The 121,896-nt window shown below is 42.0% G+C and overlaps 3 protein-coding genes, 1 long non-coding RNA gene and 1 pseudogene across 7 annotated transcripts; 2 read left to right on the top strand and 3 right to left on the bottom strand.

The window, feature by feature from the left end:
• Nucleotides 1–1,158: 1,158 nt before the first annotated feature.
• LOC116884796 lies at nt 1,159–1,785 on the bottom strand. The gene is made up of 2 exons (XR_004385896.1): nt 1,375–1,785; nt 1,159–1,281 (listed from the first exon to the last, which is right to left on the bottom strand). It is a non-coding gene; the product is annotated as an uncharacterized LOC116884796 (long non-coding RNA).
• Nucleotides 1,786–2,512: 727 nt separating this feature from the next.
• On the bottom strand, nt 2,513–30,192 carry Cep76 (centrosomal protein 76). Its single transcript, XM_032886028.1, has 12 exons — nt 29,974–30,192; nt 28,796–28,951; nt 26,843–26,918; nt 25,940–26,164; nt 23,511–23,696; nt 20,772–20,869; nt 17,119–17,247; nt 13,525–13,713; nt 8,647–8,813; nt 6,898–7,231; nt 3,047–3,264; nt 2,513–2,881 (listed from the first exon to the last, which is right to left on the bottom strand). Exons 1-12 carry the CDS (start codon nt 30,034–30,036, stop codon nt 2,743–2,745), a joined length of 1,980 nt encoding a protein of 659 aa, XP_032741919.1. The 5' UTR covers nt 30,037–30,192; the 3' UTR covers nt 2,513–2,742.
• Nucleotides 30,193–30,399: 207 nt separating this feature from the next.
• Nucleotides 30,400–46,369, top strand: Psmg2 (proteasome assembly chaperone 2). Its single transcript, XM_032886030.1, has 7 exons — nt 30,400–30,582; nt 34,048–34,219; nt 35,774–35,832; nt 37,875–37,993; nt 38,713–38,886; nt 44,487–44,607; nt 46,078–46,369. Exons 1-7 carry the CDS (start codon nt 30,526–30,528, stop codon nt 46,168–46,170), a joined length of 795 nt encoding a protein of 264 aa, XP_032741921.1. The 5' UTR covers nt 30,400–30,525; the 3' UTR covers nt 46,171–46,369.
• On the top strand, nt 42,807–44,306 carry LOC116884794 (annotated as a pseudogene). Its single transcript, XR_004385895.1, has one exon. The product of XR_004385895.1 is annotated as a heterogeneous nuclear ribonucleoprotein A3-like (transcript).
• A 2,289-nt stretch (nt 46,370–48,658) lies between the features above and the next one.
• On the bottom strand, nt 48,659–116,661 carry Ptpn2 (protein tyrosine phosphatase non-receptor type 2). Of its 3 annotated transcripts, XM_032886026.1 has the most exons (11): nt 116,472–116,661; nt 101,773–101,863; nt 83,978–84,078; nt 75,259–75,357; nt 67,822–67,956; nt 65,468–65,677; nt 60,869–61,021; nt 59,558–59,724; nt 56,638–56,646; nt 56,045–56,146; nt 48,659–49,022 (listed from the first exon to the last, which is right to left on the bottom strand). In XM_032886026.1, exons 1-11 carry the CDS (start codon nt 116,538–116,540, stop codon nt 49,001–49,003), a joined length of 1,158 nt encoding a protein of 385 aa, XP_032741917.1. In that variant the 5' UTR covers nt 116,541–116,661; the 3' UTR covers nt 48,659–49,000. The 3 variants fall into 3 exon arrangements, with proteins under 3 accessions (XP_032741917.1, XP_032741918.1, XP_032741916.1); XM_032886027.1 differs by lacking the exon at nt 56,638–56,646 and having other exon boundaries at nt 116,472–116,657; XM_032886025.1 differs by lacking the exons at nt 48,659–49,022; nt 56,638–56,646 and having other exon boundaries at nt 55,715–56,146.
• Nucleotides 116,662–121,896: the final 5,235 nt, after the last annotated feature.

Here is a 121,896-nt window from a genome sequence, read left to right as displayed (position 1 = left end):
ATCTGGGTCAGCACCTAGAAGAACCTTGGGGCACACCTGTGAGGGATACTGAAATTGGGTCAGTCTCTGAGCATGCCATTCAGGGATTATCTTGCTTGGAAAGTGGCACCATGCCCTGGGCTTGGGATCTCTGTTTCTTGACTGTGGATGGAATATGACCAGCTGCTTCAAGCTCTCCCACCATGACTGAGTGCGACCAACGGGGAGCTAAAATAAGCCCTTTCTCCATGAAGCTGCGTTCAGCATGGTACTGTATGACAGCGACAGAAAATGTGACTAAGACACAAACACAAAATCATTAGCACGAGAGCTCTACTGACCGAAGAATTAACTGTACTAAGTAAACCAAGTTTAAAGAGTATTAATACCAGACTCTTAAGTGTATAACAAACAAATTTATTTTAGAATTTATAACAAAAGCATGCTGAAATACATGTGCTATTATATAGGAAGACAGGAGGACCAACCGAGTAACAAAACAGCTTTGATCTTAATACATCCAGCTTCTTTGTATATGCCTCAGTTTATCTCAAAAGCAATTTTCTGTTGATGGATTTATGTATAATTATAGTAACAAATTACTTCTCTAAAGTCCTGTCAGTGTTACAAGAGATGAAAATGAAGAGAAAATAATATTTTGACTTTAAAAAAAAAACATTAAATCATAAATATTCATTGTAATTTTTTTAAAGTTTTATAATATCTAGCTATCTTCAGGGTTTTTGGTTTGGTTGTTTGTTTTTGTTTTGTTTTGCTTGTTTGTTTTTGTAGACAATGTTTCTTTGTGTAGCTCTGGCTGTCCTGGAACTCAATCTGTAGACCAAGTTGTCCTTGAACTCAGAAATATACCTGCCTCTGCCTCCCAAGTGCTGGGGCTAAAGGCTTGTGCAATCACAGCTAGGCATGGTATCTTTAGATTTTAATTTCAAACAATAATTTTTAGGCCAGTGAGATGGCTCAGGGTGAAGGCACTTACTTGCTGGCAAGACTGAAGACCTGAGTTCAATCTCCAGAACCCACAGGTGTGAAAGACAGAACCCACTCCTGAAATTGGCCTGATTTCTACAAACTCTCTGACTACACTCACATGGACGAGCACACGTGCATGCACACAGACACACAAAGTCAATATAAAAAAAACAGACATTCAAAAATAAATAAATAAATAAAATTATTTTATTTGCAACAGCAAGTAGTGAAAAGAATAAATACTTTGGATAGTGAACTGCTATACTCTTATTTCTTTAGAAGACCAATGGATAAAGCAACCAAAGTAAGGACCTGCACACAGAGACAATAAATACTTTGGATAGTGAACTGCTATACTCTTATTTCTTTAGAAGACCAATGGATAAAGCAACCAAAGTAAGGAACTGCACACAGAGACAAGCAAATTTCTGTGAGTCCTGGGCCAGCCGGGGCCAGCCTGGGCCAGCCGGGGCCAGCCAGGGCCAGCCGGAGCTACACCGTTGAGATGCTGTGGGTGCAGCTCAGCTGTGGGTGCAGCTCAGCGGTCGTGTTTGCCGAGCACAGAGGAAGCCCTTGATCGAACTCCTACTATCACCAAAACAAAACAATCCTCTGCACAGAAATGCAGAGCAGACAGTCACAACAGCCATCACTAGCTACAAGTCGAATTCCTTTAGTTTTTTAATGCTTACTTTTGCCCTCTTAAAACGTTTAAACTTTCCTCGATTTAAAAATATAAGTTCACGTTTTCTCCATAGCCTCTTATGATTTTCCCACGATACTAATCACATATAGGCTGGTCTGTCTCTTTCTTGGGTTTTTGTTTGTTTTGTGAGACCGGGTTCTCTGTGTAGCCCTGGCCGTCCTGGAGCTAGCTCTACTGACAAGGCTGGCCTTGACCTCACAGAGATCTGCCTGTTTCTGCCTCCCTAGTGCTGGAAGTAAGGGTCTGCACCACCACAGCCTGGCAACAAGCTGATGCTTTTGTCACAACAAAAACTAAAGAGCAGCCAGTATCGTGACAATGACATGTAATAAGTCACTTTCTAAAGTGCTCAATGGATTTTAGAAATATCCATAAATTATTCATAGTCCATATCCATGTGCGATTTGTTATTAACATCCAGCATTTTGGTTACCACATTCCTTTTGTCGTTGTTGTTTGTGTTTTGGAGTCTGGTTCTCACTGTATAGCCCTGACTGGCCTGACACTTGCTATGGAGACCAGGCTGGCCTCTTGTGGAATTAAAAGTGTGTGCCACCACACCTAGCTTTTTTCTTACATAAAAGTCTTCACAGATTTCTGGGAAGCCTCATATATCCCTAGTATCACACAAAAATGATTAATTTAGCAAAATATATCTTCATCTATGTAATAAATAAACTATTATGAGGTTAACTTCTCCCAATTCGTGTAAAATAATCTTTCATTTATGAAAAATAATGACCATTTCGATTTAACTATGGCTTAAACCATTAGACAAATCCCTTTAATTACTTACTAATATGAAGTAGATCTTACATTCACATTTAAACTACTGAGTCCCTCAAAACAAAGTATCATTTATTATCATACCCTTAATTCATACTAAATTCAGTACAAATTTTTATCCTTAATTTTTAAGTACATACATGATATTTTAAAACGTTACCAGTCAGATCTATACAAAACAATGACATCCAAAAGGCTGATTTTAAATTAAGAAACCTTCACACAGCTATTCATATACAATTCTAATAAAACCCAGGAATAATTCTTAGGAAATGTTAGTCCTATAATACCGAGCGATATTTACAAGCAAACATGATCCAAACAGCACACGCAGACTCAGGGTAGGTAAACACTCGAACACGAACTGCCAGTCGCACCTGGTCTCCACGGCAACAGATTATTTCTTCACAAAAAGGAGACCTATTTAAAAAGAAAAAGCATTTAAGGAGAAAGTCACTCTAGAAGCTCCCATGCATATATGTTGTCACAACTAGCAATTAGCAGATTAATTGCTTTCTAAATTCTTATTACAAAAATATCTATGAATTAACAAATTTTTAAATTATGAATTAACAGAATCCTTACCGAAGACAAGTGGCAAATGCACGCCTTGCATTTCTGTACACAAAATGTATGGGGAACCCTTTAAATGTGTGGCCGTCAGGTACAGCCCTCCTTATGGCATCCTGGAATTCTTCGTTGCCTGCAGATATGCTTGTCGTTCGCTCAAATTCATATGAAGCCAAAGCTGGTGATAAAAGATAGGAGAGCTGGTCTTCCCAGACAGTAGTGAGGCCGAGGTCCTATATCAGTTAAGAATGTGAAATATGTTAACATTTTAAAGACCAATCCATAGAAATGTACTTTTTGCTATTGGGCAGGGAACATGGCCTACCTGGGCATAGACTTTGCAATCCTCCTGCCGTAGCCTTTGAGTGCTATGATGTAGGAATTTGCACTACACCTAGCGAACTGCTCACTCTAGCGTGCGTTTGCTCACTTTTGCTGCTCTCAGACAGTTTCATATGGTCCAGTCTGGTATCAACCAAGTGTGATCAGAGCAGATCCTTGGTTTTCCTGTCTCCCTGTTCCAAATGCTGGGATTACAGACATGCATAGTCCTATCTAGCATCAAGGATGGCCTCCATTTGACAAGGTTCCCCTGCCCCTGTGTCCTGAGTGCCAGGATTACAGACATGTGCCACGGTGACACGTGGTAAGAAGAGACTTGTGTTCATTTTTAGATAGGTTCTTACCATGTAGCCCCGGAGGTCCTGGAACTCGGGGATTTGCCTGGTTCTCCTTCCCATGGTTTCAAGATTTTTCTTCCTTTCTTCTTTTAAAGACAGAGTGTCTTCTACATAGCCCTAGCTGTCCTGGAACTCAGTATGTAGACTACAGTGTCCTCTAGAGATCGACCTGCCTCAGTCTCCCAAGAGCTACGATTAAAGCTGTGTGCCACCACACCCGCCTGAAGAGACTTTTTAAAGCTGTCCTAATATCTCAATTTCCTCTTAATTATGCTAGGGCTAGATAGAAATAAAAATAAGTAACTTCTGGGGGCTGGAGAGACGGCTCAGTGGTTAAGAGCACCTGACTGCTCTTCCAGAGGTCATGAGTTCAAATCCCAGCAACCACATGGTGGCTCACAACCATCTGTAAAGAGATCTGATGCCCTCTTCTGGTGTATCTGAAGACAGCTACAGTGTACTTATATATAATAAATGAATAAATCTTTAAAAAAAAAAAAAATAAGTAACTTCTAAGAAATAGACTATAACAATTTGCTACAAAGATACTTTTTATCCATTATTGCATAAAGCATTTAATATTTTCAGCATGGTACTAGTAAGGAGAGTACTTATTTAAGGATCAGAAGTATAAAATAATTACTCATTAGATAGAATACACAGAATCATCCTAATATGGAATTTATAATGAAGTAAATTTTGGGCTATATTTGTTTAGATTGGTTGGTAAGGCATGGAGCCCTGGGTTCAATCCCCAGCACTACATAAAACTAGGTGTAAAGGTGTGTTCTGTAACCCCAGCACACAAGAGGGAGATAAGACAGGAGGATCCGAAGTTCAATCTCAGGGACGAAAAGCCTGAGGCCAGCCTAGGACATACAAGGCCATACCCCCTCAGTAACTTTAGTAAGACAAGCTACATAAACTCAACCACAGTAGGGGCAAAGTCAGTAAGTCGACTGATTAAACGAACGTCAAGAATTTCGAAAACAGTTCTCTGAAAGACACTGTCTTCAACACTGTAGAGAGTAAAGGTCAAGACAACTAAACAGTTAAGAGCACTCATTCTTGTAGAGGATCAGGGTTTAACTCCTATCCTAGCACCCACATGGAGGCTTACAAGGATCAGAACTTGGTGGACACTAAGCACACAAGTAGTACACATACACACATGCAGGTAAATACTCATAGAACAATAAAAAGCAGTTTGGAAGGTCCTTTTTCACACGTCCCTTGACGTACACATCTCTCTTGAAGGTTTACAGGCACCACCAACTTAGCTAATGATCAGAATGACCAGCACTGACACAGGTCTCAGCTGTACGAATAAATATCTTCACTCTGACTTGATGTCCCTGATCACTAACAGGTGCTTACTAGCTATGTAAATTTTCATAATAATATAAGAAAGCCATGGTCAAACCTAGTATAATAAAATATTTCCTCCATTTGTATATATAATAAGATAAGAAAGTTACCAGGCAGCATGAGGCAAGGAGAGAGCAAGGAGGGACTCTCATTCCCAGCAGTGTAACTGAGTTCTCTCCTCACCAGCACCGCCATGCTGAAAACATAAATGCTTTATAGGCTGACGGGCAAGCAGTATGTTAGAGGCCAAAGCTGTAAGTGATCGGGAGCCCAGAGAATATAATGAATCAGTTTGCCATTGATGGTGCCAGGGAAACAAGGAACATTTATCCAAGAAGGGGATTTTAAGTAGGAGCATCAGAAGCCAACTAGAAGTAAATACTGTTTAGAAATTTCGGATTTCAGTTGCTTGTCAGTCGTGAATTACAAATAACTTAATACTGTAAGACTTCAGTCTTCTAAGAGTTTCTTTTGATAAATGTCAAGTTTGGGGATTGAGTGTGTGCATGTGTGTGCGTGTGTGTGTGTGTGTGTGTGTGTGTGTGTGTGGTACTAGGGACTGTACATGCTAAACAAACAATCTACCATTGAGGTTATGTTCTTAAAATATGTTAATCTCAACAGCTATGGTGGTGCATTAAGAGGAACAGGTAGGCTCTTGGCGTTCAAGGCCAGCTTGGTCCACATAGTGATGTGCAGAGCTACACAGAGTGAGACTATCTCAAAAAACCAAAAATAAATAAAATTTAAAACATGTTACTCTCTTCCCTTTAATAACTGTCTAATGCCCCATATGAAGGCATTTACATGGCCAATAAACAAGATATCTGATCCTATTATTAAAGGAATGCAAATTAAAACTAGGATGAGAATATAATTTTATCTCCATCTATACAGAATAAAGGAAACAGGAAGCGGGCTGGAGAGGTCGCTCAGTGGCTGAGAGTACTTGTGGTGCTTGCAGAAGACCTAGTTTCAATTCCTAGTACTCACATGGCAGTTTATAATGTTAATTCCCGTTCCAGGAATCCAGTGCCTTCTTTTGACCTCCTCAGGCATGAAGCACACACCTGGCGTACTTACATACATGCAGGCAAAAACACCTTCACATGAAATAAATCTTAAAAAAAAATTTCCCAGAAACAAGGCAAGGGAGCAGGGCGGCGGGGGGTGGATGGGTGGGTGGGGGCATTGGGTATGGTGGGGTGGCAGGACTGAGCTTAATCTGACTGTAGAATGTGAACAAGCCCATCATTCTCCAATTCTAGGAAGAAATAAGAAGCATTTATTTTTTCTTATGTGCGTGCGCATGTGTTTGTGTATATGGGTACCTGAGTAACCCAGGAGAGAGTATCAGATTCCCTAGAACAGGAGTTACAACCTGCGCACCCTGGATATGGGTGCTAGGATCTGACCACGTCCTCTGTAAGGGCAAAGTGCTCTCAGCCACTCACCTATCCTTCCAGCCAGGCTTAGCCATTTTTAGGTCTCACAACTGTGTGTCCTGACTTTTGCCACTATAATCTTCATGAAGATAGACTTGTGTTTGCTTTGCTCTGAGCTGGAATAGGGGTGGGTTGGGGTGGAGAGCTGGCTCTTTGGTTACGTGCACTTATTGCCCAGCATTCACACGGCGGTTGGTAATCCAACTCAATCCAGAGCCCTCTCCTGAGCTCCAAGGGCATCAGGCATGCGAGTGGCATTCATAGCGATCTACAAGCAAAATAACTCCACATAAACTAACAATTCCAAAGGGAAAGTTAGAAAAGAAACACAACAAAAGGGAGCAGAAGCCACGACTGCTTTCGTGTTGGTTACCTTTCTGTGTTCCGACACCAGCAGCCTTAGCTGCATTTCGATTTCATTGCTGGTGGCTGACGCGTCAATCGTGGACGCGCACAGAGGGGGGAAGGGAGGGAGAGACGTAGTGGCACCTGGAGCACACACAGACTTAATTGCTTCTTCGCTCATGGGCTTCCACTTGGATTCATCATTCAAATCAAATACGCATGTCTCCACTGCGTCCGAGGGTTGACAGTTCCCCAGGAACGTCTGGTGGTTGAAAACGCAGCCGACTGTGCGGTAGGGGTACAGCGGTTTGGGCTGCTCAGCGAGAGGAGGTTCATCAGGATTCGTAGGCTTGTGGATGTACCTAGAAGAAATGGCAGTTTTGCACTATGAGAATCTTTAAAGATAAAGGAGTTCTCTTACTCTGGCTTGCTCACATGTGTGCACTTCTGTGCAGATGGGAGGCCAACACTGTGTCACGGCGACACTGTCCATTTTCCTTCTTCTGAAGATGAGCTCTTGCCCTGAACCCAGAGCTCACAGTTCTGGGTAAAATGGATGGTCACGGAATCCCCGGGGCCCTGCTGTCTCCCCTACTCCCAGGTCTGGGGAGTATAGGACATGCCCACACTCAGCTTTTACGTGAGTTCTGAAGATGTGAACTCATGCTTGCACAGCAAACGCTCTACTGAGCCACCTCCCCAGTTGATTACTCTGCCTCATCTACAGAGCACATCTTTAAAAACCAACTTCTATTTTTTTAACAATAGAAAATATTCTAAGCTGGGTGGCAGTGGAATACACCATTAATCTCAACACTTGAGAGACAGAGTAGGGCGAATTTCTATGAGTTCAAGGCCAGCCTAATCTACAAAGCAAGTTCCAGGAGAGCAAAGGCGACACAGAAAAACCCTGTCTTGAAAAAAAGGAAGAACGAAGGAAATATTCTATGTCTATGGTGAAGATCAAGAAAGTTTATCCCGAGAGTATAAGAATTAAAATAATTTACCTGTATAATATTAGGCATGACTATTCAAAATGATTATCAGCTAGGGAGAAACAGAACTTAGGAAAATAGGGAAGCAGCTCTGCCCTCTACAACACTGAACGCTTAACACAAGACGAAGGAAAAACAAGAAAGAACATCCAAGAAGAACAGAGTTGGTGCCCACTTCAGATTTTCAAACTAAACCATGATTTTCAACTTGAACTCATTTTTAGTCTTAGGAATAATCACCAGAAAATAAATATGCCAATCACACAAAACGAAAAGTCAATATATCATATATATTTTACTAATAGCATGATAGTAAATATTTTAGAAGTACATAGTATTCTCTTAAAAGTCATTTACTTAGCTACCAAAAGCCTCTAATAACTAAGATTATAAACAAGTACTTCTGAGTTCCATCCAAACAAGAAAAACAATTTCTAGGAGGCTCAGTGTGGAAAGATGCTACCAGGCCTCCCGACCTGAGTGTGAGCTCCAGAATCCACATGGAGGAAGAAATCAAGTCTGCAAGTTGTCCTGATTTCCTCACACACCGAATGAATGAATGAGTGAATGAATGAATGAATGACTGCAGGGCCTTGGGTTTGATCCCCAGCATCACAATAATGCCTGTGTTTTATTTAAGTTTTCTCATGCTGTGGCATGCAAGTGGAAGGCAGAGGACAGGTGTGCGGACCTAGCTATCTCTCTGCTTGTGTCTACCCGCTGAACCATCTCATTGGCCCTAACCCTGCGGTATACTCTCCTTGTAAACTTAGCTGACTGACCTGTGCCCTGTTAAACTCTCCCAAAACATGATGGTCCCATCAGTTCCACAGGTCATAACCCATGCATGAGGTGCCCCCTTGGCCTTCGTCCCAACACAGACAAAGGCCTCCAGTCCATATCCAAGAAGAAGGCTGCACAGCAGGTTAGCGTGGTCTTCACAATCACCCTAGAAAGAAAGTCCAGTAAAATTAGTATGTATTCATAGTTCTAGAAACACCTAAAGTTAAAAGATCAATAAAAACTTCAACTTTAATTGTTAATCCAGTGTTAATCTAAAACAAGGAGAAAAATATGCTAATGTGAAGATTTATAAGGTAAAGGGGATAGACAAGCAAGCTGAAAAGTACTTCAGTAGGAGATGCAAATTAATGAAAAGTGTTCAAATTAAGCAAACAAGTTTAACAGTGTTATATATACTTTTAAGGTGGGTAAAATGATTACAAGAACAATAAAACAATAAGATGTTTATTTTTGGGGTGAACTGACTTTCTGTGTTGTGGTACTATTTCCTATAGGCTCTCACTATCTGGCAAGTACTAGCCTTCGATTTGCTGATGGCTGCTCTCTGGCAGAATGCGTGGATTACAGGGATGTCTCCACACCCACCTCTCATTACACTATGTCTAACTTAAAAACAGTATAAAACTCAGTACAGATCAGAGTAGAGTAAGTGCCTCGCACGCACAAAGCCTGGGTTAGTCTCCAGCACGCCACAAGCAGGCCAGATGGTACATATCTGTAAACCCAGCCCTCAGGAGGTAGACCAGAAGTTCAAATTCATCTCTGGCCACATAGTATAGGCATCTATTAGGTATGTTTAAATGGACAGATATTTTAGGTATAAGATTATTATAGGCTACATGCAAAATTAGTGACTGAGTATAAAAATGAAGAATTCTTGCCCTCAAAATTTTATTTCTGGTTCTATGGTTCTAACTCTCCCTCCCCCAACACCCACCCTTTTTTTGCTGTGATGTAAACTGAACCCAGGAATGCTCTCCCACTGAGCTATATACCCTTATCATAATGTTTAATGAAAACTTTTGGAGCCAGTATGTTTTCTTCCTGAGATTTTTGTTATAAAAAACCCGAAATAAAATTTAAGAGGCATTTAATGCAAAAGTTCATTTAATAACATCAAAAAGCCAAAACAAACTAGGGATAGGGCTCATGCCTTCCATCCCGGCACTGGGGAAGCAGAGGCAGGAGGATCTCTTATGTGTTGGAAGCAAACCTGGTCTACAGAGCAAGTTCTAGGACAGACAAATGGCTCAGCAGCTAAGAACGCTTTCTACTCTTCTAGAAGTCCTGAGATTAATTCCCAGCCACCACATGGTGGATTATAAGCTGGATGGAATCTGATTCCCTCTTTTGGCGTACATGAAAACAGAGTACTCATATACATAAAATAAGAAAAACCTATGAATTCAATAGAAAAACTGTTCTTAGCATAAAAAAAGGACAAATGAAATTTTATCTATATATTACCTGTAAATTATGGAATGATATGCATAATAAATAAAATTATAAAAGGTGATAAATTGGGAATGAATTATTAGTTGCTTCTTTAGTGTTATAATGGTCATACAATAAAACTATTTTAATATTTAAATAGTTTTCAAGGCTCTACTTTAAAATGTGCTTTTTCTTTAAGAGACTTGGTGTCCACTCTACCTTGTCCACTGAGGTCCTGCGTCCTATGTCCTGGCCACTAAGGGCAGGCACCTTGGGATGCTATGCACAGGATGGCTCTACTCTGGTTGCATAATGCCATGATACACGAGGAGCTTCAGAAAGTGGTGCCAGAAAAGCAGAAGCATCGATTTTGCACAGCAAGCTTCAGGAAACTACAATCTGTCTGGGCTGTCTACAAATAGAGCTGAGAACTAAGCCTGCTCACATGCCATTCTCTCCGCTCGGCTGTTTAAGTTCTTGTTGCCTTGGCCCCTGCTGTGGTGGACCATAACCTTCTCCCTTCTTTTGTGCCATGGTATTTTAGATTACTAACAGAAATAAAACTGACAAGTGATTACTTGCATTACAAAACTGCTTATTTAAATAAAAACGTTTAAAACATGTTATTCCTATTGTACTAGAAACTTTAGAAGTTGAAATATATAAGCAGAACTTTTAGAAACTATAGTTTAGAAATAAATTTTGTTTTGGATAAATGTGTTTCTCAACTATTTTAAAAATATAACCTATGGGGTTTAAAGACAAGGCTTCTTTGTGTAGCCTTGGCTACCTAAGAACTAGCTCTATAGACCAGGCTGGCCTTGAACTTACAGAGATCCACTTGCCTCTCCTGCTGGCACTACAGTCACGGGCCACCACTTCATGGCCAATACTACCAGTTTTAAAGTACCACCAAGTCCTTTGAGTTTTAAGTGTGGCAAGAGTCCTCCAGCAAGTAATTTTGCTCATAAATTAATTTGGTTTAAGGCTAAGCATAGTTGGGGATCTAATCCCAGTTTGGATCTTAGCTGTTGTGGATTTAGTGAATTACAACTACTTTCATTATTGGATTTAGGGTCCTCAATGAATTTTCACATATAAATTGGATGTTTGGTTAATTGTTTTTTTATTTTTCAAGACAGAGTCTGTCTACATGGCTCTGTCTGTCCTGGAACTCACTATGTAGACCACACTAGGTTTTTTAATTCAAAGCAAGACACCTGCCTCTGCCTCCGAAGTGCTGGGATTAAAGGTGTGAGTCACAATGCCTGTCTATTCTAAGTCGGATTTTAATTCTATTTGATGGCTTTCATAAAACAACATTTTTACAAGAATAATTACCCTGGGTTAATCATGTGACCACAGTGGCTGACAAGAAGCTTACCAACTCTAGGAGGTATAACTTACTCAAACTTTTCTTAATTGCTTAAAATTTTTAAGATTATTTATTTTTATGCACTGATATTTTGTTTGCAGGTACATCTGGTGTGAGAGTTCTAGATCCTGTGGAACTGCAGTTATAGACAGTTGTGGTCTGCCATGTGGGTGCTGGGAATTAAATCCAGGTCTCCAGCCAGTGCTCTTAATTGCTGAGCCATCTCTCTAGCCCTATTTGCTTAATATTTATAACTGCTAGCTCCCAGGAGGACATAGGCAGGGTGTCTTGGTACACTCTCCTTTTAATTTACAAATGTGAATTTTAAGGGATTTCACACAGGTTTAGTGATTTTTGCATATGCAAATCTACCTCAAAATAATCACAAGTCAGGACCAAACCTTTTGTGTTTATGGGTTTTTTTTTAGAACGCTGCTGTTATTAAATATTTGCAGTTATTAAACTACATGAATTGGGTAAACATTAATACGTAACATTCACTTGAGAGTTTCTGTGATATCAAGGTTTTTAAGAGTTACAATGTTTTGTTTGCTTTTTGTTGTTTTGTTTCTTGGGCAGTTAGTAAAATTTAAGTTGTAAGTTTGGAAACCCTTACAAGTAAGGTGGGTAGAAAGCATTCATTCACTGAGCTTCTTGTTTTGGAGTTCTAGGTGTAAGTAGTCCCAGCCACTTGGGGGCTGAGGCAGGTGGATCTCTGTGAGTTCAAAGCCAGCCTGGTCTACGGAGAGAGTTATAGGACAGCTGGAAATACACAGAGATCCTGTCTCAAAAATACCACAAAACACACACACACACACACACACACACACACACACACACACACACACACACACACAGACACACACACACACTCACACACACCACACACATCACACACACCACACGCACACACAGCCCATCTTTTAAAAGTGATGACTCAACCTGTCACTCAAGTGCTTCTTCTGCTGTATGAGCTGTCCTGTGTGACTGTACTTTCTATTTACACAATACCAGACAAAATTAATACAAAACAGCAGTGCTGATATAAACCAGTAGCAGGTGGAAGAAGCTGTTTTTCCTGTTGCACTGACAGTAAATGTTAAAAAGAGCCTACGGGCTGCACCATTTTAGCACCATTGGTAGAGCTTGTAAGATGAGGAAACATCCCATACTCTGAAGTTAGTACTGAAATCACTACAAGTTTAATATCAGGAGCTGGAGAGATGGCTCAGCAGTTGAGAGAACTGGCTTCTCTTCCAGACAACCTGGGTTTGCCAGCACCCACGTGGTGGCTCACAACCCTCTGTAACTCGAGGTACTACATGGATGTTGTGCACCAACAAACATGCAGCCAAAACACAGAGATACATAAAATAAAAATATAAAGAGAGATGGCTGGAGAGATGGCTCAGTGGTTAAGAGCACTGACTGCTCTTCTGGAGTCCTGAGTTCAAATCCCAGCAACCACATGGTGGCTCACAACCATCTGTAATGGGATCTGACGCCCTCTTCTGGTGTGTCTGAAGACAGCTACAATGTACTTATATATAATAAATAAATAAATCTTAAAAAAATAAAAAAATAAAAAATTTAAGACCTTTTCTTATACTCATTCTGTGTATGACTTTGTTCTTTCCTTTTCACCTACGCTGACCTGACTTGTTACATACACTAAGCCTGCCTCACACTCAGCCACTGGCCTGTGCCTCCAAGCACCACCACATCCAGCCCTTCTGTTTTGAGACAAGATCTCACTGTACAGCACAGGCCGGCCAGAGGCTTTCTGTTATCCAGATTGACCTTAGCCAGTGTCCTGAGTTCTGGGATTTCAAGCTTGAGCCTCCACAGTCCGCTCTACGACTGAGTCTCTATCTCAGTGGAAGGACTTTCTATCCAGTAAGAAATCCCAACAAAAATAAAGACGGTAAGTTCTAAGTGCTGATGTGTAAACATTACAGATAATGGTAGTAAGAGCTGACTTGTTCCAGTTGATAATATGGACTCTTTCACGGAAATTATTTTATAAATAGAGTATATTTTGTGATACCTTGTTTCTACAGAGGAAAGCCAGCAGAGTGCACCACTGCTCCTGCTTGCCGCCTCCTCCAATGACAGGGGCTCGCTCATAACCAAGGACATTGACAAATCGAGCTGCTTGCCTCGGAGTATCCAGAAGTCGTCCAGCTCGAAGTGGCTTAACATAGGAACAAACTGGTCTATTTATCCCATTCTCATCCTGGAGGAAGAAAGGAAGACACTAAAACAACAAGCTAATCACCTGAAGTACCACGTCTTTCTGTTCTGTAGATAATTCTGGATGTCATTTATTGAGTGCACACCACTCATCTAGCACTAGGCTACTTATCTTTTACGTTTCTCTGTGTAGCCTTGGCTGTCCTGGAACTTGCTCTGTAGACCAAGCTGCCTCAAACTCACAAAGATCCACCTGCTTTGCCTCCCAAGTGCTGGGATTAGAAGTGTGCACTGCCACTGCTGGGCACTAACGTTCTTATGACGTCTATTTCACTGCTTTTCATAAGTGAAGCAAACTACAGCTGTTATATAATAGAGCCAGGGTTGGTTTTGGTTTTGGTTTTCTCATGACGGAGTTTATATTAGTGTAGCCCTGACTGTCTTAAAACTCGCTCTATAGAACAGGCTGGCCTCAAACTCAGCCTCTTCTTCCAAGCACTGGAATTAAAGGCATGCACTGGAGCCAGGATGTTTAAAACCTGAGCTGTTGGGGTTGGGGATTTAGCTCAGTGGTAGAGCGCTTGCCTAGGAAGCGCAAGGCCCTGGGTTCGTCCCCAGCTCGAAGAAAAAAAAAAAAAAAAAACCTGAGCTGTCTGACTCCAAAGCCTGGAACAGTTAGGAACTGCTCTGAAAAAAGGAGTCAGCTGATGGGTAAGGGAAGGGGATGGGATCTAAATCTAAGCTGAGGTCTTCTTTTGTATTGTCACATAGAATTTTATAACCAGACAAAATATTTTTAACTGATTGATTAAAAAATTGTTAACCAAGTCAATTTTAGGAAAATGTCATATATTCTAAATACAGGATGCTTTTCTTTTTTTCTTTCTTTTCTTTCTTTTTTTGGGGGGGAGACAGGGTCTCACCAGGTATAGCTTTGGCTGGCTTAGGACTGTGTAGAGCTACTTCGCCTTGAAGTCATGGATCTGCTACTACACCCGAGAACAGGATACAGCTTAGCAACTGTGCTGAATGACAACTGAGTACACAAAGCTCTCTGACAATTACCTACTATACCATGCTTTTAGAATAAGCATTAACTAAGCCTACATTTTTCTTACCTTTATGATTGCTAATACAGCACAGTGAAGGAGCCACTGAAAAATGCAAACTCTGGAGATGAGTAAACGTTCTGATGGAATAAACCTAACTTAGGCAACAGAAACACTGCTGCTCCGTTTTCAGAACCACTGGTGTATTTCTCCTATGTAATCCCACACCTTAACAAGGACAACACTGTGGAAAGTTAGGAGCAGTTTTTCTCCGTCCCACTAACAGTTAACTTAGGATCTTAGTCCCAAGATCCCAGTATGGAAATGAGGCCGTCTGAGGTTTGTCCATGACTAGGGAGTGCAGGGTGTATGCATGAATGGACAGCTCTGCGGTTGTCTGAAAGAAAATGAGCCCCGCCGACTCACACTCGCCGTGGGAGTAGCACCATAAGGGGGTGTGGCCTCGTTGAGGGGTGTGGCATTGGTGGAGGAAGTGTGTCACTGAGACTCAGCTGCTCAAGCCAGCCCCCGAGTGGCCGTTGTCTTCTGCTGCCCCCCTGAGAACTCTCAGGCCCTTCCTTCTCCAGCCTGCACGCTTCCATGTCTGCCATCATGACTGTGACAGAATAAACGTCTAAAGCGGCAAGCAGCTCCAGTAATGTCTCCTTTATACGAGCTGCTGTGGTCATGGTATCTTTTTGGACAGGAGAGAGCTGGGGGTAGAAGATGTAACGTACTAGAGGCCCCCACTTAGATAGCAGATCCTGGCAGATCTACCACAGGAGGATTTAATCTAGGATGGCTTACTAATTAGAATGTTAGTATTGCGTCCAGTGATTGAGTTACCTGTTGATTTTAAACTAAGTTTGTGTGGTATTTTCCTTCATGGGGTGACTCAACTGAGTTCCAGAGAAAGGTACAGTGGCAGAGCACCCTAGCCAGCCACAGAACTTGGATGTGTGGGGCTGTCGTGACAACGGCTCGCTATGAGAACATAGAGAGTCAGGCGGAGACATTTCGATAGCTCTGGGCCAGCCAAAGAGTCTGCGAGTCTGTCAGGGAATGTGAGCGGTGTCTGCAACCAGAGAGCTGCGAGATGGGCGGTCTCTACGTGGGACTAGCCAGGGAGGCAGCAAGACCACTGGGGCAGGAGAGTAGCCAGCACTAGCATGGGATGTGTATCATTTTTTGATATTTCCCACCACACTTCACAGCAACAGAAACTCTAAGACAACATCTAAGACACTTAATGTCAAAAACAATCTAACACTGTATAAGAGGTGAATATATATAAACTATTTGATCTATCCCTCAGAAGCGATATCGATATTATATCTATATCTGTCTGTCTGTCTATCTATCTACTCAGTAGAAACTATAAATTTTGATTTCTAGACTAATAATATGTGGCATGTACTATTTTTCGATGCTATGTGGCCACAGCTCCAGTGTCACCTGATCACAAAGGTAAACAAGACATACTCCTTAGTGTGTTGTGTTGCTAAGCTACAACACAGGGCAGGTCAGCTATGCTAAAGGCACCTTCAAGTTAATATGCTCAACATGAAACTGCACTGAAGTCAAGGTCTCATTTGTAGTTGAAATGATGCAGTTAAACATTTCTGGCCACTGGCTTAGAAATAGTGATTAGACACAATTACTGCACTTACTACTATTGTTTTAAAATAGTTTATGTATTACTCTTACTATTGCGTGTGAATGATGTATGTGACCATACATATGCCCGCAGCGAGCGCATGTGTGGAGGACAGAGGCTACTTTGAAGTTTGTTCTTTCCTTCTGTCTTTGTATGAACTCCAGGGTTGTCAGCTCACAAAGCAAGGGCTTTACTCAGCAAACCATCCAAATGGTACTTAATGTGGTTTTTGTTTTCTATTTTTCTTTTTAGGATTTATTTTTATTTATTTCATGTATGTGAGTACATCATCATTCTCTTCAGACACACCAGAAGAGGGCATCCAATCCCATTACAGATGGTTCTGAGCCACCATGCGGTGGCTGGGAATTGAACTCAGGACCTCTGGAAGAGCAGTCAGTGCTCTTAACCACTGAGTCATCTCTCCTGCCCCCTTGTTTTCTATTTTTTAAAAACTAACAATGTATATCCCAAGCCCCTGTTCTGTATACAGAGTTCAATTTACATATAAGCCATAAATATCCAAATGTTTAATCAATCTTAAGTATTATGAAAAGGAATATTCCAAGTTAACAAAAACTGTTATCTTACCAACATAGCCAATAAAAGATATCTGTTTTAGAAATAAACCTTCGTTTGTGAAATGAATATATTTTACAAATATAAGCTAAATATAAGTTAAATATTTAGAGCATTACATTCCAAAGATAGGGACTAAACTTTTCTAATAGAATTTACAAACCTGGGCAAAAATCTTGACCAGCCGTGAATTGTGTGAGGGTCGAATTTGCAAATACTCTCTCCACCACTGCTTAGCATAAACTAGAAATAATCGCTCTTTCTCTGCAGTTTTCTGGCGTTCCAAGGCAAGCTTGAAATAAAAAAAAATTTTTTAATTGAATGTCTATAAAATGCCCTCAATTACCAGAACAATCCACTGTTGTCCATTGCTGCTTCCAACTTAACCTGAACTAACACACTCTTCTGCAAACAACTCAACATTTCCCAGATTCTATAATCACTTCAGTATCCCTGGTCTCCACTCCATAATGCAAATGACTTTCCCTGCACACAATGGAGTTTTTAAAGTAAGGAAACACTTGAGTCACTTCCTACCCTAGTGAACACTACCTGCCTAAGCTTATTGTCACTCTATCCCGCCTCACTCTCTCTCACCCACATAAGCCTTTGGCTCAAGGCTGTTGCACCAACCACCCAGACAGAACACACAGGCCCAATCTGGGAATTAAATACTAACATTTCCTGCAATTCAGATATTTCTGTACCTAACGATGTGACCTAAATTGGCCTCCCAGTAACCATCTGTCACATATCACCCCATGGTAACTTTTTAAGTTTAACACTTTCTGTATCTGAAGGGTTTTGTTTTGTTTTGTTTTTTTGAGAAAGGGTTTCTCTGTGTAGCCCTGGCTGTCCTGGAATTCACTTTTAGACTAGGCTGTCCTCAAACTCAGAGATCTCCCTGCCTTTGTCTCCCGAGTACTGGGATTAAAATCATGTACCACCATACCTGGCTTACAGCTGACATCTTGTTTACTCACTGTCCCCAGACTCCTAAAAATAAGCTGCTATAAACCAGGCACGGCAGCACACGCTTCTAATCCCAGCATTCGGGAGGCAGAGGCAGGTGGATCTCTGTGAGTTCAAGGCCAGCCAGAGTGACGTAATCAAAAGACCCTATCTCAAAAAAGAGGAAAAAAAGAAAGAAAGAAAGGTTTCTGCCTGTGTGCTCTTCCATTCCCAGTATGGGGGACCTGGTCCTTTTTATTTCTCCTTAAACTGTGTGTGTATGTGTGGGATGCAGATGCCCAAAGAGGCCAAATGAGTGACTGGGTCCTTGGAGTTAGGAGTTGCAGGTAGCTGCCTCAAGTACACAGCATTTTGTTTTAAAGATTTCTTTATGTTCATTACTGTTTCTGCCTTCATGCATGGATGTGTGAGTTCCAGATCCCCTGGAACTGTGGTTACAGACATTTGTGAGTCTGCCATGTGGGTGCTGGGAACTGAACTTCTCTGCAAGAGCATCCAGCGCTCTCAAGCACTGAGCCTCTCTGTTGGGATGGTTTTTGTGCAGTGTGTAAGTTGGTCTTTGTATTACTCAATGCTGATCTCTGTGCTGAAGAGGACTTCAGCACTATTATTCATACGGCTACATCATAGTCTGTAACCCTCCCTCTCACCTGATTGGCTCAATAAAATGCTGGTCTACAGCAAAGGAGGAGAGAATAGGCAGGAATTTTCCAGCAGAGAAGGGAATTCTGGGAAAGAGACAGGGAAGGAAGAATTTCCCAGCCAGATGCAGAGGAAGAAGCAGGCCAGGAGTGAAGAGAAGCCACAAGGTACAACACAGATTAGTGTAAATAGGACAATTTAAGTTATAAGAGCTAGTGGGGAGCAAGGGTAAGATAAGGCCAAATGAAGCATTCATTAAAAAAAATCTCCACGTCTTTATTCAGAGCGGGAAGGGCATAGGAAGTCCCTACAGTTCTGCCTCTTCAGCCCACCGTAGTCATTGTAATGCGTGTCTGAGACAAGCAAGCACTGCTGACTAAATTGTAAGAATAAGGCCAGTGAGGTGGCTCAGGGTGTTCAAGGTGCTTGTCACGTCAGCCTGGTGCCCAGAGTTCAACCCCTAGTAGGAAAGAATCAATTCCACAAAACTGTCCTCTGATCTCCACAAACACCATGACACATACCCCACCCCACTTAAGTGCACACACAATAACATATAAAACTTCTTAAATTTTACAAAGAATGAGATTTTTAAAAAGGAGTCTGGAAATTAGCAATTTTATATATGCATATACACTTATACACATACTCAGATGACTATCACAAAAAATGACTAACATCACCACAGACAAATGACAAAATGCTTAAAAAAAAAAAAAAAAAGAGTCTAGAGAGACGGTTCAGTGGTTAAGAGCGCTGGCTGCTCTTCTAGAGAACCTTAACTTCATTCCCAGCACCCACACTGGGGGTTCCCAACCATTTTAACTTCAACTTCAGGGGCTACAACCCCCTAGTCTAGATTCTTTGGGCACCCCCACAGCACACATGCACATATACCCACATACACATAAAGATAAATATTTAAACACAAATAAGTAAAACAATGCTAGGTTTTAAAAGAAGAACCTGCCAAGTGCTGTGGCCTAGGCCTTTCATTCTAACTCACGGGAGACTGAAGCTATGAATGTCTATGGGGCTCAGGCCAGTGAGAGATCTCTTAAACAAACAAAACAAAACAAAAAATAAACCCCAGAGAACCAGGGGCCTGGGGATGTCACTCTGTGATATAAGATATCTATAACTCATGAAGCCATGTATCCAATTCCCAACTCATAAACTCATAAACTTTGAGCCTAGGCCTTCTAAGAAGGTAGAGCATCTAGTAATGTTAAATACTGGCCATCCCTCCAACCACAACAAAAAACTTCATTTGTCAACATGAGTAACAACAGAATTCATCAGATCATGTAGTGTTGGACACAAACTTGGAACCCTAGCACTCAGGAAGCTGAGGCAGGAGGAGCACAAGTTCAAGGTCATGTTGGGCTATACCGGGTGGGTGATCTTGTCTCAACAACAACAAAAAACTCCTCAACATAAACTGTAACTGAAATGTTATTTGAACCAGGTGTATCTCTTTAATCCCAGCACTCGGGAGGCAGGGGCAGGCAGATCTCTGAGTTCAAGGCCAGCATGGTCTACAGAGTCCAGGACAGCCAGCAAACCAAACCAAACACAAACAGTTCTTTGCTTATCTACCACATGCTTTATAAATAACATACATACACATATTATGACAACATGTAAATAAAACTGTGAAGGGCTGTGGCTATAATTCACAGGACACTGCTTAGCACGTGGCAAGGCCTGGGATTTGATGCCCAGTACCACAGAGAGGGTGGATGAGAGGAAAGGGAAGGGAGAGGGAGGAGGAAGTCATAAAAACAGGATGGCGTTGAATAAAAGCACAGCTCTGAGACTAAAGTGAAGTATATAGTCAGAGAGAAGTTTCCACAAGAAATCAGAACCGCAGCTGAACAGAAATCCAAATCAAGGACTGGTGCGTCTGCTGCTCTTACAAAATCTGACAGTGGAGGTCGGAGACAAAGCCTCCCCGGCATCCCACCACGGATCACACAAGAAGCCAGGTCTCAGTAAATGTCCCTGCACTGAAGACGTCTGTTCCCAAAGCCTGACACACCTCAGTCCTGGAGTTTGGTCAAATACAGGGCCTTGTAAATGCTAAGCAAGCACTTACCACTAAGCTGCACCGCCAGCCCCAGCGTTAGCATTCCTTTCCCATCCCTTATGGTAAATATTTACTACAACTGAAGCACACGTAGAAGAGGAAGTGAGACTCACCTGTGTGTTCACTACTTCTTGAGACAGCGTTTGGCTGAGTGGTGGGTACATTTCGAGTTTTATATTTAAAATTCCCACGGAAACTTTTGATTCTGTGCCTATAAATAAAAATAAATATTTACAATTCTACTTAAACTCTATTTAAAACATGGAACTTTCAGTACTACTGTAAAGTCAGGCAAAGTCTACCCAAAGTAACTGAGGAGTAAGCTCCCTTATCACCCAGGTAGAATGACAGTGCAAAAAGTACTTAATCTGCACACTAAAAATTAGCCAAAGATGTCAAAATGAACCAAATCAAAATGGTTTTTATTTTTTACTGAAGCACATACTTAATATTAAAATATATTCTTAGTTTTCTAAAAACATGTTAAGGAATTTTTCTGACTTCATGGGTTTGAAATTCCTAAATTTTTATTTTCACTAACCATATAATTCCAACTAGACTTTACATTAAGTTCAAAAGCAAAGCAACTGTTACTAACCCATTCTGTCTCCATGAAAATCAGAGAGTACTTTTTATAATATACAGTAATTCCATTTACCCGTTCTTGTTATCCTACGCTTTCTATCCATGATTTGTGTGTGTGTGTGTGTGTGTGTGTGTGTGTGTGTGTGTGTTTCATGATAGAACAATTTGATATTTCTTCAGCAAATTGGAATATGCTTGCCTCCAGGTCACTGTTATGATTTTACAGTTTTACGTGTTTGCCTGAATGTGTGTCTTCGCACCTTGTGCACTTTATGTATCCAGTGCCCTTGAAGGCCAGACCCCCATGGACTGGAGTTAACTGTCAGTAGTGAGCCAGCATGTGGGTACTGAATCTGGGTCCTATACAAGAACAGTCAGTGCTTTCTTTCAACCACCCAGCCATCTCTCCAGACCCAGGGCTGTTTATGAAAACAAAGACCTGGAAATCATTTTAAATTAAACACACACACACACACACACACACACACACACACACACACATACACACACACACACACACACACACACACACACACACACACACACACACACAAAAAAAAAAAAAAATCTCATGTAGCCAGGGCAAGGTGGCATACACCTTTGACCCCAGAGCTGGAGAATCAGAGGCAGGTGGATCTCTGTGAGTTTGAAGCCAACATTGTCTACAAAGTGGGCCCAGGACAGCCAGCCAGGAATATTACACACAGAAAACCCAAAACCAAACCAAGTAAAAAAAAAAGCGTGTAAAAATAACTTTTTAAATATTTATTTATTTATTTGGTTTTTCAAGATGGGGTTTCTCTGGATAGCCTTGCCTGTCCTGGAACTCACCTATAGAACGGGCTGGCCTAGAACACATAGATCTGCCTGCCTCCTAAGTGCTAGGATTAAAAGTTGGGTGCCACACAGCCCAGCTAAGACATATTTTGAGTCTGACTTAAATTTCAAATTGCTAAGGCCTTGCTGCCTACTGGCCAAATTTAGAGTTTAGTTGTTATTGTTTTTTTTAAGATAAGGCTGCTCTGTATAGCCCTGCCTGTAGACCAACTCCCTCTATAGAGCTGGCTGACTTTGAACTCACAAGAGTTCTGCCTGCCTTTGCCTCCCAAGCTCTGGGATTAAAGTCATGCACCACCATTGCCTAGCTTTTCTTTTCTTTGTGTGTGTGTGTGTGTGTGTGTGTGTGTGTGTGTGTGTGTGTGTGTGTGTGTGTGTATACATGTGCAGTCATATCTGTGTGCACTTGCCCTTGCCCAATTTACATGAGTGTGGAGACCAGAGGCTGGTACTAGGTATCTTCCACTGTTGCTCTCAGTCTTAGCTTTTGAGAAAAGGTATCCCACTGACCCTGGAGCTCACCGACCAGTTAGACTAGATGGGAAGTGAGCTTCCAGTACGCACGTCTCCACTGCCATCAAGAGCTAGGGTTACACATGCATGCCCTCAGCTTTTCCAGTGGGTGACAGGGATACAAACTCAGTTCTCCTACTGGAGCAGCATCTTAACCACTGAGCCATCTTGCTAGCTCCAAGTCTAACTCTTATGGATAAGCTGTAATACCAATGCAATTTCACGATACGTTCTGCACAAACATTACCAGGTTTTGGCTTTCTTCATTTTATGAGTTAATATATGCAAAACTCCAAGGAAATAATGACCAGGAATGTTCAACCCCTTTATTATTCATTGCTAATGACACTGAACAAGTTACCTCTTCCAAATCTTACTTGTCTACTGTAAGGAACATGTACTCATTCCTCAGGAACCACACTTTGGCACATTCCTATAACCCTAGCAGAGGCAGGCCCTCTGGTTTAAATGGGGAACTCAAGGACAGACCTGGATACACTGAAATTTTAGCCATAATCAAAGACAAAATAACCCAGATCTCCCCTCCCAGGCTACGACTGTAATGACAGTGGTGTACTGTACTTCAGGCTCTGCCAGAGAGAAGCATATGCACACGCATCCGTGTGTTTAAAAGACTCCTGTTTTTCTTTATAACCTTATATTTTCTTAACAAAAAAGAAACCTTGCATTTCCAAAATTTCTATTCACTTGTCAGGAAAAAAAACAAAAACAAAAACCCCTAGGCTAGAGCAGACTGACTTTGAAAAAGTTCAGTGGCATTCTTCAAGATACCCCCTAAGACAATTTAGTGAAACCCTTTTTCACAGCGTTCCCCTGTGATGACATTTTGACAAAATAAAGTGCATTTACAAACCTAAGTATTTATAGAAAGCCAAGAGTGACTCTAACCATCATACCTACACCCATGAGCTCCACAGTCAGGCTGGTCACTCCATTTTCTGAGCCCAGAACAGATCTCCATTCCAGGAAATAGGATGCAACTAAAGTGGTCTCACCAAATATGTCTGTTTTGATTAGGACCATGTGAATTGGATCACTTATTGATAGCATTGTTGTTGAATCGGCCATTCTAGTCCCATCACCTAGCAACACAAACCAAAGAAAAAAATTTTACTATGTATTACTTAGAAACGGAATAATTTTACAAGCTAAGGATGTAGTTAAGCGGTAGTAATTACCTAACATGCCCAAGGCTTTGGATTTCATATCCAGAACTGCACGCATGTGTGCACACACAAACAAGCAGCAGGTGTGCACACACACACAAACTTTTGATGTAAATAAGTACTAAGTTTATGCACAATGAAGTAACCTGGTGATATCTGTGAGAGCATGCCTGAATCTGGTGAAAACATCCAGTTTCTAAGACTGACTTGACAGGACTGGAGGACTATGAGGGGCTCCTGGAAAGTTTTTTAGCTATGTTACTTACAGCAGTCAGTCCCTTCTAATCCACGAGAAGACTATCACAGCATGTGCTACTACGAAACAAAGAGCCATTGGCTGGGAATGGGGCAATCCCAGCACTCTGGAGGTAGAGGTGAGTGGATTTGTGAGTTCAAGGCCAGTCAGGGCTGCATACTGAGACAGATCTCAGAGAGAGAGAGAGAGAGAGAGAGAGAGAGAGAGAGAGAGAGAGAGAGAGAGAGACAGAGACAGAGACAGAGACAGAGACAGAGAGAGACAGAGAGAATATGAATCCCTAAGAATCCCCGGGGCTGGCGAGATGGCTTGGCAGCTAAGAGCACTTGTCCTTGCAGAGGACTTGCATCCAATGCCCAGCACCACAGGGCAGCACAGCTGTCTGTGACTGCCGTTCCAGGGACTCTGATGCCATCTTAGACTTCTATGGGCACACGCATGTGCAGGCACAATACACACACAAAATAAAGCTTACAAAACAAATGTCAACATTAATCCTTACATTCAGAATTCAGCTCCAGAAATGATCACTGTATTGTCTATATACAATTGAAAGACCAGGGGCAGAGGAGAAGGCGTGATGGTTAAAGTGTGTGCCCCGCAATCAAGAGGACCAGAGCTGGGATCTACAGGGCTCACACAAGTGCCAGGTGACTGTGGCATCTTGCCTATTATTCCTGCCTCAGAGGCACACGCACGTGCTGGCACGGCATACTCACACACTGAGACAAAAAACCAAAAGCAAAACCTGAGAGCTCTAACACCCCGAGCTAGCAGTTAAGGCTTCCTGTACAGCGGAGTATATGGAGGGGGATGCATGTGCCACAGCATTCTATGGAGGACGAAGGACAACTTGCAGGAGCTGATTCTCTCCTCCCACCACGTGGATTTGGGGGCCAAACTCAGATCATCAGGCTCACGACGCTATGGCTTTATCTATGGAACCATCTTGCCAGGCCCCCATTAACATTTTTATAGGGAGAGGGAAATTCACAAAAGGGCTGGGGACATAGCTCAGAGTGTGGAGTGCTTTGTTTATTATGGATGCGGCCTTGGGGTTGACCTCATCATCACACAGACCCAGTGTGTTGGCACAGGTCTAAAATCCGTGCACTGGATGCATCGGTGTGGGCTTAAGGCCATCCTCAGCTATACACTGACTTAAAGGCAGCCTGTGCCACATGAGACTATTATCTCACGAAAATACAGGGAAAAGGTTAAAAAAAAAGTTTGAAGCATCTTCTAAAGGCGTTTAAGTTATTTAGGCCACTTCTGCAATTCTGCTTGCTTCGTGGCTTTAGGTTGGTAAGTAAACTATATAAATTGGCTTTTTTGTTTTGAGTTTTTGAGATATGGTTTCTCTGCGTAGTTAGTCTAGGCTGGCCTCCAACTTGCAATCCTCCTGCCTGAACTCCCCTCTCCTGCCCCAATCCCCGCAAACGATAAGATTATAAGCATGAACCACCACGACCAGATTCAAACTTTGACTTTTAAATTTTAAAACTAGGTGCGGTGGCACGTACTTGCAATTCTAGTACTTGAAGCCTATGTACAGGATAGAAATACGCAATTAACTAAAAAGATCAATTAATATAGCAAAAAGAAATGAGAGAAAATCAGCGAATAAAGGAAGAAGCAGAAAAGAGCTCATTTAAATAGAAGACGGCATTAGGGGAAAAGACATAACAAACACTAGACTCATCTACCACCCTCAGTCTCTCCACCCCCACCACAAGGACTCACTACACAGACCTGGTTGGCCAGGAACTCAAAGACAGACAGCTGTGCCTTAGGGCTGGGATCAAAAGCTGAGCCACAAGGCCAGGGCTACAATCTCTCTCACAGAAGTCATGGAAGTCGTCTACGACGAAGAGCAACACGTGTAATTAGATACCACTCTTACCTAAACTTTCTCTGTGAACTTCAAGCAAGAAACCGTCGTGAAAATCGGGCTCGCAAGCGCAGGGCACAGGCTTTGAGCGAAACCGCTGGTTCCGATAGTGCAAGCATAGAGTGAAAGTTGAGCAGATCTGCCCCGGCAGAGGCTCCGGTTCCTGCAGATGTTCCAAGAAAGCTTTTCCACCCAAAACCTGAAGGTAAAGATACCTCCGTGCTGGGTCAATGTTAGCTGTAAAGTGTAGCGACATATGAGGAGACTGCCGAGTAACTGAGTGAATGTCACCAAGGCATTACAGACACTTGACAGAGATAAGGATTAAAAAACGTCAACAACTTCACTACAGAGCAGAACCACTGGTGTGAGGGGAGGACAAATACTTCATAAGGTACTCTTTCCTGAGGGAAATAAAGCAAGGCCAGGCGTACCTCTGCTTCTTAGCTGTCTATAAAGCATATAATGCAAGTACCAACTTAGTAACCACATCTGTCAGATAATCACCAAAGATTCAGGTTTATCTTGTGTCTTTGAGACAGGGTTTCTCTGTGAATCCTTGGCTGTTCTAGAACTTTACTCTGTAGACCAGGCTCATCGTGAATTCAGAGATCCACCTACCACTGCCTCTAGGTGCTAGCATTAAAGGTGTGAACCACCAAATCTGTCTTTTATAAAATATACCATTAAAATGCAAGGAATCAGTGCTCCTAGTTTTGTACCAACAGTACCAGATAGTAAGTCTCATATATTTCATGCAAAGCAGCATTAAAGTTTTACGTTAACCAATGACAAATTTTGAGTACTCTGCTTTGAACAGAAAAACTTGAAATATTTATCAAATGCCAAATACTAGCATATGTCCATTACCAAACACACCAAGTTTATGTTGAAAATATATATGTATATACATACTTTTTTTTAATGTTGACTGCTTATCAAAACCAACAGTTTGCTTTGGAGAAGAAGGGAGTTCTTGATCAACACTATCCTAGAAAAGTAGGAAAAAAATACAAATTAGAATTTTTTTTTTTTTAAACTTCAAGCTAAGAAAATTTCAGTGACAGAAGAAAACACTATGGAATCAGGCTCCTTCAGAGAGCCTTCTACCCTAGGACGGGATTAGATCACACTGCCTCCGGGGTTGGGGATTTAGCTCAGTGTTAGAGCGCTTGCCTAGCAAGCGCAAGGCCCTGGGTTCAGTCCTCAGCTCCGGAAAAAAACAAAAAACAAAAACAAAACAAACAACAACAAAAAACAAACAAAAAACCAGAAGATCACACTGCCTCCAAAGTAAAACAAAATAAAATAAAGATAAAATCAAACCAAAGCCTTTATTTTTCTAGCCTAGTTAAAATGAAAATAATACCCATGTCAAAGAGATTTAACTAGCAACAGTCTAATATGAAGGGATTCAATAGTCTTTAAGTCTTGTCACTCACTAAATGCTAAAACATGTAGACCAGACTGGCCTTGAACTCAGAGAGCTCTGCCTATCTCTGCCTCCTGAGTGCTGGAACAAATGGCACAGGATGCCAAGCCTGCCTTTAAGAAACAAATCGATACCTTAAATAAGGCTAAACTTCTTTTAAACCCCATAGAGCATTCGTGTGAGCACAGTGGCACATGTCTTCGCTTCCAGCACTTGGGAGGCAGAGGCAGATGGATCTGTGAGTTTAAGGCCAGTCTTGGCACACAGTGAGCTCTAGGACAGCCAGCATAATAATAAGCTGCTGTCTTCTGACACACTCGTGATGCCAGAAGAGGGCATCAGATCCCATTACAGGTGGTTGTGAGCCACCATGTGGCTGCTGGGAATTGAACTCAGGACCTCTGGAAGGGCAGTCAGTGCTCTTAACCACTGAGCCATCTCTCCAGCCCCACCATGAACTGATTTTTAAAAAGTAACATTTATGCAGCAGAGGCTGTTAATAGGTCAGTTTTTAATAACAAATAGGTTTGCAAACCTCAAAACCCAAAAAAGGATAGTGTATTAAAGTACCCAACTCTCTGGAGTATTATGAAGTCCATTCTATTTTTAGTAGAATATTACTCTTGTATTGAGGTCACAGTTTTTCATTATTGCCTCATTTTCAAAATAAGGCCTACTGAGTGCACTGGGAGATATCCCATTACTGACCTATTTGTACAGAGAAATGAGGGGTTTTATGTGGCCAGCTCTTTTCCTACAGAATTTCATGAGTGTATCTGTTTTAAAACAGACCTAACCTAAATAAATTAGAGATCGAAGGAATCTGACACGTCTGACAGAAGTTTCTGTCACGTCAGAGAAATAGTGTCCAACAACTCCTATCTTATGATCTCTGTTAGCCGACTCACGGTGGGGCCAACTTAAACACTCAGAAAAGGAACCAGGCATTGACTGTGAACACATGCCTTAGTCCCAGCACTCGGGAGGCAGACAACAGGGGATCTCTGTGAATTTGAGGTCATCCTTGGTCTATAAAATGAGTTTCAGGCCAGCCAGAGCTACACAGAAAACCTGTCTCAAAAAAACCAAAAGCACCAGAGGGAAGAACATTATGGGGAGGGCAGAGATGACTCAGCAATTTAGAGCACTCGTTGCTCTTCCAGAGGACCTGAGATCAGTTCCCCCAATATCTTGATGATGCCTCATTCCAGTTCCGGAGGATCACAGCCCACCCTGAACACTGTGCGCACCAGACCATCATGTAGCCAAAACAGCCATACACATCAAGTCTTCTTAAAAATCTAAGAAAAATGGCTATTACCAGAGAATGAACTTAGGGTGGTTTTAAGGGAAGCCACAAGTGTGGACCCTGTAAATTGTTAGACAGAGGCAAATATTTTACACTTTCAATTTGTTTAACCTAGGAAATTACTCACAGTCACAAAATTAAGCTCTTTCATTACATCATCAATGATTCCTCGACGTCTGAGAGCTTTGATCAGATCTTCTGTTGATAAATGTTGTTGGTCAGGTGCTAATTCTTCTCGTATAGTCTCGGCAAGAATTTCTCTTATTCTGCCATGGACATCCATCTGTGGAGAAAACCCCACATTACGATTTACAAAATTATACCTGGTGGTGATGGTGCATGCCTTTATTTCTAGCACCCGGGAGGCAGAGACAGGTGGATCTCTTGAGTTCCAGGCCAACCTGGTCTATAGAGTTCCAGGACAGCCAGAAAAACTACACAAAGAAACCCTGTCTCAAAAAACAAAACAAAAACAAAACAAAACAAAACAAAAAAACCCAACAACAACAACAACAAAAAAAAAAACCACACAAAAGCAATTTACAACATTATAAAGCAGTTAAACGCCACTTGTAGATTTTAGGCTTCTGAAACTAATGGCAAGTGCCCAATGCCAATAAAATTGAGCTTTTTAAGCAGTGGAAGTTTTGAGCAACATACTAGAAACAATCTGAACTGGTTGGTTATCAACCTTTATTGCTGGTTGCCCGCAAATGATTCAATGGAAACAATTCTTGAGAGGGAGTGGAGGACAATCAAAAGAACACAGACCTAGAAGGAGGCAGAACAAAGAGCGAGTTATTTCAGCCTTCTCACTTATTCAACTTGCAACTCTAATTTGTCCGTCTATCTCCTTGCCCATCCGATGGAAAAGCGAGATTGTTTTGAGGATTCGCCAAAAGACGCTAGAGACGCAAACACTGGCGCACCAACACACCATAAAGAAGCTTTATTACTTCAGCTTACGGCCAGCAGTCGGGCGCTGCTGCTGGGAAGTCGCGGTTCTCCTGGAAGCCCCGAGCGGGGTAAACGCGTTCCTTGTCAGTCATTGGAGCGCCCTGTCTCCCATAACTTCTTACTGCGATCGGGCTTTCCTGGCGTAAAGAAACCCTAAACATCTGGCCTCGGACTACTTGTACATGGACATCTGGAAGGCGACCGGACCGCCTCCGGTTTACAAAGGCTCTCCTCCACTCTAGCTAAAGAGCCTTCAGCGCTCCCTCGGGTCTCACGCCCAACCGAAGCTTGCCCGCCGGCGCCCGCTCCACAGCCCTGGCTCCGGTCCCGTCCGCCCGAGCTCCTCACCTTGCTCAGCTGCTGGTGGATGAGCTGCTTCAGCTCAGAGGCTTTCTCCGGAGGCAGCGACATGCCGGCACTGGCGCCTCCCGGCCGCTACTCTCCGTCTCACACGGTGCAGCCACGGAGCCCGTCGTCCCGGCCGCGCAGCATCGGTGGCGGGCGTAGCACAAAGCGCCGCGGCCGCGTCAGACCTGGCAGGGCGGGAACCCTGCAGCCGCGGCGCCACAACTAACTGTCTTCAAACCGGGCGGACTGACAGTCGCCGGGGCTGGCCTGCCAGCTGCCTGATCGACGCGGTCCAACGCGCCGCCTCCTCGCGGGTCCCGCACGCGCGGTTCCCACGTCCTCCGTCGCTGGGCCTCGACCTACGACCCCGGGGAACGCCGCCTGCCGAGCGTTCGAGCCTCGTTCAGCACTGAGCGCAGGCAGTGCGTCGGACGCCTACAGGACCGAAGGACCCGAAGGACCCGGGTGGATCGCGAGTTCCGCCTTCTATCCTAAGGAGGTATCCTAGCTGTCCCGGACAGCGCTCCAGCTTCTCTTACGCCCACTGCAGTCATGTTCGTTCCCTGGGGGGAGTCGGTCCCCGACCTAAAGAACTTCACACTCCTGATGGTGAGTCTCCACTTGAGTTGGCGCTATCGCCACCCCGACCCGGCAAGCGCCACCTGGCCTTAGGAGAGCCCGGCACGTGTTTCTGCTTCAGGCTTTAAGCCTGAAAAAAACAAACCAACAAACAAGTTGGTTATCCTTAGAGGCGGCCGTCCAACTTAGCACATTTGTCCGCTCTATCAAGGCCTGCCTGCTAGCTGAAGCCTTCGTTGCCTGGCAACTGTAACGTTTGTACATTGCAGATACATTGCACATAAGTGGCACCGGGGGAATCCCTAAGTTTTATCCGTCGAAGTGTTTTTATGTAGTTTGGGTCCGTGTTGATCTAGGCAATCAATTGCATTAGAGAGCAGATCGTTGTCTAAAAGGCAGTAGTAGAATTGTCCTTGTGTAGTCATCAAGGTTTACAATATAGCTAGAAACAAGTGCATATACTAAGAGCAATAAATAAGACAAAAGTTTGAAAAAGAGAACGACCTGAGAAGGCTGGGTGGGAGTGGTTTGACCAAGATTGTATTCCCTGCATTCCAATCGTGAGGCAGGAAGCCCCAGCCTGAAGGACACCTATCCCCGCAAGAAATAAATCAACAAGAACAACAAAGCTTGGGGGAGGGGGCTAAAGAAATGGCCCCGTAATTAGAGCCTGTATGGCTTACAGAGGATAGAATTCTTACATACTCACAATGAATGGCTTATAACTCCAGGTCCAGGGTCCCTGACACCCCCTCTGGCCAAAGAGAATATCTGAACCCACGTCTGTAAGTACTGCGTGTACTTACAGCACAGTATTTTAAAACGTTTTTAAATTTTAAAAAGTCAACGGGAGAAACACAAGGGCTTTTGATCTTTTAGGAAAATTGGTAACCAAAAAGATGGGCTTAGGATACCCTTCTGAAAAATGGACATCTAAAATCAGAGGCGCATATTCCTGAAGTACCACAAATTTAGAATGACGTGTGGTGAGAATAGGCTTGAAGCCTTGTGATCTACAAGGCATCAGAGGAGAATGTGTTTAAAGTAAAGGGGAGAGGGGTATCTCCTATTCAGGTTTCAAGCAAGTAAGGTCTAAAGTGTTCATCTGGGAATGCCAACACGTAGTTGGTCAGGTGGTTAAGCAGTTACTAGCGCAGTGGCGAAAAAACTCCTCTTGGAGAGGTCAAATGAGTGGAGAGGAGGGGTGGAGCAGTGGTTCTCAACCTGTGGGTCATGACCCCATTGCAGGTGACCTAAGACCATTGGAAATATCAGATATTGACATTACCATTCATAACAGGAGCGAAATTACCATAACGAAATAGGAACAAAAATAGTTTTATGGTTGGGAGTCACCACAGCATGAGGAATTGTGTTAGAAAGGTTGAGAACCACAGAGGTAGAGCATGTGCGTTTGTGTATTGATTCAGAGGTAGTTTATTTTTACACCGTAGTGGACAACCGTTAGGAGACTTTTAGCTCTGTGGGCTCCTGAGAAGTGAGGGTACTATGTGGTATCAAAAGTACACTTTTGGGGCTGGTGAGATGGCTCAGTGGTTAAGAGCACTGACTGCTCTTCCAGAGGTCCTGAGTTCAAATCCCAGCAACCACATGGTGGCTCACAACCATCTGTAATGGGATCAGATGCCCTCTTCTGGTGTGTCTGAAGACAGCTACAGTGTATTCATATAAAAATAAAAATAAATATGTAAAAAAAAAAAAGTACATTTTTTTAATGAATAAAAATACAGGCCAGGTGGTGTTGGTGGTGCAGATGTTTAATCTCACCAGAGTAAGGCAGATTCAAGGCTAACTTGGTCTACACAGTGAGTTCCAGAACAGCCAAGGCTACACAGAGAAGCCCTGTCTCAAAAATAAATAAAAAATCATTTTTATAAAAAAGGAATAAAAACACTGAAGTATCTTTACATGCTGGTGGGATGAGACTGAGTTTCTTACCCCAAAGTCGGAAAATCCTTAAGGGAATTAAAGGAAGTAACCAAGGAATGTGGTAGAAAATATCAGTGAGTCATGGGAAAGTGCTCAGGGAAGACTGAGTCCAGGAAGGTTGAGGAATGAGGAGCTATTGGCTGACGCCGGATCGCAGTTGTGTTTTTTTGCCTTGGGACACATACATAGACTACATTTAAAACAAAAAACCCAGCGCTTCAGGAGGCAACTCAGGGAGAGCTCTTGTAGCTCAGGCTTGAGGGTCTGGTGTCACTGGCAGGCACACAAAACCAGTGTGGCCATGCTGGGCTGTAAGGCCAGCATCTGGGAGGGCAGAGACGGGAGGGTCACTGGACCTTCCTGGTCCCTAGTTCTGCATCTGAAGGGAATAAGACAGTAATAAAGCAATGTACCCGAAGACCCAACGTGTTCCCTGGCTCCCTGCATGCGTTCGTATGCAAGCACCTGCACATGCAACAGGCAGCTAGCTGCACTTGCACACATGCGCATGTGCACACAAAAGATATTTTGGTGGTAAATCAATACGATTATTTGTATCTTATATATTGGATATAGTTAGTTAAAAAAATAACAAAATTTCTGTTTTAAGCAAACATAATATTGCTCTCCAGCGAAATATATAATAGTGCAAGTTCAGGCAGAAATTTAGCTTTGTACATGCTGAATGGGAGTGACTTTATGATGTGTTCAGTAGACTGGAGTTCTGGATGATTTTGGGTATAGGTAAGACATTTGGCACTTTGAAACTATGGGACTCTTTGTGTGTGTGTGTGTGTGTGTGTGTGTGTGTGTGTGTGAGAGAGAGAGAGAGAGAGAGAGAGAGAGAGAGAGAGAGAGAGAGAGAAGAGTGTGTGTGTGTTAGAGAAAGTGTGTGTGAGAGAGAGAGAAAGTGTATGTGTGTGTGTGTGAGAGAGAGAGAGAGAGAAAAGTGTGTATGAGAGAAAGTGTGTGAGAGAAAGAGAGAGAAAGTGTGTGTGTGTGTGAGAGAGAGAGAGAGAGAGAGAGAGAGAGAGTGTGTGTGTGTGTGTGTTTGTGTGTGTGTGTGTGTGTGTGTGTGTTATATCTAATGTGGGGATAACAGTTGCTCCAACCTCTGGAGCAGATAGTATAACAAGTAAACTGAAAGACTACCCAAGGTCTGGTGGCTGTTCATACCTCAGAGCCCCTCTACTGCTTTGCACTCCTTGAAAATAGCGTTTTCAGCTGAGGCTCTCTACTCTGCCTCTTTCCATTCTATAGCCATTTGTCACCTACAGTAAGCCGTTCCTTCATCATCCTCCTTAGAAGTGGTATTCATATACACTGTATCCTTTCCCAACACTACTGTCTCTTTTACTGCTTATCACAAATGAGCCACTTCCTTGGTAGAATGGAAACTCCACAAAGGCGGAAGGCTTTGTTTGATTTTGTAAAACAATCAGTGTCTTGCCGTGTGCTGAGCATAAGCATTCAGTACCTTAGCTATCTAAACTTAAAAACGTGATGTTAATTTTGGTGATTCATAGGACATATCTTTTGTTTCAGCCAGCAGTATCCGTTGGAAATGTTGGCCAGCTTGCAATAGATTTGATTATTTCTACACTGAACATGTGTAAGATTGGGTATTTCTATACTGATTGCCTGGTGCCAATGGTTGGGAACAATCCATATGCAACTGAAGAAGAAGACTCGAATGAGCTCAGTATAAATGCTGAAGGTACGTCTGTCTGCGGCATGTTGCCTGCTGTAGAGTGTGTAGTTATTTGAGATGGGGCCTCATTGTACAGCACAGGCTTCTCTGGAGCTTGTAGCCCTCCTGCCTCTGCCACCTGAGTGCTGGGATTGCAGGTGAAAATAATTGTGTCCAGCCTGAGTTCTTTTAAACCAGGAATACTCTCGGGAACAAAGTACGACGACGCTGTGTTAGAATGCTGTGTGCTACTTTGTGCTAACTTAAAGCCATAGTTAGGGACTGGGGAGATGGCTCAGTCTTAAGAATACTTGCTGGGGTTGGGGATTTAGCTCAGTGGTAGAGCGCTTGCCTAGGAAGCGCAAGGCCCTGGGTTCGGTCCTCAGCTCCGAAAAAAAGAACCAAAAAAAAAGAATACTTGCTGCTCTTCCAGAGGACCTGAGTCTAGTTCCCAGCACCACAGGAGGCTGCTCGTAACCACCCGAAACTCCAGCTCTTGAGGATCAGACATCTTCCAGCCTTCATGGGCACTGCACTCAAGGGTGTGCGTATAACTTAGTTATACACAAACACATTTTTTAACTTAAAAATTTAAAAAGAAACTATAAACCAGGCATGGTGGCACATTCTTACTGTCCAGCTGCACGGTAGAGTAGAAACTGGACGATTGCTTGAACAGACTAATCTGGGTGCATTGTAAGACCCGTCTCAAAGCAACGGAATAAAACAAGCCCTGAAGGAAGGAGATACAGGACAGCAATTGGAAAGAGCATAGAGTTTTTATGTTTCCCCTTGTGTGTGTGCTCGTGTGTTCATGTTTGTTGTAGGAAGTGTACACGTGTGTGGGAGGCTGGAAGTTGACATAGGAAGTCTTCCTTGATCACTCTGCACTTTATTCATTGAGGCAGAATCAAGTAAACCCAGAGTCCAATGATTCAGCGAGTCTGGCTAGACAGCTTGCCCCAGAGATCTCTTGTCTTCTCCTTCTAAGAGGTGGAATTACAGGTGAGCCACCACATGCACCCTCATGATAAATACATGGCGAGTTAGTGATGGACCTCTAGGTCAACAGAACTGACAGAATGAATATATACGTGTCTCAAGGAGAAGGCCAAGGATCCAGGAGTTGTTCAGTCCACGAAGCCATAGGATGCCTCGGCATCAGGGTAGATGAACTTGCCAGCTAGAGTGAGGGCAAGCAGGCAAGAACCAGAAGCTTCCTTCTTCCGTGTCCTTTTATATGAGTGGCCACCAGAAGGTGCTGCCCAGATGTAGGGAGCAGCTTCCCACCTCAGACAATCCAGTCAAGAAAACCCCTCACGGGTGTGCCTAGCTGCTTGGGTTCCAGTTGATTCCAGATACAGTCACATTGACAAGATTGGCCATCACAGGTGTGTGTTAAGGCTCTAACTCTGATCTTCACTCTTGAACGCCAGCCCTAAAGCCTATGTTTTATTGTTAAAAATATTTAAATGCCAAAGCTGCTGTAACTCAAGCATTATTTGTCATATTAATAATTTCAGCTTAGCGACTTGCTTGTTGTCTTCTGTTCTGTGATTTCCTTCTCTCTTCTCTTTGTAGTGTATTCCTTACCGTCAAAGAAGCTAGTGGTGCTTCAGCTCAGGTCCATCTTCATTAAGGTTAGTGTGCTTCCCTTCTGGGCCTCACTGTATAGTGACAACAGTCAAATAGCACTAGGAATCAAGACTAAAGAGTTATTCCTATTACATTGTCTTATACACTTAGGAAAGGGCCTGATTTAATAAAGAATTTCATAACATTTCAGGTGTGACTATCATTTCATTTTTATTCTGAAAGGAATTGTGGAGTATTCATGAGTTTAACACATTCTCTGCAGGTAACTCTGCAGAAAAATTTTGAGATGTCAATCATTTATCAAAACATATTCTAAGCCAGGCATAGGTGGCCCATGCTTTAATCCCAGCACTCGGGAGGCAGAGGCAGGTGGATCTCTGAATTGGAGGCCAGCCTGGCCTATAGAGCAAGTTCCAGGACAGCCAGGGCCACACAGAAACCCTGTTTCGAAAACTCAAAAAAGCTCTAACCCACCATTGCTCTGTCGTACAAAAGAACTGTCATCACTCTGCCCCTTCCAACAGCAATACAACAGTCGTCTAAACCTCCCTTGAACCTCAGGGCTTCCCGTCTCAAGAAGAATGAATGCATAGTCCTTTACCAGGGCCTGAGCCTCTGTGCCTGGCTGTCTGATAAAATGGTCTCTAGCGCCATCCATCTATTTAGTCTGGGTAGCGACACAGAGCAAGAGACTGCATAAGAACATGGCCGTGTTAGGGGCCTTCTGTTGGTAGCTGCTCAGCATATCGGGCCTCCAGGCACACTGGCACCTGTGCTGGTCTTCAGACACTATCTGTTCAGGAGGTCAGAAATTCAGAAGGGTCTTGCTTTTGTTTTTTGAAGCCAGAACCTTATGTAGCTGGAGTTAGAGTCGGCCTCTGGCTCTAGGATCACAGCTATGTACTGTCATGCCCTGCTAATAGTAGAAAGGTTAATGGTATAGTACTTTCTTGTACTTTCTAATTTATTTTACCTTAGTATATGTGGCAACAAGTACAAGTAAAATTCTCCCAAGAATATTCATGAAATAGAATATTATCAACCACCCAAGGACACAGTGATATGGTAAATCATCATAGAAGTGAACTGACTCCTAGAGCAGATGTTTCTTTCTGTCTGGCTTCCTTTCCTCAGCATTCTGTGTGAGGTTCATCTGGACCTCACAGTAGCGTGCTCGTTCTCTCTCTGTGTGACATTGTGGATTTAAGTACACCATTACGTCACTAATGCTCTGGGTTCCCACAGTAGTGCATTTATATTTGTATGTTTGGTATGTGTGTTGTTGTTTTGCTTTGGTTGTCGTATTCAGCACTGGGGATTAGTCCCAGGACCTTGGGCTACTGGACAAGAGAACTTGTCTTAGTGTATTTCATCCTTAAACGTTCGAGTGGCTTTGAGGAACAAGGACGGGCTCGGGCTTTGGCTGAGCGATAGAGCACTTGCCTAGTCCGTGTGATGAGATGCGTCTCGGGGTTCCATCCAGTCATGGGAAGAGGAGCTTAAGTTAGAAAACGAAGGTGGCCATAACCACAGCATCATTCGCAACCCTGATGACATCACTTACATGGAAGTGTCATCCAATGTATTTAGTTCTCCCCAATTATTTCCAAGAATCGATTCAGTCCTAGAAGCAGTCAAGGCTCACAGGTTTCGTTTTACAGTTTCATCCTGCAGGCGGTGTCTTTAACTGTTCCCCTCCTCTTTCCGTCTTCTTGGTGTTGATTCCTTTGAGGAATCAAAGCCAGATAATCATTACTCTGTGTCTGACCGATTAGTTCCTTGTGATCATAGTACAATGAACTTTATAATAAGAATACCTTGTAGATGACTATGTGTTGGTTAAGTACAAAAAAGAAGAGACTTTTTCCTTAGGATACAGATATACATTCTTCACAATTTATTTTATAATTGTAAAGATATATTAAATCCAAGTAAGTGGATTTGACAGTACTCATCATTTCAGTGGCAGTGAATTATGTCATTCATTGTCGGGTGAGGTTGGTAGGGAAGGGGTTACATGGGGTATCTTTACACTCTGAGATCTCAATTTCATATTTTCTTTCTGCTATCTCAATGGCATATGAAGTATAAATCCAAGTCATTCTGTGAAAAACTGCTGGCCTGGGCGGAAAGTAGCTGCTGTGCCAGGATCATCGTTCTCTCCAGCAGCCACTCATATCACCGTACCGATGTACAACTCCGCAGGTACGTTCCTGCCTGTGTTACAGTTGATACAGTGGTCATTTGTTTACCTAAAATTTAAAGACCAGTATATTTAAAGAGCAGTGTATCCTTTCCTAACTGGATTTAGAAGGAAGAAGGGGAAAGAAGGTGAGAGGAGAGTAGGTGGGTAGGCTTCGGCTCCTCTGAGGCCAGTACAGCTGAGTAGAAGGAAGAGAACATCTTATGTGCTTTATGCACAGCAAGCACTTTGCTGCTGAGTAAACCACTCTCGGTCCTTACATTAAATAGAAGCATTTGAAAGATTAAGCCAACTTTATTTATTTCCCTATATGCCACCATTTGTATTTGTAGGAATCCTTTTAATATGCTAGCATGTCAGTAGGGTCATGTTTGCACAGGGTAGAGAGTAGACACGTGTTGTGGATCAAACCGAGGTTATAGAGGCATGGTATATAACCGAGGTTATAGAGGCATGGTATATATAGAGTGTGGTGTGACTATGCTGGAGAGCAAACCCAGGGCCTGGAATACTCCAGACAGAAACTCTACCATGATTCCCCAGAGTAAGTTCTTAAACATTCAATGAGACAAAACTTACCAGAAATAGAAGCTTTTATATTTTATCACTGATTTAATAAAATATTATAGGGACTGCTCTCATTATTACCCTAAGGTTTGACTTTTGTTTTGTTTTTCTCTGATATTTGTAATTTTTTAAAAACATAATATGATTTTTCTAGTACTCCCTTTCGGTATCTTCTTACACCTTGTTTGCAAAAGAGTGTTCAAAATAAAATAAAGAGCCTAAACTGGCTAGAAATGGAAAAGAGTCGGTGCATCCCCGAGATGAGTGATTCTGAGTTCTGCATTCGCATTCCCGGAGGTGGAATCACAAAAACACTCTATGAGGAAAGGTGAGTGTCATTTCCTTCTCACTGTTGAGTTATACAGAGTCTCATGAAGCCCAGGCCGGCCTTGAACCCCTGACTTCCCTGCTTCCACTTCCCAAGTACTGGGGTTGCAGGCCACCATGCTTGTTTGCTTGCTCCCTCCCTCCTGTTCTGTCCTCCAGGCTGGCCTTCAGCTTACTGTAGTGGCCCAACTCAAGATCTTCCTGAAACAGTGACCGAGGAGAAAAACTTGTCCTCTGCTGTTCATGTTCTGCAAGTTTTACAGCTTTTGTTTTGTTTGACATCTTTTATGGTAGTCGGTGTTTTGTAGTGGTACATTCTGATTCTTTTCTCTTTCCCCTTTGTTTTTATATTTATTTGTTGTTCAAGGGACTGAACTCAGGGCATCATGCATGAGTTCATGCATGAGTTCTCCCTCTGAAATAGACTTCTAGGCTTTCTGTAGAGGTCCTTTGTGGTGATTACACATGTGCCTCCAAGTTACCTAATTGAAACTAACACTAACATCAGCTGCACTGTGTCCCTCCATCACACTGTCAGCACATTTGGTCTTTATTTACTGCATGCACACTAACATCAGTTTTAGAAGTGTATACAGTTGCTTCTGATTAGTTTCTGAAGTATAAGCAAGGTGTAAATGAAAGGAAAGGTGAGAACTAGAAAGCTATCATATTTCTCTCAGCCTCTCTTCTTGCAGATTGACTTTTCTGTGCATCCCATGTCTGCTGTCAGACTCTGGTGCTGCAGGTGCTAATCAGTGTTCCTGGCTTTATCCTTGAATCCCCTTCTCTTCCTCCAACATGGGCCTGATTAAGTTCATGGACAACAGAGCCCATGGCTGTGAAAGGAAGATGCTGCTTACAGGGAGCCTCTGTTGACTGTCAGTGCCATGTGTTCTACTCTGTACTCTGCTGTGGAGAGAGATCAAATGAGCATCGTCCCTGTGGTTCCTCAGACATAGACTCGAGTGAGCCAGAGCTGACCATAGACAAACACATCTCTTCTCTGCCATTGCTCAGAGTCATTTCATAAATCTGCCTCAGTGGCACATGGTCACATGCCTACAGTCCCACATTTTGGAGACTAAGGCAGGAGAATTAACAATTCTAGGCTAGTCAGGTCTGCGTTGTGGGACTGTCTTAGAAAAATCAGTGGACCAGGGACTGGAGAGATGGCTCAGTGGTTAAGAGCACTGGCTGCTCTTCCAGAGGCCCTGAGTTCAATTCCCAGCAGCCACATGGTGGCTCACAACCATCTGTAATGAGATCTGATGCCCTCTGCTGGTGTGTCTGGAGACAGCCACAGTGTACTCATGTACATGAATTAAAAATAAATCTTTAAAAAAAAGAAATGAGTGGACCTTCAGCTTGGATGCTTTTGCAGACCCTGGTGGATCATTGCAGCTGGCACTGTAGTGTAAATAGAGGCGACGGACACCCTTGATGGTGTTAACACGCTCCTGTGCTGCTATGCCTGACTCCCTGCAGACGCACACCTTTGTAACCACGTGAGGGAAACAGTTGAAGAGCTGGAGGCCTACATGACTGGCTCAAAGCTATACCAATAGTAAACAACAGAGCCAGAATTCAGTCTTGGTGTCTGCCCCAGAGACTGCACTTTCAGCTCTTTTACTCTCTTCACAATCTGTGGCACATTAGAGTTTATTTTGATTAAAACATCACACGTCTTTCTTGTTATTCACAGGTATTTATGTTTGTCCCCTTCCCTGAGGTAAGGATTAAACCCAGGCAGTCAGGAATGCTACCTGTGCAGGACCTTCACCACCGAGCCTCATTCCCAGCTCCTCCTGTCCTCTATTTTGAAAATATTTAAGATCTCTTTCCTAAATACTGTATGCGCATTTCAGTTTGTTTTTCTGCAACTGTCAGTGTTCTCTATTCCTGAACATTTCTTTGAGCTGCTGCTTCCTTGTCTATCTGTCACTCACTCAGCCATTGTCTGACCAGAGCCTGGAGCCCCTCTGGTCTGCTAGGTCAGTCAGAAACTTGGAGTTGTTCTTGTGCCTCATTTGGCCTGTCTTCTTTGTAGCCTAGATACTTTTATCAGACAGCTGAGAGTGCTGTGGCAATGTGAGATGGCCCAGACAGCCCAGGACAATAGAAACGTTCCCTCTCACAGTTGGGGAGTAGCCCTTCGTGTAGCCATTTGTGTAGCCAGCCGATCCGGTTGTTTGTGTTCATACAGCAGAGACAAGTTTTCTCTTGATGTACAGCCATGATTCCCCTTTTATGACCTCAGTGAGCCTCAGCTACCCAGTAAAGACCCGTTCTCGTGCTTCAGTCACAACATGATGAATTGTGGGAAGGAGCAATTCATTCCATAGCATCTGCTTATGGTCTCTTAACTGACTGGGCTGTGTGCTCTGTCCTGACCTGCTCTGCTCTCTCCATGGGCTATCAGCAGGTAGTGGTTGCCAAGAGTCCCCAGTAAAATCTATCAGTGATTTTTATCAGCACTTGATTCCTGCTTTTTAACAGGCCATCCAACGGCTTCCACAATCTCTTCACCTGACTCCTTCCTGGTCTTCCGTCCACTCTGCTCTCCGTACCCCAGTAAATGTCAGCAGGATAATTCCTTGAAGGGTGTCTCCCTCCTGCTCTTGTTCTCTTTTCTTCTCCTCACTTCTAGTTTGCAAGAGCCTGCGCTCAGTTTACCTCTTCTTGTGTACTGATGCCTTCTGTACATGGGGCGTCCTTGTACCCTCCTCTCTGTTTCTTCTCAAGTCAAAAAAAGCCCATATAAGAGGTACTGTCCTCTTAGTGAAAGAAAAAAAATGAAAGTTTGACATAGAGAACTGCTTTTAGATAATGTGCCACAGACAGCACTTGTGTGTCCTCTGTGAAAACGCCCTGTAATTGTCCTAACTTTCTGTTGGCAGCTGCCATCTGGCTGCAGCACAGCGGGGACAGGAGATGAGACCGGGAGGCTAAGGTGACTAGAGATGCAAGCAGAAAACCAGAAACAGGATTGTGGTTCTAGGGGTCGGCTCAGGCCTCTGAATTCTCAGCCACACATGCAGGGTGAAACTTCACAAGGCCAGGCTTCTTGGTTGGTCAGTCTGTCAGTCTCTACCTCTCTCTCCCTGGTGCTTTTTATTTTATTTTGTTTCCGAGACAGGATCTCACATAGCCTAGGCTAACCCCAACTCAGCAGTTTTCCTGCCTCAGTCTCCATTGTGCGAGGATTGCAGGATGTGCCTCTGTGCCCATTGAGGTGGGGCACATAATTCTCTTATGGATGAGAAACTTTAGAGCCCAGGAGTGTTACTCCACACTTCTGCTAAGTGAGACAGCCAGAGTTTGAATCCTGCCATTCTGTTTTGTCCCTGTGATTCCAACTGATTCATGAATAAGGTTGGAGACAGTGAAAAATAAAATTTCCAGATAATGTCAATAAATAGTAAGGGTATGTTATTGCACACATCTAATCCCAGCATTCAGGAAGCAGAGGCAGGAGGATCTCTACGTGTTGAAGGCCAGCCTGATCTACATAATGAGTTCCAGGACAGTTGGGTACATAGAGACCCTGTCTCAAACGGAACAAGTTATCTGTAAGAAATAACCTTTCTTCTCTTTACCATTTCATTCTCTTCCGTTTTCTTTCACTGTTTTAGATTACTAAGTGTGGAGCCAAGGCTGGTGTTTCATACCAGTAATCCCAGCACTTGAAACATGGAGTTGGGAGGATCAGGAGTGCAAAGTCAGCCCCAACGATGTAGCAAGCTTAAGGCTAATCTTTGCCACAGAAGACCTGTTAGACAAGACTGTTAATTCAGTCTCTTTGCTTCTGAAAACCACTCTCAAAGTAGGCTTCTGACCTAGTGCAGAGCATGCCTTCTGTGCCAATAGCTAAAGCTACTGTAGGTTTTTCCTTGAGAGTAAGAATGAGGCACACTCTTCCTCTCGGTCCCATATTGAACTCGAGTTGGAAGAGGCGAGTCCGGTCTCAAAATGGAGGGCCACGATCCAAAGGAACCAGAGCAGCTGAGGAAGCTGTTTATTGGTGGTCTGAGCTTTGAAACCACAGATGATAGCTTAAGAGAACATTTTGAGAAATGGGGCACACTTACAGACTGTGTGGTAATGAGAGATCCTCAAACAAAACGTTCCAGAGGCTTTGGTTTTGTGACTACTCTTGTGTCGAAGAGGTGGATGCTGCAATGTGTGCTCGGCCACACAAGGTTGATGGGCGTGTGGTGGAACCAAAGAGAGCTGTTTCTAGAGAGGATTCTGTAAAGCCTGGTGCCCACTTAACGGTGAAGAAGATTTTTGTTGGTGGTATTAAAGAGGATACAGAAGAATATAATCTGAGAGACTACTTTGAAAAGTATGGCAAGATTGAAACCATAGAAGTTATGGAAGATAGGCAGAGTGGGAAAAAGAGAGGATTTGCTTTTGTAACTTTTGATGATCATGACACAGTTGATAAAATTGTTGTTCAGAAACACCACACTATTAATGGGCATAATTGTGAAGTGAAAAAGGCCCTATCTAAACAAGAGGTGCAGTCTGCTGGATCACAGAGAGGTCGTGGAGGTGGATCTGGCAACTTTATAGGACGTGGAGGAAACTTTGGTGGTGGCGGAGGAAACTTTGGGCGTGGAGGAAACTTTGGTGGAAGAGGAGGCTATGGTGGTGGAGGTGGTGGCAGCAGAGGCAGTTATGGAGGTGGTGATGGTGGATATAATGGATTTGGAGGTGATGGTGGCAACTATGGTGGTGGTCCTGGTTACAGTAGTAGAGGAGGTTATGGAGGTGGTGGACCAGGATATGGAAACCAAGGTGGTGGATATGGTGGTGGAGGAGGAGGATATGATGGTTACAATGAAGGAGGAAATTTTGGTGGAGGTAACTATGGTGGTGGTGGGAACTATAATGACTTTGGAAATTATAGTGGACAGCAACAATCTAATTATGGACCCATGAAGGGGGGCAGTTTTGGTGGAAGAAGCTCAGGCAGTCCCTATGGTGGTGGCTATGGATCTGGAGGTGGAAGTGGTGGATATGGTAGCAGAAGGTTTTAAAATAAAACAAACAAACGGCTACAGTTCTTAGCAGGAGAGAGAGCGAGGAGTTGTCAGGAAAGCTGCAGGTTACTTTGAGACAGTCGTCCTAAATGCATTAGAGGAACTGTAAAAATCTGCCACAGAAGGAACGATGATCCATAGTCAGAAAAGTTACTGCAGCTTAAACAGGAAGCCCTTCTTGTTCAGGACTGTCATAGCCACAGTTTGCAAAAGTGCAGCTATCGATTAATGCAATGTAGTGTCAATTAGATGTACATTCCTGAGGTCTTTTATCTGTTGTAGCTTTGTCTTTTTCCTTTTCTTTTCATTACATCAGGTATATTGCCCTGTAAATTGTGGTAGTGGTACCAGGAATAAAAAATTAAAAATTTTTAACTTTCAAAAAAAAAAAAAAAAAAAAAAAAAGAATGAGGCACACACTTGCATATTCCCGAGGCTGCAGAATATATGTGGGACAATGGGAGGTAAGAAATCTTAACGTGAGGCAGGTTAACTTAACACTGTAAGCATCTTGTATCAGGAAAAAACAATGAATTGTTCTTTTTATTTCTAACAGCTGTTGTAAAGAAATCCAAATGGCAGTTCTGCTGAAATTTGTTTCAGAAGGGGACAATATCCCAGATGCAGTCAGCCTTGTGGAGTATCTTAATGAATGGCTTCAGATAATCAAACCATGTGTAAGTTTTACTGTGGTGTAAGTCTCTGTGCTGATTCACTGAGTGTCCATTACTTGTATTATGTGTAAAGTAGGCTCCAGAGGTGAAAGTTTGTTTAACAAATAATATCTCAGCATAAACGTTAGTTTGAGCCAAACCTTTGAAAGTGAGTGAGAACAGTTAGCTAACCTGTCGCCAATTGCTGGTGGAGGCAGCTTTGCAGACAGGAAAGCCCTGAGAGCCTCGGTGCTCGCTGTGTACTGGGTAATTGGGATGACTTTGGTTTGGTTTGGTTTTTCCAGACAGTTTCTCTGTGCAGCCTTGGCTCTCCTAGAACTCAATGTGTAGACCAGGCTGGCCTTGAACTTACAGAGATCTGCCTGCCTCTGCCAAATGCTGCGATTAAAGGCATGGACCTAAGAAACTGCCACCCAGCCTGTTTTGTCTTGTTTTGTATGTTTTGTAGTTTTGATTGAGCTGGTTTGTATTTTGAGACAAGGTCTATGTAGCCCTGGCTGTTCTAGAGTTTGCTATGTAGACAAGGCTGACTTCAAATTCGGAGAGATCCTCCTCTCTCTGCCTCCCAGAACTGGGATTAAACACACGTGTCATTACATCCTACCCTAAACAACTTTTGTTTTTTAAGATTTATTTACTTATTTTATATATGTAAGTACACTGTTGCTATTATCAGACACACCAAAAGAGGGCATTGGATCCAATAACAATTGCGAGCCACCATGTGGTTGCTGGGAAATGAACTCGACCTCTGGAAGAGCAGTCAGCGCTCTTAACCACTGAGCCATCTCTCCAGCCCTAACAAAAGAGTAAACCAGACTTCTGTACAGTCCATCTTTAGGGAATTGCTGTGACCACTGAGTAGAACCCTGTCTCTTGGACTAATTCTAACACACTATTCCCTGCTGTGAAAGGAACAGTGTGCCCAGAGAAATGAGCCTGGAGGCCTCACAGAAGCACCACAGGCCAAGCATGATATCACATGCCGCTAATCACAGCACCTGGGAGGCAGAAGTAGCCAGATTAATGTGAGTTTGAAGCCGGCTACCTACATAAGTTTTAAGACAGCCAGAGCTAGGCGGGGAGATCTTGTTTCAACCCCGACCCCAGCCCAAATTCTCAAGTTACTTTGTTCCTTTTAACCTCACCCCCACCCACACACACACACTGTGTGTAGACAAGGTCCTATGTATCAAGACTGTTAACACTGACTGTAACCGTCTGTCTCCACCTTCCCAGTACCTGCACTGCAGCAGTACACGGCCATGCCCACCCCTGCTCCTCTTGAGTTTAATTTACTTAATACACTTTCTTTGTAGCTATTTTGGCAGATTGTTGAGGTAAAACTTAGAAACCTATTATTTTATATGAAGACAGAAACTTACAGCTTTGGTTTTCCTAATAATAAAAACTAGCTACAAAAGAGAGATTTGATGGTGAGACTAAAGATGAAGTGTCTTCCTATTGTTACAGAGCGACGGCCCCATGGCCTCTGTGTTGCCATGGAAGATCCCCAGCTCTTGGCGGCTGCTCTTTGGCAGTGGACTTCCTCCCGCACTGTTCTGATCTGTTTTCAGCCTTCTCCCTCGCCCCGCAGACATCACAAAACCAGCTGTTGGGTGTGTGCTGTGCAGAATTTTGTGCTGCCCCGGGGTGTGTTAGAAGTGCTATAGTAAAACCTCGAAGAAAAGAGGTTGTAAAGGTTATTATGCTTGTTATATACAATAAATGTAAATTCTGTACAATAAATTATATTTACTAAGCAGTTTTATCTGTAAAGTTATCCCTTTTTGGATCAGAACTGTATTAACTTTCTATTTGTACTATATCAGTTATTATCACAATCCTAGTGGAATAGAGGCCTGCGTTTACTTTACTAGAAAGGTCAGAAGCCCATAGACCCTTCCAAGGCTGCAATCCAGCTGGCATCCAGAGGCCCTTGTTATTCTGATAACGAATACATTGATGTCAAACAAAACTAGGCCACTGTCACCTCTTTTCAGAGTGGTCTTGCTCTGACTCTGTCTCATTCTCCTTTCCTTTTTGGGTCAGGGCCTGTATCAAAGCGTATGTAGTCCTGGCTGTCCTGGAACTCATATGGACGGGCTGACCAACTTAGAAAGAAGCTTAGGTTGGCTCACTGTCCCGGCTTAAGGGGAATGTTCAGTGGGCTGACAACAATGCACAGGTTTTCCTGGAGTTTACATGTATGACAGTGTACTACATATGGAGACTGCATCTGTTAAGGGCAGTCACCTATTCTCTCGAATGATCATGTTTGAAATGAAATCTGATGGCTAGTGTTTAGTGAACATTTATTTAGACTGAGTGCCTCCTGTGTACATAAGACACCATTGTCTCTTCAGCTCCTCCTCGTTCTCATCCAGGACTCCTCCCACCTCCCCAACAAAACCCACCTTTTCTGTCAGCACATTTTTTCCTGTCAGAAGACTTTTTAATAGAAAATCAGTTCCTCTTCAATAACCCACATTTTTAAAATGTTTTAAACATTTAAAAGCCTGTGGTGGCACATGCCTTGAATCCCAACTCACTGGAGGCAGAGAAAGCAGATCTCTGTGAGTCCAGCCTGGTCTATAGTAGTGAGTTCTAAGACAGCCAAGGCTATGTTGAGACCCTGTTCCAAAAAAAATCTAATAAAAAAAGTAATCTTAATTTTATCTTTTTTTTTTTTCTAAATAAGGTTTTGTTCTGAAACTCATACCCTGTTCTGAAGCTGTGCCCAGGACTGGTATAAATATGCAGTAGACCTTACCTGGAGGGGAGTCTCTGCTGTATCGTATGATGAATCCACATCATAATAAAGCAGAAACCAAGACAGGGACAAAAGGCAACAGTCAGAGTACAGGATTAGCAGTTTGTGAACAAACCGAGCAGAGCCTAAGTGGAGGGAGTAGGAAGGACTTTCACGTGTACCGTGAGGCAGAGCAAACAGAGTATGGGAATATGGGAATATGGGTCATGTTCCATTTGGAGGTTAAGGATCCAGTCAGGGATGTGAGTTTCAGGTTTGTAGCCATGACGTGAGATCTGGCCTAGGGTTTGAGATACTGCATGTGATCAACCTCAGTGTATGATCTAGACTTGGCCAGAGAAGAGACCATCCACAGTCAGTGTGTTAAGAGCCATAGATGGAGTCTTTGGGAACAACTGAGTGGAAGAAGCGTAAGGAAGCCTAGGAGTGTGAGGAGCTCAGTCTCATTACCAGAGGCTGCACGGACGGGCCTTATGACTATAGCATAAGTGAAGATCTCTGGGGGCCATTTCTGGGGGTGCAGGCTAATGGGATGAGGACCAAGAGAGGAAGGAGATTGGGTTAATGGACAGTTCTCCAACACTGGGAAGACAGCACACTGTGCTACCCTGCAGGGCAGTAGGCCTTTTAGGAAGGAGAAACTTGGCATACATATAGGAACACACATAAAGCAAACCCTCTAGACTTCTTAAAAAGTAGGAATGGGTATGTTTATAAATGGTAAAATTGTGATCTACTTCTTGAAAGTACTGTTGTATGAATAATGTGTGGTTTAAGTTTCTCCAGCTATCAAGTGTTAGTCATCTGACAATCGATTGGAACACATTTAAAGCCCAATACTCACTGTGCAAATAGATGGGAACTAAGCCAGAAGCCACCAGCGGGAAGGAGCCTCTGGCATCTTTACCTAAGGAAATGCTTGGGAATACACAGTGTCCAACACGGGAAAACTACATGTTAACACCAGCAAGGTATTGTTGGACTTACAGAACTGATGCTGGCCACAGGACAATACTATCGTAAGACTGGTGTTTTCCTAAGTAACAACGGCAACATTGTAACTTATCTGTTGTTGATTTTGCCTAGCTAGTATTACTTAGGACAGGAAGACTACTGAAGGGCAGCCAAAGCCAAGTGACCTGGATTATGAACTGACTTAAATTTCAATGCCAGATTCTAGCTTTAAAAAAAAAAAAAAAAATGGAGTAAACCCATTAGAAAATATTCATTATTTGAATTGTAACTGTCCTGAGGTAACACACACACACACAAACCAACATAGTCTATTTAATAAAAATATTTAATGCTGCCAAAAAGTATAAAAATACATTAGGAATGGCAGTACAATACAAAGTAGTCTCTCCTAATTTATTTTCTTTACATCTTTCTACAATTCATACACATGTTAAAAAACAATACATCAAATTAAAGGGTTTGCAAGTCTTCTGCTGGTGGCGTTCTTCATCCCCTGGATGTAAAGCTTACTTTGTAAACAGACAACTTGTGAGGCAATCTACAGGGTTAGCAAGCCTCACTTTAGTTTCCGGAGTGGGCTTCAGGTCTTGCTTTGCACATCAAAGGTTCAAAATTTATAGCTGCAGAATAGTCTCAAGTCATGAACATTTAGGTGTCTGTCAATCTTGGCCTAAAACATAAAATAAGAAGTCATCTATTCAATTCATATCCACCACACACACAGATGTACACAGATGCAAACACTGAGCTAAAGACAAACACCAACAACAAAATCAATCCAACATGTCACATCCAGTCACACCAAGTGCTTCCCAAAATGGCAGGTTTCCAAATGGAAGCAGGGCTGTGAGACGAACTGGTCTGAGGCACCGTGACACACTGCTTCAGTGAATCTTTTAGGCCATCCTGTTTTACTCAAGAAATGACCTCTATATAGTATGCTAAGAGACAGACAAGTTTAAAAGAATAATATAGCCACAAGAAATAGCAAGATTTTATTTTAAGTGCTAGACTTACCCATACTTTGATTTCAATGCAAAAGTCTAACCCAGTTTGGACAAGCACTGTTAACACTGCTACAAACAGTTTAAATATAGTTTGCACATAACGTTGGCTGGTACCTCTAAATCAGATTTCCAGCATTGATATTTTCTCCCGAAGGAGGATACTAATGATTCTAACTACTAAACTAAGGAAAATGGGCCAGTTCAGTGCAATTTAATGTTAAAAGGTGGGAGAGCAGGGTATTTAAATAAGCAAGAATCAGAGGGAATGATCATTAAGAGGAGTAGACCTTGCTGATATTTCATTATTTGCCAGTGGCTAAATCTTTTGGGAGATTAAAAGTATTCCCATTTTTGTACCAATCCCCCCTCACTCTCCCTTTCCCTCTCTAAACACACACACACACACACACACACACACAGACAGAGAGAGAGAGAGAGAGAGAGAGAGAGAGAGAGAGAGAGAGAGAGACGCTACCTATGTAAATGCTTGTTACTGCTTTATCACATGTATAAACAGGAAATAACAGATCTCTACAGCTTAGGCTCCCTCCCCATTCATGAGAATGAAGTTTCTTCCTGTCTACTCGCTTGCTCCTCTACCAAGCACCTGCAGTGGTCTACAAAGTCTTGTTTGATTTTCCAACCCTGACTCTCCATAGTGTTGTCATTAGGAAACCATACCCTTCAGATATCAATGGGTCAGAGAACCTGGAACCAAATGGTTAGTTCTGACTCCAGCAGAATGTGGAACATGACAGAAAGGAATGAAGTAGGGCTTTGGCCAAGAAACTTTCTGGTAGAACACTGCCGGTGAAGCAGTTTAAAAAGGATTTCACCCCCTCCACCTAATAAAAAAAATTATTTGTATCGTTAGTGGGCTGTCTACTATTTCCCTGCTTAAACATCTGGTTTTAAGTAAATACTTGGGAGTAGCTAGCATAAGGAGAGCAGCCCCAGTCTCAGAGGTACTGAAACCACAGCCCAGAGTTTGCATCTCTGCTTTATCTGTGTAGGCTGGGTGGCAATGGGTGAGTCACTCCACTCAGATTTCTTATCTGAAAATAAGGCAAAAGTATCACGGAGCCTATATTTAGACCAAGTATTTAAAATGGCTGTCATAACAGCAGATGTTGAATACACACACACACACACACACACACAAGTTATCCTTTCCTAGTGTTTGTTAAATACACATTTACCAAGAATAAAAAGTTGGTTGTTTAACAGACACACTGTGGTTTGTTTGTTTGTTTTCTTTTTTCTTTTTTTTTTTCGGAGCTGGGGACCGAACCCAGGGCCTTACGCTCGCTAGGCAAGCGCTCTACCGCTGAGCTAAATCCCCAACCCCACACTGTGGTTTTTGAAATTCATTACTTCTTTACAAATAGTGTTTAGGGGTAGCAAAATAAGAGGAAATCATTGGAATAGCTTCTAAGAAGTGACTTTATTTGTAAGACTATTAAGATAAATACGCTTTTTAGATAACTATTATATTCACTTGAATGGATCTTCACCATTTTATTTTTAATAAGGCAAATCAAGCAATGAGCCATGTGGATATCCTGGGGGCTGGCTGTTTCTGTGCTGCCGTGGCAAACACTAGTGTATTATTTTCCTGTCCATAGTATAGGGAAAGTCAGACTGCATTAAAAGTTGTTTTGCCACAAGACATTTATTTTAGCATCCAACTGAGATTGTCCAGGGCCCCACAGTGAGCCAAGCATGCTTTAAAGGAACTTACCTAGGCTTCCTCTCCTGAACTTTCCAAACTCAAAGACTTTTAAAATAGTCATTTAAAATATCAACAGCATCATGGGTCTAAAAAAAAATAAATCTATGCCTACTGAGTGACTACACAGAGTAATTCAATGCTTCTTTTTTTTTTTTTTTTTTTTTTTCGGACTGGGGACCAAACCAGGGCCTTGCAACGCTGAACAAAAGCGGCTCTACCACTGAGCCTAAATCCCCAACCCCCAATTCAATGCTTCTTAAAACGTGGCCTCTGTAGAGGAAGAAAAACAAATCCCATGCAATTCTCCTTGCAGCAGCCCCAAACTGTGAAACATAAATGTAAAAGCAGGTGGCATCCAAGCAGCCCCTATGGGCGGCGATAGCCTCCCACCTCACCGCTCAGAATCAACTGTGAACTTTACAACCAAGCAGAGCTTCAAAGTCAGAACTCAGAGATGGTCCAGGCTCTTTAAATCCTAAATGTCAGCTTACACAAAGCCCATTAGGCAGGTCAAGCTTGTCACTCAAGCACTGCTCACACTGGCTGATGGCACTGTGCTGGAACAATGACAGCCAGGGGGAAAAAACCCAACCTGTGAAGAACAACGGACCTTCCCAAAAGCCCCAGCTGAGAGAAAGCACTTAACGCAGAAGGCTTGAGACTGTTTAGGGCTGTGTGCCAAGTCCTCTAACTAGGGACAGGCTCACAGGCAGAGCAGCAGTGGATGAGGGCACAGCCTGAGTTTCTCCCTCCATATTCAGGGGACAGTTATAGCCAGCTGTGACTCCAAGTGTGGTACTCTGCCACATGGTAAAAGCCAGAGACCAGTGTGAGGAAGAAATGTGGCGTCCGACTCAAACGAGTAAGTTCAAGGAAAGGGAACAGGCCTGCTCGGGAGCAAGCCGCTGCCAGTAACCAAGGTCTGCGTTTCAAGTAATAAGATGAAAAATTTAATGAAAAAAATTTTTTCTATTTTGGAAAAAAAAGTATATACAAGATTCTATGACAAAGCCATATAAAGGAATCTCAAAAGAAAAAAAAGACTTTATTTGCTGTTGGCATATAAATAAAATGTGTATTTATGTTGGTATTTTGTTCCCCGCTGTGAGCAGATGGATCAGGTTCAGTCAGACGAAGGCCCTGAGGCGCCTTTCCTTCCTACCAGAGAACAACAGATATGTACACGATACTCATCAGGACCCAGGGTCGGCCCTACTAGAAGGAGGTATGAACCAGGCTTGACTAAGGCTTGAAATCTTACCTGAACATTTAAAAAAACAGGCTACACACCTAGAGGCATCTGATTTAAGACTTCAGTTTTAAAACAGTCTCGTTTAGATTTGTATTTGAAAGCCATGTGCCTGTGGTGTTAGCTACTCCACAGGCTGAGGTGGGAAAATCATCTGAGCTGAGGGCCCTGGCAAGGTACTATCTCAGCACACATACAGAAAAAGGGAAATATACAAACCTACCCAAAACAACAACCACAAATAAAGATTTACATTGGTAAGTAAAAAGTTACGGCAATGTGGACCTTGACAGGCATATCTGGAAATGTACATTTGCTAACTGTATACGGTGGCCATGAAAAGTACTTCGCTACCATCGGTCTCTGCAGAATCTAGCCAGAGATATTTTTACAAGAATCAGTTGCAGCCTGGTAGCCAGCACCCTGGGAACCGGTGCTAAAAGCAAAGAAGGAAATGAAATGAAAACCAGAGGGCCATTCCATGTCATGATTTAAAACGTGGGATATATTTTTGAATTCATACCATCAACTTTAGTTTAAGATAAAGGAACACACCAAGGGCACGTAAGATGTGCTCAGGATCTGCAAAGCACTGCTGTCTGAACAAAGCTGATTAATGCACGCCTTCACCTCTTTCCATGATCACTGTTTGATACACATGGTAGCACAAAACAGAATGGCTATAAAGACAGAAGAACTGAGACGTAGAAAACGTGACAGATGTGCAAAGTTTCTGCTGAACACGACAAATGGCGCACATGCATACATTTGAAAAGAAGTGTACTTTAACACTTTAGCTTTGGGCACGGAGAGAAACCAGGAGGCAGAGATAACACAGTACCTGGTGAATCTTGGGAAGGAACACATGATCACAGGCATGATCACATGCATGACCACAAGCGTGACCACTGACCGTGGCATTACAGCAAGGTAGGAAGAAACAGCAAGGTAGGAGGAATCAAGGATTCTTTTCAGTAAATAATGAGCCCTTTAAAAAGCCCATTTCTTTTCCCAATTAAAAAAAAAAAGAATAGATTTTGATTCAAGTCAAACTATTGTTCCAATATTAGTTTAAAATAAGTAGACACTGAGTCTGATGCACACTGTGTTTGAAGATGTGGAACCATAGAAACGGCTAGCATCCCTTCTCACCAGCACCCTTCTCTGCCCAGCACCCTTCTTACCAGCTCAGACATCTCATACAGGGTCAGGATGATGCCATGGGCACTGTCACCAAAGGCCATGACATTTAGTAAGCAGCATAACAATGTTACTTACAGTGTCTGCTGTTAAAACTCATCCTTAAAGATGGGCCCTGCTGAGGAGCACTGAAGATTCTCTATGCCAAACGAATTTTCAGAAGCACTGAGCATCCACGAAGACGCAGCAGAAAGAGTGCTGCTCAGTGCTATCCGTAGAGGGCACATCCTTCCTTCCGAGGAAGGCTGGTTGCAGCCTCATCAGTATTTCCTTGTAGGAAGTTGTTTAAGCCGAGGCTATCTCCAATTGGATTGCTTTCTTTCAAGACAGGGTCTCAATGTATATCCCTGGCTGGCTGGGAACTTATTATATGGATCAGGCTAGCCCAGAACTCACAGGGATCTGCCTGTCTTGGCCTCCTTAGTGTTGGGATCAGGGTTCTGTCCCACCTTGTCTGGCTTCAACTGGTATTTTTAATAAGGTCCAGTAGCATAACATACTACATTTTTAGAAAAACAAGCCAGCAAGCATTAGAAAGCTCAAAACCAATAATCTAATTCTAAAGCATATATGCTTGAACATAGGACTAAACAGACAAGAGGAAACATCCTTCTTACCTACTCTCCAAAGTTATAGGACATTGCTATACTGACACAGAATTGCATTTGATAAAGTTACAGGACATCGCTCTACTGACACAGAACTGCATTTGGTAATCTTATTTAGCATGTAGTGCCACCTGTCTCCTGCTTTCAGACTTTCAGTAAGGTTATCACATGCGAGACTGCTTTTCAAGGCCACTCAGTTTCTTGCTATACCTATGGTGTTCAAACCGCATTAAAACTAACTGTCTCATTTAAAGTAATTAAGATTTACAATGCACTTTTACATGATATACAAGAGAGGAAGCAGCGATGCTGTCCTAGTGGTTTGGAACCTTTCCACCAAGCAGGGTTTGAAACCACCAAAACCCTATTAGTGGTTATGCTTTAAAAATACTCATTACAAAGGTAAGGGACAATGTAAGTTTGTACACCATCGTACTATTTATTGAACTTAGAAATTAAAAATTTTTTACTTCAAAATTTCAGTCTAGTGAACTGAAATCAAAAGTATAAAACACTGGTTCCTTTTACTTACTAACCATAATTTATCCCATTTGGGTAATTACATTAACATTTTCACAAAAATAATTAACAGTATAAGTCATGCATGAGCTTTATTTTACAAAAATCAATCCTTTTCCTTTCTTTCTTCCTTCCTTTCTTTCTTTCTGTTTTTAACCACTTCAGTTTCTGAGACAGTGTTTCTTGCAGTCCTGGCTGGTCCCAAACTGACGCTGGCTATGTAGTTGAAGCTGGCCTTGAACTTGTGGTCCTTCTGCCTCTATCTCCCAAGAGCTGAGATTACAGGTTTGTGCCATTAAATATGGCTCAGAACTGATTTCTTATTCTTGGTGTTTTCTGATCTGTCCTCCACCCCCTCTGTTGTTCCTCTTATCTTTAAAGATAGGAACTTGCTGTGTAGTTTGGCTTCACACTACTGAGCCTCTCGTCTCAGCTTCCTGAGCTCTGTGTGTGCCACCACATCCTGCAGAAACCAACTTTTTGTTTGTTTTCTACTAAGGTTTGATCAACTGTCACTTAACTATCCCAGAAAAAATAATTTCCTTCAATGACGTGTTTAGGAAATTTGTTTTTCTTTTTAAAATAAGATAAAGCATAACATAGAAAGGAAATAAAAATGTGTAGTAGAAATAGCTTGCTCATAATTTCTCAGCTGCCTCTATCAAACTTCTGTTTAGGAAAGGGAAAATGTATTCAGTATACAATTGAATCAACATACAATTTATTTTTCTATGGTAACAGACTTTCAAATTGAACCTTTAAAAAGTACATTTAACTACAAAAGTAAGATTAAATAGGTACTTATAAAATATATTTACCCTAAAATGGCTACGCATATAAAGTTGTAATGCCCATTTCAACAGTACATTACACATTACATACATTGTTTAAAGGATATTTTCTTTCCATTAATAATGTAGAAAAAAAAACACAATGTTTATTGCTTATATCAAGTGCAGGTAAAATCCAGAAAGCCTCCACATCCAATCCTTTTGATAAAGGATCTCTCAGTATACTGATGTGAACACAGCTGTAAGATGTAGCAGTTTTCAACAAGCATGTTTGTCTTTGCTTTGAGCCATTGACAGTCTGGGTCTCAGAGGAACCTGCAGTGAAGAGTCCTGAGGTGTGGGCTTGTGACTGTAAATTTCCCTTATCTGGTTGAGGTCTACTCTAGCGCAGTGTTCTGAGTCTGAGGCATTCGCTAACAAACCCTTGATATGAGTGCACCACTGTCAGCTACTAGTGCAGAAAGGTGCGGGTCAAACTGTTTATAGGACATTTAACTGAAAAAGCAGTGTCCAGCCAACCAAAGTGCCAACCAAAATGACGGACACAAACCCCATCTTAGTGAGAATAGGTTGCCAATATAACCACCTTTTCCTTTTCCGTTCAGTTTCATTTAGCCTCTGTCTCATCTGCTGCACCTTCTGAGCGGTTGTAGCCTTTCTATCCTCTCGAATGCGTTTCCGGAGAATACTGTGAATAGAGAGAAACAAGTGAGTGTCTGCACTGCAGGCCTTCATTACACGGCAGTAGGACCCTGACCACCAACAAGACCACGGCATCCATTCGTGTACTTTCCACCTCATTCCAACAGTGCAGTAACACAGGGAAAAGCTGACAGTTCAGGGGGAATTTCTGCTGTGCAAACAGTAATGCTTTAACAGGACCTGAAGCTAAGCTACACAGGTTCTCTGCATACTGTCTTTCCTCTCTGCTGAGAGGGGACAGACTGGAGATCCTCCAGCATCTGGTCCTCTTGTGTGACAGCACATGAAAACACTTGGGACGAATACTGTTGACAATTTCATGAATGCTCTGTTTGGAGGTTACCCAGTCTTCCGTTTGACCATACATGATACTTCTAGCCCCCATTTTCCAGTCCAACATAAAATTTTGTTTCAATGAAAGTCCTCTGACATCCAAGGTAATGAAAAACCACCAGTGTCAACATGTCAGCCACTTACTCTCTTCCTCTAGAAAAAAAAAAAATCTCACGAAATCCATCTCTTTTCACTCACTGTGTGTGATGGCAAGCACCTACCCAGCTTCAGTCTTGGCAGTGATCTAGTGTCTACTACATCACAAGACTTTTTCTAGTCAAAACGTTTAACTTGAATCAAACCAAGAACCACGATTAGAGAAATCCAAACTAGAAGGCATTCTAAAAGATCATCTGTCAAACAAAGGAGAAAAAGTGGGGATCTGTTCTGACTAAGAACATCAAAGTATCACCTCCTTCAGATCCAAGCTTGAGCCTTGACTAGATCTAGCATTAATGATTCACTCTGAGGCAGAATCCCATTATGTAACCCTGGCTGTCCTTGAACTTGAGATTCTCCTGCTTCTGCCTCATGAGTACATGGGTATAGATGTACAGCTCAGAATTTCTTTTTTTAATTACTCTGCTTGAGTGCATGAGAGGTGGGGAGGGAGGGAGAGGGAAGAAAGAGGAAGGAAGGTATAAACCTGTAGAGGTCAGAGGACGCATCTTGATCCTCCTGCTTCTGCCTCTCAAGTCTTGTAATTATACATGTGTACCATCAATGTACATGCTCTTATGTAGTGTTGGAGATTTAACTCAGGGTTGTAGAGCATGCTAGGTCAGCATTCTACCAACTGAAAAACACATTTTAATTTTTTTTATATGCATTGGTGTTTTGCCTGCATGTATATCTATGTGAGGTGCCAGATCCCATGGAATGGGTTACAGACCATTGTAAGCTGCCATGTGGTTGCTGGAAATTGAACCCAGTCTTTTGGAAGAGTAGCTGCTGCTCTTAACCGCTGAGCCATCCTCTAGATTAATTTAATAATGATTTGTTAATTGAACCTCATAATACATGAGCTATATCAGGGCTGTGTATGCATATCTTTCTAAGTCCTGTGGCATCTCACTTGTCTCTTCACTATTTTTTACACAAACAGCTGCCCTTGCTGTTTAAACTCTGTCAAAATGTTTACTTCTGAGTTGGGAAAGATATTTGCTAAAATTTGCTCTCTGAACTGAAATTTCACCACCACATCTGGTAAGATGATGTATATGCACAAAGACCTTAGAGTAAAAATGAGGGAGTCAGCCTATGTGCAGAGATTCCCTTTAGCCAGGATTCCAGGAGCTACCACCTTTAAACTTTCTCAGGTCACCTACAACTACTACAGCAGTAAATGCGGAGTTAAGTTCCTACAGTAAATACATCATTAAAACATAAAGGCACATGTAGCTGGATACTGAAATGTTAGCTTTTATAAGTTCACTGAGACACTTATTTTCTTCCTGATATAAAGACTGAGTCCAAGGCCTTGTGGATAATGAATGTGGGTTCTGCCACTGAGCTCTATAACACTATCCCCACAATAAAAAAAAAAACCACAAGAGAAAGAAAAGTCATCAGAAACAAGTAAAAAAGAACTCATTCATGCACTAGGATACTATCTTCCTAACATATGTTTGAAATGCTATGTATGTTTGAAATGCTATGGATATACAGTTAATTGTTTTACGTAATTCTGAAGAAAAATACTCCACGATGGAAATTTTATTTAGGTATTTTTATACGACTCATTTTCAATATTAAACTATCTATTTTTTTTTTTTTTGGTTCTTTTTTTCGGAGCTGGGGACCGAACCCAGGGCCTTGCGCTTCCTAGGCAAGCGCTCTACCACTGAGCTAAATCCCCAACCCCTATCTATTTTTTAATAACCTAATTACACTAACTTCTGTATACAAGCAGTATTGGGATTTTTTTGTTGTTGTTTCTAAATATTAGCTTTTAAATTTATCATTATTATATATTCAAAATTTTATTTATTGGGGCTGGAGGAATGGATCAGCTTCCTAAGAACAGTTATTCTGCACATGAGCTGACCAAGTTCTCAGTGCTCCTGTGGTAGCTCACTATATGAATGACCAGTGTAAGGGAATCTGGCACTCTCTTCTGGCCTCTGTGGGCACCAGGCACACATGTAGTGCACATGCAGCCAAAACACTCGTAAATGTAAATTAAATAAATCTAAAATAAAATAAACTCAAAAGCCTGAGGTGGCTTGTCTTAGTTTGGGTTTTATTTCTGTGAGGAGACACCATGACCAAGGCAACTCTTACAAAGGCAAAACATCTAACTGGGGCTGGCCTCCAGTTTCAGAAGTTCAGTCCATTCATCATGGTGGGAAGCTCGACAGTGTGCAGGCAGACACAGCTAGAGATGCTGAGAGTTCTCCATCTTAAACCAAAAGCCACCAGAAGACTGTCTTCCCAGGCAGCCAGGAGCCTACTTTCCTCCACCCTGGATAGAGCTTGAGCCTACGACTGCAAAGCCCATTCCCACAATGACTAACTTCCTCCAACAAGGCCACCCCAAGGCCTTATCTCCTAATGCACTTCCCATGGACCAAGCATATTCAAACCACCACGAGACTAGAGGACATTGGATCCCGTAAAAGCTGGAGTTACCCTTGGTTATAAGCCACCCGATTTGGGTGCTGGGATCTGAGCTCAGATTCAGTTTAATCTTCTTCTTCTTTTTTTTAAAGATGTATTTATTTATTTTATATATGTGAATACACTGTTGCTGTCTTCAGACACACCAGAAGAGGGCATCAGATCCCATTACAGATGGTTGTGAGCCACCATGCGGTTGCTGGGAATTGAAGTCAGGACCTCTGGAAGAGCAGTCAGTGCTCTTACCCACTGAGCCATCTCTCCAGTGCTGTACTGGCAATCTTATTATGACAAAAAACTCTTTGAAAATATTTATGTCATCAAATACCACCTAAACACGTTGACATAAGTAAAAGGTACATTAACTGTATGAACACAAGGTCTGTGTTGTTTCAGGCTTCCTGCATGCATTACATCGCCTTGCTAACATATATATGGCACTTACCTCTCACTGCTCTCTTCCACAGTATCTTGAGCCTTAGAAGAAAGTCCTGTTAACTTTTCATCTTCTGACCCTATTCTCTTCCCGTTGTACTTCTCAGTCATTGTTCTGTTCTGTGAGTGATCACAAACAGGAGATAAATCTTCTTTAGAAAGTTCTTTCCACCGTTTCTAGGTAGAGAACAAAAGCAATAAACAATAAAAATTTGTTTTCTTTAAATCACGATCAACAAATAGCAATTATTCATATGAGACAGAGAACATAGGTAAACTTGACATTCACTTTTATCCCAGCATTTGCCCATAAACACAAACATACACACATACTTAAAAATAATCACATATAATTTATTTATTTTAAGGATGTATTCTATTTTAAAGCAGATACTCATAAATAGATATTCGAGGAGTAGTGGATTTAGATTGTTGATCTCTATCTAGATATGTCTAATACTATGGCCAGACCAGACAGGAAGGGGATATACTGTTATTTCTGTTTCTACCTTATACTTTTCCTTAGTTCATCACATGATACTAAATTCTGATACTCTTTGAGCTTATGGTCTATAAATATACAATAAAAACTACCTAAAAATGTTGTCATCAGTCATGAAAAGACTATTCTTAACATCTCATATCTGTTTTAGGAACTGAAGTTTTTCAGATATAAAGGACCTATGTATAAAGCAAATAGTCTTTACTCCCACATGAAGGCTTTTAACTTTTTATTTCCATCTTTTTTATTATATGTGTGTGCATATGACTGCAAGGGTCATCAGAGGCCAGCGATGCTGGGTCTCCTGGTGTTGCACAACACGAGTTCTTAGAGCAGACTTGGGTCCTCTGAAGAGCAAGTGCTTGTAACCTCTGACCACTCACCATCTCCCCAGGCCTCCACATTAAGTTTTTACTAAGTCAAAGGTACTTATGTTTTCTTGTTTGTTTTTTTTTTTCAATAGTTAAATGCTTAAATCTCACATGGAAAAATTTATTTTAACTGAATTCCATTTCCACTCACGCTAAGTATATATGATCCTATATTCTTATATACATGAAAAAAAATTTAAAGTCAGGCTCTCCCTGTGTGACAGGCTGGCCTGGAGCTCTCCCTGTATGACAGGCTCTCCCTGTGTGACAGGCTCTCCCTGTGTGACAGGCTGGCTGGAGCTCTCGGTGACTAGCTTCCATCTGTGCCTTTTGAAGTGTGGAAAATTTTATAATTTTACAGCAATCAGCTGTGTCTACCAACTAAGTAAGGGAAGGACGAGGATTTAGATGGAACCGGGTTATCTGACATTAATGATACTGAAGTTACCTGTATATTTGAATCTCCTTTTGTATACTTTGCTCCTTCTATTATGGCCATGTAGGAGAATCTGAGCTGGTCCGGCGTCTGAATGAGTCCCATTCGATACTTTCTCATACTCAGTAATATTTGTTTCACATTAACATCCTCTCCTTTCTCCATCTGCAAGAAACGTAAAACCAAGTTGTTTGAGCTGGAAAACAAAAGCAATATAAGGCCACTTGCTGCTCAGACCTTAGCTGTGCATGAGTTCCCTCTTAAAAAAATAGTTTGACACAAAGACACACACAGACACACACAGACACACACACACACGGGGGGAGGGAAGGGAGAAGAGGAGGGATACAGAAAGAGAGGGGGGGGAAGGGAAGGATACAGACACCTGGGCCATCAAAATCAAAGCAGCCCTGGGTCTCTTGATAACTCAGCCAATTCACTCAGTGAAAGGAAGGGTTTATAATCGGTTCTGGCAAATACAGGGATTACTGCACTTGCTTTGTTTTTCCTCTTAAAGTGGCTTATTGGTTTCTCTCCTTTTCTTTTAATAGAGTGTTATGTAGTCCAGGCTAGCCCTGAACACGCCCTGTACCTGAAAATGGCCTTGAACTCCTGGGTCTATGGCCTCCACCTCCCGCGTGCTGGGATTGTAGCCTGCAGCACTCACTCTGCCAGTCTTAGTGAGACATGGGAAACGCTGTAATCCCAGCACCAGAGGCAGGGCTACTTCCGGTTCAAGGCTAGCTTGAGCTACATAATGAGACCTAGCTTTAAAAAAAGAATCACACCCCTCTCTTCCCCTTTGTGAAGGGGACCTCTTTGATGAGGAAATGATATTGGAGCCAAGCTGTACAAGTTAAGAGGAATAAACGAACTATCACATCCTAGTTTTTGTGTGTGTTTATCTATGTGTGTACATGTAACATAGCAAGTATGTGGAGCTGAGGTGACAACTCGGGGGAATCAGTTCTCTCTGTGTCAACCATTTGGGCCCTGGGCATTAAACTCAGGTAACTTTACCCACTGACTATTGTGCTGGCCCCCAAGGACAGTGATTTTCAGCTCAGGGCTGGTTTTCCTATCCAAAAGGCTGCCACTGTGGTGTTCGTTTTGTTCTGTTTTGTTTTGTTTTCCCCAGACAGGGAGAGTTTCCTACATCTTAGATTAGCCTTAAATCTGTTATGTAGAGGATGACCGTGAACTTTCTAAAGAGTAGTAACTGCCCTTAATCACTGAGCCACCTCTCCAGCTCTAACAATTCAAGTTTTGATCGAAACTATAACATGTCTAGTTAAAGGGGTTGGGGATTTAGCTCAGCGGTAGAGCGCTTGCATAGGTAGAGCGCAAAGGCCCTGGGTTCGGTCCCCCAGCTCGAAAAAAAAAAAAAAAAAAAAAAAAAAAAAAAAACACGTCTAGTTAAAGTTATCCATTACGGTTTGTTTAGGCCTAATTGTTTCTAAGTCCTAACTTTATTAGAGAAGCAATATCTAAGATGTTCCTTTATGTTAGTTAAGTCATCTGAAAATCTACTCTGTTATCAGATGTGTTAGGAAGCCTAAGAATATAGGTATCAGGGATAAGAAAGGTTCATGGAAGAAAGCAAAAGAGTACGGGACCTTCATGGTAACATCAACACCTAAGGTTAGGTTATCCAATACAAGCCTAAGAAGCCAGAAATGAAAGCTGGACATGGTGGTATGTGCCTTTAATCCCAGCTTTGGAGGCAGAAACAGGAAGAGCTCTGTGAGTTCAAGGCCAGCATAGTCTACAGAGCAAGTTCCAGGATATCCAATATTACAGAGAGAAAAGAAAACAGAAATGAATCTATATAAGGAAATGATATAAAAATCAAGGCACAAGGTATCATTGGTATCATTGATAGGTTTTATTCTATAGTAAGAGGAAGGGAGGAAGAAGGTAGCCATTAGATGGAACATCAGAGAACCTGGAAGTCCCCATGTCCAAAGTAAAAAATACTGAAGGTCATAAAAAGAAAAAAATGGGAGTGCTGGAAGGATGGCCCATCAGGCGAGAACACTAGATGTTCTTCTAGGACTCAGGGTCAATTCCCAGCACACACAGCTCACGGCCATCAGTAACCAGTTCAGGAGCCCTGACATCCTCTTCTTGCCTGCATGGAGACCAGGGACGCATTCACCTGGTGCAGTCAGACATAGAAGGGGAAGGAGGACTGAGTCAGCTGAATCCATTGTGGCTGTGGTTGGCTTAAAAAAAACAAAACAAAAAAAAAAAAAACTAAAAAACAACAAAAATACCAGTACAGTTCTTGGGGTCCCATATAAGAATCTCAAGATTGGCACTGTACTAACATGGGGTGTTCTGGCTTCACTTCTGTTGCTGTCACAGAACACTGACTGGAAGTAGCTTAAGAGGAAAGGTTTTATTTCAGTTTACAACTCCAGATCACAGTCAACTTTTTAAGGATTAAAGGAGGAACTCAAGACATCACTTCCAACCAAGAACCTGATCACAGCCAAAGAATTCCACCCAGAACCGTGAAGGATACTGGGTGCTGACTGGCTCAGAGGCGAGCTGTACACATCAGCCTTCCTTTACAGTTTAGGACCACTGCCTAGGATGGTAACTGTTGAAGTTACAGTCTCGTTCTTCCTCCTATTTCTTCCATGCTCCCAGAAATAAGACTCATACTCAAAATATAGTTACAAATACCTTGGCCATACAGCTAGGCACTTCTCTGACTAGATCATACCTTAGAATAACCCACTTATTTTAATTTACATTCTGACATGTGGCTGGTTACCTGTGTTCAGGTACCACACATCCATCTCCTCACATCTCCCTGGGCAAATCCTTCCACGCCTGGCTCTATCCCAGAAGTGATATATCCTTAATACATACGAGACAGAGATAACCCACAGTGGGCTGGGCCCTCCTATATCGACTAGCAATCATGACAGTTCCCTACAAATAACACCAATCTGATCTTCAAATGTCTTTTTAAAACTGAGGCACTCTTCTCAGATGACTCTAGACTGTGTCAAGTTGTTAGTTGAAGCTGACCAGGACAGAAAACATCATTAATTCACAGAATTCTCACAGGAACCCTGGAAAGGACTTTTTAGCTTTGGCTTATAAATAAGAGATGAAGTACTTCTTCAAGAAAGAAAAACTTTAATATCACATATGAACTTATAACTGAAGGCAGAAGCTTTTAATTCTGTATACAAAGCACCAGAAAGAAAGGGGGTGTTGAAACAAATCTCATGTTGCCCAGGCTAGCTCAAACTCTACATGGACTTGCTTCTCTTGCCTCCATCACTCAAGCATGGGATTACGGGCAGGTGCCACCACATTGGCTTAAAAATATTTGAAGTCTGAAAACAACCTTGTGGGAGGTGATTTTCTCCTATCCAGTAGGGTCTAAGGTAGAAGTCAAGCCATTAGGCAAATACCTTAATGCTGAACTAGCCTGCCAGCACTCAGTTTTTCAAATAGTTTTTAAAAGCTTACAAATTATAATATACACTGTGCATGTGTATATGATGCATGTGTGTCTATGCAGGAGCACACCCATGTGTATGGGGGCCAGTGGTAGATGTCAGGTGATTCCTCAGTTGCTCTTTTGGTTCTGAGACAGGGTCTCTACTATGTCGCTCTGGCTGTTCTGGAACTTGCTGTGTAGACAAGGTTGGTCGGGAACTGACACAGAGCTCCTCTGTGGGAAATAAACCATACCTGGCCTTCGTTCTTATTTTGAGACAGTGTTGTTTACTGGGCCTGGAGCTCAATGACTTGGGTAAGTTGGCTGTTCAGTGGGAATCCACCTAACGCCACTTCCCCAAGCTTCCGGATTCCAGACACATGTCACTGTGCTTGGCTTTTCCTCGTACACTGGGAATCGCTGTTCATGCTTGCCATGTCCCCAGTTCCTTGGTATTCTCCTCTTTTTTGAGGTGGTTCTCATGAGGTAACCCCAGATGCCTCAGACGTGGAGACAACAGCCATTCACCACTCCTTCAGAACTGCTTTCCTTTGTCATGTCCCTCTTTTAGGAGGGAGACTGTATTTTATTCTTCTTTCTTTTTTTGGATAGGGTCTAATTCTTAGCCCAAGCTAACCTCAAACCTGAAACAGATTTTCTGCCCCAGCTTACTGAGTGTTGGGATGAAAGGTATGGGCCAAGCCTAGTTGAGAAAGACTTCTGGGGAATCTTTGGACTTGTGGACACACACATACTAGCAGGAGCTAGTCACTTTAAACAGTACAAGTCAAGAGTTTTTTCACAACAAAGTATAGGCTTAATGAAAACAACCCTAGAGTTTTGGAATATGACATCAAAACTTACTGCTGCCTGTAGAAACAGCTCAAAACAAATTAAGGGGCACAGTGGTTAAGAGTTCTGACTGCTCGTGCAGAGGATCAGGGTTTGGTTCCACCCACAGGCTATAGTGCCCTACTATCTGCAACTCTAGTTTCAGGGATGCGGTGGTTTCTTCTAACCTCCTCAGGCACCAGTCATGCAAAAGTATTTATCTTTCTATTATAAAATGTTTATATTTCATCATTATCAAACAATAAAACAAAACAGCAAAAGCATACAACTCCAATGAAGTCACCACAGACACTTACCAGAACGAGACAGGTATCTACAAGAGAGAAGGTGCCAGAGCGCCCGATGCCTGCACTGCAATGGATCACTGCAGGACCATGGTCAGGGTTCAAAGAACCAGATTCTCTAACTTTAAACAAGAAATTTAGGAATGAAGCTGGTGACTCTGGAACGCCAAAATCTGGCCAGGTGGTATAATGAAAGTGAGATATGGTTCTGGTTTCACCACTCTGAAATGTGAAAGTCAAGGGGAAGTTAGTTCTAGTATTTTTCTTATATAAACACAGAGTAATTGATGCAGAAACATAATGTGTTGGGAATATATAAAAACAACAAGAATAAAAACCGAAGACAAACACAAGAAGGTGAAACACTTGGCTTACATAACACAGCCCTGGGTTATACATCCCTCTCTGGTTCAGTCCCTGCTGTCGAATAAAACTGGGTGTGATAGTGCATGCCTGTAATTCCAGCAATCAGGACACAGGCAGGATGATCAGAATGTCAAGGTCATCTTTGACTATATATGGAATTCCAAGGCCAGAAAAGCTGGACATGAGAATACCAAACTGTGGACCTGAGAATACAATCATGGAGCTGTACTTATCATGGGTAAGAGGCATGTCCACACATCTAAAAAGTAGATGTGCACATGCACCCATCCTGTCTTCTGCAAAGCTGTGCGGTTAGAACATTCCATGTCACTTACCAACTCAAACAGTATTTCACTGAATAGACTAGACACATACTTGAAGTCAGCTTGGCCATATTTCCTTATCTTCTTGTTATCCTAGTTTCTACTGACAACTGAAATACTCTACCTCATTTTTCTTGTTTCTTTGATTTTTCTGTGTAGGCTTGGCTGTCTTGGAAGTCTTTGCCAAGCTGGCCTCAAACTCTTTGAGATCTGCCTTGTGGATGCTGGAATTAAAGGTGTGGGCCACCATCACCCAGAGGTTTTTTGTTTTTAAAAAAAACTTACTCGGGCTGGAGAGATGGCTCAGAGGTTAAAAGCACTGACTGCTCTTCCAAAGGTCCTGAGTTCAGTTCCCAGCACCCACATGGTGGCTCACAACCATCTGTAATGAGATCTGATGCCCTCTTCTGGTGTGTCTGAAGGCAGTGACAGTGGACAGTGTACTCACATACATAACATTAATAAATAAACCTTTAAAAAAAAATCTTGGGGTTGGGGATTTGGCTCAGTGGTAGAGCGCTCGCCTAGGAAGCGCAAGGTCCTGGGTTCGGTCCCCAGCCCCGGAAAAAAAAAAAAAAAAAACAATCTTACTCTATCGTGGTACAGGCAAAGGAGGTGCGTGGGAAAGCGGGAAGGAAGCCCTGAAAGCGTGTGTGACAGCAGCACGGGCAGCTGCTGTGCAGATGTGTCAAAGAACTTGCCAGGGAACAGTCAGGACATCTGGAGAAAAGACCCACATCAGGGTCCTGGGATCATATGCCACCTATTTCACCATTTCCTTCACAGCTCAGTAAGGTCACACTTCTGTGTGGTCATTTATATTCCAACTGTAGGTAAGTTCCAGGAACTATCATTTGCACCTATTTGGCATGAGACGTTTTATACGCATCCATACTGTCCTTTGATCTCCACAACAGTCTGCGAACATACAATTTCCATTTTATATGAGGTGAACTATACCTCCACTGAGTAGCGAACTGAAATGTGAATCCGGTTCACTCCAGTCATCCTCTTTTTACTCCAATACCAAGTTGCTTTGTATCTTCTTGGTGATGCAGACTGAACCACAATCTGACAAGCACTCTAAGAAGGTTCCTCACACCTCAGCTATACCCACAGCCCACTCATATTTTAGGTTTTGGTTCGTGGGACTGAAGATAGGACTAGAGTAAACTAAACAAGTCCTCAAACCACGTTACACTTATAACATCCCCTCCTGTATTTTTAATAATTACTTGCTTTCTTTAAAAAACTGTAATTATTTGAAACTGTACGTATATTTGTGTGTCTGTGTGTATCTATGTGCATCACATATAGACTGTGGAGGCCAGAAGAGAGCACTGGATTCCCTAGAGCAGGAGTTATAGGCAGTGGTAAGCTTCTTGACATGAGTACTGGGAACGGAACCTGGGCCTTCTATAAGAACACTGAGCCATCTTTCCAGCTCCAACAGTTAATTTTCAATTCTCAAATATTAATATTAACCTGAACATTGTAATTCTTTGATTTTAGAGTTCTTCAGAATGCTTAAGAGTTACTTTAGACAGAAATACAGTCTAAAAACATGTTAACACCCAGATACTATTACAAATATCCAAAAGCAAGTATAGTACCAAGTCCCAAGAATTCTTAAAACCATCAGATAAAACTGAAACTTTGAAACAAGAAAAGCCTTACATTGATATTTTCTAACTGTAGTAGATGTACTGTATAATATGATTTCACATCTTCAGATAAGAGCTTCACGCTGAATCCTGTTTCCTTAAACACCATCTCTCGGTCATCCGTTGGCCAGTACTGTGCACATTTAACCTAAATGTAAGAATAGTTTAGACATGTTATAAAACCATAACAACAAACCCCACAAATTCACACTATACGCCTTCAGGCACTGAAACCTAAGAATGTCTAAGGCAGTTTAATGAGAAAATTTTGTAAAGTAGCTCCATAAATGTTTCCTTCCCATTTAAAAACCATAAACATAAATGTTCATCAAAATGTGCTATGCTTCTTTATTTTGAGAATCTCTTTATATAGCTGTGGCTGTCCTGGAACTCACTGTGTACATCAAGCTGGCTTCAAACTCACAAGAGATCCACCTGCCTCAGCCTCCCACATGCTGGATATGCTACCATGCTCAAAAGTGTGCTTTTTTTTTTAAAAGATTTATTTATTATATATGAGTACACTGTAGCTGTCTTCAGACACACCAGAAGAGGGCAACAGATCCAATTACAGATGGTTGTGAGCCACCATGTGGTTGCTGGGATTTGAACTCAGGACCTCTGAAAGAACAGTCAGTGCTCTTAACTGCTGAGCCATCTCTCCAGCCCAAAAGTGTGCTATTCTTAAAAGCATAATTACATTTTAATATATTCAGTTTGAGTTTCCAGAAGTATCAAGCTCTTGCAAGAATCTTATCTTCAGAGAGCACTAAAGAGGTTTTCTGTCAAGCTAGATGGTGGTGGTGCATGCCTTTAATACCAGCACTTGGCAGAGGCAGGCAGATTTCAAGTTCAAGGGTAGCCTGGTCTACAGAGCGAGTTCTAGGACAGCCAACCAGAATAAGCCTTTTGGTTTGTTTTGACACCTAGAATTGTAGTTCAGGTTAAGTGTAATGGATAAAGCTTAAGAAGAAAAGGACATTGTACAATAAAGAGAGAAACAGAAATAGCATTAACAAGAACAGGGCAAATATAAAGTCCAAACACACACACACACACACACATACACACTCTCTCTCTCTCTCTCTCTCTCTCTCTCTCTCTCTCACACACACACACACACACACACACACACACACACACACACACACACAATAAAAGGGGAGAAAACCCTGGAGTAATATAGGTAAAAGAAAAGATAACATTCATTTGACTTGGACAGTAATCTAAAATACAAAAATGAAATGAACATATTTAAATTCAAAGAATAGCAAGGAAGAGCCAAGAATTTATTATACCCTGCCAAAATGACTAAAATTTAAGTATAAAAAAGCAGATGCGGGGTTGGGGATTTAGCTCAGTGGTCGAGCGCTTGCCTAGGAAGCGCAAGGCCCTGGGTTCAGTCCCCAGCTCCAAAAAAAAGAACCAGAAAAAAAAAAAAAAAAAAAAAAGCAGATGCACTTTCACTGACATTAAAGAACTCAGACACTAAAATGCCCACGAGGGGCTAAGGAATGGCTCAGCAGTTAAGAGTACTTGTTGCTCCTACACAGGACCCAGCCGGCCTACATGCTGTCTCACACCATATCTTTACCAGTTCCAGGTGATCTGATGCCTTCCTCTAACCTCTGAGAGTACCAGGTACACATGTGGTGCACATACAGACAGTCAGGCAGAATACTCATACACACAAAAGAAATAAATCTTTTAAAAAAGTGAATCTACTTTGATGTGAGAGAGATGAAATTTACATTCAAACAAACAAAACTCTGCCCACCACTGCCTCTCTAGATTCGTTGGAGAGTACAGAACACAACCGCAGATGGCTATGTCAACACTATTGGAAATTCTGTTAGGCCAACATCACGACAAACTAAAAACATGCACTATCACCAAAACCCAGTAACTATGAATTTAGGAAGAATTAAGAATCAGAAATCTGTCATAGAACAATGTGGTGTATTAAAGCTGGAAATGATCTTAAGAGGTAAAAACCACATAAATCTTAGTTATAACATAAACTGGACAAATATTATAGATTGCTGGGTTTTCTGATACCATCTTCCTCACCCCTTTTCCTTCTTTTCTTCCTTCAAGACATGGTCTTGTTTGTCTAGCCTAGAACTCAGAGATCTGCCTGCTTCTGCTTCCTAAATGAGGAGATTAAAAAAAACATGCATCACTGTACCTGGCCCTTTTTCTGTTTAAAAACATGTTTACTTTAAAGCACGGGTCTGTGTGGGTATGTGAATACAGTATCTGGTGAATTTAGAAAGGACACCGAGTCCCCCTAGAGCTGCAGTAACATGGTTGTGGGCTGCCAACATAGGTGGTGGGAACGGAATTAGGGTTCTCTGCAAGAGCAGTATTTGCTCTTAACCCTTGAAACCATTTCTTTAGGCAAAACTGCCTCACCCTTCTACTTGGCCCTGTTGACTCTCACCTACTATTTACTCCCCCTTCCATTAGATTTTCTCTATCAACCTAATACCAACCTTGAGGTACTGTGATTATTTTTCCTGTAGTCACACCCACAGTAATCTCAGTACACAGCGATTCTGTAAGGCTTCCTGTACTTTCCGAAACATTGGGGGTATAGATGGTGATTGCTACTTTATATATATATGTGTATATATATATATATATATATATATATATAATATTACAATGAGTTTACTCTTAATTAGTGATTGTTTATAAAGGCACGATTCTTCTGTCAAGGAATTATTGGGTAATGAGCCTGGAGTTCTGAAAAAGAGCCCAGCATATAAAACACCTCAACATTACTATAACCCAGTTCCTATTGAACACTGCAAACATTACTACCAAAACAAAACAAATAACAACAAAATTCAAAGAACAACCTAACCTCCAAAACTTACTAGTCCCACAGTAATGTTCTTTAATGAGAGTGAGTTAAATGACATACCAAAGAAATCAACGAGGGGAATAGGGAGACAGCTTAGTGGACAGAGTGGTCGGGCAGAGTGGTGACTGCATGAACACGGGTGGCTGAGATGGATCCCAGCACCACAGAATAACGCTGGGCCTAGAGATGAGCACTCAGACAGAGGAGAGCAGACACAAGTGAATCCCAGGGACTCACTGGCCAGTCAGTTTAGCTCATATGTGAGCTCTAGGTTCTCACCAGACAGTCATCCTGATAAAAATAATCTGAGTTAAATGATGTCATCGAACGGACCTAACAGATATTTAGAGAACACTCTATGCACGGTAAAGAGAGAAATAGAAATAGCATTTACGAGAACAGGACAAATATAAAGAAAATCCAAACACACACACACACACACACACACACACAGAGAGAGAGAGAGAGAGAGAGAGAGAGAGAGAGAGAGAGAGAGAGAGAGAGCTCAAAAGCACCAGCAATGACAAACAGGAACAGAACAAATCCCAATTATGATTTAATAATCCTTTCTTTAAAAAAAAAAAAGGATGGGGAGGTACAGATTACACATTCTTATCAGCAGCCTAAGAAACATCCTTTAAGTTAAATCACTGTTGTGGAATGCTGTCCTCCAAGAAGGAGAGTGTGCTTCTGAACCCTAAGCAGCTGTGATTACCCACAGGAGATCTGTATAAGACCGAGCCCTTTAACTATCATTGCGGAGGCTGGGAGGAGCTCACTAGGTTTTTCTCTTTAGGGTCAGAGACCATTAACAATGGCTACTGGGACAGAGAAAGGTTTTCTCTTTTGTGTTTTTTGAGATAGGGTCTCACTATATAGCTCTAGCTATCTGGAACTCACCGTGTAGACCTACTGGCTGGCCTTGAATTCAGAGATCTGCCTGCCTATAGACTGCTGGGACCAAAGGTGTACACTGCCATGCCCAGCTTTCAGAGTTGTTTTTCTTTGGTAGTGCAGCCACTTATAGATTCCCTGTGTTGTTACAAATAATCTCACATCTACGCTACTGTAAGAAGTCTTATTCATTAGCTTGCCAAACTACGCTTGGGTGCAACTGTCTCTGTTGCTATCACTGATGCCCCACCTGGAGTTAACAGACATGTGCCTCAGGAAGCATCCACACACAATCTTATAGAAAGAAAGTTAATAGAATAAAACTACAAAGCAACACAAGAAACTACAGGAACCACAGATTTACACACTGAAAACAACACACCAAGCAAAAAGGAAACAAAAAAGAAAACATATCACTGAAAGAGAAATGGGCCACTGAAAACAAAAGATGTATAGAATTGAATGAAATATTTAGACACAACATTCCAAATCCTCTGGCTACAATGAATAAATATAGAAGAACGCTTATAGTTCTAAATACTAAGTAAATAAATACATCAGAGATATCTCAAAAAGGCTAGCTATGGAAAAATGAGAAGCCACACCCAAAGGTAGTAAAGGTAAGAATTAAAGCCCAGCGCAGAAACTAATGAAATGGAAACTAGAGAAACAATACTAAGAATCAGTGAAACAAATGCTAGCAAATTTACTTTATGAATCCAGCATCACTCTAATAATAATGTCAGACAAAGACCAACATACATAGAACATAACTGCAGGTTCTCAATATAATACTTGCAAACTGAATTCAAGACATAAGAGATCATTCACCATGATCAAGTGGGCTTACTCCACAGACACAGGGGTGGTTCAACATATGTAAATCAACAATCGTACTTCACCACATAAATTGACTCAGGGACAAAAACCACATGATATTGAAAAAGACATCCCTTTATAACAAAAGTCCTAAGGAAACTAGGAATAGGAAGAACATATTTCAACATAATAAAGGCTATATATGACCAACCAAAAGCCGACGTAACACCAAACAGAGAAAAATTTGAAATATGTTGGCTAAATCAGGTACAAGACAAAAGTTTTCTTCTATCTCTACTCTTATTCAATATACTTGAAGTCTTAATTAGAGCAGTGAAACAAGAGAAGAAAACGAATGGGATACAAACAGGAAAGGAGAAGCCTATGCATTTTTATTCACAGATAAAATAATTCTATGTATAAGAGATCCTAAAGATTGCAACAGAAAATTCTAGATTGATTTGTCTTTGCAAAAATGTCAAGATACAAAATTAATATATAAAATCAGTAGTCTTTATATATGTCAATAACAAACATACTCACAAAGCATCAGGGAAAGAAGCTCATCCTAACTGCTTTAAAGAAGACCATGTAATAAACCTAGGTAAAGAAAAGTCTCTACAAAAGCTACAACAGTAAAGGGAGAAAAAAACTCAAAACCCTGAAGACAGTAGAAAATGGAAAGACTTTCTCTGCTCACAGGCTGTATGGCTTAGCTGGGAAAATTCCTGCTTAGCAGGCATGAAGGCTGAGGTCCAGTCCCCAGTACTGACAAACAGAAAGAAGGAAGGAAAAGTATGTAGGCTAGTTAATATTGTAAAAAAGGCCAGACTATCCAAAGCAATGTACAGATTCAGTGCAATCACCATCAAAATTGCAAAGCTATTTAAAAGTATATTTTAGAAAAATCTTAAAGCGCTTAGCCTGGCTGTGGTGGTACACACCTTTGATCCCAGTACTGCTCTTACAAAAGTTCTAAAGGCCTGGGAGAAGGGCAATCCAAGTCTGAGAAAACAAAACAAACAAACATAAGGGCTAGAGCTATCACCATACATGGTATACTAGAGCCATAACAAAAGCAGCATGGCACACAAATCCATCCAATAGAAGGAGAACCCAGAAGAAGCCTCGGCAGCTTCACCCAGGTGCTTTCTGATGCAGCTGTCACTGGGGTGGGGCAGATAAAAGCAGATCCTGAGGGTTCAGACAGTCCAGTCAAAACAGGGGCCCAGGTTGGTCTCAAAAAATAGAGTAGAAAGCAGTGAAGAATAAACTCTGCTCCCCTATACACATACACACACACACACACACACACACACACACACACACACACACACACACACACACACACACACGGCAATGACTTTAACAGGACTCTACTAACTTAAGAAAATAACGCAAACAGATGACAGTAGAAACCTAAATCAAGATTAAAAGTTTCTGCACAGAAAAGCAAGTAGTTAAGTGAACAGACCCTGCCAAATAGGAGAAAATATTTGTTACCCGATTTATCTGACAGACAACTAATAGCTAGAGTATATAAAGAATTCAAAAAACTAAACAAAAAGACAAACAACCCAATCAATAAATGGGCTAATGAAATAAACAGACAAGATGAGACATAAATGGCATTTATACATAAGTGTTCAATCTAACTGGCTACTAGAGAAATGCAAACTGAAACTACATAGATAATCCAATCTCCCTCTAGTCAGGATGACAGTAGAAAAAGCCTGACGGACAGAGCCATAAACGCCTTTAACTCCATCACTCAGGAGGCAGAAGAAGGTAGATCTCTAAGGCCAGCCTGGCCTACTAAGGAGTTCCAGGACAGCCAGGGCTACACAAAATAAAGGAAACCACAACAGTAACACCACTACGAACAAAAACCAAACCAAACCCCAAAACCTCTGCTGGTAAGGATGTGAGCAAAGGGGAGCTGTTACATGCTGTTGATTGAAAAGTAACTAGTCCACGGCTATGGGAATCAGTATGAGGGTTCCACACAAAACTGAAAGTAGACCTACAACATGACCCAGCTGTATCGCGTCTGTGGACCTAACCACAGAACTCTAAGGTCAATGTAGGCCTATCACAGAGAGACCTACGTTTTATTAACATTTACAAAGGCACTATTCACAAAAGCTAAATTAAAAAATCAATTCAGGTGCCTAACAGCAGAAAAATGAATAAAGAAAATGTATATTTACAGAATGAAAACTTTTAACCAAAACCAACAAAGTTATGTCCTTTGCAGAACTATAGATCCAACTAAGATAATGCACCAAGTGAACTATGATGATCTCAGAAAGAAAAATACCGGGCTTTCTCTAACGTATCTATCTACACAAAATGAAAGCGGAAGTGGAACTATCAAGGAGTACAAAAGAGCCAAAGGAAGAAAATGGGAGAAGGGGGCTGAGGAAGCAGGGCAGAGAACACACCCAACACATCTCTATGATACAGAGAGGTGCTTATGTAGCAGAATGAGACATTTACTACTATGAATCTATAAAATTCATTTTAAAACACTGTAAAGAAATGAAAGGACGGAAAAGCATCTATTGGTCCTGGTCAGAAATATCCTGGCCACAAGTCCAAAATAGTAAGTGAGCATCCACCAAATACAAAATGTGCACAATGACGACCCCATGCCACACACCAGACCATCAGTGTTAAATATTACTCACCAGCCAGGCGTGGTGGAGCAAGCCTTTCATCCCAGCACTCAGGGGGCAGAGGTCAGGATCTCTGTGAGGTTGAAGCCAGCCTGGTCTACACAGTCAGGACAGCTAGGGCTGGTTATACTGAAAAACCCTGTCTCAAAAAACAAAACAAAACAAAACAAAACAACAACAAAATACTCACCGATTCTTTCTCTACAGTTCGGTTTAGCATGACAACTGCTCTGGTCTTTTGCTGCCACACCATGAGCCAGAAATGGCAGCATGTGTTAGGAAGTGGGCCCTGTAAGGACAGAAGAGCACATCAGGGATGGAGCTGGAGAAGGACAAGGCTTCGAGGATGCTACTGGAATGCACTATTATAGTCAGTGGGTTAGGTCCTGATAGTAAATCAACATTTCAAATGCACTGAAATTCTAAATACAGTGTGCATTCAGTAATAGTTACCTCTGTGTAAAGACATTTTATTTACTGAGGCAGGAAAAGCAGCATATGGGAATACCTGGTATCTTTCAGCGTTAAGAGTTGGATAACTAGGTTCAAATACCAACTATAAAATACAGGTAAGACTTTGTCCCAAACAGAGCTAGCCTAGTTCACTATTTCTGATACTGTCTTATTCATATGGCCTTGCCGCCATTACCATAGGTGCCTACAGTACAGCACCTCCTGACTGCTCACTTTCTAGCTACAAAGGCTATTAAGAAAAAGGAAATCTGTCTCTTTCCATCTGCATAACAGACAGGTGATATGTCACAAAGATCATCAGGAGACCTGTGGGAAATAGGGAAGTGTGTCATCAATGCCCAACCAACAAGCCCAAGTCAACACAAAAGAACTTGCAGAAAAAAATAACCATGAAAGTACCTACAAATCAGTTTGTCGTGCCTAGTATCACTTGGCAGAGCTAAAAGTGAGTAATAGTTCATATTACAAAACGCAATGGAGAAGGAAAAATCAAATATATACTTCCAATTACTTTTACATTTGGTAGTTAGGAACACTAATGATAGGGTTAAAAAAAAAAAGATGAGATGAAAAAGCATGTACAAACTGTGACTTCCTTTCCTCCTTTGTGTAGGGCTGCAGACATAACCCTGGGCCTCAAACACGCTAGGCAGATGCTCTACCACTGAGCTTTATAAAACCGACCTCCTCCTTACTAACTCTGAGTGAAGGCTGAAACAGAACCAAGTTCCACTGTTCCTAAAGTAACTGCAGCATGTAACCAACTCCCAGAGCATGCAGCAGACTTCAGTGTCAGGAGCAGGGAAGAACGGAGCTGTACTACCAACCCAACTGACACTGAAATCATCTTTAGGGCAGATGTAGTTTTGGTATACAGTCAATACTTAAATACTGCTCAAAATATATTGCTTAAATAAATAAGCTCTAAGATTAACCTGTTTTTAAAAAAAAAGACTAGTAATGTGGGATATGACAACCTTACATTAGAGGATACTATTCTCTCCATCCGGTGTACATTATTATCTACTTACAATATAAAATACACAGTTGAAAGGTGAAAAAACAAACCACATCCTCCCTTCCAAAACGAACAAGAGAAAATTCCCAGTAAAATAAATGCCTTTTTCTTTCATCTTAAAGAAAAAAATCATGGGCGAGGGGGGGGCCCTGGAGAGATGGCTCAGTGGTTAAGAGCACTGACTGTTCTTCCAGAGGTCCTGAGTTCAAATCCCAGCAACCACATGGTGGCTCACAACCATCTGTAATGAGATCTGATGCTCTCTCTGGTGGGTCTGAAGACAGCTACAGTGTACTCATACAAATTTTTTATTTATTTATTTTTTTAAATCATGGGCCCAGTTGGTGAGGCACACCTTTAATCCCAAAGGACCGAGGATCTCTGGGAGCTCAAGGCCAGCCTATCTACACAGTGAGTTCTAGGCCAGTTAGGGCTACATACTGAGATCCTGTCTCAAAAAAAAACCATCATGAAGCGGAACTAGAAAGATAGCTTGGTAGTTAGGAACACTTGTTTTTTCAAAGGATTCCATGGTGTGACTCACAGTTCCTGATAACTCTAGCTCCAGGAGATCTCTCTCTTTTCTAGCTTCATTGAGAACACATGGTATGTATGAAAATACACAGAGAGAAAGACACACACACAAAACTAATAAAATATAAAGTACAGGTTAAAAAATCATGAAGCGGGGTTGGGGATTTAGCTCAGTGGTAGAGCGCTTGCCTAGCAAGCACAAGGCCCTGGGTTCGGTCCCCAGCTCCGAAAAAAAGGGAAAAAAAAAAAAAAATCATGAAGCAACTCGGAGGTGAAGTCCTTTGTGTGCACATGCATGCCTCACCTCTTGTACTGCTTCTAAAGACTAACAGATAAACATGCAACAGCTGCTACCGGATAAAGAACAAAGGATTTGAAATGATAAGAATTAGTCTATCGGTTCCTCCACAAAGTACAAATGCTACCGACTTTTAAACTGTAAAATGGACACAATATACCAACGGGCTGATTAGGGAAAAAATTCTAAAACTCAGGGGAAGGGACAGGGAATTGATCTAATAAGCAACAAAGAACAATCGAAACACTGTAGTAACAAACGTTAAACGTTGCAGGTCTTCTCTGTGTCCAAGCAACATGCTATGCATGAGTACAACCGAGATGCAGGCTCAGCCCTACAAAGGGCACAGAGGGGCTTCACTCTCATCACACACCCAAAGCCTGAGGTTTTTACAGGCTGGCCAAAGGAAGGTGAGTCTAGCAGAGAGGTGACAGGAAGAACAGAGGCACTTACAGTCTCTCTCCATGTCCTAAGCATAAGTTGAGGCACAGAAGAATCAGGCACCTATCAGATGTGGGAATCACACAGTAGTGAACCATGTCTGAAGAGCTGGTGGCAAGGAAGCATCTTACAATGCTGCACCATATGTGTGGAATTGAGCAACTCAGAAAAGGTCAGGGTAGAAAACTGGGAAAACTACACCAGGACACAGAAAGGAAATCAGGAAAAAAGAAACAAACAAAAACTAGAGACAAGCTGCTATCTTCCCCTGACAGTAGAATCCTGTCTATCAGGACATGAGAACAGTCTTAAGTTAATAATCATGGAATTGATCATCAGGAAATTTTGTCATGATGAGTTCTGGATGCTTAAAAAAGGATCACTAGGCCAGGCTGTGGTGGCCCATAACTTTATTTAATCCCTGAACTCATGAAACAAGAGGCAGGCGGATCTCTGTGAGTTCAAGACCAACCTGGTCTACAGAACAAGTTGCTGGAGAGCCAAAGCTAAACAGAGAAACTCTTGAAAAATCTTGAAAAACAGAAGCAACAAAAATCACTGATCCAATAATTACTATTTCTTTTTAAAAAAAATATTTATTTATTTATTTATTAATTATATATAAGTACACTGTAGCTGTCTTTAGACACACTAGACAAGATCTCATTACAGATGGTTGTGAGCCACCATGTGGTTGCTGGGATTTGAACTCAGGACCTTTGGAAGAGCAGTCAGTGCTCTTAACCACTGAGCCACCTCTCTAGCCCTACTATTTCTAATAAAAGCGGCAACAACAACAACAAAAAAGGCACAATAAATAATTGAGTTGTTAGGTACTATATGAGTGCACTGGATAGTTTTATATTAACTTAACACAAACTAAAGTCATCTAAGAGAAGAGAACCTCAATCAAAAAAATGACTCCATAAGACTGGGCTGTAGGCAAGTCTGTAGGGTATTTTCTTACTTAGTGATTGACTGGGGAGGGCCCAGCCCACTGTGGGTGGTGCCATCCCTGGGCTGGTGGTCCTGGATTCTATAAGAAAGCAGACTATATAAACCATGAGGAGCAGCCAGTAAGCAGCACCCCCACATGGCCTCTGTATCAACTCCTGCCTCACATGAGTTCCGGGCTCTCATTATTTTTGATGATGAACTGTTATATGGAAGTGTGAGTGTAAACAAGCCCTCTCCTCCCCAAATAACTTCTGGCGTGGTGTTTCATCACCACAGTAACCTTAATTAAGCAATGAGCTTTCATGAAACACCACTTTCTAGGTGACAGATGGACAGACAGAACAGATAGTACGAATATAAATGCTTGGGGAGATAAATCATTTATACAAAGCCGTGCAACACCTATAAGAAAACAGAGAAGGATCAGGTGTGGTGGTGCCTTTAATCTTAGCATTATTAGTCCAAGGCTTCTCAGGCCTATACGATGAAACCTGTTTTTTTAAAAAACCAAGAAGACAGTAGAGAAGGAACTGTAGCTTCAAATTTTGGCTTCATCTTACCCACTGTTATGACTGTATGACAATCACATTCTTCCTCTGAAACATAAGATAATAATAACATTTAACGGAGAGGCTGTTCAAAGGTTAAATTATATAAAACATGCAAAGTAGGGAGATGTTACAAAGCTGCCTTTTATTATGTTTATTTCTTTTGTGTGTGTGTACTAGGGAGTGTGCATGTGGATGTGTGTGCTACACGTTAGAGAGTGCAGCAAGTCAGAGAACAACTTGGAAGAATTGGTTCACTATACCACATGGGTTCCAGGGACTAAATTCAGGTCGTCAGGCTTGGCAAAAAGCACCTTTACTTGCTGACTCATCTTGCCAGCCCACAAAACAGTTAACTCTTTTTAAAAATAATTTTACTCCTCCTAAGAATGTGAATGTTCATAGTAGTAGGGTGTTTGTCTACATAATTATTGTGAAATAGGCTCCCATGAATTGAAACTGGCCTTAAACCTCTGCTCCTCCTCTGCCTGGGATTACAGGCATGTATTACCAATTACCACGTATGGTTTTTTGTTTTGTTTTGCTAAAACAACCTGTTTTATTTAAGCAGTGGCTGCCAAAGTAGTTCTCAGTCTTTGGATGAACAAAGGGTAGTTTTAGTGTTATCAGCGGGATTTTTGCGGATTCTGTTAGAGCAGAGCGCACTTTAGGTTACAGAAGTTGCGAGCTAAGGTCTCAGGCAGGGGACACACTTCAGACGTAACAGAACTCACCTCCATGTGTGTGAGGTTCCTTAGATTCTACCCTACCAAAAGCAAACACAGTAACAAAACATGGTCCCCAACATTGAAGTGGAGAATTGGGGACAGCTAAGAGAATCATAAGAAAGACCTTCCTTGGGGACTAAGAAAAAGAACGAAGCAGGGATACAGAGGGAAATGGCAGAAGGAAGAGCTGTATTAGGAGTAAGCAGCCATCTGTCCTGGTCTAGCTGTAAGATGTTCCCCCTTGGGCTCAAGTGTTACAGGCCTGACGTAATCTGATGGATGCTTGGGAGGGCTCTGGCCTAATCAAAGCTTAATCTGTTCATAGGTTAGTGTGCCAGCACTAGGAGGCAGTGACTAGCACGAGGAAGCAGGTCACTGGGGAATGCCCTTGTCACATAGCTCTTTTTCTGTGTCTTGGCTGCTACAATATGATGCCTCACCTTAGCCTTAAAGCTGATCTCAAACTAAATCTCTGGAAATTAGAGGCCAAAATAAATGAATTTTCCTCTTCAATTTCCCTTCAGGTATTTGTCATAGCAATGAGAGCCTAACTTAAAAACTTGTTTTTTTGGGGTTGGGGATTGAGCCCGGGGGTAGAGCGCTTGCCAAGGAAGCGCAAGGCCCGGGGTTAAGCCCCCAGCTCCGAAAAAAAAACCAAAAAAAAAAAAAAAAAAACCCAAAAAAACAAAAAAAAAAAAAAAAAAAAATGCTTTTCCACACTCTAAAAAAGTAGAAAATACTTTTTTAGCTCTGAATATTGATCTTTTAAAAAAAATCCTAAATGATTACAACTATATATAAGATAAACGTCACTCACTATATAACAGCAAATTAAAGTTTACATTCCCTATCCCCATTAAAGATTGCTACTAAAAGGTATGTGTATGATTAATTCATTCAACCCACGTCAACCCTTTCATGTGGATTCTCAGGTCAGTTTCTCAAACACATTAGAACCACTGAGTATTATATACTTTATTTAGTTGTTAATTTTCAATTCACTTCATGAAGAAAAACATACTGGGTCCAAGTTAAAGAGACTTCAAGGGATTCAAATTATAAGCAATGAGGCTATTAAACTTGTGACCATAGACGGAGGAACACGAGTCCAGGAACTTTCAGCTTATTATTCTTAGCCAGCCCAGACCCAGCAAAGAACTATAACTGTGTCCTCACACGAGTCTCAGTGCAGCTGAGTTACTTCTCCATATTCTGGATGTTTAGCTACAGTACCAGTGCGGGCAAACCTGTTTCATAAGCTGCACCTACTGGCATGCACACTAGCAATCCCACAGTGGCAGGCAGGGTCCGGTTATTCCTGCGAGTTCTGTGGCACCTCGAGGGGGTGCCAGCAGGAAGCAACTCATCACTCTTATGTGGATGAGCAAAGGAGTAAGGAGGAAACGTTCTCAATGGACTCATAAATACTCCCCACTCCTGGGTGTAAACTGTGACCTTAGGAGAAGGAAGGTTAGGAGACAGGGGCAGGACAAGATCTGAGGGTAGGAATGAGAGGAGACCTGAGGGGAAGGCTGCTGCATCCTTCATGGAGGCTTGCTCAGTGCCTGGACCCACTTTAAATCTATGCTACAGATGAACATAGCATCTTTTCAAATGTATATTCTCGAGGTTTCTTTTGTTCTATGAATTGTGAATTAATATCCTTAACAACGTTTACACAAGACTGTTTCTCCTTCCTTTTAGTCATAGGGAACTTCAAGTGAAACCTTCTATTTCTCTAGCAGAGAAAATTGCAATAGCTCACAGGTACATTAATCTGAACTTAAAAAAAAAAATTACTTCACACTTTTCTCTGTCTTTCAAACAGCAGGTTACATTAATCTCTTGGCTTTTTAAAAACCTCAAACATGGTGCTACAACAGTTAAGGACAATTGCTTCTCTTCCAGAGGACCAGAGTTCAGTTGTAAAACTCACAACAACCTATGATCCCAGTCCTAAGGGCCACTTCTTTTGGCCTCCATGGACACCCTGTGCACATGTACATATATACATATGCACAGAGACACATAATAATAAAATACAATGTAAAACTCTCAAATATTATAGGTTATACCTCTGGACATTTTTGACTGGGAAAAATGACAGTGCTGGTTGCTGTCTAAGCTCTATGATCTCAGACTGAAACAGCTCGTGCACTGTGAAGGCCGGCATGAGGAACCGCTAGGGAGGGGTAGAAAAGGCAGGTGCGCAGCAGTGTGCAAATGTCTAGGCTCTGCAGAGGGTCAGACCCTATCCTCAGCCTACATGGCTGTACTCTCTCAAAGTAATATTCACAGAATAGAGAAGGATAGAAAAGAGCATTCGGGGCCTCCCTAGTTCTTCATCACAAGTTAGGGGGAGAGATACCCCAAGCCATTTCAAAAGAATTTCCTCCATTGAAAACAACCCTGAGATTTCACCTCACACCAGTCATAATGGCTAAGATCAAAAACTCAGGTGACAGCAGATGCTGGCGAGGATGTAGAGAAAAGGGAACACTCCTCCATTGTTGGTGGGATTGCAAGATGGTACAACCACTCTTGGAAATCAGTCTGGAAGTTCCTCAGAAAATTGGACATAATACTACCTGAGGATCCAGCTATACCTCTCCTGGGCATATACCAGGATACTCCAACATATAATAAGGACAAATGCTCCACTATGTTCATAACAGCTTTATTTATTTATTTCCAGAAGCTGGAAAGAACCCAGATGTCCCTCAACTGAGGAATGAATACACAAAATGTACATTTACACAATGGAGTACTACTCAGCTATTAAAAACAATGATTTCATGAAATTCATAGGCAAATGGATAGAAGTAGAAAATATCATCCTGAGTGAGGTAACCCAAACACAAAAAACACACATAGTATGCACTCACTGATAAGTGGGTATTAGCCCCAAAGCTTGGATTACCCAAGATACAATCCACAGACCATGAAGCTAAAGAAGAAGGATGACCAAAGTGCAGATGCTTCAGTCCTTCTTAGAAGGGGAACAAGGGTTTGGGATTTAGCTCAGTGGTAGAGCCTTGCCTAGGGAAGTGCAAGGCCTGGGTTCGGTCCCCAGCTCGAAAAAAAAAAAAAAAAAAAAAAAAATTGGGAATATTCACAGAAAAAAACACAGAGACAAAGAGTGGAGCAGAGACTGAAGAAAGGCCATCTAGAGACTGCCCCACCTAGGGATCCATCCCATATACAAACACCAAACCCAGACAATATTCAGATGCCAAGAAGTGCAAGTTGACAGGAGCCTGATATAGTTGTCTCCTGAGAGGCTCTGCAAGAGCATGACAAATATAGAGGCGGATGCTCACAGCCAACCATTGAACTGAGAATGGGCTCCCCATTAGGGGAGTTAGAGAAAGAATTGAAGAAGCTGAAGGTGTTTATAACCCCATTAATACAATACCAATCAACCAAATCTCCCAGGGACTAAACCAAAGAGTACACATGGACAGACCCATGTCTCCAGCTGCATATGTAGCAGAGAGGGTGGCCTTGCTGGGCATCGATGGAAGGAGAAGCCCTTGGTTCTGCCAAGGCTCAATGCCCCAGTATAGGGGAATGTCAGGGAAGGGGTGGGTGGTTGGTTGGGGGAACACCCTCATGGAAGCAGGGGGATGGGGGAAAGGGAGTTTATGGACATGAAACCGGGAAAGGGGATAACATTTGAAATGTAAATGTAAAAAAATCCAATAAAAAAGAAATAGTAACATTAGAAACAATTTTACTTTTCATCAATATATTCAGAGTCTAGAAGCTATGACATTTACAACTGATTTCAGAATCAGAAAACTAAAGGATAGCATGTAATTTGCAAATTTCAAAATACACTTTTAGATATGTTTCAAGCACAGCAGGCAAACTCCACTTTCCAGGCATCTGCTCAGCACCACACTACTTGCCTGTGTTAAGATGTAACTTCTTTGTGCCTCTTCTATGTCAACTAAGCTGGCATTAATATAATCATTTTCAGCACTCTGCAGTTTAACACGACTGTGATCATCTGAAAGTAGAGAATGATAAATCGTAACTGTCATTTCAACCTCTCCATTACTTTTTATTTGATGCTAATATTCTAAGGTAATTAGAACTGACAGAAGAAATAAAACATAAATTAATACCAAAGGAGAACTGACACATATCCTTAGTTATCGATTTCTTTTTTTTAAAATAAGGAAGTGAGAATATAACCTTGTTACTGGGTGTTGGAAAGAAGTGCTACTGTTTGCACTCCATCATCTACGGTAACATGAAAAACTGTCCAGCATGTGCAGTAAAGTGACGAAGACACTTACCTTCCTGGAAGCGAAAGTCATCTCAATCCTCAGTGCCTAGGAACTGAGATCTATGTGCAAAACCGTAACTGGGCTCAAACTGAGAACAGACCCTTCATTTCTTGGTAGCATGAATACAATTGTATTTAAATAATTCTTAACAAAGAAAAGTTAAAGTAACTGGATCATCCAAACTGTATTCTTTATAAGAGTACTGGAAACACTTCATTACTTAAGACTGTTAACAGGTTAGACACATTTCTACATTTTAAAAATAAAATTTTCAGATTTAGAATTATTCTAATTTCAATGTCTAAAATGCAACACTTAGGGGTTGGGGATTTAGCTCAGTGGTAGAGCGCTCCGGAAAAAAAAAAAAAACAAAAAACCAACACTTGACCTTGTTAATGAGGAAGAAAAACTGAGGAGCATGTAAGCACTTATCATGTAAGCAGTTATTCTAACTTAAATTTAGAATCTTAAACATAAAAAACAACACAAGCATAAACTAAGTTACAAACTGAATGTATGATGTTTAACTTCAGAGAATATATTCTGTGATAAACTACTCCCCTCAAAGAAATCTGCCCTGAATATTACTCTCTTTCCACTGTCTCTTGGCTTTTTCTTCTTTAAGCTAGGGTCTCATGTAGCCCAGGCTGGCCTCAATCAACTGGATATGCAGCAAAGAATGATCTTAAACTCCTAATCCTTTACGAATACCTCTCACAGCTTGGCTACCCCTATTTCTATCCTCCTTTTTTTTTTCTTTCTCCTCCATCCCACACCTTTTTGTGGTAGACCAGGCTAGCCTCAAACTCATAGATCTACCTGACTCTGCCTCCTGGAATGCTGGGATTAAAGGCAGGTGTTACTTTACCTAGCTTTCAGGCTATCATTTTTAAACCAAAATCCATAAAAACGACTGTAACAAAACAAAACCCCAAACTGTCTAAACTATTTAAGATAGTTTGAAGGTACTCGGCCCCGCCTAGGTCCATAGGGAGTGGCCCTAGTAGAAGGATGTAGTAGGTGTGGCCTTGTTGGAGGAAGGGACAACCAGTAAGGCACACAGTCTCATTGTGCTTGGGCTAAACCTCTGAGCTGTAAGTCAGCCCTAATTAAATATTTCCATCACAAGAGTTGCCATAGTCAGGCTGGAGAGATGGCTCAGAGGTTAAGAGCGCTGACTGCTCTTCCAGAGGTCCTGAGTTCAATTCCCAGCAACCACATGGTGGCTCACAGCCATGTGTAATGGGATCTGATGCCCTCTTCTGCTGTGTTGAAGACAGCAACAGTGTACTCACATAAAATGAAAAAAGAAAAGAGGCCAACTAGAAAAGAGTTGCCATAGCCATGGTGTCTCTTCACAGCAGTAAGACCCAAAGACATTATTTCTTCATACTATAAAACTGTTGCGGGGCTGGGGATTTAGCTCAGCGGTGAGCGCTTACCTCAAAAGCGCCAGGGCCCTGGGTTCGGTCCCCAGCTCCGAAAAAAAAGAACCAAAAAAAAAAAAAAAAAAAAAAAACTGTTACATGGCTTTTTAGTTTCCAAAAATGAATATATCTCAGATGTTCCTATTAGAATGAACAAATGACCTCTGTAAATATTATATGTCACTTGCCAACAATCTTGCTATAGTAAATAGTAATGCTATCTTGCTATAGTAAATCACATACACTAGTCTTCAGGGAAGATGACGTCAGTAAGCACTTTTTTCTTTCTTTTTTTTCTTTTTTTCCGGAGCTGGGGACCGAACCCCGGGCCTTGCACTTGCTAGGCAAGCGCTCTACTGCTGAGCTAAATCCCCAACCTCCAGTAAGCACTTTTTAAAAACTTTTTTTTTGTTTTTGTTCTGTTAACAGTTTAATCATCTTATAATTGACACACTGTACAAGATACTGGACAGCTTCCTACTTAACAAAATAAAGATCATTATGTCTCCTGGATAACATGCTAACAGAAGAATGCAAGCTCTCAGAGAAAGCAATACAACCACCAAAATGTAGATCCCTCTACAGTATCCTGCAAAGGGGTGCATTCCCTCATGCTGCAACCACAGGAAGAATACGAACCCAAAGTCATGCGCACGCACACGCACACGCACACGCACAGGCACACGCACAGGCACACTGTGCTAGCAATTCAGTTCGTCTGCATAATGTTTTCCCAGACCAAGGCAGGGTGTAGAAGCTAGAACTATAAAAAAGCTTAGCAGCTTAAGTGTGTTCCCTGTTCCTGGAATTCAGATATTTCCTTTCAGTCTTTAGCCCAAAACTTTACAGTAATCACACCCAATGACTAGAAGCACAGCAGGCACTGGATACTACGTGAAAGTCGCCCAAGGTCCAATGCAACTACAGGGCTTTGTTTCACTGTCTAATAATAATTTATCCAATCAGCACAGGAAAACTATATTCTCTAGGGTTTAAAAAACAAGTTTTAAATTGTTGTTAGCAGATGAAAATAGAAAATAGTAATCCTTATAAAATGTAATAGCTTTTTTTAGAATTAAGCACAGCTGATGACTGAATCTGTATTTTCTCATCAGGAAACCAACCTCTCAGATCCACAGCTCTATGGGTTTGGGATTTAGCTCAGTGGTAGAGCGCTTGCCTAGGGGCGCAAAGGCCCTGGGTTCGGTCCCCTAGCTCCGAAAAAAAGGAAAAAAGGAAAAAAAAAAAAAAAAAAAAGACAGTGAGAGCAGACCATGTGGCACACCTTTAACTTCAGCTCTCCAGAGGCAGACACAGACCATCTTTTTGCATGGTCTTTATGCATGCATGCATACATACATACATACATACATACATACATACATACATACACACATACATGTAGACACATTAACTTTTTTATTCAAAAGAGATTCTAAAAAGAAAACAGAGAGCTCTGGGTGTTAACTAAAATACACCACCTTGAAATATCTAACAAAGAACACACATACATGCATTTCAGGAAGTGAAACTGCCATCAAAACCTTGAGAAACTGTGACTTTACAATTTCCAATGCTCAACAAAGACAAAGGACCCTGCCTTTTCACTTACCAGGAATCACTTACACATGCTCAGTCTGAATAAACATGCAGGTTCCCCGACAACCTGGGGGTTAACTGCTTCTTTTCCCTGACCCAGTAGTGTTAGCTGGTTCCAAATCTGTGAACTGTTTTAATATTTAATTTAAATTTAAATCTTTAAAAAATATTAAAACAGTTCACAGATTTGGGACTGGCTAACACTAAAGATTTATTTTTTCATTACATATCTGTATGTGGGGGTGTGAATCATGTATGAGTATGTGGGTGCTTTTAAAGGCCAAAAGAGGGCTTCAGATTCCTGAAACTAAAGTATCTGGCAGCTTTAATCTGCCAGATGCAGGGAACTTGAGACCTTTTAAAAGGGCACCAAGAGCCCTTACCTGCTCTTTGGCGTCCTGAATTGTTTATTTCTAACACGGAAACATTTGACTTCACAGTTAGAAAAAAAAAAAAAATCACATGCTTTCTCCTCTTCCGTCTTTTTTTCTCCAGACTCTCTAAAGTGAGATCACCAAAATGGCACATGAGTTGGGAAGTCCACAGTCTTGCTCAACATTCTGTGGCTACAGTTCATGCACATGTCTCTGCCCTGTCTGTCTGTCTCTCTGCCCCTTGCCCACCCATCTTTTAAATGATAGAGGAAAGAGAAGGAACCACACTTTGCAGGCTCTCACACGTCTCCACTGAGAACAGTACCAGCAGCAGCACCGTGAGGAAGGAACACGTTTTATTATTCTGTAGGATATTATTTGTTCTTAACTATTATCACTGACTGAATTAGTGAATCATAAAATTCAATATCTAACAGTACTGTAACTTAAAAATTGGATAAAAATGAAGCCCACCCATTTCTGATGAAGTCTCTTTGCCTCCTACCCGCAGTATCTTCTGAGAAATTATTTCAGCTCTCAAGAAATGACTCGCTCAGCCTGTGGCTGACGTACACAGAAACTTCCTCTTTTGGCATTCACAACCAACTGAAAAAGAACTCTGTAGAGTTCACCCAATTCATCACTATCCAAATGCCTCTGCTGCTGAAGAGTGTCACATGTCGAAGAGAGGGGAAGTTCATGTTCATCATGGCAGAAACCCATTACAAACTCACAAGCTGAGCAAAGTCAGGACAATTCTACTGATACAGTATTATTAGTTATTTTTTCTCCTTACATTTTCCTAATCTCTACTTGGGGTACTTCAGCACATCTTATAGTTATGTCAACACTATTCAACTTGAAAAACTGATATAAAATATAATTTTTTTCATAAACTGAGCAAGGAGTCTTATGAAAAGACAGAGCTAAATCTAAGAACCATAACCACTATCATTTTAATAGAGACGAAATATAAATCTAGCACATATGGAAGTCTGAACATTTCAACTGTTTACTTATAAAAAAAAAACCAACACACCTATAAATCGCTTCTCACTGACCATACAACCGATTTGAACTACTAAAATGTACTGTTAGTGATTATGACGTGCCAGACACTGTCACATCTTACTAGGCTGTCACCACCTCAATCCTCATAACTTTATAAAGTAGATGGTACACTATCGTGTCCATTTTGCTGACATTGGGAAGTAATGTCATCATTCTTTTCAGACTAGAGGGATTTGAACTAAAGGATTTCAATCACACAAAACAGTTCGCTGCTACAGACAGCAATCGGACAATTCCAATCATTTGTGTGATCAGACTTAGAAGAAGAGTAAGAAAGGCCTAGACAGAGTTTCCTTAAGGTCATGTTCAATCATTGGCACCCTATTTCTATGTATTGTTTAGGGAGGATTATGACTTCACCGGGGCCCATGAATAAGGCAATTCCATTATTTTGACTAGAGTACTAGTGCTTGGAATGTAGCTAAACAGAGTGCTGGCCAGGAACACCAGACGACTAGGCATTAACTCCCTAGTCCCTCCTAACCAGGATGATGACAGATAGGCCTGTCATCCCAGCAAGAATACCACAAGTTCAAAGTCATCCCAGCCTCAGCAACTCCTGACCAATGTTAGACTATCGTAAACCCACAAATAAAGTAGCCTACATGTTTGTGTTAAACAGAAGAATCACATCCAACTTCAGTTTAGTACTATGTTCCTCTTTCAGAAGCCACATGCTTGCAATCACACCCTATGTTAAGCAGACTGCTGCAAAAGAGAAGAGAGCACGAGAAGGGAAAGACGGAGTGACATGACTGCTCGGTCTTTATTATTTTTACCAAAGAATCACCCTTAACATTCCAATGACAAGTACAAAATCTTTGACATTCCTATTTTATCTAAGTCTTTGAGTAATTTGAAAATTCCATTTCATTCACCTTCATTTTTAATTCCCCCAAATTCTGAATACAGGTAGTTCTGGAGAACAAGCCATGCTCTCCCCACTCAGAGCACTCTCCATGTGCACTTCAGCTGCACCATCCAGTACAAGTTCCACAGCAGAGCTTCCCAGATAATGAAATGTAGCTTCTACAGGGGCCTGCTCAAAATTCTACCTTAGGACAAGATTCTCAGTCACTTAGTCAGCAAGGAGGAAACATTCCCTCAGGTCCCAACCCATTATGATTTGCCTTTTAAAATGAAGCTTGCGGTAGTCCACGACCATTAGTCACCACTAAGTCCCACCTTTCATCCTGGCTACCCCGGACCAACTTTAATAGACTATTAACATGATATTGGTCCAATTTACACTTTACTGTAATTCTCGAATTTTTACAGTGTTGTGGTTTGTCATGAAGTTATCTGTATTTTGATGCTAATTCCACTGCCCCTAGGACAGCTGCCTAGTCATGTATTCAAGAATCAGGTGACTTCACCAGAACCTTGCCATTGAATTTGTAAAGTACAAGTAAGGGGTAGATATAGGATAGAAGGAGGCCTGTCATTGGAGGAGAAAGAAGGATGGGCGGGAGAGAAGTTTGAAGGAAGAGGAGGAGACCAGAGAGAAAGGAGAGACAGGAGGAGGAGAGGGTGAGAAGCCATGGCAGGTGATGTTAAGATTCTGCTGTGTATTTACAGGTTGTTATCAATGTTCCTAAGGGATGGATGGTACCGGGCTTTGTATGTTTAAATGGGCAATTATATCTTACCAATTGGGTCAAGGATTATTGTGTTGTGTGTTCTTTTGTGTGAGGGTTTGAGTGTAAGAAAGTGTCCGGCTGGGATGTGTGTCCGCCAGGATATCTAGCAGATATCTGGGACACCGCGGTGCGGACCTAGCGGGGTAAAAGACAACTACTCTTTTTTATTATTATATTTTTACAACAACATTACAGGCATTCATTTATGTGTGTATAATTCTTCATATATGCATGTAACTATGTATGTAGTATAAAACTATTACATCACCGAAGGTACTATGTGCTATTTCACATTTCTCTCACCCCATCTCTAACTCCATTACTAAACACAGTCTTAATACAGTCTCCACTACTGAAAGGCACACACCTTTAGTCCCAGCAGAGGCAGAGGCAGAGAGGCAGAGAGGCAGAGAGAGCAGAGAGGCAGAGAGGCAGAGAGGCAGAGGCAGAGAGGCAGAGGCGGCAGAGGCAGAGGCAGAGGCTGAGGCTGAGGCTGAAGCTGAGGCTGAGGCTGAGGCAGAGGCAGGTCAATGTCTATGAGTCTAAGGAGAGGCTGGTGGTCCACACAGCAAGTTCTAGGACAATCAAGCACTTAGAAGAAAAACAAAAAGTCAGCTGGACGAAGGCGCTGCCAGCACTGCAGAGGCAGAAACAGGTAGATCTCTGAATTTGATGCCAGTCAGGTCTACAGAGTTGAGTTTTAGGGCTACACAGAGAAACCCTGCCTTGAAAATAAGTTACATACGGGCTAGTAAAATAGCTGCTATTTAAAGTGCTCACCATGGAAGCCTAACAGCCTAAGTTTGTAGAACCAAATCCCAAAAATTGTCCTTTGATGTCTGCCCTTTGTGGGATGATGTCACAGGTGAGGCAGGTACAAAATAGAAGGAGCCCTGTCATTGGACAAGGAAGGATGGGCGGGAGAAAAGTTTGAAGGAAGAGGAGGAGACTGGAATGGAAAGAGGAAGAGACAGGAGGGAGAGGGAGAGAAGCCGTGGCAGGACAATATGGCGGGTGACGTTAAGATTCCACGCTGTTCCTTTACAGGTTGTTACGAATGTTTTCAATAGATGAATGTGCACTGGGCTTTGTATGTTTAGGTGGGCAATTATATCTTATCAACTGGGTCAAAAGTTATTGTGTTGTGTGTTCTTTCATGTGTAGATTTAAGTGTAATGGAGTGTGGGGCAGCTGGTCTGGGCCACCATGGAGTTGGGATGTGTGTTTCTGGCATGGAGACCTGCCTTGGGAACTAGATAGGTAGAGATTGCTGACGCTCAGAGAGAGGGCCTTGGCAGTGTGATGAGGGATGGAGCAGAGCAGGTGAGGGCAGCTTTGCTGACTGAGAATTAAGATATCAGCAGATATCTTGGGGCACCTGATGCTGAACCAAGTGAAAAAGACAATATACTTTTTTTATTTTTATATTTTTTACAACAACACACTCTTGTGCTGTGACATATATACCCACAGGCAATAATAAAATTTTTTAAATTATATTTAAAAATAAATGTATGTAATCTCTTGACACTGGATTTTTTTTTTTACTCTCAATCTGAATTCTCTGAAATCTACCCATTTTGTGTGTGTGTGTGTGTGTGTGTGTGTGTGTATGGTTTGTTCCTTTTTATTGGTTAGCAATATCCAACAATATAAACTTACTAATCACCTATTACTGAAAGACATTTGAGTTGTTCCCAATTTGAACTCATTACAAATAAAGCCGTTATGAATATTCATTTACACATCTGTGCATGAATAGGGTTTTCATTTCTCTGAGATAAATGCTAAAAAAAAATCTAACTGCTAGGTCACAGGAGTATAAATTCAGGTGTGTGAATAATACTCATATCATTGGGTATGGTGCCATATGCCTTTAATCCTAGCACTTGGAAGACAGAGGCAGGCAGACCTCTGAGTTCAAGGCCAGCCTAGCCTACAAAGAGAAAACCTGACTGGGGAAGAAGGGGGGTTCAGAGGGTGTAGCTATACCATTCCTATCAGCCACTTAGGAGATCAAGGTTCTCTGTAATCCTGGGGTAATATGTCCTCTGTTTAGTAGGTATGTACAAGTATTTCTAATAGTTAATGGTGTTTTTCTTGTTCATATTTATCTGCCTTCTGTATTCATACCTTCTGTCAACTTTCTAGTTAGCCTATTTCAAATATATCCCTAGTCAATCTGTATTCATCTCATTCTCCAAGACTTTTAAATGTCCACTTACTCCTTTTTATTTTGAAAGGAGGTCTCACTATGTATTTGTAACTTGTCTGGAACTCCCTATGTAATCAGGTTGGCTATGAACTCATAGCATCCCCTGCCTTAGCCGCCCAAGTGTTGGATTGAAGGCAAGCAGTACCATTCAATAACTCAGTCTTATTTTTCTGAACAAGGTCTTTCAGTCTGAAGCCCAGATGAATAGAGAACTCAGAGCATTCTCCTGTCCTGGTCTCGCAAGTACTAGAGTTGTAAGTAGCAAAGACAGACAGACAGACACACACACACACCTATTACAATTTCTAAAAACTATATATAATTTATGCTTTTGGTCTCTTCTTAAGACATCTTCAACAGCCTTAGATCCTGAATTTTCTCCCGTTCATTTATTCTGGACAATTACTATCTCTTCCTTGCATTTAAGTACTTATTTATTTAATAGGTAATAAAATCATTATGTAAATGTTCAAATTATTCTGAAGTTGGCCAATGGCTATCAGACTGGCTTAGGTGTCTTCATGACATACTTGTTTTTACTTGTTTAAGTCATGTCTGTACTTTATAGAAATTTGAGACATTCTAAACTCTCCCTTCTTTCTTCCTTTTATTTGTTTTGTTTTGTTTTGTTTTAAGACAGGGACCTTCTTTTTTTTTTTTTTTGGAGCTGGGGACCGAACCCAGGGCCTTGTGCTTCCTAGGCAAGCGCTCTAACCACTGAGCTAAATCCCCAACCCCGACAGGGACCTACTTTGTAGCTCTGGCTAGCTCTGAAATCTGCCTGTCTGTGTCCTGAGTGCTGTGATTAAAGGCATGTGCCATCATATCCAGGCCCTTTTTGAGCCCCTTTGTGAAACAGAGCTTAGCAGTGTTGTTCAAACTGCCCTTCAGCTCACAATTGTCCTGCTTTTGACTCCTGAGTGCTGGGAACACAAGCTTTTGTTACTGTACCTGTCTAAGGGATTACACGTTGTTCCAGCCCCAGAGATCAGCATTTCATCCAAGGAGCCCTATTTCCTTGTAGTAAAGAATGAACTTGAGGGGGTTGGGGATTTAGCTCAGTGGTAGAGCACTTGCCTAGCATGTCGCAAGGCCCTGGGTTGGTCCCCAGCTCCGGAAAAAAAAAAAAAAAAATGAACTTGAACAATTAAAGCTAAGTATGCCTGGTGCCAACATTGCTCTTAAGACTTCTCAGTGAGGTTGGAGACATGGCTCGGTGGTTAAGGGCATGTCCTCTTGCGGAGGACATGAGTTTGGTTCCCAGTATCCACAATGGGTAGCACACAACAGCCTATAACTCTAGCCTCAGGTGCAGCAACCCTCTGAGCTCCAAAGACAAGTGTCCATACATGTTCATGCCCACCCACCCCAACACAGATGCATGCACATACAAGTAAAAATGTTAAAAGAATGTCTCATTAAAGAAGGCTAATCAACATATGGATATGGCTGTCAAATTCAAACCTATCTTTATAACTGGGCAAGCACTCTATTTCTGAGCTATATATTCCCAGCCTTTTCTACATATCAGTAATCAGTGAAAACCAGGTCTTCACATACAGCAACTCTACTCAACAGTATAGGGCTCACTCTAGCTCACTTGTTACGCAAGGTCTTTCCTTTAGGGACATTATCACCTTTCCATGCCTTTTAAACAACCCCAAGGGCAGTCACACTGAATTAGTCAGTGACTGAGAAGGGTAAGTAGAGGGAAGTGTTTTGGTTGGCTGGTTTTTGAGACAAGATCTCTTTGCTGTGTATCTCTGGCTGTCCTGGAACCTGCTATGTACAACAGGCTAGCCTTTAACTCACAGAACCTTGAACTCAAAAGATCCTCTTACCTCTGCCTGAGTAATGGGATTAAAGGCATGTAACAGGGCAGTGTAATGGTGTTTTCAATACTCCCTTTGTTATTCTATTATCCATAAATAGCAAAAGAAAATTGGAAAACCCTAGCTATGAATGAATGAAAAATGGAAGCTAATATATAAAATCTTAATTAAACAGTTAACAAACAACAAAAGAACAAAAAGACCCCACAATTTTTCAAAAGCTTGGGCAAAGAAATCTATGTCAACATGCTACAGACAGTTGCACATCCATGTATATACTATTATGAACCATTCACAACAGCTAGGAAATGAAACCAACCTAGAAGTCCTCAGCCCAGCATGACTTCTGGCACCCAAAAACAAACAAAACATAACCCAAACAACTCCTTACTGGGGGATGGAAACTTCAGTCTGGGAAGGGTAAGGAGGAAGGCTGCACTTGATAAGGAATCAAGAGATGGAGGGGAAGAGGAGGGGGCAAATGGACAAATAATGGGGAGATACAATGAGGTAGACCTGTACTTCCAGTCAGTTCGGAGGCCGAGGCAAGAGTGTCTAAAGTTTAAGACTGGTTTCTTGCCTAGGCTTACATGCTGGTTCAAGGGCCAGCCTGTGCAACTTAGCAGAATGCTGTCTCAAAAGAGAAATAGTACAGAAGGGATAGAGATGTAACCTGCCAAGCATGCACCAAGTCCTCGCTTCAATCCCCAAAAAACACACAGAGTATAAAACAGCTGTTTCCAGATCTCTAGTGAAGCTTTCCACATACGCAGAAATGTTCTCTAGGAAGAACCTGCAAAGAATCTACACTCTGTATGAATAACACAACAATGAGTGTAGTGGTTAACAGTTCACTGTCTATAAAACTAGAATCCAATGTTATCCTGTTTACTCATGAACCTAATTCCTTGATTTGGACTTAATACAGAATAGTTTCATTTCTATATAAATAAGTTCAAGAGTTAAAATAAGCTATATACTGCTCTGTTAAGGTCATTTCTTTCTCTGCATAATAAACTCTAGTGTCTTCACTGAGTTCTGGTTCTTTTATGCTTTGAATCTACTCCAGTTCAGCTGATGGCTTACAGAAATGAATTATTAAAAAGACAAACAGCTTTGATTCAACCTTGATTAAAACTGAATATTAAAAACAAGTTTTAAAAACTGAAGACAGAAATACTCAAGTCCTCTAACAGTTAATGAAAAGCTTTTAAATAATTTTCATTACTGACAACATTTTTTAAGATTTATTTATTTATTATATATAAGTACACTGTAGCTGTCTTCAGACACACCAGAAGAGGGCATCAGATCTCATTACAGATGGTTGTGAGCCACCATGTGGTTGCTGGAATTTGAACTCAGGACCTCTGGAAGAGCAGTCAGTGCTCTTAACCGCTGAGCCATCCCTCCAGCCCATGACTGAGAAATTAAAGCATCAAACTAAAATGTCATCTGTATTTTTAAAGTTTCATTTTGATAAGGAAAAGTTAAATATGCATTTTTCTGGTTATTATCCTATAACCAAATTTAGATTAGTCCTAGAACATGTCTCTGTAATTGTTAGATACAGAGTTTCTATATATTTTGTCTACTATATCAAACTTGGTACAAACTTGGTGCAAACCTCCCACCTTCTCTTTTTAAATATAATTTAGAAAAAACCTTTTTATAAATGTACATATCTTATCTTTAGGTGTATGACTATCTTCTCTGCCTATATGTTATGTATGCCAAGTGTGGGCTTGGTACCAATGGATATCAGAAAAGGGCATCTGATCCCCTGGAACTAGAATTAAAGACAGTCTGTAAGCAACCTGTAAGTGTTGAGAACTGAGCCCAGGTCCTCTGCAAGAGCATACACTCTTACCCACTGAGCCGTCTCTCCCCCAAGAAAAGTTTTTACTTTTCATTTCTTACATTTGAAGTCCTCATCAATGACATCACTAATCTGAGTCTTTGGTATAGTCCTTAACCATGACACGGGTGCAGCTGAGCAAGTTTTCCCTTTTGTCAATCTTGCAGAGCTTACTCATTTCCCTAGCTTCTAATCATCAACCCTAAGGAGGTTGATTCTGCAAACCTGACACACATCACAGGTGGATGAGTCACACATAAAGATAGGCATGCTATTGTGTCAATTCCACTTCGCTAAGATAAGGGCAATCTTCAGCACCTCTGGCAATGCAGAATTAAATTTAATACACTTCCATCAGCAATACCTTCGTAGGCTATGGAGGGTTAGGTGAGAAGTCAATCTTAAATAAATTCAAATTTCTGCCCCTCACGAGATTCAGTGACAGGTGAGAGATAAATCAACTTCTTTGTAATACTGTGTCCTCCATGAGCACACAGGGTCTTAGCACTTTGGAGGCAGAAGAAGGAGGATCAAGGCCAACTTGGGTCTGAGAAAGGGAAACTCTTTCTTTTTTCAAAAAGCCAAAAATAAGGCTAGCTGTGGTGGCTTAAAACTGTAACCCCAGCATTTGGGAAGCTGAAGCAGGAAGAACTGCCCAGCAGGGGAGGAGAATCTGTAGAGACCATATCCAGAGGTTAGGCAAGGTCCCTGGTTGGGAGATTGGGTCACCCACCCTTCTCAAAATTTTAACCCAAAGTTGCTCCTGTCTAAAGGAAATAAAGGGCAAAGTGTGGAGCAGAGACTGAAGGAAAGGCCATCCAAAGACTGCCCCACCTAGGGATCCATCCCACATGCAGTCACCAAACCCAGACACTATTGAGGATGCTAAGAAGCGCTTGCTGACAGGAGCCTGATATAGCTGCCTCCTGAGACACTCTGCCAGAGCCTGACAAATACAGAAGCAGATGCTCATGACTGAGTACAGGGCCCCCATGGAGGAGTTAGAGAAAGGACTGAAGTAGCTGAAAGGGTTTACAACTCCATAGGAAGAACAACAATATCAACCAACCAGACCCCCCCCCCAGAGCTTCCAAGAACTAAACCACCAACCAAAGAGTACACATGGAGCGACCCATGGCTCCAGCCGCATATGTAGCAGAGAATGGCATTGTTGGACATCAATAGGAAGAGGCACCCTTGGTCCTGTGAAGGCTTGATTCCCCAGTGTAGGGGAATGACAGAGCGGTGAGGTGGGAGGGAGACCACCCTCATAGAAGCAGGGGGAGGGGGGATCTGATAGGAGGGTTCCGGAGGGAAAACCAGGAAAAAGGATAACATTTGAAATGTAAGTACATAAAATATCAAATAAATAAATAAATAAATAAATAAATAAATAAATAAATAAATAAATAAGAATATTTGCTGGTCTTCTAGTTTTAGTTTCCAGAACCTTCATGGCAGATCACAGTCATCTTTTAATTCAACACATTCTCCTAGCCTCTTCAGATACCAGGTACACATTTGGTACAGAACTACAGACAGACAAAACCTTGATAAACATAATAAATAAATTTTAAAAGCCCATAAACACAGACTTGTTGCCAGGTGTGGTAATGCATACCTTTAATCCTAGCAAAATGAGAGGCTGAGAAGGTTGATCTGAGGTCAAGGACAGCCTGATCTATACAAAAAGTTCAGACCAGCCAAGAGTACATACTGAGACCCTCTCTCTAAAAGAGTACCATGTCATTTCACTGGAGGGAGAAGGTAAGTCTCTAACTTTTTGTTATTTTCTCTCCACGTATCAACTCATTTAAACACATACTTACTGAGAATATTCTTCTGTAGCAGAATGGACTATGATTATAGATCTCACACACACACACACACACACACACACAAAACATTGCTTCCACAACTTCCTCTACATGGTGAAAAGATCAGCCAGTAGGCTGTCAAGTTGGCATTTCATGGAGAAGACTGTCACTGTCATTAAAGAGAGGAGTAATACTTCAGTGAGGGAGCACCATATTTGAAAACACAGTATGTTAGAACTAGTCATAATGGGAGAATGCTAAGTAATTCAGTCTTACTGAAATGAATAATTTGTAGGAAAATAGACTATAAGAAAAATCTAGGTGTATAAAGGATCATAAAGGTATATAAAAAGTTAGGATGATAATGATAACAAACTTAAATGGGCCGGAAAACAACTTGGATAGTATGAGAAAGGAAGAAAGCAGCAATAGAATGGTGTTATGGAAACTGTGTGTATGTGTGTGTGTGTGTGTGTGTGTGTGGGGGGGGGGGGAGCAAGTGCCTGTGTAAATATATGCACATGTCTGTTGCACATGTCTGCTGAAGTTAAAGGTGTTTTGTGAGCCACCATGTGGATACTGAGAACTGATCCCAAGTTCTCTGCAAGAGTAGTATTTGGCTCTTAACTCCTAAGCCATCTATATAGCCCCAATACTTTAGAAGTTATGTAATAAATCACAAAAACAAGTATATACGTAAGAAAACACTTTAAATAGATCATGGAAATCAAATTCTAACTACTCAGTTACTAATTAGATGTGGAAGATGAATAAGGAGTCTGTTTCCAGTATTAATCAATATGTAAATGGTGGTACCAGTTATGAACAGAAGGAGTAAAGCAATATAAGGAATAAGCACACTACTGCTCATGAAGACTAACTCCATGTCAGGTTGGCACATGACAACAGAGATGGACATCTGCAAACATCTGGAGTTAAGACCAAGACTGCAGATCATGTGATGCCATGAAAATCAACACGGCAATCGGCCCCAGAATGAGACCACTCATAGATTAAGGAAAAATAGTGCAAAGATCCTTGGACAGAATAAAGATCAATCGAGGATGCAAGGCTCTAAAAGAGGGAGAGCCTTTACAGAAAAAGTAAAACAAGTCTTTGAGAAGGAAGGTACAGTCAACAATCTCACAAGACACAGAAGGGTAAGAAGAGAAAGCAGGGAAAGTTTTCTAAAGCATTTGAAAGCTAGCAAGATAAGTGTCATTAAGTTCCAGTGAAGAGGGTATGGTAGGAGCATGGGAGGGTGTGCGTAAAGACATCACAGTTGATCGGTACAGACAAAGGAGAACTGATCCTTTTTATCCACACACCCCCCCTTTCAAGACTGCCACCACTACCTGGTTTCTTTTATTTATTTATTTTTTTAATTTTATGTGTATGGGTGTTTTGTGTACATGTTTATCTATGTACCACTTGTGTGCCCAATGCCTGCAGAGGCTAGGAGAGGGCATCAGATTCCCTACAACTGTATGTAGTTAGAGATGCTGTGAGCCACCATGTGGGTGCTAGGAATTAAACCCGTGTCCTCTCAAAGAGTAGCCAGTGCTCCTCTAAGCCATTTCTCCAGTCCCAGAATATACTCTTTCTAAACTGTTGTGTACAGCTGGGCAGTGGTGGTGATGGTAGAGCAGACCTTTAATCCCAGCACTTGGGAGGCAGAGGCAGGGATATCTGTGAGTCTGAGGTCAGCCTGTTCTACAGAGTGAGTTCCAGACAGTCAGGACTACACAAAGAAATCCTGTCTCAAAAAACAAAAACAAACAAAAAAAACCCTGTTGTATAGATGCATAGATCTACCTAGGAAATAAAGCAAGGGTGGGAGGGGGAGGGAAAGGCATTCTACAGCATATTTATATAATAAGAAGGAAAAGCAAAGAGAAAGAGGAAGATAGCAAGGTCCACCAGGAGGGAGGAAGGGGGGGATATACAAAGGGATATACAAAGGACTAGACAAGGCATGGAGAAACAGATGCTCAGCTTCTAGGACTTCAGGGACGTGTTTGAACTGAGGCACTCACTTTCCAGGTGGCACATTGTAGCTTAAGTGTTATTTGTTTTTTAAAGATTTATTTATGCTATGATATGAGTACAGTGTCGCTGTCTTCATATACACAAGAGGGCATCGGATCCCGTTACAAATGGTTGTGAGCCACTACACAGTTGCTGGGAATTGAACTCAGGACCTCTGGAAGAGCAGTCAGTGCTCTTAAGTGCTGAGCCATCTCTCCAGCCCCAAGTGTTATTTCTTGACTCAAAAGTTTTTAAACTCTCTAAGGGATCTTCCAAAATGGGGCTTCACAAATTGGAAAAATAAGGTCAAAGAGATTTTAAAATAGCTCAATAGCTATGAGTAACAGGCTGGTTAAGGAAGGATATGGCAACACTTGAATAAACTAAAAGTCAAAGTATTAAAGAACCTAGTGAGGGTTGGGGATTTAGCTCAGTGGTACAGTGCTTGCCTAGCAAGCGCAAGGCCCTGGGTTCGGTCCCCAGCTCTGAGAAAAAAAAAAAAAAAGAGTACAGGTGAAAGCTGGTGTGGTGGCACTGGCCTGTGATTCCAGCACTTAGGAGGCCGACACAGGAAGGTCGCAGTTGGAGGACAGTATAGGAGAGGCAGGAAGCTCTGCCAGAAAATAAAACCCCTCCCTGCTTTCTTTGTGCATGGATCAGAATAGAGAATGCTGAAGAGGTCTAGGAGCTCTAAGGCTGGTGTTTCCTGGTGTTTACTCAGATATTAGGGCACCAGGCGGAATGTGCTGAGGAGGGGGGATGACACGAAGCACTGTAAGTGGCTCTGAAGCCTAGAGAAGAGAGCTGTACAACAGGGAATAATAGCCTTGGTGGGGTCATTTCATTGGCAGACTGAGGAACCCCGGATGAGGCTAGGAAATACTAAGGTGTTATAGGTAGCAAGAATAAGGAACATCCTCCATCTGAGGGCAACAGACAGATTAAGTGCTGAATTCTACCAGATCTTAGAAGAGTTAATCAGATGTTCCTCAGACCAAAGAGGGATGGTGAGATGACTAAGTAAATGTGAGGGCTGGAGTCTGGATCCCCAGAACCTGTGTGGAAGGTCAGTTGGGTGTGGCAGCCTAACTGTAATCCCAGTACAAGTTATAACAGAACAAGTCTATAACAGAACAAGTCGGCTAGCCAGATTAGCTGGAATAGAGTTCTAGGTTCAGGCAAACTTGATCTCTAGGGTGGAAAGTGATCAAGGAAGACATCTGCTCAACCTCAACCTTCTATACATGTATGTATATACACATGAGAAAATGTAGACCTTAGACCTCGTGTGGTGGCTGACACTTAAAATGGAAATACTCTGGAGGCTGAGGCAAGAGAACGGCTGCGTATCTGAGGTTAGCCTGTGCTACACAGTAATTTCCACAACAGCCTGAACTGCACAGTAAAAGCCCATCTCAGACAAAACGAAAAGGATATAAAAGTTTAAAAATTGCTACACTAATCAATCTTTCCCCAAAGATTGTCACTGCATCATGTCTCCTGAAACAAACTGAAAAGCATACACATGCACATAAACCCACAGTACTTACATGGGCTTACATCTCTGTATCTGTTTCGATTTCTGTTTTCTGGAAACTTGGCCACTCTATGAGGATAGTCATGGGATTCATTTCGAATTTCCTTAAAATAACAAAAATATATATTTAATATCCCTCTTAAATTTTATAAAGCAACATATACTCTCCCGGCCAATATAGGATAACATTAAAAGCACTTAGGTTAAGCACTCTACAAAGCAGTGTTTCTATCGTAACAAACCTCACAACACTAACAGAAATGACTTGTGCCACTTATTCATTTTTACATTCACCAGTTACACTTGCTCTATCACAGTGTAATTCTATTTCAAAATATCATTTTTCATCAAGATGACTAAACTTTAGTACTAATGCTTAGTAAGTCTAAATATACGGAAATGAAAGTTGCTTCACTTCTATTTACTCACCCCATGTGTGTCACAGCTCATATTTTACGTTAGTTTTCTTCAAGAAAAGTACAGTTTCACCTGAGAAATCTTATTAACACTGATGCAACTATAAAAGGGATTTTAAAAAAAGCAAAACTGCTGGTAACTGCGTGTGGTGGCTTTAATCTCAACGCTCCAAAGCTAGAGAGGTAGGTGCACCACTTGAGTTCCAGGTTAAACTCGACAGACAGATGGATGGACAGACAGATACAGATAGATATACACACAGAGAGAGAAACAAAATTTATTAATGAGCAGAGGATAGGGCTCCCTCCAAAATATCTTCACGAGAATCTTCAACTGTTCTGTTGTATACCTTCCACAGTGAATCTTGTCTATTAGCTGCTAGTTCTTAGTTTTCAGTCTAGACAAACAATGACATGTATACCCTATAACAATTACTGATGTTGGGGGGAAAAAACAAAAACAACAACAACAAAAAGAAACCCAAGGGCCAGGCCTGGTGGCCAACACCTTTAATCCTACCTAACACTTGGGGAGTCAGAGGCAGGTGGATCTCTGTGAGTTCAAGGCCAGCATGGTCTACAAAGTGAGGCCAGGATGCTAGGTGTCTGTTACACTGAGAAACCCTGTCTCAAAAAACAAAACAAACAAAAGACTCAGGAAAAACCTAGGAAAAAAGAGCAGAAAGACTGAGAAAGACTGAGTCAAAGGACCAGGATACCTGCAATAAGAGTCTGTATCCTGACTGTCCTGGAACTCAATCTATAGACCAGGTTAACCTCAAACTCAGAGAGTCACCTATCTCTGCCTCCCACTGAATTAAAGGCCTGCGCCACCACCACGAAGCTAGATTGTCTCTTCTTAAGGATTTTTTTTTTAAGATTTATTTATTTTATGTATACAAGTGTTCTATCTGCATGTACACCTGAATGCCAGAATCAGGCCACATTATAGATGGTTGAGAGCCACCATGTGGTTGCTGGGAATTGAACTCAGGACCTCTGAAGAGCAACCAGTGCTTTTAACCGCTGAGCCATCTCTCCAGGCCGGGTCTCTTCTTAAAATAGTAAACATAGGGGCCAGAGAGATGGCTCAGCAGTTAAGAACACTGACTATTCTTCCAGAGTATACAGATTCAAGTCCCAGCACCCACATGGTAGCTAACATGTATAACCAGTTCCATGGGATCTGACCCTCTCTTCTTAGCTCTGTAGGCACTATACACACATGATACAGATATACATGCAGGCAAAACACCCAAACACATAAAATAAAAAATAATAAATCCAAAAAATTTAAATAAAAAGGGCACAATGTGGTGAGGAGATAGGAAGCGGATGGTTCTAGGAAGAGCTCCAGGGAAAAAGCAGGGGTGTATGAATATGATAAGATACAGGATATGAACTTCTCAAAGAATTAACTAAAATGCATTATTAAATAAATTAGTAAGTAAAAGATGGTAGGAGCTAGTACAGCAAGGACTTAAGATTTACAAAACAATGCCATACGCACACCCCATTCCAAAAATTCAGGCCTAAAAAAATAGAGCCATCACTTTCTTTTGTTAGCTCAGAATATAAAGAGCTCTCTTGGTGAGTTCATTCTCTCGGCTCCTCCGTCTGCCACGTGTTTTCCGTGTTTTTAACTTTGCCCAGTGTAAGAGCAGTTCCAGAGACGCACACTGACAGTCAGCCCCACTTTCCCTTCTTCCTCACTGAAGGTTCTAATTTGATTTTCCACTTACAAGAGCCTGATAAAAGGCCTCCTTCCCAGGTAAGAGCCGCCCAGTGAGCAAGGTGTGGTGGCCCAGTCTTAAGTCCCAGCACTAGGGAGGCCTAAATCAATAAAGGAAAACTGCCTCAGCTAACTCTTGTCCTCTCTTGGGTTTTTACGTCCAGGAGTAAGAGGTGGGAATACACAGGAACCTCCTATGATCACTAGGTTTAAAAAAAAAAAAAAAAAGGCAAATTGCAAAAAAGCTACACAGAAATTAAAGGCTACCATCAATGGCACTAGGGAGTCACATCTGTAGCCCTATCTTCAGAACTCTCACTATACAAAACATAAACTTATGGTCAATTATTGCTTTATTTTCCTTCCTTTGCAGCTAAATCAGGTGTCTAAATAATAAAGAGAATAATAAGAATAATAAGGAGTTTTATGACAACTGATAGGAAGGAACTCCAAGTATTCCATAAGATCCAACTGTAAACATTTTCTCAATGAGTGATTGATCAATGGGGGGAAGACCCAGCCCACTGTGGTGATGCCATCCCTGGGCTGGTAGTCCGAGGTTCTATAAGAAAGCAGACTGAGCAGACTTAAGGAGCAAGCCAGTAAACAGCACCCCTCCCTTCATGGCCTTTGCATCAGCTCCAGCCTCCAGTTTTCTGCCCTGTTTGACTTCCTTCAATGAACAGTGAGTGCTGTGGAAGAGTAAGCCAAATAAACCCTTCCCTCCCTAACTTGCTTTTGGTCATGTTTCATCACAGTAACAAAAACCCTAAGGCAGAAGAACATAACCAAATCTTATCACAAACTACCACCTGACACGGGACAGCTTGTCTCCCCCCCCCTTTTTTTTTCTGGGCAATAACCAAGCCATAACTTTTATGAGCATTTAGTGTTAGCCCTCAAAGACATAGAAGCAGCTTATGTCATCCTCCATACCAGCTAAAAGGTTTGACAGGTGAGGCAGGTGCACAAAATGTATAACCCCCACCTAACCCTGCCCCATCTCACCCTACCCCAGATCTCTTCTCATTCTCTACCTGTCTTTCTGTCTTGTTTCTTACTCCAATTCCCTTCTCTCTCCCTCATTCTCTGTTCTTTTTCTTTTTTTTTTTTCTTTTCTTTTTTTGTCTGTCTGCCTGTCTGTATCCATCTCTCCCCAAAGTCCCCAGTCCAGGGAGACATTTCAGTCTCCTCACTCCCCCTATAAACCTCTAATATGTTACATGGCATAATTTCTTAGCAGCACAGCTTGGCAAGGCCCCACAAAGGTACCCCATTTCCCTTCATATATCCTATCACTTAGTATAGTCAACGAAATACATGTTTCTCAAAAAGAAACAAGGAATGCCAACAGCTGAGCTACTCACTCACCAAGGCTATGTTGCAAAACCAACTGATGTGCATTCTGGAGCTCAAAGTTTCCCTTTCTACAGCAGAAAGAAGCCACAAACCATGCTTCTACATCACTAGGTGAAGAATGCTGCCCGAAGGCAACTTAGGCTTAGGAAATCACTCAAGTGTACATTACAGTCATTACCATATTTTCAGAAATTTTTATTGCAACAAACCAGATGGTAAAATAATTCTTTTACAAAGATTACAGAATTGAGAAGATCCTCCTAAGAGACATTTATAGAATCCTTAAAACAATGTTATCGGATGATCATTAAAGAAACAGCCATAAGAAAATCTGTATCTTATGTTGCCTTTCTCACCATAAAAATCAGCATTTAAAGGAAAAAGGCATCAGGCAGCCACTCCCTTTACATCATCACTACCGTGGTTTGAATGAAAATGCACCTATTAGCTGGTGTAAGTGAACACTTGGACCTCGACTGATGGCGATTCCTGAGGAGGTTATCGAACCTTAAGGACAATGAGCCTTGCTGGAGGAAACACCAGGATTTGAGAGTTCATGGCCTCACCCACTTCCACTTCACTCTGTTTTCTGGGCAACTTGCTGCTGTGTCTCCCCACCATTACGGACTCTCTTTCTGGAACCATAAGCCAAATAACCCCTTTTCTTCCTTAAGGTATTTTTGTCATACATATTTTATGACAGAAAAAAAATCAATGCTTAAGTTGGAACCAAGAAGTGGAGCTGTTTATAAAGAAGCTGGCCACGTTTTGTTTTGTTTTGTTTTGTTTTGTTTTTGAGGAAGTGGAAGACTTTGAAAGTATGAGTTAGAAAAGCCACTGACCCAGCTCTGAAAAAAAGAAAAGGAAGGAAAAAAAAAACCAGAAAAGTCACTGAATGTTATAAGCAGCACTTAATGAGCTGTGCTAGTAGGATCATGCAAGACAGAAGGGCTGAGAACAATCAGAACAGCTCTAGCTCACAGGGTTTCAGAGGTAAGCCAGGACTTTATTAGTAACTGGGCTACAGACTATCCCTGTAATTTTTAGCCAAAAAATCTGGCTATCTCCTACCACTGCCCTAAGACTTTACATGAAGCTAAATTTAAAGCGATGCACTAATTTCTTCATGGAGGAAATTCAAGAGAGAAACATATGAGTCAGTAATGTGATTATTACTGATCAATCTTATTCAGATCTACAATAAAAAGAGCACCTAGGACGGAAAAAATAGGAAATGTTCATTTGCAGAGAACAGGAGCACTAGAAAGTTTAGTACTACCCCAACGCATGTGTTGCAAAGATTTGTTTTTTTCATTTAAGTTCATGTGATGGTTTGAATGAAAATGGCCCTCAAAGTCTCAAAGGGAGTGGCACTATTAAGAAGTGTGACCTTGTTGGAAGAATGAGTCACCAGGTTTTTGAGGATTCAGAAGCTCAACCTAGGCCCAGCAGTTCATTCTTCCTTCCTACTGCCTGAAAATCCAGATGTAAAATTCTCAGCTCTAGCATTCCTACATTCCACCATGCTTCCTGCCATGATGATAATGAACTAAGCCTCTAAACTTGAAGCCTACCCCAAATTAAATGTTTTCCTTTATAGGAGTTGCAATGGTCATGGTGTCTCTCTTCACGGCATCAGAAACTCTAAGACACTACACTGATGCAACTCAGTATAAAAGTGGAGCATTGGGGTTGGGGATTTGGCTCAGTGGTAGAGCGCTTGCCTAACAAGCGTAAGGTCCTGGGTTCGGTCCCCAGCTCCGAAGGGGGAAAAAAAAAAAATGGAGCATTTAATGCTCTCATACTTGGTCCCTTCATAAGATGGATTGATAAATTTTAAGACCACACAAATATACCCTGAAACAATGCATAACCTATTCCATAACCTATTAATAGCTAATATACCTCACCTTTCTTTGATATGTCCTTGACAGCAGCTTATTTAAAAGCCCATACAGGTATGCAGTTCAATAAAATATTGCTTTGTTGGATATGACACAGTAACAAGTTTAAGGCAAGAGGGGGTAGATTGTTTTTAAAACTATGCATATCAACTGGGGTGGTTGTGGCACATAGCTTTAATCCCAGCACTTAGGAGATAGAAGCAGGAGGATCTCTGAGTTCAGAAGGCCAGCCCAGTATACAGAGATAAGTTTCAGGACAGTCAGGGCTACACGGAGAAGCCCTGCTCAAAAAAGGAAGGAAGGAAGGAAAGGAGGGGGGGAGGGAGGGAGGGGGGGAGGGAGGAAAATGCGGAGGGGGGAGAGAAACTACGACATATGAAATAAGAGCATAAGAGCATAAGCAATCTGGGCATAGTTTACACATGCACCTGGGAAACTGAGGAATGCCTTGAGTTTAAAGTTAGCCTGGGCTACGATGCCATGTGCCAGGCCAGCCAGGGATACACAATAAGAGCTTATCTCAAAGAGAACCAGATGGTGGTGGTAGGGAAGATTTGAATACAAGACTAAGCGCTGTGGGGCGTGGGGGAGTAGGGATCTGGAGACAGTGATACCTAGTCTAAATACAAATTTGGGGAAGGGGGGAATTTACTGCAGTGCAATTATTGGAACTGAAATAAGCAAATGTTTTTAGTTAAAAATCCTTCTGCTAGGGGTTGGGGATTTAGCTCAGTGGTAGAGCGCTTGCCAGCGCAAGGCCCTGGGTTCGGTCCCCAGCTCTGAAAAAAAAAATCCTTCTGCTGTGTTACATATTAAAACAACCTTTTAACTTTAAAAGTAAGTATGTATGTATGTATGTATGTATGTATGTATAAAAATCTTTAGTCTCAGGCAGTTGGGATGGTTCAGCAGATTAAGGGCCTTGCCACACAAACTTAATGACCTAAGTTTGATCCCAGGAACTCACTGAGGAAGGAGAAAACTACTCCCAAAAGTGACTTTTATATATGTATGGCATGAACAGGCTGTACTTACACACATTAACAAAAAACCTTACTGTGTCAAATGATAATATTTTTCCTACATTGTATCAACTTAAATAGACTAAGATTTCATGCAAAGCTTTTGTTTGGTTCGGGTTTCTTGTTTTGGTTTGTTTTTTTAAATAGAGCCTTATTTTACAGCCCTGGCTAGCCTCAAATTCATGGCAAACCTCTTAACCTCAGACTTCTAAATTCTGGGATTACATACATATACACCAAACCTAGCTTTAGCTTACAAGTGTCTTTTATTTTCTTTTGTTTTAATAACCAATGATCACTTTTAAAATACAAAATATTCTGAGCATGATGGTATATATGCTTACAGTTGCAGCACTATGGAGTAGAGGCAAGAAGATTATAAATCCAAAGCCAGTCTCAGTTATATAGTTAGAAGCCAGTTTGGGCTCCTTGAGACCCTGCTCCAAAGCATGAGAGCCTGGTGGTTCATGCCTGTAATCACAGAATTCTGGAAAACCAAGCTACCAAGTGGCCAAAGAATCTTACTCTTGTTTTTTGAGACAGGGTCTCACTTATGTAGCCCTGCCTCATCTGAAACTGAGAAATCTAATGGTCTCTGCCTCCTAAGGGCTTGGATTAGAGGCATGTATCACTATACCTAACTTACTTTGAGTTTTTATTTGTGATTTTATTGGAGAGAAAAAGAAATTTATATTTATTAAGAGAATTTAAGACTATATATACCAGAAGTAAAACTTAATAGTAAGCCATCACAAAGATAATCTTAAAGATAACTATAGATACAATAGTCCAAGGGACTTATCTGTGGGAGTTCATTCCTAGCTCCCCAGTTAGTATAACACCAGAGAACTCTCAGCTCTGCAATTTAAGTCCTTTTCCATCTCAGCACCCTTACACACAATACAGCAGCAAAACCAGCAAAGGTCTTTATCCTTCCAGTTCCTCAGACTGAAGATTTGGCCTTAATATAGACCTTAGCAACTGCAGTATTTCATTTTTCTCTTCTTTCTATAAATCGAGAACTTTCACCTTGCCCATCCTGGTGACCCAGGCCTGTAAACCCAACAGCTTATAGGCTAAAGGAGGAAGAAAGCATGTTCAAGGCCAGTAAATTCAGAGACCTAGTTCAAAAACTGTGTGGGGAGACGGGGAACTGTGGCCATGGCTCAGTGGTAGAACGTCTGCCTAGCTTGCTGAAGCCATGGACCTGATCACTGGTATCCCCCGAAAAAAAACAAAAACACACAAATCCAACATTCACCAGGTGTGAAGACCCATGTCTGGAATTCCAGTACTCAGAAACTGATGCAGGAGGATTAGCACTGGTTCAAAGCTAAACTGAGCTAAACAGTGAGTTCCAAAGTAGTAAGAGCTACAGATTGAAAATCTGTCTCAAAACACAAAAACAAGTGGGACATGGTGGTGCATGACTTTAACCCCAGCACTGAGGAGGCAGAAGATGGATCTCTAGTTGGAGCCCAACCTGGTTTACATTGTGAATCCCCCCCCCCACCTCAGCTGGGGACCGAACCCAGGGCCTTGCGCTTCCTAGGCAAGCGCTCTACCACTGAGCTAAATCCCCAACCCCTACATTGTGAATTCTAAGTCAGTCAAAGGTATAGGTTTTTTTGTCTCAAAAAACCTACCAACCAAACAAGAAATTCTTCCTACTACTAACTCACAGCTTTTTTTGTTTGTTTAGTTTTGTTTAGAAATAGAATGATCCTAAATCACATAAGCTGACTTGAAACTAGATCCACTGCTCAGACTCACCTCCGAGATCCTCAAGTATCTCAAGTGCTACTGTCACTATGAGCTACCACTCCAGTTTCTCTAAAGCAACTGTCTACAGGGAATAAAAAGACTAGGAGGCCAGAACCTCAACCAAAAATATTCATTTTATTCTTGCCTGCAAAAACTGTAATAAAATATGAAGTAAACATTCTCATGTCCATCAAGCAGCTAAAAGCTGAGCATCTTGGTTTACCCTTGGGAGCAATCCTTTCTTCTCCTAACTCCTTTAGCATTACCAGAAAAAGCAGAACTCATAAAACGTTATTACAAGCATTACCTACTTGTAATAAGACAGAATGCTCACTTAAACAGGAATTACAACATTTGTGAGCTGCCATGTGGGTGCTGGGAATGAACACTCTGCATTTCTTCAACCCTAATGTCAAAGATTTGCTCATATCCAGGATGGACTGGTAGGAAAGCTTCCCAGAGGAAGTCCAACCTCAGACATGAGCAGAAGGTGTTAAACAGCAGGGGAAAGAAGCAACAGGAGAGCAGTTATGCAAAGGAAATTTCATTCTGGAGGCCTTAAGGGGATAAGTGGCTATAGGGATTTCCAAGAACAGACCATAGTGGGGGAGGGGAGAAAAATGACATGGGAAATGAAGTCACAGAGGCACCACGAGTGGTGCTGAGACAGAAGGGATGAGTTTTACATGTGGGCGCTGGGAAAACAGCAGTTAAAGGGCTGAAGTAGAGAAATAACTGCTTCACTTTAGCTACTTCCCCGCTTCCTCCCTTCAAGGTAAGTTCCTCCAACATCTACACTTCTCTGCACTGCTTCCAACTCTGTCCCCAGCTCTGCAGGACTGAAACACTGACAGTGCCCTTTTCGTCATCGGCTGGTCTGGCAGCTCAATCCAATGAGCCTGTTTAGCCTTGATTGTATTTGCTCCATTGTAGCACATGGCCCTGTGGACTATCAACTCTCCTTGTTCTTGACAGCTTTTCTTCCATACTTTACTAGTTATTATCTCCAGTCTTCACTGCAAGCTTCCTTTCTCCACTTTTAAAAACACTGCTAGCAATGAAGGAAGCATCCTTGGCCTTCAGTATTTCCAAACCACTTATATGTTACCTGAGTAAAATTTGTTTTTGTTTTCTTTCTTCAAACAAGGTCTCATTACATATCACTATGAATGTCAGACTGGCCTTGAAGTCATGGAGACCAGTCTGCTTCTGCCTCCCAAGAACTGGGTGGTATCAAAGGTATGCACTACACACCTGGCTATCTGAATAATCTGGATGAACAGAGCCCAGTCATCTCAAACCTTAAACACAACCTACATGCCCATATTTGATACTTGTATTTGTAGCTAAGTCCTCTCATCTGAACTCTACATTCAGTTATTCTAGTATCTTAAAAGTAACTCAATCACATCTGCTTTAACTTTGTGCTTTCAGTGGGGAAAAGACATGTATGCCAAGGCACAGAGGTCAAAGGACAACTTCAGGAGTCGATTCCTGCCTTCAATCTTATTGAAGAAAGATCTCTGCTGTACACTCCAGACTAGCTGGCCTGACTGAGAGCTTCCAGCTAATTCTCCTGTCCCTTCCATCTTGCCTTTCAAGTGCTAGGATTAAGGATTGTACAACTACATCTGGATTTTTTTTTTACTTGGGTTCTAAAAGAGTGCAGGTTATCAGGCTTGTACAATAAGCACTTAGATTTGCATAGCCATCTCCCAATTTGCATAAACCATCTCCCCAGACATACTTTAACTTTTCTTTTTTTTTCTAATTTTTTTATTTTTAGTTATATGAATACACTGTAGCTGTCTTCAGACACACCAGAAGAGGGCATCAGATCTCATTACAGATGGTTGTGTGGTTGCTGGGAGTTGAACTCGGGACCTCTGGAAGAGCAGTCAGTGCTCTTAACCTCTGAGCCATGTCTCCAGCCCATAATTTAACTTTTAAACTGGGTTTTTTCCCTCTGTTTCTCTTGCCATAGTCTATTGTCAAGGGCTTAAGAGTTCAGCCTGACTTGACAGACTTCTGTGTTGTGTACACTTAGCCCTATCTAACCAACATGATCATACTACAAGTAAAAACAATACTTCCAGGTTTACTTCCAATCTCCTTGGTGAGTCTCTATTAAGAAATTCATCTCCAACAGCCTTCTAGGCCCTACCTTATTCTCCCACACTTCAACCTCACAGCAGGCTGAGCCCCAGATTACACTGTAGGGATCTCTCCCTGAGCAGTGGATGGATGCTGTGGCTTTCCCACACTCCCCTCCCCCACCCCGCCCCCGAACCTTCCACTCTCCTTATCTCTTCATAGCGTACAAATTTGCCCTTCAAGGATTTGCCCTTCGAGACTGTTAAGCACTCCTTTCTCAAGAAGCTTCACTATTGGAGCTGGAGAAGATGGCTCAGCAGTCAAAAGCATGGCTGCTCTTCCAGAGGACTAAGATTTGATTCCCAGCACCCACATGGTGACTCATAACCATCTGTAACTCCAGTAACAGGAAATCTGATGCTCTTTTCAGGACTCCTAGAACACTAGGCACAAACATAATACACAGAAATACATGTAGCCACAACACACACAAGAAAAGAAAACCCTACTTTTTGAGAAATAGTTCCAGAAATGGGTATTCACTCACCGTCTTTTACTAATCTAGCTTTGTACTAATAAACACTTTGTAGTCAAAGCTTTAAAGCCTTTCTATCTTTTCCATCACAATTTCATACATGTACATATGTTCATTGATCATATTGTTTTCTATTCTCCAATCCTCCTATCACTCTCCCACTTGTTTTTGAGACCAGGTTAATTCTAATTTCTAATCTTCTGCTTCTGCCTCCAGAGTAGAGTCCAGGCATGCACCATCTTGCTGGGGTTTGAACTCAGGGCTTCATGACAGCCTTGCTTTCACATACAAAATACAAACAAACAGTTGTGTATGCCACAGCACCTGTTGGCAGAGAACAGTGTGACCAGCTCTCTCCTTCCACCTGTACGAGGGCTCCAAGTAGAGCACTTAGGTGCCAAGCTTTGGTTAGCACCTTTCTTTGCTGAGCCCTCCCGTCAGACCCCTCACTTTTTTACACCTTTATCTGCCTCGCCATTTACTATCTCTCACTGGGCTGGACCCTATGAGTATTATCTTTAAACAGTTACCTTCAGTGCCAAATACTAGCACCCAACACCTAAAGGTTTGAGAAGGTTATGACCTTCAGATGACACACCACCCACTATTCAGAGGTCAACAGAGAGCAAAGAGGTCCTCAAGACTCACAGAATTAGAGCCTTGACTGCACAGATGTTGTCAGCAGCCTTCTGTATGGAATGGTGACATGGATGCTCCAGGATACTAAGAAAGCATTAAGTCCAAACTCTTCCTGACTTGCTTTCCATTAGCTTCAGTGGCTCCTGACTTGCTTTTACTGTAACACCAATGTGCATAGCATGGTTTTAATGCTCTTGGGCTTGGAAAGAAAGTGCCAGCACAGAACTACTATTTTGCTTGGGCACTTGTCTATGGAGGGTTTCTGAAAAAGAAATTTTCAGTGAATACAACGCATTTTTGCCTGTATTTATTTTTTCCAACATTTACTTATGAAAGCCAGGGAACAACTTTCAGGAATGAGTTATCGTCTTCCATCATGTGGATACCAGGGATCAGTCAGGCTTGGTAGGCAACACATGCTCTGAATCATCTTGCCACTGACAGTCCTATACCTTTTTTTAAAAAGATTTTATCTTTATTCTTAACTGTGTGTAAATACAGTTGTGTTTGTGCACAGGATTGCACTCCCCAAAGAGGACAGTGATGTCAGGTCCCCTGGCACTTAAGTTACAGGCAGTTCTGAACTACCTGATGTGAAACTGGGAATGGAACTAGGGTCCTCTGCAAGAGTTTTAAGTGGTCCTAACCCTGGAGCCATCTCTCCAGTCCCCAAACCACTATCTTCTGAGACTGGGTCTCTCATTAAACCCGGAGCTCACTGCTTCAGCTAGGCTGGCTGGCAGTGAGATCCCAGGATCTGCCTGTCTCCACCTCCCCCCCAGCACAAAGATTAGAGCCACACACCTGGCATTTTATGGAAACAGGGAGGATCTAAATACAGGTCTTCATGCCTTCAGAGCAAACATTGAACAAATAAGCCATCTCCTGGAACTTCCAATTATTTAAAGTTACATTTTATTTAACTTTGCAATAGTGGGTTTACACAAAAGGCAGGTATATATAGGTCAAAGGACGGATCAGTAAAAGAAAGGTGGTTCTTTTCTTCCTTGTGAATCAGAGGACTGAAGCCTCTTTCAGGCTGGGCAACTATTAACTCACAGAGCAACCTTGCCAGCAAGATTTTTTTTTTTTTTTTTTGACAGTCTCAATTACCCCATGCTGACCCAGAACTCCATAGGTAGCTGGAAATGACCTTAAACTCGAGATACTTTCTAGGACCACTTCCAAAGTGCCTGAAAAGACAAGTCCTCTTAACCAAGAGCCATCTTCAGTCCCTCTCCCACCTTTATATACACACACACACATACACACATACACACATACATACATACATACATACATACATACATACATACATACATCTTACTATATACCCCCCAGCTGGCCTGGAACTATGTAGACCATGCTAGCTTAAACTCAGATCTATGCTGGACATGGTGGTACATATATGACTTTAGTCCTAGAACTTGGGAGACAGGACGATATGAGTTCAAGGCTAGCCAAGGCTACAAAAGGAGACCATGTCTCAAAAACAAAAATAAAATCACTTCACACACTTCCCTTTGCCTCTTAAACTTTATGATTAATGGCATGCACCACCCAGCAATTTTTCTTCTTGGTTTAGTTCTTTTATCATTGGCATTTTGAGAAGTCTCTGCTTAAACTAATGTAACCATAGAGAAGGAGACCTGGAAGTTCATTCACACAAATCCACTAGAATTTGCATTTAAGATTTTCTACAATTTCTTTCCAGAACTTTGACAGTGGTAGTTAGACTAGGACTTCAAGACCAGCCTGGGCTTCAATGAGACCCTGTTACAAAACAATATATAGTATAACACAGATTCCATCCGCTCTCCAGGACCCACATGGTATAGAACCAAACTCTGAAAGTTGTCCTCTGATCGACACACAAAGCAAAGGGGCATGTCTGCCCTGCTGTAATGATGATGATGATGGCGGCAAAACTAGTGCCTTATTCTAATGTATGCTGAACCTGGCACATCAAGGTATTTAATAAATTCCTTACTAATGTGTTTAAGAAAATCTGTTCTAGGCAGACATAGTGGCACACACCTTTAATCCTAGCACTCAGGAGGCAGAAATGGAGGGGGTAATTTGTGAGTTCAAGGTCAGGAAGGTCTACAAAGCAAGTTCCAGGCCAACAGAAGTTATAGACTGAAATCTTATCTCAAAGGAGGATGGAAGAAATAAGTCCTAAACAAAATGAAATTTAGTATCATCTAAAGTGGAATGGTGAAAACCCAGAATCTAAAGCTAAAAGAAATCCAGAGCGAAAAGAAAGCTTTCTAGCTTCTTTCCGTACTGCAGGAATGAGCCAAAACAAGGAGACATATTTAACAATTCACCAATCACTAAATTTGATCTTGGATAGCCTGGATTAAAAAGGTAGTCACTAGCATTCGTAGTAAAGATTACTTTAGTATGAGCTCGATAGGTAAGGTTATTCTCTGGTGACAGAGCACTGCGGCGGCTTGTAGACATGTGGCCTCTTTTGGACCGAAAGAATTGTTGGGTTACTTGGAGTGCTACTACGAACGGTGCACTCATTTGGGAAATGCACCCAACTGCAAAGCTCATATAAAGATCTGTGGTGTACTATATATACTCTATAAAGTATGCCTAAGCAAAGGAAATTCTAAAGAGGACGCTACTTTAATCAATGATAATACAACCAAAGCCTCTGTTGTTCCGGGAAACTCTAGCAGAAGATGACCCGCTCTCCCGGAGAAAGTAGCCAATGAAAGGACTGGCGATTCCCCGATCCCTCGGGAGCTCTCGCCGCCGCTTCAGCTCCTGACTCTGCTTGCCACAGGCCCCCAGGATACCGCAAGAGACCGAGACCCCATGAGACCCCGCTTCGCTTTCGCTGGCCCCATCAGGGGGCTCTCTCGCCCTTTTCGCTGCTCCGGCTCCGCCGCCGAACATCGACCAACAAAAACGCGGTCAGTCAGCAGACCGGAGGCCGTCCCACCCCGCGCCGGGTGCCCCTCGACCCTCCACCAGGCGCAACACACGCCGGGACCGGCCGGACAGCCAGCAGGCGCCGCTGTGGCGCCGCCTTCAGAACCAACAGCCTCCAGCCACCTCGGAGCTTCCCGTCTAAAGCCTCACAGAGGTAAGGACTGTCCGCGCAGGCGCGCCCCTGACGCGGCCCGCGCTCGCCACTTCCGCCCGAGCGGGAGGCGGGGGAGGTGACACGGAGCCGGCAGGCGCGAGCTCGGATCCTCCGAAGACCGGGACTCCGCGCGGACCTGAGACTCACCAAGTATAACGGCTGCCAGCGACACTGAGCATCCAGTTCCTCGAACTCCCGCTCGATGGTAGCCGACATGGCGGCGGGGGAGCGCGAGCGGAACCACCACAGCGGACAGGCTCGGGCCCCGCTCTATCCGGGGAGAGCGCTGGCACTGTGGCGCATGCGCGCTCCGCGCCCCGCCCCGCCCCCACGTTGAGCCAAGCCGGCCTTGGGGAAAGTACCTGGAGCGTCGGACGTCAGCGCGCCGCTTGGGCGCCGCGTGGGTCGGACGTCGTGGAGGAGGCGGGGCGGGGCGGGGGCGTGGTCCGGAGATTGCCCAGGTGGTAGGGGCGGGGCCGGGCGCCACCCAGGAGCTGCATTGGACAGAGTCTAGCCCAGGAGGTGAGAAAGTCCCTGGAAAGTCTCTGGCCAGCTAGTCTGCCTGGCCGTTCCAGTTCTCCTTTTCTCCTTTAGTCTTCAAGTTTTTTTTCTTAAACTGCAGTAACCGTCTAAGTTCTATTTAAATACCATCTAGGTTAGTCAATGGCCTGTGTTCAACTTTGAAACACATTAGGGTGATAGTCTCAGCTAGTTTTGTGCCAAGCAAACCGCTATAGGGAAAGGGAAGGCGTTTAGGAGAATATGTCTTGTTTAGTTTAGAATGTAACTCCCAGCTCCAAAGTTAGTGTAAGTCCCCTCCTACGAAACAAGTGCCTGGCTCCGGAAATCATTTTGCCTCAGATTTAAGATAACTCAATGTTGGTGAACTCATGTGCTTAAGAATCTTACCATCTGATAATCTTAAGAGATGTGAAAAATGCTTCTGGGCCTTTTGGCCAAGATCAAGTGAAAAGCTGTGAAGGGGTGGAGAAGCATGAACTGTTGTCCAATATTGAACCTAAAATTTTATCTACAGTTAACTCCATTCTGGGAATTCAGAGAAGCCCTGTTTTCAACCCCAGCGCTGGGCACAAAGAGCAAAATCCCTAAATACAGCAATTCCATTTCTCAAGTGTCTGTCTGCTTACTTGCTCTGTAGCCTCATGGGGCTAGTGGCTGCTCTGTGGTGAAAAGCACAAGTAGAATGTTTGTGTCATCAAGGAACATTCTTCGGTTTGATTGGTTGGGGTTGGGGTTGGGGTTGGGTTTTTTGGTTGGTTAGTTGGTTGGTTTTATTTTGAAAAGGGCTCAAAGACCAGCCCAACCTCCAAGCTATGGAGGTTTCAAAATGAACTCAGGGCCTTGCATACGCTAAGCAAACACTCTTACTTAGCTATAGCCCCAGTTCGCCCTTTCTTTCTTTCTTTCTTTCTCTCTTGCTTCCTTTCTTTCTTTCAAGATTTATTTATTATATACACCGTAGCTGTCTTCAGACACACCAGAAGAGGGCGTCAGATCCCATTACAGATGGTTGTGAGCTACCATGTGGTTGCTGGGATTTGAACTCAGGACCTCTGGAAGAACAGTCAGTGCTCTTAACTACTGAGCCATCTCTCCAGCCCCTCTTTCTTTCTTTCTTCCTTTCTTTCTTCCTTTCTTTCTTCCTTTTTTCAATTTAGGCTGACTCATCGGTTCAAAGCACTGGGTGCTGTTTCAGAAGACAGTGTGGCTGCTCACAACCATCTGTAATTCCAGTCCCAGGGGTCTGATGCCCTTTTCTTGTCTCCACAGATACCAGGCAAACACTTACTATTTTGCCTGCAAAATAATGATGCACATAAAGGTTATTCTTTTTTTAGATTTTTATTTTAGGGTTTCACTAAGTTCAGCAGGCTGGCCTTGAACTTATTCTCAAGCTGAATCAAGCCTGTACTTGCAATTCTCTAAGTAGCTGGGCTTATATAGGCCTGCCTCCTGAGGCTTGTGTTTCGTTTTGTTTTGGTGGGGTCTTACATTGTAGTCTGGTACGGTCTTAAACTTGACATCCTCCTGCCTCTGCCTCCCAACCACTAGGGTTATAGGCTTGTACAACATATTCCTGACAGACTGTATTTCTGGAGGAATAAACAAGCTGATTAGTCCAACTAAATCAAGCAGCAGGCTTTCACCGTCATCCAGGGTGTGCATGGTTCACAATGGCTGATAGCCAGTGAAAAGGGAAAATGATGATGTCGTCCATAAGTGGTGCTAGACTCAAAAGGGCCAAATGTATTGTGTGTCTCCATTTACATAAAGCTCAAGAGCACAGAGGTGAGTAATGCCGGGGCAGCCGGAATGGTCAAGGAGTATTGGTTGTTCCAGAATGTTGAGGATATTTTACATCTTTAAGTACAATATTGTACATAATATACTCATATTTTGTGTGTATTAGTCAATGAGCTGTGCATGTAAGATTTTTCTAACTTTATGCCAACGTCAATAAAACTATAAAATTTTTTAAAAGTTATGGCTATTTTACTTAGAAATGGTAGCTACACAGAGTATCCCCCACTTTGTATTTAATAGGTTAATGCCACCTCATGAATATAACAAGATTAGGACATCCCCAGGGCCATATAAGTTACTTTGATTCTCTGAAATTGCTAGCAGCTACAAAGTACAGGTATGAACCACATGGGATTGAGACAAGGACTATATTCATGCTTTATTTTGGACCCATAAAATATATCCGATGTCTAGGCTTACAAAATGGCACTCCACGCTTTGGCCTGGGCCCTTCTGCTGGCATCTGTTAGGCTGGCTAAGTATCTTACGACAATGCTGTTGACTCCCCGCCCAGGGTGGTGGTACATACCATTAATCTCAGCCGTCTGGAGGAGACAGAGGCAGAAGATCTTTGTGACTTCAAGGCCGGCCTGGTCTACATAGTGAGTTGTAGGCCAACCAAATCTACACAATGAGACCCTGGCTGGGTGTGGTGGCAGACAACTTTAATCCCAGCACTTAAAAGGCAAACACAATTGGATCTCCAAGTTCAAGGTAACACAGAGAAACCCTATCTTGCAATAAATAAGTAAGTAAAAAACCAAAGACCAAATATTATGGCCTGGAAAGTAGGCTCAGCAGTTAAGAGCACCTGTTACTCTTGCAGAGGACCCAGGTGGTGACTTAACAACCTTCAGAAGCTCCAGCTCTGGAGGACCTGACACCCTCTTCTGACCTCACACAGCAGGCATGTGTCAAGCACACATACACACAGGCAGAGCATTCACACACGTAAAGTGGATCTTGTTGGGGTTTTTTTTGTTTTTTTTTGTTTTTTTTTTGGTTCTTTTTTTCGGAGCTGAGGACCGAACCCAGGGCCTTGCGCTTCCTAGGCAAGTGCTCTACCACTGAGCTAAATCCCCAACCCCTTGTTGGGGTTTTTTTAAATGTAAAACAAGCAAACAAAAATCTTTCAGTCAGCTAGGGTAGGGGCCCCTGACTGTACCCCCAGCACCCAGGCATGAAGACTGGAAATTCAAGGCAAGCTTAAGCCATATAAGACTCTATCACAAAATACCATTGAAAGTGTCATTGAAGCACTTGCCTAGCAAGCGCAAGGCCCTGGGTTCGGTCCCCAGCTCCGAAAAAAAGAAAAAAGAAAAAGAAAGTGTCATTGACTAACTCCCTAGATCAACTGTAGCGATCGGTTGCAGTCTCTCAAATGAATTGTCACTCATTCATTTGTCCTAACATCTGAATGAGCTGCCTATCTTTGTTTAAGCTCCAAATTGTCCTTTTTCTCTTCACTCTATTTACATACTCACTGTCACAGGCCTCATCATAAAGTGCAGGCTAGCTTGGAACTTACTGTGTAAGCCGGCCTGGCTTCAACTCAGAGAGGTCCTCCTACCTCTGCCTTCTGAGTGCTGGGACTGTAAAGACTTTTGCTACTTTGCCTGGCACAAAGTTTCCTCTCTTTAAAAGCCCTTTCTGTAAGAATGTTGTGAACCCTTTGCATGCTGATGCCTTTGAAAATGTTGTCAAGAGAGGGCAGTGGTGAGACACTGCCAGAGTAAAATCAGTGTCTGGGCTTGTTTGCCCCTCTTAAGGGTAGCCTTACTCTGCAGTGATTCAGTGAGACATTTTCCCATGAGCAGTTTCCAGCTTAGATGACTGGCAGCAAGCTCTAGAGAGTGGAATGGTGGCCTAGAACCTGTGAATGTGGCCTCCCATGGGAGAAAAAGAAAGGTCTTTACAGATGTAATTAAAGTAAGTGATTTAAGATGAGATCATCTTAGATTATGGGGGTGGGAGGAGAGGGAGAGGGAGAGGAAAAGGCCATGTGAAGACAGAGGCAAATAGGTCCAGCAACCACAGGAGCACTTGGAAAGTGGAAGAAACAAGGTCAGGTTCCATGCTGAACGCCTAGAGGAAGCAGAGCCTGCTGACCCCAGTCTTCGTTGCTGGCTTCTACATCGGTGAGAGAATGAACTGCTGAGCAGTTGTGCTTGGTTTTGTTTTGTTTTTAAGATACTGTCAATGAAACGTGTAGCCTAGGCTGGATTTGGGTACCAAGGCTACACATTTGAGCCGTCATGCTAGCTGAACTGCCGTTTCCTCAGGCCACCAAGATCCTGATTTGTTCCGACAGCTAGCTGCCTAAGGTTTTCAGCATGTTTTCCCAGTGCAATACCACAGGGACTCATCCTCCATTTAGTGAACCAGAGGCAGTGCCTTCCCCAGAGAGGCCCTGGTTGCAGGCTTGCTAGGGCTAGAAGGGAGGGACGGAGGAGCTCTCTTCCTAGAACACTGTACCCTTCTCCATTTATCCTCACATCCTTTTGAGTTCTCTAAACTTATCAGTAGTACATCTTTGCTACTCCAACCCACTTTACTTAACACTTTAAATACACACACACACACACACACACACACACACACACACACACACACACACACACCAGAAGAAGGAATCAGATCCCATTATAGATAGATATGAACCACCATGTGGTTGCTGGGAATTGAACTCAGAACCTTAACCACACAGCATCTCTCCAGTCCTACTTATTTATTCTTTACAGTAGTTTTTTCTGTCTACACTGTTGTGTGGTTGGTCATAGCTAATTTACCCAGCATGTTTAGGATCCTATTCCATCCCCAACACCACAAACAAAAAACTACCTAGTAATTGATCTGTTCTTATTAGACATACTGACATGAGGAGTAGGGAAACTTACACGACTCTAAATTTAGTCAAGTGTGATGGCTTATGCCTGTAAATCTAGTACTTAGAAGTCTAAAGGAGAAGAATTGTCATGAGTCTGGGGTTAAGCCTGTGCTATGTAGTAAGTTCTAGGTTATCCTGGGCTATAGAGTGAAACACTGTCCCGAAAGTTAGTAAATAAATTGTAAAGTCAGCTGTTTTCTTTCCTTTTAAATTTATTTCGAGATAAAGTCTCATGTACCCCAGGTTAGTCTGGAGTTTTCTATGTAACCAAGACTGGCCTTGAATTCCTAGTCTTCTTGCTTTCACCTCCCAAATTCTGAAATTATAGAGGCACAACACCATCAGTCCTGGTAGGTCTAG

Source organism: Rattus rattus, chromosome 15 (genome assembly GCF_011064425.1).
Source record: "Rattus rattus isolate New Zealand chromosome 15, Rrattus_CSIRO_v1, whole genome shotgun sequence".
NCBI lineage: Eukaryota > Metazoa > Chordata > Mammalia > Rodentia > Muridae > Rattus > Rattus rattus.
This window is presented reverse-complemented; position numbering and strand designations above follow the sequence as displayed.

Excerpts from the sequence above, each read along its gene's own strand:
- Psmg2 (XM_032886030.1), top strand. The coding sequence starts at position 30,526 with ATGTTCGTTCCCTGGGGGGAGTCGGTCCCCGACCTAAAGAACTTCACA. Across the intron at positions 38,887-44,486 it reads AAAACACTCTATGAGGAAAG|CTGTTGTAAAGAAATCCAAA; the intron begins GTGAGTGTCATT and ends TATTTCTAACAG. Across the intron at positions 44,608-46,077 it reads TTCAGATAATCAAACCATGT|AGCGACGGCCCCATGGCCTC; the intron begins GTAAGTTTTACT and ends CTATTGTTACAG.
- Cep76 (XM_032886028.1), bottom strand. The coding sequence starts at position 30,036 with ATGTCGCTGCCTCCGGAGAAAGCCTCTGAGCTGAAGCAGCTCATCCAC. Across the intron at positions 13,714-17,118 it reads TGGTCAAGATTTTTGCCCAG|GATGAGAATGGGATAAATAG; the intron begins GTTTGTAAATTC and ends TTCTTCCTCCAG. Across the intron at positions 2,882-3,046 it reads GCATTTGCCACTTGTCTTCG|GTCTCCTTTTTGTGAAGAAA; the intron begins GTAAGGATTCTG and ends CTTTTTAAATAG.
- Ptpn2 (XM_032886025.1), bottom strand. The coding sequence starts at position 116,540 with ATGTCGGCTACCATCGAGCGGGAGTTCGAGGAACTGGATGCTCAGTGT. Across the intron at positions 61,022-65,467 it reads TAGATACCTGTCTCGTTCTG|ATGGAGAAAGGAGAGGATGT; the intron begins GTAAGTGTCTGT and ends CGTTTCTTGCAG. Across the intron at positions 56,147-59,557 it reads GTGGAAGAGAGCAGTGAGAG|TATTCTCCGGAAACGCATTC; the intron begins GTAAGTGCCATA and ends CTCTATTCACAG.